At 43.0% G+C, this 144,179-nt stretch overlaps 3 protein-coding genes and 1 long non-coding RNA gene across 9 annotated transcripts in view; 1 reads left to right on the top strand and 3 right to left on the bottom strand.

Moving 5' to 3' along the window:
* Positions 1–5,427, bottom strand: part of LOC139575083 (ankyrin repeat domain-containing protein 34B-like) — a 10,807-nt gene extending 5,380 nt beyond the window's left edge. The window contains exons 1-2 of one of the 2 annotated variants that reach the window (XM_071400073.1): positions 5,123–5,427; positions 4,796–4,894 (exon numbers count right to left, since the gene is read on the bottom strand). The gene's annotated coding sequence lies outside the window, so the exon portion shown is untranslated. Of the gene's footprint in view, positions 1–4,795; positions 4,974–5,122 lie in introns of those variants that run through there. The other variant, XM_071400074.1, reaches the window with a different exon arrangement.
* A 23,509-nt stretch (positions 5,428–28,936) lies between these two features.
* LOC139575101 (uncharacterized) lies at positions 28,937–32,113 on the top strand. 2 transcript variants are annotated; one of them, XR_011674889.1, is made up of 3 exons: positions 28,937–29,135; positions 29,658–29,747; positions 29,849–32,113. It is a non-coding gene; the product is annotated as an uncharacterized lncRNA (long non-coding RNA). The 2 variants fall into 2 exon arrangements; XR_011674888.1 differs by lacking the exon at positions 28,937–29,135 and adding an exon at positions 29,150–29,356.
* Positions 32,114–39,777: 7,664 nt separating this feature from the next.
* On the bottom strand, positions 39,778–69,613 carry osmr (oncostatin M receptor). Of its 3 annotated transcripts, none has more exons than XM_071400064.1 (17): positions 69,172–69,604; positions 68,840–69,003; positions 66,888–67,044; positions 66,016–66,309; positions 55,691–55,820; positions 55,245–55,393; positions 54,852–55,030; positions 54,318–54,465; positions 54,145–54,227; positions 53,779–53,992; positions 47,543–47,728; positions 47,261–47,362; positions 46,958–47,125; positions 46,707–46,859; positions 45,908–45,989; positions 45,678–45,762; positions 39,778–45,447 (listed from the first exon to the last, which is right to left on the bottom strand). In XM_071400064.1, the coding sequence occupies exons 1-17, from the start codon at positions 69,257–69,259 to the stop codon at positions 44,887–44,889; spliced, it is 2,943 nt and encodes a 980-aa protein (XP_071256165.1). In that variant the 5' UTR covers positions 69,260–69,604; the 3' UTR covers positions 39,778–44,886. The 3 variants fall into 3 exon arrangements, with proteins under 3 accessions (XP_071256165.1, XP_071256164.1, XP_071256166.1); XM_071400063.1 differs by having other exon boundaries at positions 68,840–69,006; positions 69,172–69,601; XM_071400065.1 differs by lacking the exons at positions 66,888–67,044; positions 68,840–69,003 and having other exon boundaries at positions 69,172–69,613.
* Positions 69,614–69,801: 188 nt separating this feature from the next.
* Positions 69,802–142,489, bottom strand: LOC139575069 (rho guanine nucleotide exchange factor 28-like). Of its 2 annotated transcripts, XM_071400047.1 has the most exons (29): positions 141,419–142,489; positions 114,379–114,506; positions 113,929–114,206; positions 110,907–111,102; positions 110,548–110,659; positions 109,221–109,263; positions 97,829–97,924; positions 96,433–96,556; positions 93,966–94,119; positions 93,644–93,699; positions 86,408–86,459; positions 85,854–85,974; positions 85,657–85,781; positions 85,210–85,350; positions 84,793–85,043; positions 84,538–84,663; positions 84,174–84,291; positions 83,726–83,986; positions 83,385–83,461; positions 80,643–80,821; positions 80,268–80,350; positions 79,795–79,986; positions 79,531–79,659; positions 79,161–79,294; positions 78,716–78,763; positions 78,263–78,538; positions 75,696–75,947; positions 73,833–74,163; positions 69,802–72,938 (listed from the first exon to the last, which is right to left on the bottom strand). In XM_071400047.1, the coding sequence occupies exons 1-29, from the start codon at positions 141,501–141,503 to the stop codon at positions 72,742–72,744; spliced, it is 4,365 nt and encodes a 1,454-aa protein (XP_071256148.1). In that variant the 5' UTR covers positions 141,504–142,489; the 3' UTR covers positions 69,802–72,741. The 2 variants fall into 2 exon arrangements, with proteins under 2 accessions (XP_071256148.1, XP_071256149.1); XM_071400048.1 differs by lacking the exon at positions 97,829–97,924.
* Between the last annotated feature and the right edge of the window lie 1,690 nt (positions 142,490–144,179).

Here is a 144,179-nt window from a genome sequence, read left to right as displayed (position 1 = left end):
GACTTTTATATATATATATATAAAAGTCAGTTGGATGGCAGCAACAAAAACACAAGGCCAAGCAGACAATGGATATATATATGAGAGAGAGAGTGAGAGAGCGAGAGAGCGAGAAATATTGTTTGTGTGCGTATTCAACATCGCTGTGTGTGTTTGGTAATTTCAAAAGGTAAGATATGCGTAGGAAGGTGGATAACATGAGGCATTCTGAAAGCTATGCCGCTTTCAAATAACCAGAGTCCAATCCATTCAGCGGCCTTTTGTATTGGAGGGCTAAGGGTCTGCTTCAATAGTCTGCTGCAGTAACCAGTATCACTGTATTTGGATAGTTCCAAGTAGATGGTTTGTAGATAATCAGTAGATGTTCAAACAGCAGTTTAACTAACCATCCACTAACCCTAACCCTAACCGTAACACGTATCCTCACCTTACCATTAACCCTTACCGTTATTCTAAAGCTAATCCTAACCCTAACCACATACTTTAGCAACAGATAGTTTGATATGTAGACCAGCATTTCAGACTATCCACATAATGTGTAACCCAGTAACAGAGTGAGAGGCATAGCCACAGTACTATTGTAAACATAAAATATATATATATAAAATAAAAGTTCACTCAGAATTTTAAGGGGGTGTTGCAGCACTCTCAGCACCCCTACTTCCCGCGGCTATGGTGAGAGTATAGGGGAACTAACAGTGAATTAAGTTTGTGATAGAAAAATGTCCGCTCTAAGGACCAAGGACTTTAGAGTTCAATGACCAAAAGGATTGTCCTTTTATTTCATGCAATGTCATGTGATTTATAGTCAACCCCAAAAATGTGTGGCATCAAATTGTTCACCTCAAGCCGCTGACCAAATTGATTATATGATAACCTCTCTAAAGTCCATGCAATGGAATGTTTGCAGGCTGATAAAGCATAGATGTTTATCTATGGATAAAGCCATGTGAAGACAAAATGTAATGTTCACATGCTCATTGACTATCAAACAACAAAATAAAAAAGGCCTATAGGGAGGAGGTCAGAGACCTGGCCGTGTGGTGCCAGGACAACAACCTCTCCCTCCACGTGATCAAGACAAAGGAGATGACCGTGGACTACAGGAAAAGGAGGGCTGAGCATGCCCCCATTCACATCGACGGGGCTGTAGTGAAGCAGGTCGAGAGCTTCAAGTTCCTTGGTGTCCACATCACCAACAAACTATCATGGTCCAAACACATCAAGACAGTCGTGAAGATGGCACGACAACGCCTATTACCCCCTTCAGGAGAGTGAAAGGATTTGGCTTGGGTCCTCAGATCCTCAAAAAGTTCTACAGCTGCACCATCGAGAGCATCTTGACTGGTTGCATCACCGCCTGGTATGGCAACTGCTCGGCATCCAACCCGCAAGACCAAGCTTCCTGCCATCCAGGACCTATATACCAGGCGATGTCTGAGGAAGGCCCTAAAAATTGTCAAAGACTCCAGCCACTGGAATTCTCTTTACTACCGCACGGCAAGCGGTACAGGAGCGCCAAGTCTATGTCCAAAAGGCTCCTTAACAGCTTCTACCCACAAGCCATAAGAATGGCTACCCGGACTATTTGCATTGACCCCCCCACCCGCTTTTTTTACGCTGTTGCTGCTCGCTGTTTATTATCTACAGATAGTCACTTTACCACTTGATGTATTCGGTGCTTGTGACAAATAAAATCAGAAAAGTTGAGGTTAACTTTAGAGTGCACAGAGAGGGAGAGTGGCACAAAATATTGCATGTGAGATTACAGATACTTTTGAAAAACTAGATGATTAGTTCTAGGATTACTTTTAAATTCAGAAAGGATTTTTGCCCTATGACACTTTTCTGTTTTCTCAATGACATTCAATTCAGCATAAAAAAGGTGCAAGTTTAAGATTGTTCCACCTGAGCGAGTCTGACCACAAGTCAGAGACCACTGATGATACACCAAATGCGTTTAATGGATGCTTTTAGTCTTCTTCTAATGCCTCTTAAGGGGAAAGTAATCAGAAAGTAACTGAAAGCAATCCGATTCGTTACTGAGTTTGGGTAATCCAAAATGTACCGATTCCCATTTTGAACAGGTAACTAGTAACTACCAGATTACATTTAGAAAGTAACCTACCCAGCCCTTACACACTCAGGTTGTACAACAACGTACAACACATTTGATACAATGATATTTTGTGATACAACATCTCTGTTGTATATGTTTGCCAACATAACAACTTTAAGACAATCATTGTGCAGTTTCTTCTCACCACTTGTGTAATTATTGTTGTAAAAAAATACTCTGTTGTATCACAACTGTTGTGCCAAATACATTCTACATCAGTACAACATGAGTGTATACAGGGCCAGAGAGTGTGGCTGCATGTGTTTGCAGACAGGAGGAGGTGTGTGCTCTCCACAGTCAGGGCCTGTCTCAAATGCACCCTATTCCCTATAGCCCAGGACCTTGGTCAAAAGCAGTGGTCTATATACGGAATTGGGTGCCATTTTGGATACAACCTCTGAGGCAGCAAGACTTGTGATGAGGGCTCTCTCTGTAGGGTGGCATTTAAACCTCAGTCAGCACTTTGCTTTGAGAGCCCGGCCCTGCCCTTCAAACTGCCTGAGTACAGAGAGAATACCTGATGAGACAGTTTGAGTCCGAAATAGCATCCTATTCACTATAAAGTGCACAACTTTTGATCAGGTCCTATAGGGCTCTGGTCAAATGTAGTGTACTATGAAGAGAATAGGGTGCCATTTGGGACCCAAACAGTCCTCTGTGGCAGGGGGGGAAAATAACAATTTCCAACCGTTTTGGTTTGAGAGTGAGTTAATTATTATCTATTAGTTATATTATTAATGAATTCCATTTCCAAAGTACACTTTGGCAATATGCACATTGCTAAGTCATACGTCACAGAACCAAGGTTGGGGTTAAATGCGCTTACATTTTCGAAATTAATTCAAACATTCAATTCATGAATTAGAAGTAATCTATTAGGGACTAGGCCTACTTGTATAATTGATTAGAATTATGGATTACTTTTAATTCATGAACTGAACATTTGAATTAATTTCCAAAATGAAAATGCATTTAACCCCAAACCTGATCCATGTTGTTGAAAGAAGGTTCTTGTCACAAAATGTAAATTAAATCAGATGGGAAATTATTAGCTCAATGTTTTTGAGAAATGTAATGTCTTACAAGTACATTCTAATTCATTTAAATGAAATTGTAGAATTTTTCCATGCTAGTTTGTTTGATACCAGGATACGTTTAGATTCAGTCTTGGAGATGGAAAGTGTGTGTGGGTGTGCGTGCACCTGTGTGTGTGTGTGTGTGTGTGTGTGAGTGAGTGAGCGAGTGAGTGAGTGAATGAGTGAGCGAGCGAGTGGTCAGGTCACACCCATCACTTATCATAACTAGCATAATGTTTCATTTATGTGATATGCAATTTTCAAAGTGTAGGGCAGGCTGACCTCGTCTTATTCAGCATGTACACACAAACACACACACACACACACATACCTACATGTGTACAAGCACACACACCAGAACTACAGATGGACAACAGAACAAAACGTAGCTTACATTCATTTGAGATTGTTTATCAAAAGAAGGTCTTTGAGGAAGCTTAGCTGGCTTAATGGCGTATTCAGTGGGATAAAACAAAACCCTCACACCTGCTTTGCTCTTTACACACACACACGCAGACACGCACACACACTACATTACAGTAGGGTAACAGTGTCACAGTCAAAGAAATAACCAGGTGGCTGGTTCTTACTGTATGTATAGAAATAATAAAAATATTGAAATTTGATGGTGATGGTAAAAAAGCACTCTCTGAATGAGACTCAACTGAATACTAGGGGAGTTACATTTCATCCCTAGATGCTGCACGGCTGAGATTATCCTGTACAATAATCTGCGTAATGTTATTTATGTGTTGTTGTTTTTTTTTACAATAAGGTTCAAATTAGGGTTACTCTGTATGTTTCTTAGTTGAACATTTAAATATGGGCTACGAATGGTTCTTTAATATCCCTCAACGCAATCATAAACAGATATCTACTAGACCATTTAAAGTTAATCGTTGTTCTACTCTACAGTTCAATCTCCCCTCCAAAAGACTGATAGCAACTTCAAGTGGGGATTTTTGTGTGTATATGCTTAGCTGGGTGTATATGTGTTTGCACAGATTTTTTGTTTTTGCATATAGAAAGGTGGTTATTGTAAAAAATATTTTCCCATAATGACCAGAAACTTTATTAGAAAGCAATCATAGAACGTGGTTGGGAGATGTTGAAGAGTCTACTACTCTCCACTATACTTTCCTATGATTACATTTGATTTGTGCATTAGTAATTTTGACTAAAGTAATACTTAGAGGGATGCCCGTATATCTCACACAGACTTTCCAGGAAATGCTTTACACAATTCAGCGTAGTGACCTATCAGCTCGCAAACAGACATTGGCAGAATTTATAAGCAACAAATTATACAATGATGCTGGATGAGTGAGTTTTAAAAAGCTTTATGACATAGAGGAAATGCTATTCCTACGTAAACAACAATCTATTCTTTTTCACCATCACACATAAGACTTACATGCTCATTACTATTTTCAATTAAATAATTGTGTGAAACTTATTTTTTCTGTCACTGAACTCACCCTCATAACACTTTTCAGTTATTTGTCATCCTTCTCAGTCCTGTCTTAATTTTTTTGTTTGATCTTTAAACACATATATTCACAGCATATACATTATAAGTTATTTCAACTGAATGACTTACCTTGAGTTTTGTGGCCATGAACTCCTCAAACCACCTGTGATTCTCTTCTGTTTTTTTATATCCTGGTCGAACAGTTGCTAATTCACCAAAAGATGCCCACTGAGGAATGAAAGAGGGAAGAAGGTAGAAAAGGATAGTGGATATAATGTTACGACCTATAAGAGCGATACCTAGTCAGTTGTACAACTGAAATGTGTCTTCTGCATTTAACCCAACCCCTCTGAATCAGAGCGGTGCAGGGGCTGACATAATTGACATCCACATCTTCAGTGCACAGGGAACAGTGGGTTAACCACCTTGCTCAGGGTCAGAATGACAGATGTTTACCTTGTCAGCTCGGTGATTCGATCCAGCAACTTTTTGGTTACTGGCCCAATGTTCTAACCACTAGGCTACCTGCTGAAATGTTGTGGCCTGTGATTGAAAGGTGCTTTGAGTAAGAGAAAGAGAGAGAGAGAGAGAGAGAGAGCGAGAGAGAGAACATGGAAGCAGGTGTGACAGTTGTAATGGCTAGCTAGAGAGAGAGAAAGGTTTACATTTTAAAGTAAGAGAGACAGGGAGGGAAGGAGAAGAGAGAGTGTGACACAGGGATGTAGAGCAAAGAGTGTGGTGACTGGAGAGGAGGAGAATGTTGGTAGAGAGCCAGAAATGAAAGTTAATAATAGGGCATGACGGTCTCTGCAAATTAAATAACACAGGAGACAGACAGCCAATGAGAACTCATTCTATTATTCCCATTCTGACGGTGCAGACCATGGGTCTGAGGTAGATGCGCAGGTAGATAGGCACATACCCATTTTCTGTCTTTGTTGTATTAAAAAAATGGTGTTTGTGAGTGTGAGAGAGAGAGAGTGTATGCGCGTATGTTTGTGTGCGTGGGTGCACACGTGTGTGGCAGTATGTCATAACCCTTGTTTGAGTATCCCAGGTATTGAACTGTCTGTTTAAGTCTTCATAGATCTGTGTGATGACTCGGCAGACAGACAGCGTCAGATCCTGACACTCAAGGCTGAGGCAATGAAGGCAGCCTTTTGAACAACTCTAAAACCACAAACACTGTTTAAGCGTCAGCACAGCATTCAGCCTGCGTAGACAGGAAGACACAACAATAGGACCCTTTATCGCTAGCCCTATGTCAAAGAATCAAAATAATCAAATGTTTTATAGTCCCGTACCCCTTCAAACATTCAACCTCCAGCTGCGCACCCCCTCTAGCACCATGTTCAGCGCACTCTCAAATGTTGTTTTTTGCCATCATTGTACTCGTGCCACACACAGACACGATACATTTACTAAACATAAGAATGAGTGTGAGTTTGTCACAACCTGGCTCATGGGAAGTGACAAAGAGCTCTTATAGGACCAGGGCACAAATAATAATAATCAAAAATGTTCCTCTTTATTTAGCCATATAAAACCTTATTTGTTAATCGGAAATTGTGAATAACTCACCACAGGCTAATGAGAAGCGTGTGCTGGAAAGGATGCACATAACTCTGCAATGTTGGGTTGTACTGGAGAGAGTCTCAGTCTTAAATAATCTTCCACACACAGTCGGTGCCTGTATTTAGTTTTCATGCTAGTGAAGGCCGAGAATCCACTCTCACATAGGTACGTGTTTGCAAAGGGCATCAATGTCTTAAAACTTCTTAGGTCTAGGCCCCTTTTCCTCAATTTCTACCTGAATGACGTGCCCAAAGTAAACTGCCTGTTGCTCAGGCCCTGAAGCCAGGATATGCATATACTAATTGGTACCATTGGAAAGAAAACACTTTGAGATTTGTAGAAATGTTTGAGAATATAACACAATAGATATGGTAGGAGAAAATCCAAAGAAAAACCAACCAATGTTTTTTTTTTTGAGAGACCATTCTCTTAGAAAGGCAAGTAAAAGGTCATATTGAAAATTAGCTCCCTGGATGCAATTCCTATGGCTTCCACAGGGTGTAGCAGTCTATGTTCAAGGTTGTAACTTAAACGAATAATAAATATCAGTTTTAGTAAAGAGACAGTCTTGGAAATGCGCGCCCTGAAGATAGGACGCACCTGCTAAAATCGGTTTCCTATTGAACATACTTCTTTCCGTAAGAAATATTATAGTTTGATTACATTTTAGGGAATGTGAGGAGTAAATAGAAACATATTTTGACTTGTTGAAACAAAGTTTAGGGGTAGCTTTTCGGATTCCTTTCTCTGCATGTTGAACAAGTGGATTACTCAAATCGATGGTGCCAACTAAACATACTTTTTGGGATATAAAGAAGGATTTTATCTAACAAAACAACACTACATGTTATAGCTGGGACCCTTTGGATGACAAATCAGATGAAGATTTTCAAAAAATCTAGCGGGACGCCCATCTCTAAGAAGTTTTAACAGCGTGATTTGCCAAAGCAGGATACTCTGGTATTAGCTTCTGATTAAATGAAATTTTCACAGAACCGCTTGTTGAAATTGATGATGCTCTCTTGTTCAGATATCGGTAAGTGGACTGGAGGCAGGGCATGAAGGGGATAACGAATCCTGTTGTTTGTGTCATCCATTTTGGGAAAGTACCTCTGTAATTGCGCACCCAGGTGCTTCGCTATATCACAATTGTCATTCAAATCAAATTTATTTATAAAGCCCTTCTAACATCAGCTGATATCTCAAAATGCTGTACAGAAACCTAGCCTTAAACCCCAAACAGCAAGCAATGCAGGTGTAGAAGCACGGTGGCTAGGAAAAACTCCCTAGAAAGGCCAGAACCTAGGAAGACACCTAGAGAGGAACCAGGCTATGAGGGGTGGCCAGTCCTCTTCTGGCTGTGCCGGGTGGAGATTATGACAGAACATGGCCAAGATGTTCAAATGTTCATAGATGACCAGCAGGGTCAAATAATAATAATCACAGTGGTTGTCGAGGGTGCAACAGGTCAGCACCTCAGGAGTAAATGTCAGTTGGCTTTTCATAGCCGATCATTCAGAGTATCCCTACCGCTCCTGCTGTCTCTAGAGAGTTGAAAACCGCAGGTCTGGGACAGGTAGCACGGCCGGTGAACAGGTCAGGGTTCCATAGCCGCTTGCAGAACAGTTGAAACTGGAGCAGCAGCATGGCCAGGTGGACTGGGGACAGCAAGGAGTCATCAGGCCAGGTAGTCCTGAGGCATGGTCCTAGGGCTCAGGTCCTCCGAGAGAGAGAAAGAAGGAAAGCATTAGAGAGAGCATACTTAAATTCACACAGGACACTGGATAAGACAGGAGAAATATTCCAGATATAACAGACTGACCCTAGCCCCCTGACACATAAACTACTGCAACATTTTCCGTAAGCTTGAGTTCATTTGCACACAAAAAATCATACAATGATGGAAAGACTTGTGTGTTGTCCTTGTTAATGCAGACAGAGAAGAGTTCCAACTTCTTAATCATAGCCTCAATTTTGTCCCGCACATTGAATATAGTTGCGGAGCGTCCCTGTAATCCTAGATTCAGATCATTCAGGCGAGAAAAAACATCACCCAGATAAGCCAGTCGTGTGAGAAACTCGTCATCGTGCAAGAGTTCAGACAAGTGAAAATTATGGTCAGAAAATAAAACTTTAACTTCTAGTTGGTCCCAATCCCGGATCCGGGAGCACCCTCATCAGTAAAAAAGCTGACTAGCATAGCCTAGCATAGCGCCACAAGTAAATACTAGCATCTAAATATCATGAAATCACAAGTCCAAGACACCAGATGAAAGATACACATCTTGTGAATCCAGCCATCATTTCTGATTTTTAAAATGTTTTACAGGGAAGACACTATGTATTTCTATTAGCTAACCACGATAGCAAAAGACACAACTTTTTTTTCCCACCATTTTTTTACTGCATAGGTAGCTATCACAAATTCGACCAAATAAAGATATAAATAGTCACTAACCAAGAAACAACTTCATCAGATGACAGTCTGTTAACATATTTATTGTATAGCATATGTTTTGTTCGAAAAATGTGCATATTTCAGGTATAAATCATAGTTTTACATTGCAGCCACCATCACAACTCTCACCAAAGCAACTAGAATAACTACAGAGAGCAACGTGAATTACCTAAATACTCATCATAAAACATTTATGAAAAATACACAGTGTACAGCAAATGAAAGACAAAGATCTTGTGAATCCAGACAATATTTCAGATTTTACAGCGAAAACACAATTTAGCATTATATTAGCTTACTACAATAGCCAACCACACAGCAGCATTGATTCATGCACGTTAGTGATAGCGAATAAACCAGCAAAAGATATTAAATTTTTCACTAACCTCCTCAAAACTTAATCAGATGACAGTCATATTACACAATACATATATTGTTTGTTCGAAAATGTGCATATTTAGCGGCACAAATCGTGGTTATACAATGAGAATAGTAGCCAAGCTGCAAACAAAATGTCGGGAGAAATCTTGGGAGAGGCACCTAATCTAATCAATAACTAATCATAAACTTGACTAAAAAATACAAGTTGGACAGCAAATGAAAGATACATTAGTTCTTAATGCAACCGCTGTGTTAGATTTTTAAAATTAACGTTACTACGACATACAGCGTGCGTTAAAGCGAGACCGCACTGAAAATAATGGCGGAATAATAGTTTAACATTTTTCAACAGAACAACGAATTAACATCATAAATAGTTCTTACTATTTGATGAGCTTCCATCAGAATCTTGTGCAAGTTGTCCTTTGTCCAGAAGAATCGTTGCTCGGTTGTAGATTGTCGTCTTCAACTTTGGAATTAGCAGCAAACATTAGCCATGTGGCGAAGACGTGTCCAACTCACTATAACGCAGCACAAATGAAATACCGAAAATCGCAATATACTGATATATACTGATATAACTCGGTTTAAAATAACTACATTATGATGTTTTTAACACCTATATCGAATAAAATCAGAGCCGGATATATCTAAAGCCTATAACGAGAGCTTTTCAGAATGCAATCCTGAGGTCTGTCTTGCGTCATGACGAACGTTGAAAAGACTGCACACCCGGTTCCAAGAGCTTTTATACGGTCTCAGAACTACCCAGACACCCCATTCCAATTCTCACTGCTTACTGACATCTAGGGGAAGGCGTATGCAGTGCATATAGACCCATAGATTACATGCAAATTTATAAACTGACCCTGGAACAGAGCCCCCGATTTCAGATTTTTCAGTTCCTGACAGGAAGTTTGCTGCAAAATGAGTTCTGTTTTACTCACAGATATAATTCAAACGGTTTTAGAAACTAGAGAGTGTTTTCTATCCAATAGTAATAATAATATGCATATTGTACGAGCAAGAATTGAGTACGAGGCAGTTTAATTTGGGAACGAATTTTTACAAAGTCGAAATGGCACCCCCCTATTGAGAAAAGGTTTTAAGCTTGTCTCTCAATAAATAAAAAAAACGTCTCAATACTTTGCCTCTTGGTAACCAGCGCACTTCTGTATGTTGTAAAAGCGTTACATGCCCGTATTATTGCATAATGCAGAAAATACACAACAGTTCTGGGGCCTTGCTTTAATTTTATATATTTTGCTGGTTTTTGCGAATGCTATCTATGCGGTGAATAAATGCGGTTGTGTGTTTGGCTATTGTGGTAAGCTAATATAATGCTACATTGTGTTTTCGCTGTAAAACACTTAAAAAATTTGAGATATTGGCTGGATTCACAAGATGTTTATCTTTCATTTGCAGTACACCATGTATTTTTCATAAATGTTTTATGATGAGTATTTAGGTATTTCACGTTGCTCTCTGTAATTTTTCTGGCTGCTTTGGTGATATTTTTGATGGTAGCTGCAATGTAAAACTATGATTTATACCTCAAATATGCACATTTTCGAACAAAACATACATTTATTGTATAACATGTTATAAGACTGTCATCTGATGAAGTTGTTTCTTGGTTAGTGACTAATTATATCTATATTTGGTCGGTTTTGTGATAGCTACCTATGCGGTAGAAACATGGTGAAAATATGCGGTTGAGTCTTTGGCTATTGTGGTTAGCTAATAGAAATACATATTGTGTTTTCGCTGTAAAACATTTTAAAAATCGGAAATGATGGCTGGATTCACAAGATGTTTATCTTTCATTTGGTGTCTTGGACTTGTGATTTCATGATATTTTTATGCTAGTATTTACTTGTGGCGCTATGCTAGGCTATGCTAGTCAGCTTTTTTACTGATGAGGATGCTCCCGGATCCGGGATGGTGACCAAGTAGAAGTTAATCACTAACCTTGACCAACTTCATCAGATGACAGTCTTATAACATCAGGTTATACAATACACTTATGTTTTGTTTGAAAATGTGCATATAAAATCAGAGCTGGAGATATTAGCCGTGTATACCGAACGCTTATCATAAGACAATATGGAGGTGCTTCCTGCGTCTTGGTAGACAAAGGAAATTCTGGACACGTCATTCCAAGAGCTCTTGTTCGACCTCAGATCAAGCTAGACACCCCATTCCACCTTCCACTGCCTGTTGACATCTAGTGGAAGGCGTATGAAGTGCATGCATATCGATAAATATTAGGCAATTGAATAGACAGGCCCTGAAACAGAGCATCGTTTACAGATTTTTCACTTCCTGTCTGGAAGTTTGCTGCAAAATGAGTTCTGTTTTACTCACAGATATAATTCAAACAGTTTTAGAAACTTGAGAGTGTTTTCTATCCAATAGTAATAATAATAAGCATATTGTATGATCTAGAATAGAGTACGAGGCAGTTTAATTTGGGCACGATTTTTTCCAAAGTGAAAACAGCGCTCCCCTATTGACAAGAAGTTTTAACAATCCAAGATGGCATAGCAGTCAGGCGTCTTTGTCTTCGTCTTGTCTTGTCCCGTGTGTATATATATATATATATATTTTTTTCTTTGCATACATTTCGTATATATTTTTAAAGTATTTTTTTAACGTCAACTCCAACATACTCTCGTGCAACCCGCCTCACCTAATGTGATATGGATCTGCTATTTTCTTTACTTTAGAACCGGAACCCCGAACAGACGCTAACTAGCTACTAGCTAGTAGTCAGCTGGCCACTGCTAGCGGTCATCCGCTAACCTTTATCCCGGACAACTCCTTCAGTCTGCACAGCTCGATTCAACCCAGAGCATACAGGACTCTGCACAGCGCGATTCATCCCAGAGCATACCAGCGCGATTCAACTCAGAGCTCTGAACCTTTTCACCTGGATCATCGTAGCTAGCTAGCTGCTATCCAAGTGGCTACTCCTGGCTAACATCTCTGTCCCAAAGCAAGCACCAATTAGCCTTGAGCTACCCTATGCTAGGCACATCTCCCGGCTAGCTGAAGAGATCCATCTGCCACTCCTTGGGCTACAATACCTATTTTGCCAATTGGCCTGGATCCCTTGTACTGCCGATACGGAGCCCCGCCGATCCTTCACGACTGGTCTACCGATGTAGGGGGTTTTCAACAGGCTCCTCCATCGCTACATCCCTTGAATAACAATCTGCTAGCCTGCTAGCCACGGCCTCCTAGCTGCTAGCCTGCTAGCCACGGCCTGCTCCCCTGAATGCCAATCTGCTAGCCAGCTAGCCACGGCCTGCTAGCTGTCTAGAGCATTTCGGACTGTTAGCTGAAGAGGTTTATCAGCCAATATTCTTGCCAATTGGCCTGGACACTTTTACTACACTGAGCCCTGCCGATCCATCACGACTGGTTTGTCGACGTAACCGCCCGAGGGGGCTACAACTGACTCGTCGGTCGCGACATCCCCCTAAGGCCCTTCTGCTAGCCTGCTAACCCCGGCCCGCTAGCTGTTTGAATCGCCTACAGCCCACCTAGCTACTCACTAGACTCTGATCACTCGGCTACGCATGCATCTCCCTAATGTGAATATGCCTTGTTCATTGCTGTTTGGTTAGTGATTGTCTTATTTCACTGTAGAGCCTCCAGCCCTGCTCAATATGCCTTAGCTAACCCTTTTGTTCCACCTCCCACACATCCGGTGACCTCACCTGGTTTAAATGGTGTCGCTAGAGACAATACCTCTCTCATTGTCACTCAATGCCTAGGTTTACCTCCACTGTATTCACATCCTATCATGCCTTGTCTGTACATTATGTCTTGAATCTATTCTTCCGTGCCCAGAAACCTGCTCCTTTTACTCTCTGTTCCGAACGCACTAGACGACGAGTTCTTATAGCCTTTAGCCGTACCTTTATTCTACTCCTCCTTTGTTCCTCTGGTGATGTAGAGGTTAATCCAGGCCCCGCAGTGCCTAGCTCCACTCCCCAGATGCTCTCATTTGTTGACTTCTGTAACTATAAAGGCCTTGGTGTCATGCATGCTAACATTAGAAGCCTCCTCCCTAAGTTTGTTTTATTCACTGCTTTAGCACATTCTGCCAACCCGGGATGTCCTAGCCATGTCTGAATCCTGGCTTAGGAAGGCCACCAAAAAACCCAAAATGTCCATCCCTAACTATAACATTTTCCAACAAGAACCAACAAGAACTGCCAAAGGGGGCAGAGTTACAATCTACTGCAGAGATAGTATGACAAAACTCTGCAGGCTATCCAGGTCTGTGCCCAAACAATGAGCTTCTACTTTTAAAAATCCACCTTTCCAGAAATAAGTCTCTCACAGTTGCCGTTTGCTATAGACCATCTTCTGCCCCCAGCTGTACCCTGGACACCATATGTTAATTGATTGCCCCATCTATTGTCAGAACTCGTACTGTGACCGTCCTACAATCTAAGCTAGATCCCCTCAATCTCACACAAATTATCAATGAACCTAACAGGTACAACCCCAAATCCGTAAACACGGGCACCCTCATAGATATCATCCTAACGAACCTGCCCTCCAAATACACCTCTGCGGTCTTCAACCAGGATCTCAGCGATCACTGCCTCATTGCCTGCGTCCGTAATGGATCTGCAGTCAAACGACCACCACTCATCACTGTCAAACGCTCCCTAAAACACTTCAGCGAGCAGGCCTTTCTAATCGACCTGGCCCGGGTATCCTGGAAGGATATTGACCTCATTCCGTCAGTAGAGGATGCCTGGTTATTCTTTAAAAGTGCTTTCCTCACCATCTTAAATAACCATGCCCCATTCAAAAAATGTAGAACCAGGAACAGATATAGCCCTTGGTTCACTCCAGACCTGACTGCCCTTGACCAGCACAAAAACATCAGGTGGCGCACTGCATTAGCATCAAATAGTCCCCCGCGATATGCAACTTTACAGGGAAGTTAGGACCCAATATACACAGTCAGTTAGGAAAGCAAAGGCTAGCTTTTTCAAACAGAAATTTACATCCTGTAGCACAAACTCCAAAAAGTTCTGGTACACAGTAAAGTCCATGGAAAATAAGAGTACCTCCTCCCAGCTGCCCACTGCACTGAGGCTAGGAAACACTGTCACCACCGATAAAACCACGATAATTGAGGCTGGCCATGCTTTCCACCTGGCTACCCCTACCCCGGTCAACAGCCCTGCACCCCCCACAGCAACTTGCCCAAGCCTCCCCATTTCTCCTTCATCCAAATCCAGATAGCCAATGTTCTGAAAGAGCTGCAAAATCTGGACCCCTACAAATCAGCCGGGCTAGACAATCTGGACCCTTTCTTTCTAGAATTATCCACCGCAATTGTTGCAACCCCTATTACTAGCCTGTTCAACCTCTCTTTCGTATCATCTGAGATCCCCAAAGATTGGAAAGCTACCGCGGTCATCCCCTCTTCAAAAGGGTAGACACTAGACCCAAACTGTTACAGACCTACAGTGGGGAGAACAAGTATTTGATACACTGCCGATTTTGCAGGTTTTCCTACTTACAAAGCATGTAGAGGTCTGTCATTTTTATCATAGGTACACTTCAACTGTGAGAGACGGAATCTAAAACAAAAATCCAGAAAATTACATTGTATGATTTTTAAGTAATTAATTTGCATTTTATTGCATGACATAAGTATTTGATCACCTACCAACCAGTAAGAATTCCGGCTCTCACAGACCTGTTAGTTTTTCTTTAAGAAGCCCTCCTGTTCTCCACTCATTACCTGTATTAACTGCAACTGTTTGAACTCGTTACCTGTATAAAAGACACCTGTCCACACACTCAATCAAACAGACTCCAACCTCTCCACAATGGCCAAGACCAGAGAGCTGTGTAAGGACATCAGGGATAAATTGTAGACCTGTACAAGGCTGGGATGGGCTACAGGACAATAGGCAAGCAGCTTGGTGAGAAGGCAACAACTGTTGGCACAATTATTAGAAAATGGAAGAAGTTCAAGATGACGGTCAATCACCCTCGGTCTGGGGCTCCATGCAAGATCTCACCTCGTGGGGCATCAATGATCATGAGGAATGTGAGGGATCAGCCCAGAACTACACGGCAGGACCTGGTCAATGACCTGAAGAGAGCTGGGACCACAGTCTCAAAGAAAACCATTAGTAACACACTACGCCGTCATGGATTAAAATCCTGCAGCGCACGCAAGGTCCCCCTGCTCAAGCCAGCGCATGTCCAGGCCCGTCTGAAGTTTGCCAATGACCATCTGGATGATCCAGAGGAGGAATGGGAGAAGGTCATGTGGTCTGATGAGACAAAAATAGAGCTTTTTGGTCTAAACTCCACTCGCCGTGTTTGGAGGAAGAAGAAGGATGAGTACAACCCCAAGAACACCATCCCAACCGTGAAGCATGGAGGTGGAAACATCATTCTTTGGGGATGCTTTTCTGCAAAGGGGACAGGACGACTGCACCGTATTGAGGGGAGGATGGATGGGGCCATGTATCGCGAGATCTTGACCAACAACCTCCTTCCCTCAGTAAGAGCATTGAAGATGGGTCGTGGCTGGATCTTCCAACATGACAACGACCCGAAACACACAGCCAGGGCAACTAAGGAGTGGCTCCGTAAGAAGCATCTCAAGGTCCTGGAGTGGCCTAGCCAGTCTCCAGACCTGAACCCAATAGAAAATCTTTGGAGGGAGCCGAAAGTCCGTATTGCCCAGCGACAGCCCCGAAACCTGAAGGATCTGGAGAAGGTCTGTATGGAGGAGTGGGCCAAAATCCCTGCTGCAGTGTGTGCAAACCTGGTCAATAACTACAGGAAACGTATGATCTCTGTAATTGCAAACTAAGGTTTCTGTACCAAATATTAAGTTCTGCTTTTCTGATGTATCAAATACTTATGTCATGCAATAAAATGCAAATTAATTACTTAAAAATCATACAATGTGATTTTCTGGATTTTTGTTTTAGATTCCTTCTCTCAGAGTTGAAGTGTACCTATGATAAAAATTACAGACCTCTACATGCTTTGTAAGTAGGAAAACCTGCAAAATCGGCAGTGTATCAAATACTTGTTCTCCCCACTGTATATCTATCCTACCCTGCCTTTCTAAGGTGTTTGAAAGCAAAGTTAACAAACACATCACCGACCATTTCAAATCCCACCGTACCTTCTCAGCTATGCAATCTGGTTTCCAAGACGGTCATGGGTGCACCTCAGCCTTGCTCATGGTCCTAAACAATATCATAACCGCCATCGATAAGAGACAATACTGTGCAGCTGTATTCATCGACCTGGCCAAGGCTTTCGACTGTCAATCACCACATTCTTATCGGTTATTAATCTCGGTTACCCAGACATAACATTTTCTCACGAAAGTTTGTCAAGTCATGTTTTACTTCTGGGGGGGATGCCATTAACAATTGTGATAACCGTTGTGCAAAGGAAGGAAGCGAACGGAAACTCTAGGCCGAACTCCTCCTTTCCGCTAATTTCACAATTGTTCATTATGGCCAAAAAGGAAATTTTTGTTTTCAAAATTTTTTATGATATATCCAGATTCGTCCAAATAATCAATGATAAATACCCAAAACCAGGAACGACTGGTGCTAATAATCACGTAATTCTATGTGAGCCTTGACAGACTCGCATGGTTTCATTTGTCCACGATCATCTACAGCGCCACCTAGTTGCCATTTTCTCTTATCTTTTGATGTATTGCTTAGCAATTTTTTAAAATGTAGTAAAGACAGACATTAACATACATTCTGAGTTTCGAGTCAATTGGATGTACTGTTCATGATGATTTTATGACAAATCCAAGATGGCAGACCTTATGGGTCCTTGAGGCAAATTGTTTCTTTATGATCATAAAGAGTTATATACCAAGTTTTGTGGTTGTATCCAAACAGAACAGAGGGGCTGAGCCTTAGACTTTTAATTCTTATTACAGCGCCACCTATGGGCCAATATAATGTTTTGTGGTTTCTGAGTAGTGGTGTTGATATACTTCAATATTCATCTTAGTGATAGAGGCGTCACTACAGACCCTGGTTCGATTCCAGGCTGTATCACAACCGGCCGTGATTGGGAGTCACAAAGGGTGGCGCACAATTGGCCCAGCATCGTCCGGGTTAGCGTTTGGCCGGGGTAGGCCGTCATTGAAAATAAGAATTTGTTCTTAACTGTCTTGCCTAGTTAAATAAAGGTTTTATAAAATACAAAATATTGCCAAAGTATGTATATTCTTTTACCACTCAAGCATTTAGATATTACAACAAGTGCGAAAGAATAATAAAGAAAAAATAAGAATTCTATCAAAAACTATAGCTTCGCTCTCAGCACACCTAATATATACTGAAAGTATACGTTTGGGATTTGAAGACCTGGACCAGTATTTGTCAATTGTCTAAGAGTACGAGTGTAGATTATTGACAAGGGGAGCACTCCTGCTCTGAGACACTTGATAAATACAAACTCTTTATTTTCCACTAAAATGCTCTATTGTAGATCGACACAGACAGTTTTGTGTGTGTGTGTGTTCATAACAAGGTTACAGGGAAAGTAATTGATGTCTTAAATTCCCAAACTTAATCAGCTTCTTGATATGCCACACCTGTCAGGTTTATGGAATATCTTGGCTAAGGTGAAATGCTCACTAACAGGAATGCAAAAAAGAAATTCACAAAATTTGAGAGACATAAGCCTATTTTATGAAAGGAAAATTTCTGGGCTTTTTACATTTCAGCTTTCATCAAGGCAAAGGGTGGCTGCATTGGAGAATCTGAAATCTAAAATATATTTTGATTTGTTTAACATTTTTTTGTATACTACATGATTTCATATGCGTTTCATAGTTTTGATGTCTTCCCTATTATTCTACAATGTAGAAAATAGATAAAAAAATAAGAACCTTGAATAAGTAGGTGTCAGCTTTTGACTGGTACTGTGTGTGTGTATATGTGTATGTACAGTTGAAGTTGGAAGTTTACATACACCTTAGCAAAATACATTTAAACTCAGTTTCACAATTCCTGACATTTAATCCTAGTAAAAATTCCCTGATTTAGGCCAGTTAGGATCACCACTTTATTTTAAGAATGTGAAATGTCAGAATAATAGTAGAGAGAATGATTTATTTCAGCTTTTATTTCTTCCATCACATTCCCAGTGGGTCAGAGGTTTACACACACTCAATTAGTATTTGGTAACATTGCTTTTAAATTGTTTAACTTGGGTCAAACGTTACTGGTAGCCTTCCACAAGCTTCCCACAATAAGTTGGGTGAATTTCGGCCCATTCCTCCTGACAGAGCTGGTGTAACTGAGTCAGGTTTGTAGGCCTCCACGCTTTTTCAGTTCTGCCCACACATTTTCTGGGATTGAGGTCAGGGCTTTGTGGGATTGAGGTCAGGGCTTTGTGATGGCCACTCCAATACCTGGACTTTGTTGTCCTTAAGCCATTTTGCCACAACTTCAGAAGTATGCTTGGGTCATTGTCCATTTGGAAGACCCATTTGCGACCAAGCTTTAACTTCCTGACTGATGTGTGATGGCCACTCCAATACCTGGACTTTGTTGTCCTTAAGCCATTTTGCCACAACTTCAGAAGTATGCTTGGGTCATTGTCCATTTGGAAGACCCATTTGCGACCAAGCTTTAACTTCCTGACTGATGTCTTGAGATGTTGCTTCAATATATCCACATAATTTTCCTACCTGATGATGCCATCTATTTTGTGAAGTACACCAGTCCCTCTTGCAGCAAAGCACCCCCACAACATGATGCTGCCACCCCCGTGCTTCACGGTTGGGATGGTGTTCTTCGGGTTGCAAGCATCCCCCTTTTTCCTCCAAACATAGCAATGGTCATTATGGCCAAACAGTTCTATTTTTGTTTCATCAGACCAGAGGATATTTCTCCAAAAAGCACGATCTTTGTCCCCCATGTGCAGTTGCAAACCGTAGTCTGGCTTTTCTATGGCTGTTTTGAAGCAGTGGCTTCTTCCTTGCTGAGCGGCCTTTCAGGTTATGTCGAGAAAGGACTCGTTTTACTGTGGATATAGATACTTTTGTACCTGTTTCCTCCAGCATCTTCACAAGGTCCTTTGCTGTTGTTCTGGGATTGATTTGCACTTTTTGCACCAAAGTACGTTCATCTCTAGGAGACAGAACGCGTCACCTTCCTGAGTGGTATGACGGCTGCGTGGTCCCATGGTGTTTATACTTTCGTACTATTGTTTGTACAGATGAACGTGGTACCTTCAGGCGTTTGGAAATTGCTCCCAAGGATGAACCAGACTTGTGGAGGTCTACATTTCTTATTCTGAGGTCTTGGCTGATTTCTTTTGATTGTCCCATGATGTCAAGCAAAGAGGCACTGAGTTTGAAGGTAGGCCTTGAAATATATCCACAGGTACACCTCCAATTGACTGAATTATGTCAATTAGCCCATCAGAAGCTTCTACAGCCATGACATAATTTTCTGGAATTTTCCAAGCTGTTTAAAGGCACAGTCAATTTAGTGCATGTACACCTCTGACCCACTGGAATTGTGATACAGTGAAATAATCTGTCTGTAAACAATTGTTGGAAAAATTACTTGTGTCATGCACAAAGTAGATGTCCTAACCGACTTGCCAAAACTATAGTTTAACAAGAAATTTGTGGAGTTGTTGAAAAACGAGTTTTAATTACTCCAACCTAAGTGTATGTAAACTTCCAACTTCAACTGTGTGTGTGTGTTCATATATATATATATATATATATATATATATATATACACACAATGACCAAACATAAGGAATAACTCTAACTTGGCCACCACAGACCACATTTGTATGATACTCACGGTCAAATAATACATCTGTTGTGTTCCATGCTGCGGAGTTGGTGGTAATCTGGTTGATTACATTGAATTAGTGTGTGGTGATCAATACAATAGGTGGCAGATTTGTACAATTTTCTTCCTCTGTGTATCTATGTGCCACACGTTACTATGAAATAATGAAAGTAATTAAATTCTTTGAACCAAAACACATTAACATTACTACAATGTTGCCCAAACGTTACTACCGTGTTATAATACTGAAAGCCATTAAATAACCCAAACACAATAACGTTACTTCTATGCTGTCCAAACTTTGTCAGAGAGCCTCCTGTGGGTGCTCACCACTGGCATCAGACTTCAATTCAACTCTCTACCTGCTGGACACAGCTGAGATGGCAGAATGGGCCAACCAGGTCTGGATGATCGGAGGCAGCTCTCTGTACAAGGTGAGAAATATTACAACTAGCCTTTAACACAGATCTAGAAAACGGCTTACTCTTCACAAGGTGAGCGACACTCCTTAGACACAGGTATAGGGTCATCTTATTGTGCAATATCAGAAATATAACAGGTAGCCTTCACACACTGATCTAGGATTAACTATGGACAAAGTAAGCAACACTACATGGGGACATTGTCCTTTGGCACAGGTTACTTTCCCCCAATCCTACCCCTCCATGTTCTTGTATATTAGTAATAAGACATAAATTCCATTTAGCTTATCAGGGAGCTTCAAAGAGTTATTGTGATATTGCCTTTCTTTTCAGACTAGAAAAAGTGCAGAGAGTAGAAGTTGAAAATTAATCGGGTTACAGTCTCTCTGAGATTTTTTTTATATTGTTCACACAGTGAGACATACAGACAGTCAGCCAGTCAATCATATAGAAAGATGCAAACTTGTGTAAATGAGTATGGTCATAAAGAAAGACACCGGTAAAGAAATGGGTTTTGACTGGGTTAAGCTGTTTACTAGAGCAGGAACTTCTTTACAGTGTTCAGATTTTACCTCAGTAACTTGTGACGCAAGACATCATTAATGACCTTGGTGCATTCTCCAATGTCTCGACTGCATTCTCTGCTGTCCAAAACACTTTATCGCTTTTCAATTAAGCTATTTATTTCGCAGAAAAGTTTCAACTTCATAACACACACACATACCCTCATACTTTATTTTTCTCCCTTGGCTGTTCAGTTAGTTGTCATGGAGACGTCATCGCTCAAGGATGCTTTAACAATAGAGCACACACACTCTTAAACTCTTCACTTCTCCACACATTCTTTAAAAAGTTAACTTCTTGTTAATCCAGCCGCTGTGTCAGATTTCAAAAAGGCTTAAGGCGAAAGCAGACCATGCGATTATCTGAGGACAGCGCCCCGCTTACAAACACATAAAAATAATTTTTCAACCAGGCAGGTGTGACACAAAAGTCAGAAATAGCCATATAATAAATGCCTTACCTTTGAAGATCTTCTTTTTGCAATCCCAAATGTCTCATTGACACAATGAATGGTCGTTTTGTTCGATAAATTCCTTCTTTATATCCCCAAAATGTCCATGTATTTGACACATTTGTTTAAAAAATACACCGGTTCCAACTCGCCCAACATGACTACAAAGGATCTAATAAGTTACCTGTAAACTTGGTCCAAACATGTCAAACAACGTTACTAATCCAACCTCAGGTAACCTAAAATGTAAATAATGATCAAATTTAAGACAGAATAAACTGTTTCCAATACCGGATAAAAACAACGTGAAGCGCGTTCCATTTCACGTGCACCAAAACAGTAGAGTCCACCTGGAGTGACACTTACAATGAATAGCACTACTTCTTCATTTCTCAAAAGAAAAACATCACCCAATTTCTAAAGACTGTTGACATCTTGTGGAAGCCATAGAAAACAATTGGAAAACACAATGACCTAAAAAATAATCCCTGGATGGATTGTGCTCGGGGTTTGTGCTCGGGGCCAAATCAGTTCTGTTATACTCACAGACATTATTCTAACAGTTTTAGAAACTTCAGTGTTTTCTATCCAAATCTACTAATTATATGCATGGACCTGAGTAGCAGGCAGTTTACTCTGGGCACGCTTTTCATCCGGACGTGAAAATACTGCCCCCTAGCCTTAAGAAGTTTTAAACAGCATGATCATTACAAAGGTGCACCTGGGGACAATAAAAGGCAACTCTAAAATGTGCAGTTTTGTCACACAACACGATGTCACAAGTTTTGAGGGAGCGTGCAATTGGCATGCTGACTGCAGGAATGTTCACCAGAGCTGTTGCCAGAGATTTTAATGTTCATTTCTCTACCATAAGTTGTTTCCAACGTCGTACATCCAACCGGCCTCACAACCGCAGACCACGTGCAACCACACCAGCCTAGGGCATCCACATCTGGAGAGTAGGATTTCTGTCTGTAATAAAGCATGGGGGGGGTCCTTCTGTTTGGCTGGGCCTGGTTTCCCATTAGGTGGGCCTGGCTGCCAAGGCCCACCCATTGCTGCATCCCTGCACAGTCATGTAAAATGCATAGAATAAGGCCTAATGAATTCATTTCAATTGACTGATTTCCTTATATGAACAATAACTCAGTAAAATCGTTGAAATTGTTGCATGTTGCATTTATATTTTTGTTCAGTATATCCCCCTTCTCTTCTCCCAGGCAGTGTACCATGGTCTCTCTCTCTCTGTCCCTTGGTCTGCTCTTTTTGGGTGATCTGGCTCTCATTCACTGTGACCTTGATGACGACCACATCAGGATGTGGGGCATCAGTGCCTCCAACCTGAACGGTGACGCCCTGACCCAACCATACCCTTACCTCAAGGGGAATGAATGAACATTCAAAAACCCAAAAAATCTTTAAGGATTAAAAATATTTTTATTATTTTCCATAGGTGTGTTGAAGATTCTAGAATTTGCTTGTGCAAAGAATTGTTGGTATTGATCAAACGCAATATATAGACATGTTTTCATTGAGAAATCAGAGCCATACTATATTTCTGTCGCTCGTGAAGAGCGTTACAACCCCGCCTGGAAAACGCACTCCATTCAACTTTAATGGTAAAAAAAAAAACTCCTCATTTGCTGTATGATTTGTAGATGTTGGAACAGAGCAATGACAGTTTCTAAATTACAAAGGCAAATTTGATAACTTTTCTGTAGAGGTATGGTCAGAATATTTTAATCTTTTGAAGTGACTTTTTTAAACAGAAAATGCATGCCGCCTATAGTGAGTGTGTCACGACTCCTACTGAAGGTGGTTCCGCTTCCTGTTCGGGTTGCGCTCGGAGGTCGTCGTCACCGGCCTACTAGCTGCCACCGATCCCTTTTCTGTTGTTTTTGTCTGATTAGTAACACCGATTTCTTGTTTGGGTTTTAGTTTGGCTATTTAAGCCGGTAGACCCGCCTGCTCTTTGTGCGGGCTTATTGATTTTCCACTGTGTTATTGTGTAGTAGTGCGTGTTGTTTTGGGGTTTTCCCTCCGGACTGGTTAGGTCCTGGGCATTTGTGTATGTGCGCCCAGTATTTTGGCGAGTACTTTTTTTCCTGTGCGTAATAAAGCGTTATTTCTGTACCTCCCTGCGCCTGACACCGCACCCACTACGCCCAGTGCGTTACAGAGTGCCAATCACTGGCCGCGCATTCTGCAAGATGTATTGCCTATTGAACAATTTAAGAGTAAATGCCTACAGCCCACACTTCTATGCAACATATGAATTGTGGTTTAATATTTTGTTTCTCAATACATTATTGTGTGTTCTATCTCCTGCATTGGTATAGGCCCTGAGATTAAATAGTAGCCTATACAGTCCTAGGGTACCGGTCTATTTACTTTTGAACATGGTTGACTATTGAATGAGCGATGGATAAATGGTATCCTAATATTTGTTGTTTGGCAGGAATAAAGCAGTCATGTCAGAAAAGGTGAGATATGTCCTGCAAAATTATTATGATTTAGGCTTATATAATATAAGGAAAATATTATATATTAGGCGACGTGCTGCAATGCGATCTTCTTACCAACGGCAAATGTATCTGTTTTATCATTAAGTCTACGTTTGAATGTTTTAGCCTACCATTAATATATGCGAATTCCCATGCATCAAACACCTCAATTTCCCCCAAAATAACAACATTTGCTTGCAATACAATTGATCAACCTCTCGAAGTTGTGCGTACGCATGGTTTGAGAAGTGTGTTGAAATATGCACACTTTCCCGTCAAGTAAAAAATGGCTAAATACCAACCTCTGCTGGAAAACTGCTGCACGCAAGGTTTAGAGTCTTTTTTGATGATGAGGATGACAAGGAGGATGGGGCTGATGATAATTATTAGGTGTAGGATGATGACAGTGGACCTGATGACCGCCTGGGAACATGCACCACCATCATCCGGCCAGGAACAGACATAGAGACCTGTCACTTGAAAAGAGGAATCCTCTATTATACCTACAGATACAAGAAAGAGCAGGATGATGATTAGATTGTAACCTATGACCTTGTGTCTGATTGGTTCTCTTTTGTGTTCACTATCCTTAGAGCATCAACAAAAAAGATTTGCTTTGAGGCACAATGGTCTCAGTCTGACTGTATTATTTTGTAGATTTTGTAGCGATCCTCGCTATTTGAGCCACGTTACAATTCCCACCAAGTGGGTTAACCCTATTGCATAGGGTGTTTGCCTTTCACTCCACCAACACAGGTTTGCTTCCCTGCCCCACTGTTTGCCTTCCTGTTCAGAGGCGGCAGTGTAGTGATCCTCACGATATGAGCCACGTTACAATTTCTTTCAAGTGTGTTAACCCTATTGGTGCGATTTGTATGTTGTTTTCCTTTCATGCCAGCAACCCAGGATTCGCTTCCCTGCCCTGCCATTCACTACAATATACATTGTGTTCGAAATGATTGACATTCTTGATAAAGATTAGCAAAAATGACTGTATAAACAGTTAGAACACTGAGCTATATTGTATGTTCAAATACGTAGCAATATTGTAGGCCATTCACACAAGTGGTGGGTGTGGACTCCAAAAGAAAGATGCATATGCAGAAAAGAACCTCATACATACTGTAAAATATGGTGGTGGATCTATGTTATGGGGCTGTTTTGCTTTCACTTGTCCTACGGCCCTTGTTAAGGTCAAATGCTTCATGAACTCTATCAAGTACCAGGACATTTTAGCCAAAAACCTGGTTGCCTCTGTCAGGAGCCTGAAACTTGGCCGCAAAAGGATCTTCCAGCAGGACAATGACCCCAAGCACACATCCAAATCCACAAATATACTATATGGTTAATTGACCACAAAATCAACATTTTGCAATGGTCATCTCAGTCTCCGGAATTGAACCCCATGGAAAACCTGTGGTTCTATTTAAATTACTATTTCGGTCTCTCACTTATGGGTATCGTCCCCTTTTAGGGACACAGTCAACGGAAGATCTAATCACACAACGTCTGTTATAGACAGACAGGAGCAACGGCCAACAGTGGACCACTCTACACTTTTTTCTTCACTTTTTTCATCTTCCTTACGGATTTGATCAAGATCCTATGACTCTCCTCAACTTTTGACTTGGACCTCTACTTTGAACAGGAAGGCAAACAGTGGGGCAGGGAAGAACACCTGTGTTGGTGGAGTGAAAGGCAAACACCCTATGCAATAGGGTTAACCCACTTGGTGGGAATTGTAACGTGGCTCAAATAGCGAGGATCGCTACAAAATAATACAGAGTCAGCAAAACACTTAAGGATTGGACCCTTTTTTCAATTTCCGCCTTAAATGGCATACCCAAATCTAACTGCCTGTAGCTCAGGACCTGAAGAAAGGATTTGCATATTCGTGATACCATTTGAAAGGAAACACTTTGAAGGTTGTGGAAATGTGAATTTAATGTAGTAGAATTTAATAAATCCTTTCCAGATCTGTGTTATCTATTTACTTTTTTGTTCCATCTTTGAAATGCAAGAGAGGAGAAAGAATCGCTGGCTCATTAACATATTTTAAGGCGTGCCTTGTGAATATTTATATTTATTATGGAACCCCATCCTGGGGTCCAGCAGAATTAAGGCAGTTATACATTTTTTAAACATTACAATACATTCACAACAGATTTCACAACACATTAAGTGTGTGCCCTCAGGGCCGTACTCTGCCACCAAATATCTACAACACAAAATCAATGTGTATGTGTGTGTATGTTATTGTGTGTTTTTATGTATGTGTCTGTGCTTATGTTTGTGTTGCTTCACAGTCCCCGCTGTTCCGTAAGGTGTATTTTTATCAGTTTTTTAAATCTAATTTTACTGATTGCATCAGTTACCTGATGTGGAATAGAATTCCTTGTAGTCATGGCTCTATGTAGTACTGTGCACTTCCCATAGTTTGTTCTGTACTTGGTGACTGTGAAGAGACCTCTGGTGACATGTCTTGTGGGGTATGCATGGGTGTCCGAGCTGTGTGCCAGTAGTTCAAACAGACAGCTCGGTGCATTCAACATGTCAATACCTCTCACAAATACAAGTAGTGATGAAGTCACCTCCACTTTGAGCCAGGAGAGATTGGCATGTATATTATTAATGTTAGCCCTCTGTGTACATCCAAGGCCCAGACATGCTGCCCTGTTCTGATCCAATTTCTCTTTTCCTAAGTCCTGACCACACGACTGAACAGAAGTCCAGGTGCGACAAAACTACGGCCTGTAGGACCTGCCTTGATAATAGCGCTGTTAAGAATGCAGAGCAGCACAATATTATGGAAAGACTTCTCCCCATCCTAGTTACTGTTGTGTCAATATGTTTTGACCATGTGTCCTGTACCAATTTAAGTGATATGTGGTAGCAATTAAATGTATATAGGGAACAGATCAGAGTGGTAGTGGGTTTTAAACCTTTTAATGGTTGAATATTCTCTCATGTCCATTTGATCTGTTTTGCCCTGTAATCACAGCCAGTTTGGAAGCCTTTGTTAAGGCTATTAAGGCTATAAAACACCTAGTATTCATTAATATGCTGTAATGTGCAAATGCCTACAGCCAACCTGCTTACTCTAATCCCTTGTAATTACAGTAAAATACTATAGAAATAATTTTCTTACAGTATAAAAGTCACTTTACTGTATTGCACTGTGTTTCATTGCTCTGGCATCAAGTTACCGTGAATATCTCAGTATTGTATTGGCACTATCCAGAGATAGATATACCCTATATGACCAACAGTATGTGGACACCTGCTTGTCCAACATCTCATTCCAAAATCATGGACATTAATATGGAGTTGGTCCCCCCTTTGCTGCTATAATTTCCTCCACTCTTCTGGGAAGGCTTTCCACTACGTGTTGGAACATTTCTGCGGCAACTTGCTTCCATTCAGCCACGAGCATTAGTGAGGTCAGGCACTGATGTTGGATGATTAGGCCTGACTCGCAGTTGGCGTTCCAATTCATCCCAAAGGTGTTCGATGGGGTTGAGGTCAGGGCTCTGTGCAGGCCAGCCAAGTTCTTCCACACCGATCTCAACAAACCACTTCTGTATGGACCTCGCTTTGTGCACGGGGGTATTATAATGCAGGAACAGGAAAGGGCCTTCCCCAAACTGTTGCCACAAAGTTAGAAGCACAAAATCAACTAGAATGTCATTGTATGCTGTGGCATTAAGATTTCCCTTCACTGAAGGGAAGGGCCTTAACTGCGAAAAACAGCCCCAAACCATTATTCCTCCTCCACTAAACTTTACAGTTGGCTCTACGCATTGGGACAGGTTGCGTTCTTCTGGTATCCGCCAAACTCAGATTCGTCCGTCGGATTGCCAGATTGTGAAGTGTGATTCATCACTCCACAGAACGTGTTTTCACTGCTCCAGAGTCCAATGGTGGCGAGTTTTACACCACTCCAGTCAACACTTTGCATTGCGCATGGTGATCTTAGGCTTGTGTTCGGCTGCTCGGCCATGGAAACCCATTTAATAAAGCTTGCGAGAAACAGTTTTGTGCTGATGTTGTTTCCAGAGGCAGTTTGGAACTCGGTAGTGAGTGTTGCAACCGAAGACAGATGATTTTTACGTGATATTTTTAAGTGCTCTTCAGCACTCAAAGGTCCTAATTTGTGAGCTTGTGTGGCCTACCACTTCGAGGCTGAGCCGTTGCTCCTAGACATTTCCACTTCACAATAACAGTACTTACAGTTGACCGGGGCAGCTCTAGCAGGCCAGAAATTCTACAAACTGACTTGTTGGAAAGGTGGCATCCTATGATGGCGCCACGTTGAAAGTCACTGAGCTCTTTAATAAGACCGGAACAGTGTTAAAATAACACACTGCTTAGTGTAAATATCTCAGTGCCTTGCTTTTCAAGTAAATTGCAGAGTTACACCCATGACTGTATTTGTTGCTGAAAGAGACACGGTTGTTGGATTCATCAACTTTCGGTCCTATGGACTTAACCAAGTGAGAGCCGAATGGCCGAAACAGGCATTTATGCATTTCCTAAGCACGTATCAGTAGTTGGTATTCAGACTTACCTTATGCAGGTGAATAACAGGCTTTGCAGGCATAGTTCCTTGCGTACGCTGAATACATTGAATTCAAGAGCTGCAAACCCTCCCACTTGCTGGCCAAGAGATTTTCTTTCTGAGTTTTCATTCAGTAGGGTTTTCAGGACATTTATCTAAAGCCATACCTTTAAATTTGGTGTACCTTTTAATTAGAATTTTCTCAACAGACTCAGTAGAATATATGGAGAGAACGGTTCAGAATATTAGGGATCAATAAATTAAGCCATGCGAATACATGCATAGGCCTATTTGTCTCCTTTTCATCACCAATTGGTTGATTTCGCCTTTGCCAAGATAATCCATCCACCTGACAGGTGTGGCTTATCAAGAAGATGATTAAACAGCATGATTATTATCATAGGCGGAAATCCCAGGGGGGACGGGGGGGACACGACCCCCCCAATATATCACTGTAAACATAACTATGTAATTTCAATAATATTAATAATACGCAATGAAAGCACTTGTGCTGATTATAGACACTTAATAGCGCGTTTAAGTTTCAAAAGATTGCGACCCCCCCCGCCCTTTGCCTCACAATGGTTTGATCCACTGCCAGTTCTTTAGCTGGCAAGGTAATAGAGGGTTCGTAACTACTGTCCGAAAGGGACATGTACGTAACTGACGTGAGGTTAATCCAGTCAATCCATAGCAGGTCCATAGCATAGCAATGTTATTTATTTATTTTTATGTTGGCAGGGTTCACACACTAGCTGAATTTGCAGAGCTAGCGCGCAAACTAAAGCAAACATTAACTATCAAGCTAGCTAGTACCTATTCCATTTATGTGGCGTCGTCAAAGATGGAATCTTTGCTATCATCAGTTTATTCCAAGATCAGCATGCAGCTGTAGTGCTTCGACGTCCCTGTGATAAGGTTAGCGATAAACTGAAGTCCAAACTGAACAGAACAGAACTACACTCTCTTCTACCATTGTCTTAAATATATATAATGGTCTCGTTGCAAAAGATAAATTGTCGCTAGTGAACTTTTTTTATTTTATTTGATTTAACCTTTATTTAACCAGGTAGCAAAGATTATAGCAAACACACAGAAACGGAATTGGTGCTCGCTAGCTTTACAAATTCAGCTATTGTTGGAAGCCAGCCAATATGAAACAAACTATTTAAATTACAAAAGGTTGCAGCATGTGTTGTGTAAATGTGTGTGTGTGCAGCTAGGCCAGCCAGCCAGCCAGGTAGAAAAATGGCGAACATTTAGAAGAAGACGGACATCAAGAGTATTTGTCAGTACACCAAAACGCATAGTAAGAACTCTAGTATCCTAATATCTCAAAGACTAGTTGATAAAATGTTCATAAGAAAGAAGTGAAATGCTAATGGAAATGTTTCACAATGATGTCATTAGGCAGAGCAGGCAACAGATGGCACACAGACAGCAGAGCTGGGGACAGATATGCAGGGACAGACTGGCAGACAGGGAGTCTCAGGTAAGTTTGTTGAGTCTTTGTTTGGCAACATTATGAAAGGTTCTCAATTTTTTTGACTTGTAAAATAGGGACATAATTGGAAAATGCCATGGATACCCCCACTCTCAACTTAAACTGGTGACTAAACTAAGATTTGTTTACGGCAATGGTATTGCTGTTGTGATTAATTGTGTAGTTTTGGGTACCGGTAGTTAGGAGTACGGCAAACACCTTATTTATTTTCTAGGAGACAGACTGAGTCAGTTAGGGTAGTGAAAGGGAAAGAGCCAGGGAGAGAGACTTCAGAGGACAGTGTCACAGCCACGGCAGGACCAAGTGTCACCCTTGTTGCCAGCAGCACCAGTATAGGGGACAGTGGCACAGCATTGTCCAGTTACCACAGTGATGGCACAAAACCATATCAGCCACACCCACAATTTATAGAACCGCAAACTCTTGCCAACAGAGTGTTGACGTTTCAAGAGAGATGGTTTCGCGATTTCCCCTGGCTACATTATAATCCATCAATAAAAGGAGTGTTGTGTTTTCACTGTAGCCAAGGGTTTTCAAGCCAGCCATCTTTTGGCCAAAGAGCTGATGCTGCCTTCATTAGTGCAGGATTTAGGAACTGGAGAAAAGCCATTGAAAAATTCACAGCACATCAAAATTGCCAAACCCACCGCCACTTTGTAATTGTAACAGCACACCAGCTAAATCCAATCAGTGTCCAGTTATCCAGCGCGTGGGGTAAACAGCAGGAGGACGCAAGGCATTGCTTGATGAAAATTGTTAGTTCGGTGCGGCATGTAGTAAGACAGGGACAAGCCTTTAGAGGCCACACGGATGACAGTGGGAATTTATACCAGATTTTGAAACTTAGGGCAGAAGAGGATGATCCCATTTTACTGAAGTGGTTAACAGAGCGTACCACAATGTACACAGGCCCCAAAGCACAGAATGAAATTCTGAACATCATGGCCAATAGTCATTCGAGGCATTGCAGCTGAGATTAGGTCTCTTCCGATTGTACAATTTTCATTAATTGTTGATGGTACTCAAGATGTCTCTGGTGCTAAACAGGAGAATGTCTGTCTGCGTTATGTTGACCATGACCATGTCCCTCACAAGGAGTTTATTGGGCTATACAGGGTGTCGGAGACAACAGGCGAGGGCATTGCGAAAGTGCCAACTGATGTGTTGTTGAGGAAACCCGCAAACATATGCTCGGTTCTTTTGTTCAGTAGTGTGTATAGCAGTGGTTCTCAACCTTTTTGGGGTACTGGAACCCCTGCATATTTTGAGGCAAGGCAGGCAAGGTTTTGAGCGGTCCTCAGGGACCTCCACCCCCTCTATATTATATGTAAACTTACTGGAAACCTTGTGGTACTGACTACATTCATTACACTTTTTTATTTCACGGACCCCTTGCAATTAGTCCATGGACCCCTGTTTGAGAACCCATGGTGTAATTGATAGTTGTTCTTTTGTTTAGTAGTTTTCAGTACACTTACAAATGATTTATTTCATGTTATTTTATTTAAAATTGCATACTTTGTGCGACATACTTGTCCATAGCTGCTGTTTGAAGAGTTGAGACACTGACTGAAGGATATTTTGTTTGATTTATTTGGGTTTTTCATTGAAGTAGTTATTTTGCTTTTAGAACTGTACTTATTTTAAGCTTTTTGTTCTTGCAAAGATATTGTAGACTCAGGCCAGGTGCACATATTTAATGACTATATAAATGTTTTAAAAAAAGTCAAATTAAAAGGTCAATTCAATACGGAGACCAACTTTGTGATGGTTCTCAATGGAGATTCTTTTAGATGTGATCACACCATGTTCATTGTATTTATGAAAACTACACCCATACAGTGTACAGTACCATTGTCACCTACTGACCTTTCTTGATATTGCTGGTTGTAAGTACGAATACCTGCATACATACTGGACTGGTAAGGAGCACTGCTATAACTATTATTAGTAGTAGAATTATAATGATTTAAACATTTGAACAAGTTGGGAAAACCCTTCAGTTAACTACTGTACCTATCAATTATCCAGTTGTAGGAATTATGGTTCCTCAATATACATTTAACAACGTATGCTATGTGTTACAGCACTACTTTTGGTGTCCCCCTCAGGAATTGCTCTTGAGAAAATTTAATGTAATTGTCCCCTCCAAGGTTGATCTCAGATTTTCGCCCCTGATTATTATACAGGTGCACTCTCAAACACGTAGTTTCCCTGAACGCAGCTCACACTATCAAACACATAGATCCCCTGAACGCAGCTCACTCTCCAGATCCCAATCACCTGTTCACACACCTGTATGTCATTATCGCATACTATTTAGTTCAATTATTTGCAACCCATCATTGTGAGGTATTGTTTGTTTCACTTCTATTCGGAGCTGGTTTCCCTGTAATTTAATCCTCCCGTGTCTGAAAGTTTTTTCCTGCCTCACTAATGATGCCTTTTGCCTATTCCCTGCCTGTACTTTAGCCTATCGGATTTCCTGTTATCTACCTATTACCTGATCTCCCGGACTATGTTACTAGCCTTTTCCCTGCCTGTACTGTTGCCTTTTTGGACCCCCTGTGTATGACCTTATGCCTGCCCCTGGACCCAGCTACCTGCCTCCTCCTGTGGTTCTTTAACAATAAACACCTGCTGCGCCCTGTGCTTGAAACCAGCTCTCTGTCCCATCGTGTTCATTACAGTCACACAACACAATGCCACAGATTTCTCAAGTTTTTAGGGAAATTGGCTGATTTAACGATTTTGGATTTCCTGCTTCCTTTTCCAGGAAACTTCCAACCAGCATTTCTAGAAAACCTATGAATTTTTGTAAAGTTAGCATCATTATGCAACCCTACCACCAAGTTACATTATGCTGGCGGGCAAAGTGCTGTGGAATTCTTATTGGAATCCAGCCAGAGTTAAGATATCCAACAATTTAAATTTGTATTCTCCCTTCGGCAAATCAGATCATGCCTCCATTGGGCACCTCCCCTCCTATAGGCAGAAACTTAAACAGGAAGTACCCATGGTAAGGATTGTTCAACATTGGTCTGACCAATCGGAATCTATTCTTCAAGATTGTTTTGATCACGCGGACTGGGAACTGTTCTGGGTTGCCTCTGAGAATAGTATCGAAATATACACTGACTCGGTGACTGAGTTCATCAGGAAGTGCATAGAGGATGTTGTCCCCACTGTGATGATTAGAACTTATACAAACAAAAACTGTGGATAGATTGCAGCATTTGCGCCAAACAGAAAGTGCCAATCACTGTATTTAACCACGGCAAGGTGACTGGGAACATGGACGTGTGAAAACAGACCGCCTATGCCCTCTGTAAAGACGAATGTGGCCGGGACTCCAGACAAACGCCTCGCTCCCAGACAAGCTAAACACCATCTTTGCCCCTTCGAGGAAAACCCAGAGCCGCCGACGCAGGTCACTACCACTCACGAGGACTGTGAGCTCTCATTCGCTGTGGCTGATGTGAGTAACACATTTAAGCGTTAACCCTCGCAAGGCTGCCGCTCCAGATGGCATCTAAAGCCGCATCCTCAGCGCATGTGCAGACCAGCTGGCTGGAGTATTTATGGACATAATCAATCTATCCTTATCCCAGCCTTTTGTCCCCACTTGTATTTGTATTTATTATTGATCCCCATTAGCTGCTGTCAAGGGAGCAGCTACTCTTCCTGGGGTCCGGCAAAATTAAGGCAGTTATACAATTTAAAAAACATTACAATACATTCATAACAGATTTCACAACACACTAAGTGTGTGCCCTTGCCACCATTGTTCCTGTACCCAAGAAAGTGAAAGTTACTAAACTAAATGACTATCGCCCCGTAGCACTTACTTCTGTCATCGTGAAGGGCTTTGAGAGGCTAGATGAGGATTATTTAATCTCCACCTTCCCCGGCACTCAAGACCAACTACAATTTGCGTACTGCCCCAACAAATCCATTGATGACACAATCGCCACCGCACTGCACACTGCCCTATCCCATCTGGACAAGAGGAATACCTATGTAAGAATGCTGTTTATTGACTACAGCTCAGCCTTCAACCCCACAGTGCCCTCCAAGCTCATCACTAAGCACTGGGTCTGAACCCTGCCCTGTGCAACTGGATCCTGTACCCAGGTGGTGAAGGTAGGCAACAACACCTCTGCCACACTGATCCTCAACACAGGGGCCCCACAATGACATGTGCTCAGCCCCCTCCTGTACTCCTGTTCACCCATGACTGTGTGGCCACACACTTCTCCAACTCAATGATCACGTTTGCTGACCACACAACAGTGTTAGGCCTGATTACCAACAAATATGAGAAAGCCTACAGGGAGAAGTTCAGAGCCCTGGCGAAGTGGTGCCAGAAAAATAACTTCTCCCTCAATGTCAACAAAACAAAGGAGCTGATCATGGACTTCAGCAGAGAGCAGAGTGAGTACTCCCCCATTCATATCAAGAGTGTGAAAAGGTTCAAGTTCCTCAGCATGCATATCACTGAAATGGTCCATTCACACAAACAGTGTGGCAAAGAAGGTGCAACAGTGCCTCTTCAACCCCAGGAGGCTGAAGGATTTTGGTTTGGCCCCTAAGACTCCCACGAACCTGTACGGATGCACCATTGGGAGCATCCGGTCAGGCTGTATTTTGCAATTTCACTGTCTGCAACCGCAGGGTTCTCCAGAGGATGGTGTGGTCAGCCCAATGCATCACCGAGGGCACACTGCCTACCTTCCAGGAAATCTACAGTCCCGCTGTCACAGGAAGGCCAAGAAGATCATCAAGGATGTCAGCCACCCGAGACACCCCGTTACCAACTAGAAGGTTGAGACAGTACAGGTGCATCAAAGCTGGGACCAACAGACTGAAAACCAGCTTCTATCTCCAGGCCATCAGACTGTTAAATAGTCACCACTAGCCAGCCTCCACCAACTAACCTGTGATAAACTTTAGTCACTGTTACTAGCCGGCTACAACCCGATGCTTTACCCTGCACCATAGAAACTGCTGCCCTATGTACATAGTCATTGAACACTGGTCACTTTAATAATGTTTGCATGTTTTACCTGCTTCATATTTATATACTCTATTCTAGCCTATGTAACTGCTGCTGTACAGTACACAGCTTTTTCTATTCATATCCTTTCCATACTGTCTATTTCACACCAATGCCAGACTCTGACATTGCTCTTTCTGATATTTTATATTTCTTTATTTGAATTATTTTGACTCAGGGTATTGTATTGTTTTGTTATTTATTACTGCACTATTGGAGCTAGAAACATAAGCATGTCGCTGCACCTGCGATAACATCTGAAAAATATGTGTACGCCGCCAATAAAATTTGATTTAGATTTGATTTGACTCTGTGGCTTTCAGGCCCCGGTACTAGGGCACAATTAGGACCTCAAAAAAAGGCCTGTGGTATTGTGTTAAATAAACAATGAAAAAATCCACATGTTAGCATTATCCACCTAGCTAAATTAAATCAAATCAAATCGTATTTGTCACATGCGCCCGAATACAACAGGTGTAGACCTTACAGTGAAATGCTTACTTACAAGCCCTCAACCAACAATGCAGTTTTAAGAAAAAATAAATAAATAAAGAAAGAAAAAAATAAAAATAAATGTTAAATAAGAAAAATGTAAAAATAACTAATAATTAAGGAGCAACAATAAAATAACACTAGCGAGGCTATATACAGGGGGAACCGATACAGAGTCAATATGCGGGGGCACCGGTTAGTCGAGGTAATATGTACATGTAGGTAGAGGTGAAGTGACTATGCATGGATAATAAACAGAGGGTAGCAGCAGCGTAAAAATGGAGGTGGAGGGTACAATGCAAATAGTCCAGGTAGCCATTTGATTAGCTGTTCAGGAGTCTTATGTCTTGGGGTTAGAAGCTGTTAAGAAGCCTTTTGGACCTAGACTTGGTGCTCCGTTACCGCTTGTCATGCAGTAGTAGAGAGAACAGTCTATGACTAGGGTGGCCGGAGTCTTTGGCAATATTTTGGGCCTTCCTCTGACATCGCCTGTTATAGAGGTCCAGGATGGCAGGAAGCTTGGCCCCAGTGATGTACTAGGCCGCACACACTACCCTTTGCAGTGCCTTTCTGGTCAGAGGCTCTCGATGGTGCAGCTGTAGACATTTCTGAGGATCTGAGGAGCCATGCCAAATCTTTTCCGTCTCCTGAGGGGGAATATGCATTGTTGTGCCCTCTTCACGGCTGTCTTGGTGTGTTTAGACCATGATAGTTTGTTGGTGAGGTGGACCCCAAGGATTAGCCACAGCAAATTGGAATTCGTAACATATCATAGAAAATGGATGATGGACATCCACACATGAATGCATACCATATGAAAGATAACATATTATACTAATTGGATTGTGCTGGATTTACATTTAATATGTTACGTGTACCCCTGATTCCAGGTTGCATGAAATTACATCTAATCACCTAAAGTATTAACAGCTTCTACCTGCAAGCCATAAAAATGCTGAACAATTAATCAAATGTCCACACGGACTATTTACATTGATCCCCCTTTGTTTTTACACTGCTGCTACTCACTGTTTATTATCTATGCATAGTCTCTTAGAAAATTACCTCGACTAACCTGTACCCCAGCACATTGACTCGGTACTGGTACCCCCAGTATATAGCCTTGTTATTGTTATGTCATTTTCTTGTGTTACTTTTTGATTTGATTCTATTTTTTCCACTTGAGTTTATTTAGTCAATATTTTTTAAACTCTATTTCTTAAGTGCATTGTTTGTTAAGGGCTTGTAAGTAAGCATTTCACAGTAAGGTCTACACCTATTGTATTCGGCGCATGACAAATAAAATTTTATTTATTTTGTTTATGAAGTGTAACGGTTGTTAAAAAATATGTAGGCTACAATTAATCCTCGAACTTAGCCCCTATATGAGAGTATACAGTAGCTTAGATAGACCTGAGAAAGATATGATTGAAGAGTTGCATTCACGATTCACATTCACCCCAGGGGTTTGTATTGAGCCATTTCCCCTCAGATCTTCCATTTGATACCGAGAGGATGTTGGCTAATCAGCCTGTTGAGGCAATATTCTCTCGGTTTCACAACTACAACCTTTTCAAATGTCTGCACTGCAGATGAGCAATGTGGAGAGAGGAATATGAGTATTGAGTACACTGTGTTGATCTGAAGGTCCTCAAATTGCTAAAGGATACATTTCTACAGACGATCATATTTGCTTAAGAGCAAGGAGCTGATGGCTGTGGACGTGATGTTGGCATGGATTTAACGTACTTTAACTGAGAAAATGAATGAGTCTATGTACGAGATCTTCAGTTTCTTGGCAATTTCTCGCATGGAATTGCCTTCATTTCTCAGAACAAGAATAAACTGACGAGTTTCAGAAGAAAGTTAATTGTTTCTTGCCATTTTGAGCCTGTAATTGAACCCACAAATGCTGATGCTCCAGATACTCAACTAGTCTAAAGAAGGCCAGTTTAATTGCTTCTTTAATCAGGACAACAGTTTTCAGCGTGCTAACATAATTGCAAAAGGGTTTTCTAATTACAAATTAGCCTTTTAAAATGATAAACTTGGATTAGCTCACACAACGTGCCATTGGAACACAGGAATGATGGTTGCTGATGATGGGCCTCTGTACCCCTATGTAGATATTCCATAAAAAAATTGTAATTTCCAGCTATAATAGTCATTTACAACATTAACAATGTCTACACTGTATTTCTGATCAATTTGATGTTATTTTAATGGACCAAAAATGTGCTTTTCTTTCAAAAACAAGGACATTTCTAAGTGACCCCAAACTTTTGAACTGCAGTGTACATATCTCAATTACCTCAACTATCTCATACCCCTGCACATTGACTCGGTACCAGTACTTCTTGTATATATCCTCGTTATTGTTCTTTTATTGAGTTACTATTTCCCTTTTTTTCTTTATTTGCATTTTTTTCTTGCTTTTTAACTCTGAATTGTTGGTAAAAGGCTCGCAAGTAAGCATTTCACGGTAAAGTCTGCACCTGTTGTATTTGGCGCGTGTGACAAAAAACACTTGAATTTATTTATTTGGTTAATGAACTGTAACGACTGTTAAAAAATAATCAAGGCTACAATTAACCCTCAAGCCTAGCCCCTATGTGAGAGTATACAGTAGCTTAGATAGACCTTAAATAGATATTATTGAAGTTGCATTTACGATTCACCCCAGCGGTTTGTATTGAGCCATTTCCCCTTAGATCTTCCATTTGATACTGAGTGGATGTTGGCTAATCAGCCTGTTGAGGCAATATTCTCTCGGTTTCACAACCACAACCTTTTCAAAAGTCTGCGCTGCAGATTGACAATGTGGAGAGAGGAATATGAGTATGAGTTACATGAGTATTGAGTAAGCTGTGTAGATCTGAAGGTCCTCAAAATGCTAACGGATACATTTCTACTGACAATCATATTTGCTTAAGAGCATGGAGCTGATGGTGTGGTAGTGATGTTGGCATGGATTTAACATGCCTAATGGATTTAACATGCTTTACCTGAGAAAGTGAATGAGTCTATTTACATGAGATATAGTTACACAATATAAATAGAATGCATTATGCACATTATTCATTGCCCTAAACACAACAACACACAGTCCAGGTTCAAATAATGGAAGTACTCTGGGGTGCATGGCACTAGTACAAATCAGGACATCACCATAAAAGCATAAAAACCACAGTAAAAACTTTGGTCCAACCCACTTTTGTCAGAGCAGCTCAAATTATTTAAAGTGTTATTTGAACCCTACACGTTGTACATACATCATCTTGTCATCTTCCCAGCAAAATATCCCATCAACAGATCTTGACCCTTGACCTTTCAGAATCAGACTGACTACTTAACTCAGGGGAGAACGACTGCCCCCTCCCACTGAAGAACGGAAGTTCAAGGCTGACCGCGGTACTTTAGGCATTGTTTGCAGAAAACAGGATCCCACATTATAGTGAATGGAAAAATGGCAATCTTCGTGGTCTGTCTTTGTATAAACAAAATAATACTTAGAAGACAATCATGGTACCAATAATTGCTTCTAACACACCAGATGTACACTATATTTACAAAAGTATGTGGACACGCCTTCAAATTAGTGGATTCGGCTATTTCAGCTACACCCGTTACTGACAGGTGTATAAAATCGAGCAAACAGACATGCAATCTCCATAGACAAACATTAGCAGTCAGTAAGTCAAGTCAGTTCATCACATTTCTTCCCTGCTAGAGCTGCCCTGGTCAACTGTAAGTGCTATTTATTGTTAAGTTGAAACGTCTAGGAGCAACAACGGCTCCGCCAAGAAGTGGTAGGCCACACAAGCTAACAGAACGGGACCACAGAGTGCTGAAGTGCATAAAAATCTTCTGTCCCGGGGCCTCCCGAGTGGTGCAGCGGTGCTAGAGCCGTCTCTACAGACCCGGGTTCGATCCCGGCCTGTATCACAACCGGCCGTTATCGGGAGTCCCATAGGGTGGTGCACAATTGGCCCAGGCTCCTGATCTGATTCAAATGGAAAACCCAGACTATTTGCATTATACCTCCCCCCCCCCCCCCATTTATTTAGCACTTACATTCTTACATTGGCTCTGTATACACTCACAACTACTATACTGACACTCCAAGACACACACACACAAGCACACAAGCACACACACACACACACACACACACACACACACACACACACACTACATGCACTCACACACACAAAATACACACACACACATACATATTGATGCCACACAGACACACACTTAGACACACTTTCACACTCTTCATATACGCTGCTGATATGCTGTTTATTATCTATCCTGATTGCCTAGACACTTTTACCCTTACCTACATTTACAGAGTATTTAAATCAGTAATGGAGAAAGTACTCAAATGTCATACTTGAGTAAAAGTAAAGATACCTTACTAGAAAATGACTCAAGTAAAAGTGAAAGTCACCCAGTAAAATACTACTTTAGTAAAGGTCTAAAAGTATTTGGTTTTAAATATACTTTAGCATCAAAAGTAAATGTAATCACAAAAATAGATAAAAAAATAAAAGTATAAATAATTTCAAGTCCCTTATATTCAGCAAAACAGACTGCACAATTTTTGGGGGACAGATAGCCAGGGGCACACTCCAACACTCAGACATCATTTACAAACAAAGCATTTGTGTTTAGTGACTTCCTGGTCATCCCTAATGCCTCTGACGCCAGATCAGAGGCATTAGGGATGACCAGGAATGTTCTCTTGATAAGTGTGTGAATTGGACCATTTTCCTGTCAAAATGTGACAAGTACTTTTGGGTGTCAGGGAAAATGTATGGAGTAAAAAGTACATTATTTTATTTTGGAATGTAGTGAAGTAAAAGTAAAAGTTGCCAAAAATATAAATAGTGAAGTAAGGTACAGATACCCCAAAAAACTACTTAAGTAGTACTTTAAACCACTGATCTCAATTATCTCAACTACCTAATACCCCTGCACATTGACTCGGTACCGGTACTCCCTGTATATCCTCTTTACTGTTCTTTTATTGTTTTACTATTTCCTTTTTTTTCTTTCTTATTTGCATTTTTTTCTCACTTTTTAACTGAATTGTTGGTTAAGGGCTCATATATATTTTTTTTCACCTTTATTTAAAACCAGGTAGGCTAGTTGAGAACAAGTTCTCATTTGCAACTGCGACCTGGCCAAGATAAAGCATAGCAATTCGACACACACAACAACACAGAGTTACACATGGAATAAACAAAACATACAGTCAATAATACAGTAGGAAAATAAGTCTATATACAATGTGAGCAAATAAGGTGAGAAAAGGGAGGTAAAGGCAAAAAAAAAGGCCATGGTGGCGAGGTAAATACAATATAGCAAGTAAAACACTGGAATGGTAGATTTGCAGTGGAAGAATGTGCAAAGTAGAAATATAAATAATGGGGTGCAAAGGAGCTAAATAAATACAGTAGGGGAAGAGGTAGTTGTTTGGGCTAAATTATAGATAGGCTATGTACAGGTGCAGTAATCTGTGAGCTGCTCTGACAGCTGGTGCTTAAAGCTAGTGAGGGAGATAAGTGTTTCCAGCTTTAGAGATTTTTGCAATTCTTTCCAGTCTTGGCAGCAGAGAACTGGAAGGAAAGACGACCAAAGGAGGAATTGGCTTTGGGGGTGACCAGTGAGATATACCTGCTGGAGCACGTGCTACGAGTGGGTGCTGCTATGGTGACCAGTGAGCTGAAATAAGCCGGGGATTTACCTAGCAGAGACTTGTAGATAACCTGTAGCCAGTGGGTTTGGCGATGAGTATGAAGCGAGGGCCAACCAACGAGAGCATACAGGTCTTAATGGTGGGTAGTGTATGGGGCTTTGGTGACAAAACGGATGGCACTGTGATAGACCGCATCCAGTTTGTTGAGTAGAGTGTTGGAGGCTATTTTATAGATGACATCACCAAAGTCGAGGATCGGTAGGATGGTCAGTTTTACGAGGGTGTGTTTGGTAGCATGAGTGAAGGATGCTTTGTTACGATATAGGAAGCCGATTCTAGATTTAATTTTGGATTGGAGATGCTTAATGTGAGTCTGGAAGGAAAGTTTACAGTCTAACCAGACACCTAGGTATTTGTAGTTGTCCACGTATTCTAAGTCAGAGCCGTCCAGAGTAGTGATGCTGGACGGGCGAGCAGGTGCGGGCAGTGATCGGTTGAATAGAATACATTTAGTTTAACTTGCGTTTAAGAGCAGTTGGAGGCCACGGAAGGAGAGTTGTATGGCATTGAAGCTCGTCTGGAGGTTAGTTAACACAGTGTCCAAAGAGGGGACAGAAGTATACAGAATGGTGTCGTCTGTGTAGAGGTGTATCAGAGAATCACCAGCAGCAAGAGCAACATCATTGATGTATACAGAGAAGAGAGTCGGCCCGAGGCAGTTGACCGGGGTAGGGGAAGCTAGGTGGAAAGCATGGCCAGCTGTAGAGAAATGCTTATTGAAATTCTCAATTATAGTCGATTTATCGGTGGTGACACTGTTTCCTAGCCTCAGAGCAGTGGGCAGCTGGGAGGAGGTGCTCTTATTCTCCATGAACTTTACATTGTCCCAGAACTTTTTGAGTTAGTACTACAGGATGCAAATTTCTGTTTGAAAAAAGCTAGCCTTAGCTTTCCTAACTGCCTGTGTATATTTGTTCCTAACTTCCCTGAAAAGTTGCATATCACGGGGGCTATTCGATGCTAATGCAGAACGCCACAGGATGTTTTTGTGCTGGTCAAGGGCAGACAGGTCTGGAGTGAACCAAGGACTATATCTATTCCTAGTTCTACATTTTTTGAATGGGGCATGCTTATTTAAGATGGTGAGGAAGGCACTTTTAAAGAATAGCCAGGCATCATCTACTGAAGGGATGAGGTCAATGTCATTCCAGGATACCCCGGCCAGGTCGATTAGAAAGGCCTGTTTTAGGGACAGTGATGAGGGGTGGTCGTTTGGTCGCAGACCCATTACGGATGCAGGCAAGGAGGCAGTGATCGCTGAGATCTTGATTGAAAACAGCAAAGGTGTATTTGATGGGTGAGTTAGTTAGGATGGCATCTATGAGGGTGCCCGTGTTTACGGATTTGGAGTTGTACCTGGTAGGTTCATTGATAATTTGTGTGAGATTGAGGGCATCAAGCTTAGATTGTAGGATGGCCGGGGTGTTAAGCATGTCCCAGTTTAGGTCACCTAGCAGCACGAGCTCAGAAGATAGATGGGGGGCAATCAATTCACATATGGTATCGAGGGCACAGCTGGGGGCAGAGGGAGGTCTATAGCAAGCGGCAACGGTGAGAGACTTGTTTCTGGAAAGGGGCATTTTTAGAAGTAGAAGCTCGAATTGTTTGGGTACAGACTTGGATAGTAATACAGAACTCTGCAGGCTATCTTTGCAGTAGATTGCAAAACCGCCCGCTTTGGCAGTTCTATCTTGGCGGAAAATGTTATAGTTTGCGATGGAGATTTCAGTTTTTTTTGTGGTTTTCCTAAGCCAGGAATCAGACACGGCTAAGACATCCGGGTTTGCAGAGTGTGCTAAAGCAGTGAGTAAAACAAACTTAGGGATTAGGCTTCTAATGTTAACACGCATGAAACCAAGGCTTTTACGGTTACAGAAGTCAACAAATGACAGCACCTGGGGAGTGGGAGTGGGGCTAGGCACTGCAGGACCTGGATTAACCTCTACATCACCAGAGGAACAGAGGAGAAGTAAGATAAGGGTACGGCTAAATGCTATACGAACTGGCTGTCTAGCACGTTCGGAACAAAGAGTAAAAGGAGCAGGTTTCTGGGCTCGATAGCATAGATTCAAGGCATAGTGTACAGACAAATGTTAGGTAGGATGTGAGTGCATTGGAGGTAAACCTAGGCATTGAGTAATGATGAGAGAGATATAGTCTCTAGAGACGTTTAAACCAGGTGATGTCATCGCATATGTAGGAGGTGGAACAACATGGTTGGTTAAGGCATATTGAGCAGGGCTAGAGGCTCTACAGTGAAATAAGATTGTAATCACTAACCAGGACAGTAATGGACGAGTCATATTGATATTAGAGAGAGGCATGTGTAGCCAAGTGAACATATGGGTCCAGTGAGTGGTTGGGCTGACTGGGGACACGTCGATTCAGACAGTTAGCAGGCCGATACTAACAAGCTAACAGTTAGTAGGCCGGGGCTAAACAAGCTAGCAGTTAGCAGACCGGGGAAGGCAAGCTAGCAGTTAGAAAACCGGGGCAGGCAAGCTAGCAGTTAGCAGACCGGGGCTGGCAAGCTAGCAGTTAGCAGACTGGGGCTAGCAAGTTAGCCTTTGGGGGACGTCGCGATGGGGGTAAGTCTGTTTTTGCCTCTTCGTGCAGTGACGTCGATAGACCAGTCGTGGAATTAGTAGGGTTCCAGGTAGCTCTAGGTAGCTAGCAGGCCTAGCAGATTAGCAGAATGGGCCTTCAGCGGGCGTCACGCCTGAGGGGCCTGTTGGAGTCCTCGGGCAGATTATGTCGGTATTCCAGTCGTAGAGGATCGGCGGGGTTCTGTGCCCCGTACCGGTAGTAGAAGGGGTCCGGATATTGTAGCCCAGGAGTGGGCTTCGGTGGTAGCACAGGAGCCCTGGCCGGGCTAGCTTCAGGCTAATTGGTGCTTGCTCCGGGATGGAAACGCTAGCCAGGAGTGGTCACCCGGGATTGCGGTTAGCTAGCTGCGAAGATCCAGATGAAAATGTTCAGAGTTTGCAGTAGGAATCCGGTGATATGGAGTGAAATAGGTCCGTTATGCTCTGGTTTGAGTCACGTTGTTCGAACTGACGAGAGCTTTCCGAGCTAAAGGTTAGCTGATGACCGCTAGCAGTGGTTTGCTAACTGATAGCTGGTAGGTAGTTGGCTGGCTATCTTCAGTTGAGGGATTCCAGATCCGAAGTAAATAGAAATGCTTTAGAAAAAAAAGCAGATCCACGCCACATTGGGTGAGGCGTGTTGCAGGATAGTATTTAGAAGTTGCTGTTTAGGAAAATATTTAAAAAAGATATGTGAAGAAAAAGATGTAAAAAGATATACAGTATACAAGGGACAGGACAAAGCCAAAGACGTCTGACTGCTACGCCATCTTGGATCTCGTAAGTAAGCATTTCAAGGTAAAGTATACCTGTTGCATGTGACAAATACAATTTGATTTGATTTAGAAGTATAATTTAGTTGCTAGTGGCAGCCGACACCGGTCGGGCTTCAAGTTGAGTTACTCAATGAGAGGGGCAGCACTAAGCTACCCTGCAACGTCACTTCCTGGAGTAGCTCAAACTGAGCATGGTATGTCTACATGACTGACTTAATTTGGCTTCAGTGCGCTATTAAGTCTTCACATAGGAATGAATGGTGTCATGTAATCAATGGCTTTGTCCATTCATATATGCAGTCATTGACTTAACTAATGAGTCAGTGGTGATGTATCCATCAATCTTCTCCAATAATGCCCCTGGTTGTAACTGCGGCCCCTCAGAAGGCTCGCTGGTGATGAGATTGGAGAGCTTGATTGGTGAGCTGGAGATGTCACTGCTGTCTGTGACTCTGATTGGTTTCAGCTCAATGGATTGCTCCGCCCCCACAGAGGGGAAAAAACTTCTGTTGGTGAGGCTTGTCTGGACTGAGCTATCCCAGACTTCTGTGGGTGACTGTGGACAGTACCCTTTTTGGTGCAGGTGTTGAGTAGAAGAGGATGAGCAGGAAGGTGAGAGGGAGGGCAAGGAGGAAGACATGGATGAAGAGTAGGAGGAAGGGTGCACAGGGCAGAATGAAGAGGAGGGAATGGTGGGGGAAGAGGAAGAAAGGTGGGGGAGTTTGGGGTGAATGAGAGGCGTCCTCTCTGACATGTTTGGCCTGACGCTCAGGATCTCGATGTCACTGCAGACACAGTCCCCCACCTTGAGACACCGCAGCCTCTCACTGGTCTGTAGATGTGATGGACAGAATAGAGGATGAATGGAATCAGGCGAGAAGTTGCACAGTCATTCTATCAGATTGCAAAACAATAATTGTGACTATAACATACTGTACATCCGTTTATTCTCATCTGTTTAAGGTAAATCCAAATTAGAGAAAACACCTCGGACAAAGAGGCAGTACTCATCAACTTCAGACACATGAGACATATGAAAGCCTGAACAGAACTGCACGGTACCTCATGTAGGTGGCGGTCCAGTTCAATTGGTTTGATGTTCATCCCAGCCGGGTACCCAAACAGCTCCACTATACAACTCCTCAGCCTGGAGGATAGCCACAGAGGTTAGACAGGGTTCACATTACACATTGACTGTTAAGGATGACATAGTGGTATGGAGGACAAATGTTAATCTTGAAAAATAAATTGTGCATGATAATGTTGAATGGATAGTGTTTAAAGCTTCTCACATTTTCCAGAATAGACACAGGAGGATGGCGAGCCCCAACAGCAGCAGGAGAGGAGTTAAGATCTTAGCCAGGAGAATAGAGGCTGTCACAGGACACAGCAGCACATACTGTAACACCAGGTCATTACTACTGGGCTCAGAATGTCATGATCTAAAATACAAATGTGCTTTCAGATTTAAAAAGAGTGAGCAACACACCACATAATTGTGTGCCTACGGGACATTAGGCTTTATTTTACAGGTAAAATTTTGTCAAAATGTAGAATTCCACCTAAATAGACATACCCAAAAGTTATTATTTATCTTGAGAGAGCCATAAACAATACCTAGTAATTATTGAAAGATCAAAATCTCCCCTTTCTGGTAAAAAATATGTATACATTGCTGAGGTGTAGTCACTTTTGAGGACACGGAAGCGGGGGAATAGGGCATGAAATGATTGAAATGCTTTCTAAATATAGTAACAATCAAATTATAAATAACTTACTATAATATTTTCACTTCTCTTATAACTGTCAAATAAATATGATCATACTTAGTGACCGTGCAAAATTGGCACCATTTCATATAACTTATGACAGAGCGGCATGTGAAGCGGGACAACCAGAGCTTTCACGGTGTGCTGTGCCGTTCACAGAACGTTCTGTACACAGAAAAGTTGGTCTGAAACCAGTCCAGAACCACTCAAAGTCCCCTATATAAGGGACTTAACGTTTAAGAGGTTTAATTAATACATTTCAGTATGAGCCAGTCTGCCCCTGCCCCTTCCCCTAGAGTGCTCCAGCCGGAGTTTGACTCACGGATTGTCTGGGTCTTGACAGTTACAGTAGTTTGCGGGCCTGGTCCAACATTAGTGAGTGCACTCAGATGGAAGGTGTACTTCTGGTGCTCCTGCAATCCTACTATGGTTAGAGACTTATTGTGGGGGTCCGCCACTGTCTTGGTAAAATGACCTAGATACAGGAAACACTGTGTCAGAGGAACAAATCCTCTCATGACTTCTTTTAAATTGAATTGCTTGTTACCCCATGTTGACATTGATGATACCCACTTGGCACATGACCTGGTGACCTCTGAGACCCTGTCTTGTGCATGGTTACCAAGTAACCAGTGATGAACCCTGGGTGAGAGTGGTCGTCCTCATGGTAACGCCACTCCAGTGTCACAGAAGATGAAGTTGTTCTAATGGGCTCAACCAGCCTGGGAGACTGGACAGGCTCTATAGGTTGAGAGAAAGGAGGAAGAGAGAAAGAGAGGGGAAGGGGTTAAACATGAGAGAGAGAGACATCCCCTACAACTTTCACAACCCATATCTTACTTGTCACAACACATAATCACAATGTAACCCACTCACTGAGTTCCTGGGAGTAGCCAGTGCGGATCCCCAGTAGTTTGTCTCCTTCGTCAGTGCAGCCATATATATCAAAGGTGTACCTATGACCCGCTTTAAAATCCCCTGCAAAATATAAATATTGTAACTAAAAGGTAGTGCCAGTAGGCTTTAAGTTGAAATAGATTTTGGACAGTTTCCCTTTTCTTTGTTACTACTGTAATTACAGTATTACTACATAGCAACTTCATGTAAAATGTTACCTACAAGGGTAATGGTGGTGTGTGTAAACCTGTTGTGTGATACCTGCTGGTAGGGACACTGATGTGTTTCCCACTGGCACCCTCCTCCATTGCAGAGTGCAGGAAACTCCGCTTCCCACTGTGCACCACTCCACAGTGTACCCACAAGTGACAGCTTCCTGCTCTTTCCAGATGAGGTGGAAGCCTCCACTGGCACTGCCACTCACACGCGTGGCATTCCGAAGATACTCTGGATGAAAGACAATAAGAGAGCTAGAGACAGTCTCACTCACAGAACTGCTGTAGGCCCAAAGAAGAGCAACCTGTGTACAACTGTAACAGCAGTAAGACAAGAATGTTGGCTCAGTTATCAGCACTGGTATCAGCACAAGAATTGGAAAATATGTTGGTACAGCCGTTTTGGAACAGGTGTTGGCACAAAGCAGGCAGGTATAGAGGGCTTGCAGGTGACGTACGACGCCTCCTGGCGGCCATGTTGGAAGACCACCACATGAATTCTTACGACATCAACAGCTGAGTGGCTACCCCAAATTGCATGATAACAGTGCCTAAAAAATTTTACACCGAGGAGATAAGTCTCAAGAACTGTCAGAAAAGCAAATAAACTGTTTTGCCTGTCAAGACCTGAACCCAGACAGCTGTCATTACAGGGTCTGCTCCGATCATTTCATCACTGGTAAGTCTGATTTCAAGTTTAGTTGTTAGCTGTTATGCTAACCAGGTGTTAAAAACAAGACCAAGTTAGCCAACATTAGCTAGTTAAAAAACTTGTAGTCTAGCTATTAGCATGAGTCTCTTACATAGGCAGTGCATGAGTTTCAAGTTTTGGGGAAGCAATTTTTTCACCATAAAAGTTAACCTTTAATAAAGCATTGCATGCATCTATCATTGCACTTGCATACTAATGTAAGCCTACTATTCCTAATTTGATGAGTAGATTGGGATAGTCATAATTGAGGCTATTAATGAGGGCTTGGTGGTGTAGGCCTATAGGCTATATCAGAGTCGTTTCTTTCCTTTGCACAAGAAAAATGTGGCGTTTGATAAACATGCAATTTTACTATACTTTATATGACTGGAAACAATATTTTTTAATACGGGAAATCACAGGGTAGCCTAGGCCTACTCTGTTGACTACCCAGACTATTTGCATTGCCCCCCCCCCCCCCCCCTTTACGCTGCTGCTACTCTCTGTTTATTTTCTATGCATAGTAACTTTAACTCTACCTACATGTACATATTACCTCAATTACCTCGACTAACCGGTGCACCCGCACATTGATTGACTCTTGACCGGTACCCCCTGTATATAGCCTCACTACTGTTATGTTACTGCTGCTCTTTAATATATATATTTTTTTTACTTATCTATTTTATACTTAACACCTATTTTTCTTACAACTGCATGGTTGGTTAAGGGCTTGTAAGTAAGCATTTCACTGTAAGGTATACCTGTTGTATTCGGCGCATGTGACAAATAAAATGTGATTTGATTTGACACTGACAACAGATCAATTAAAATAACCTTGTCATCGAATGCAACCATGTAATCTAGGCCTATGAAAAGGGGATGCACAAATTGTACAATATGACATCCATCTACCCTGGAGGAGGACATTATTTTCCCCAAAACATTCAGTGGCACTGAACCAATGATAATTTGAACTTTATTCAACTGAGGAGGTTAAATGTATGGACATCACAGCATGGGACAAATGCCTCAATGGCATAAGACAACCTGCTGTGTTGACCATTGGTTGTTCCAGCCCAACAATATATTGAATCTTTATATGACACCAAAACACCTGAATGAATTAAACACAACCAAAATAATCAAAAGCCCTGATGGTATAGTTGACCTGAAAAAGTGATATTCTAACAGTTGGTGTGCTTTTCATTTCTTTTTGGTAGGTTCATCAGCTGACCTCTATCAAGACACCCATGTCGACTGGATTCCCACTGTGAAGATGAGCAATGATGCAGCAGCATCTGTTTTTACTTCTACTTCGCCCTTTTCTAAATATGGAAGGAGACGGTGTCATTGGCTGTGCTTTGGTCAATCTGAATGATTCTGTTGTGCCATTTGAGTAGAGCAACTTCAACTTGCCATCATGATAAAAGTGTGTCCACGCACACCATGACAGTCGTGAAGAGGGCACGACAAAAACTATTCCCCCTCAGGAGACTGAAATGATTTGGCATGGGTCCTCAGATCCTCAAAGGGTTCTACAGCTGCACAATTGAGAGCATCCTGACTGGTTGCATCACTGCCTGACTGGTTGCATCACTGCCTGGTATGGCAACTGCTTGGCCTCTGACTGCAAGGCACTACAGAGGGTAGTGCGAACGGCCCAGTACATCACTGGGGCCAAGCTTCCTGCCATCCAGGACTACTATACCAGGCAGTGTCAGAGGAAGGCCCTAAAAATTGTCAAAGACTCCAGCCACCCTAGTCATAGACTGTTCTCTCTGCTACCGCACGGCAAGCGGTACGGGAGCGCCAAGTCTAGGTCCAAGAGGCTTCTTAACAGCTTCTACCTAAGCCATAAGACTCCCCCCGTCTCCACACCACTGCCACTCTCTGTTGTCTTCTATGCATAGTCACTTTCATTAACTCTACCTAATTGTACTGTATATACTACCTCAACTAACCGGTGCCCCCGCACATTGACTCTGTACCGGCACTGTATATATTGTTCTTTTTTTACTGCTGCTCTTTAATTACTTCTTAATTTAATTTCTTATTCTTATCCGTATTTTTTGAAACTGCACTGTTGGTTAGGGACTCGTAAGTAAGCATTTCACTGTAAGGTCTACACCTGTTGTATTCAGCGCATGTGACTAATACAATTTGATTTGATCTCAACTTACTCAATTTCCACATTATTTATTCCAAGATGTATTTGAGTTTTAGGGTTTAATGAATGTTTTGTCCCAAATACAATGCTTTTAGTTTTAGAAATATTTAGGGCTAACTTATTCCTTGCCACCCACTCTGAAACTAACTGCAGCTCTTTGTTAGGAGTTGCAGTTATTTCAGTCGCTGTAGTAGCTGACATGCATAGTGTTGAGTCTACCGCATACATAGACATTCTAGCTTTATGCAAAGCCAGTGGTATGTCATTAGTAAAAATGGAAAGAAGCAAGGGGCCTAAACAGCTACCCTGGGGAATTCCTGATTCTACCTGGATTATGTTTGAGAGTCTTCCGTTGAAGAACACCCTCTGTGTTCTGTTATACAAGTAACTCTTTATCCACATTATAGCAGAGGGTGTAAAGTCATAACACATATGTTTTTCCATGATCAATAATGCCAAAAGCTGCACTGAAGTCTAACAAGACAGCCAACACAATCATTTTATCATCAATTTCTCTCAGCCAATCGTCAGTCATTTGTGTAAGTGCTGTGCTTGTTGAGTGTCCTTCCCTATAAGCGTGCCGAAAGTCTGTTGTCAATTTGTTTACTGTGAAATAGCATTGTATCTGGTCAAACACAATTTTTTCCAGAAGTTTACTAAGGGTTGGTAACAGGCTGATTGGTCGGGTATTTGACCCAGGAAAGGGGTCTTTACTATTCTTGGGAAGCCGAATGACTTTAGTTTCCTTCCAGGCCTGAGGGCATACACTTTCTAGTAGGCTTAAATTGAAGATGTGGCAAATAGGAGTGGCAATATCGTCTGCTATTATCCTTAGTAATTTTCCATCCAGATTGTTGGACTCCGGTGGCTTGTCACTGTTGATAGACAACATACATTTTTTTCACTTCTTCCACACGGAATTCAAAAGTACAATTCTTGTCTTTCAAAATGTTGTCAGATATACAGTGTCAGTGTTTGTTGCTGGCATGTCATCCCTAAGTTTGCTTACCTTGCCAATGAAAAAGTAATTAAAGTAGTTGGCAATATCAGTGGGCTTTGAATGATTCAATGAATGATGGAGCCTAGTAGTCTTTTTTTCCCCAAAATGTCATTTAAGGTGCCCCAAAGCTTTTTACTATAATTCTTTATATAATTGATCTTTGTTTCATGGTATAGTTTATTATAATTTTTTATTTAGTTTAGACACGTGATTTCTTCATTTGCTGTGCGTTTGCCAATCAGTTGGGCTGCCAGATTTACTTTCCATACCTTTTTCCTAATTCCTCTCAACCATACACTTTTTCAATTCTTCATCAATCCAAGGGGATTTAACAGTTTTTACAGTAATTTTCTTAGTGGGTGATTGCTTATAAGTAGCTGGAATAAGCAATTTCATAAATGTGTCAAGTGCAACTACTGGTTGCTCCTCATTATACACCACAGACCAGCAAATATTCTTTACACCATCAACATGTAAATCACTACAAAACTTATTGTATGACCTATATTAGGCCCAGCCTTTGGAACTTTAGTTTTCCTAGATATGGCTACTATATTGTGATCACTACATCCAATGGATTTGGATACTGCTTTAAAGCAAATTTCTGCAGCATTAGTATAGATGTGATCAATACATGTTGATGATTTAATTCCTGTGATGTTTGTAACTACCCTGGTAGGTTGACTGTCAACCTGAACCAGGTTGCAGGCACTGGTTACAGTTTGAAGTTTTTTCTTGAGTGGGCAGCTTGATGATAGCCAGTAAATATTTAAATCACCCAGAAAATATACTTCTCTGTTGATTTCACACTTATTATCCAGATACGGACTGTTAGCACGTGGTGGTCTATAGCAGCTTCCCACAATAATGGGCTTTAAGTGAGGAAGATGAACATGTAGCCATATTACTTCAACAGTATTTAACATTAGTTTGTCTCTAAGCTTCGCAGGAATGTGGTTCTGAATATAGACCGCCCCCGTCGGAATTTCTGTCTTTTCGGGTAGATGTTATAACCATGTATTGCTACCACGCTTTCTTTGATTTCCACAGCGAGTGACGTAACTCCATTGTTGGTTGGTTGGGTCGAGAACAGCTCCGTTCTCCAGGAAAGGGGGAGACCCCTTCAGGTATGGAACCCTGTCGAGCACCGGCCAGTCGGCTGTGGAGAGCTGAAACGACGGCCAAACTTCCAGACCAGAGCGGAGTCCGGCTACTGGGGTGGAAGAAAATGAAAAAGTAGGCGGGTGTGGGTTCCCCAGTAGCTTGTGTAGGTTTTCTACTTGCTTGCGGAGGACTACAGGAGCGAAGCAGCTACTCTTAGCAAGCAAGTAGCAAACCTACACAACCTACACAAGCTCCCCAGTAGCTTGTGCAGTTGCTACATTGAAAGTCAGCGTGGGTCCACATTGTCCCGGAACAAAGCAAAGTAAACACAGCTCCTGTAGTGCTGGAAACGTTCAATAGCGGCTTCCATTTGAGACTGCCGAGCCAACTAGGTTAGCTGGGCATTCGTGTCTCTCCCCCTATGCGGAATCTGGCAGGATCCCGGGACAGACAGCAGCGCTCACAGCCACTTAGCCTAACAGCCGCAGGATCCAAAATAAATATAATTATATAAAAACACTGTCAGCTTTTAAACCGAGGTCTTTAGTTCAGGTTTCGGCGTTCAACAGCGTTCTGTCACACCCTGATCAGTTTCACCTGTCCTGGTTATTGTCTCCACCCCCTCCAGGTGTCGCTTGTGTTCCCCAGTGTATTTATCCCTGTGTTTCCTGTCTCTCTGTGCCAGTTCGTCTTGTATGTTTCCAAGTCAACCTGCGTGTTTTCCCTTTCTCCTGCTTTTTGTAATCTCCTTTTTCTAGTCCTCCCGGTTTTGAACCTTGCCTGTTTTCTGGACTTTGTACCCGCCTGCCTGACCATTCTGCCTGCCTTGACCATGAGCCTGTCTGCCACTCTGTACCTCCAGAACTCTGATCTGGTTTTGACCTTTTTGCCTGTCCATGACAATTCTCTTGCCTACCCCTTTGAATTAATAAAATTGTAAGACTCCAACCATCTGCCTCCTGTGTCTGCATTTGGGTCTCGCCTTGTGTCTTGATACATTCAACAACAACAAACATTTGTTGCACTCTGATGAAGAAGCATTTTGATCATCATAATCAAATAAGCGAGATAGGCCTCTCCCGTACATGTCCGTATGATAGTCATTAGTCAAAAAAGAGGGTGTCTTGTCCTGATCCTGAAATCTGCTCCTACATTCATCCCAGTCATCAGCAACAGAGCATTAGGGTAGGTGCATGTCGATTGGAGGACTTACACCATATTGACTCTGGTCATCCAACATATGGCGCCTGGTGTGTTTGCTAGGTGATTTGTGACGCAACTGCGAGCCCTCTATTGCCACAGGTGTTGATAACTGACCTATTCTCTCCACCGGAGGTATGGTGATGTGGCCTGGGGGGGAGGAGCCAGGCTGAATAATAGCCTGGATGATCATGTCACATTGCCCTGGGCCAATGGAGATCTCAGTCTGTGTCTGCTCTCTGTCCCTCCACAGGATCCACTGGGACCCCTCCTGCCTCCAACGTACCTTGTAGCCCTGGATTTTTACACTAGATGCCGAGCCACTTAATTGCTGAGGAGAAAGAGAGAAGAGAGAGATGTTCATGTGCTGAGATTTTATCAGCACAATGTAAGACCGGGTTCAACACTCAATAAACCAATAATCTGAAATGTCTTTCTCTCCTCGTCTCCTCTCTTTCATCTCATCCTGCAGTAAGGTCTCACCGGGGTCCAGAGCAGAGTGACGTTGCGCTGACCATGGGACAGCAGTCTGACCCTCCTCCACACATCCAGCCTCACCAGGGGGTCTGCACAAAGAAGCAGGAAGAGGGTTCATCAACCCATCAATAAACCTTCAAAAAGAAGTAACTTCACCACTTCACTATGATTGAACTCACAGGTAGTGAAGTGCGTTGGTTGTGTCCACTCTCCCTCTAGGTTCCCTCTCACAGCACAGCGCGCCCTGGTGGCGTAACGGGTGTTGGGCGAGAGCTGCTCCAGGCTGACATCACAACGTTCGTCCAAGCCTCCATTGCACACCTGATGCTAACACAGCCACAGGACATGACAGAATGTCACTGGGTTTATATCAGACCCATGTGAAACACCTGGGGTGTATTCATGAATGCAAACTGCAGCAAAACATTTTGCAATGGAAAACAGTTTGCAACAAATAGTTTCCACTGGACAAATTCAGGTAGGTCCTTCCCCGTTTTGTCCCGTTTGCTTCCGTTTGTTTCCTTGTGAATACACCACTGATCCATCAGTGGTAGTGTGGTGTAGTTCAGTCTACACAAAACATCACACATTTGAAGGATAGCCACTAAAAACATGTCAGAATGGACAAGAGATCATTCTGTCAAAGCTGATAAGCTAGTGTGAGCTATATTGATAATTACATTTTGTCACCTGTCAATGATTGTTTTTCTCACCATGGATGTGCTCTGTAGGTCTGCTGCTTCAGCCGGGCGTGTCGGTCTCCTAGGCTCTACTGGGTCTGCTGTGACCTGGCAGAAGAGCTCCACCCCAGACAGGTTCCCCCTCACAACCCAGGACACGTTTGCTTCAGTCACCCCTGGACTCACTTTCACTCCCTCTGGGACTGGGAACACTTCACACACACAGCATGCAAATAGAATATATCTTATGATCTAGATACCCCTGATGATCAAAACGTCGTCACACTAACGGTGGTATAGGAGAAAATTGAGACTTTTTTTCCAATGTTGTGGGTGCACACCAACATTACTCATTGAATGTTAGTCATAAACAGTGTTGTAACATAAGAGCTGCATGACATTTATCTCAGTGTTTCCTGTCCTCACCTCTGTCAGTGATGTTGAAGCTGTAGCTTTGTTTCTCCTCTCCTAGCTGGTTTCTGACTACCACTGAGACATGATACCACTCTAAGCCTGGGACAGCCTGGAACCTGCAGGACCACTCATCACACTTAATAGGATCCTCACCAGTGTTCCTGCACAAACACAGTGGAGAGAGAGGTAAGAGATGTGACTGACACAGTATGATCATTATGCCTCCACGTGCTAATAATCTGTTGAGAGAGAGAACACCAGAGGAAGCTGGTGGGTGGAGCTGGCTGGCTGGCTGGCTGGCTGGGTGGGTGGGTGGGTGGGTGGGTGGGTGGGTGGGTGGGTGGGTGGGTGTGTGTGTGTGTGTGTGTGTGTGTGTGTGTGTGTGTGTGTGTGTGTGTGTGTGTGTGTGTGTGTGTGTGTGTGTGTGTGTGTGTGTGTGTGTGTGTGTGTGGACTCACTTTATGTGAAGGGTGTGTGTGCGTTTGTAGGGTTCATACAGGTTAGCAGGTCTACCAGGGTTCCAGGTGCAGATAACAGTTCTCAGGTCCTCAGTCCTGCAGCTCAGGTTCTCCGGCCTCTGAGGAGAAACTAGATCACAAACAGAAAGTAATGGTGAGGTGAACTAGAAAAGGTACATTTTTTGAAGAAAATGTATGTTCTTGCTTTAGTTGTCTTAAAGGCCCAGTGCAGTCAAAAACGTGATTTTCTCTGTTTTATATATGTATCCAACCTATGAAGTTAGAATAACACTGTGAAATTGTGCAAATGATAATAATCCCCTTTTAGTGTAAGAGCTGTTTGAAAAGACCGCCTGCATTGGCCCTTTAATGGCGGATGTGGAATTAGAATGGAGCAACTGACTTAACACAGACATGAAACGTATTTACTTGTCTAGGTCATTCCTACAATCCAGTGCCTTTTCTGTCCCCAGGAAATATTACCTCTTATTTTGTGTAAAATGTGGATTCCAAAGGCCTTTAAATATAAAGTTAGGTGTCATTCAGCATAAAACAAAAGCTATGGATCTCAAAGATCATTTTGGGGATTTTGTTTTTAGTGGACGAAGGCGTTTTTGCCACGTCCCCGCTATTCATCAACTTCTAAATTATGAGAAATATAAGCCATTCAAAATCTTTCTTCATTTTTTTATAATCCTACTTAAAATCGCTCTTATTATCCTTTTTTTTCATGATTATTGTATTTATTATTATTATATTTAAGATTCTCTGTGTGTCCTTGATTTCACTTTCCACCCTGTTAGTTTGTAGTAAATCCTCTTTAAAAAAAATAACCCCCCTTGAATGTTTTGGTACATCTACCGGAAAGCTTTGTTTACACCTATTCAGCATCGTTAACACCGTCTTAAGACTTAGCCCCACCCATCTCTTTAAGGAGTCATGTCAGGCCATGTGCTAAACAGAGTGACTAAGGTAGTGTAGTAAACAACCAAAGCTTTCAAGACTAAAAGTGCTTTAAGTAGTAGCCTACAATAAGGAAAAACTCCAGGTAAAATTACACTTCATCTAGTCCTTGGCCTATATCCTAATCTGACTTTGAAAGTGTCCAGATAAAAATAATATATAAATATTTTATCATTATTAGATGAAGCTTACCCGACACACTTGTCTAAACACTTGTCTAAATTCACTATTGTCTAGACATGTACACATGTTCAGGAAATACAATAGATGGCTGTAATCACCCCCAGACACACCTGGCTAATTTAATGGGTCATGTAATAATCCGGCCGAAGTGGAGTCTTTCGTTTAGACATGTAGCTAGCTAAACAATGAACCGGCATAATACCAACTCATACTACTACCAATACAAACATTGTCACAGCTGTAGCTGTAGTATGAATCTGCAGGGTAAAGCTAAAGCTACCTAGCTAACATTAGGCTATAACTAGCAATGCAAATGGATTTCTGATTTAAATAATATTACTACACAGATCATACACGTAACATTAGCTAGCTAGCCAGCAAGCTAACGTTTGCTAGCTAACTAACAGTGTGCTTTAACTTGCAATAAAAACAACTTTCTGACAAAATTAGAAGCTTATATCTGAAAATGTAGCTAGACTCTTACCCGTATACATGGTTGAATGCTTCACGGCAGACTGGAACCATTTAACTCTGTTTTGTTTGTAGCTAACGTTACATCTTGTTTGGCCAGCGTTGTGTCAAGTCACTCCGGTTCACACTGACCGTGGTGTGTGCCGAAAGTAGCCCATCACTTTTTCCAATTGATATGGCGATAGCGCCTGCTAAATTCAGGATATCAACGTTGTTGAGAAAAGTAGCAAAACTTTTGTAGTTCTCGAAGACTAACGTTATATCTTTTAAAAACAGAGCGGTAGAAAGGACTGCCAACACATACTGAGCAGCTCACGTTATAAACAGAAGCGAGCTACATGGCAGACCAATCCAAACTCATCTCCCGGCATGTCCAGGCCATCCATTATCTCAGCCAATAATGGCTAGCGGGAAGGTTCCATCTTTTTCTGCAGCTAAACCAACTAGGCTCATAATTTAGCAATTGTATTCGTATTTATGGATGGAATAGAAGTTTGTTATTAAAGCACATGAAAGTTCACATGTTCCAGAAGTCATTTCTGCCACAAAAAAAAAGCATTTAGATAAAAAATTTATGTTTACGTTCTACCTGGGGCGGCAGGTAGCCTAGTGGTTAGAGCATTGGGCCGGTAATTGAAAGGTTGCTGAATCGAATCACCGAGCTGACAAGGTAAATATCTGTCGCTCTGCCCCTGATCATGTCAGTTAACTCTCTGTTCCCCGGTAGGCTGTCATTGTAAATAAGAATTTGTTCTTAACTGACTTGCCTAGTTAAATAAAAGGTTAAAAAAGTATTGATGTGTGACATATGCCTAGTTTCTTGAATCGAGTCACATATTGTGATCACTACATCCGATGGATTTGGATACTGCTTTAAAGCACATTTCTGCAGCATTAGTAAAGATGTGATCAATACATGTTGATGATTTCATTCCTGCGCTGTTTGTAACTACCCTGGTAGGTTGACTGATAACCTGAACCAGATTTGCAGGCACTATACTAAATACTTATCTATTTTTCCATGTTTCATGTTGTTCATCTGTTTGTTTCACTCACACTGTTAGGCTACATTTTTTGAGAAAATGAATCAAATTTCTAAATGTTAAAATAGGTTTCATATAGTAGTTCAAATCCTCCAAAAGTGTTTATCATTATGCTACTGTCACTCCCACTGATTTATGGCTAATTTAGGTTCCGAAATTTCAACCTTGTTAGGTTCCACCTGGAAAATGCACCTAATAGGGTGGAAATGTTGCTGAAAAATATAGTAAATAAATGACTAATGAAAATATTTCTTTCTTTTTGTATAATATATTTATATATATTTGTTACTAATTTCATTACAATTACTAATTACAGTTACATATGTATAAAAAGCCTGATATAAGTAATTGTAATGAAATGTATATATATAATTGTTATTAGTCATTGTGATGTAATTAGCGAGCAACAATGCATATATACTTAAGTGATAATGTAACGCTCGTCGTCGGTGGAAGGAAGAGTGGACCAAAGCGCAGCGTGGAAAGTGTTCATGATATTTATTACAAGAAACACTCAAACAAAAATAACAAATCCAAAAACGAAAGCGAACAGTTCCGTCAGGCACAGACACTAAACAGAAAATAACACCCCACAAAACTAAAACGGAAAATCACAACTTATATATGATCCCCAATCAGCGACAACTATAGACAGCTGCCTCTGATTGGGAACCACACTCAGCAAAACAACAAAGAAATAGAAAGCATAGATTTTCCCACCCGAGTCACACCCTGACCCAACCAAACATAGAGAAAAATAGGGATCTCTAAGGTCAGGGCGTAACAGATAATGACCTCGAAGCCGGTGTTTGAAAGACATATTGGCAAACTTAAATCGGACTCAACACTGCACTTTCACACCTGGACAAAACACCTATTTTATGTGAGAATGCTGTTCATTGACTACAGCTCAGCGTTCAACACGATAGTGCCCACGAATCGTATCACTAAGCTAAGGACTCTGGGACTAAACACCTCCCTCTGCAACTGGATCCTGGGCTTCCTGACGGGCCGCCTCCAGGTGGTAAGAGTAGGCAACAACACGTCTGCCACGCTGATCCTTAACACCGGGGCCCCTCAGGGCTGTATACTTAGTCCCCTCCTGTATTCCCTGTTAACCCATGACTGCGTGGCTAAACACGACTCCAACACCATCATTAAGTTTGCAGATGACACAACAGTGGTAGGCCTGATCACCAACAACGATGAGACGGCCTATAGGGAGGAAGTCAGAGAACTGGCAGTGTGGTGCCAGGACAACAACCTCTCCCTCAACGTGAGCAAGACAAAGGAGCTGATTGTGGACTACAGGAAAGGAAGTTACTTGCTGTCCACATCACCAATGAACTATCATGGTCCAAACATACCAAGACAGTCGTGAAGAGGGTAAGACAAATCCCTTTCCCCCCCCCAGGAGACTGAAAAGATTTGGCATGGGTCCCCAGATCCTCAAAAGGTTCTACAAGCTGCACCATCGAGAGCATCCTGACCAGTTGCATCACCGCCTGGTATGGCAACTACTCGGCATCTGACCATAAGGCGCTGCAGAGGGTAGTACATCACTGGGGCCAAGCTTCGTGCCATCCAGGACCTATGCAATAGGCGGTGTCAGAGGAAAGCCCATAAAATTGTCAGAGACTCCAGTCACCCAAAGTTATAGACTGTTTTCTCTGCTACCGCACGGCAAGAGGTACCAGAGCACAAAGTCTTGGATCAACAGATTCTACCCCCAAGCCATAAGACTGCTGAATAATTAATTAAATCACCACCGGACAATTTACATTGACCCCCCTCACTTTTGTTCACTGCTGCTACTCACTGTTTATTATCTATGCATAGTCACTTCACCCCCAACTACATGTACAAATTACCTCAACTAACCTGTACCCCCGCACACTGACTCGGTACCAGTGCCCCCTGTATATGGCCTCGTTATTGTTATTCTTATTGTGTTACTTTTTATTATTAATTTTATTTTAGTCTCCTTGGTAAATATTTTCTTAACTCTTCTTGAACTGCACTGTTTGGTTAAGGGCTTGTAAGTAAGCTTTTCACGTTAAAGTCTACACTTCTAGTATTAGGCGCATGTCACAAATAATGTTTGATTTGGTGTAGTAACCAAAAAAGTGTTAAACAAATCCAAATATATTTTATATGAAAGTCTTCAAAGTAGTCACCCTTTCCTTGATGACAGCATTGCACACTCTTGGCATTCTGGAATGCATTTCAATTAACAGGTGTGCCTTGTTAAAAGTGAATTTGTGGAATTTCTTTTCTCCTTAATGTATTTGAGTCAATCAGTTCTGTTTTGACAAGGTAGGGGTGGTATTTGGTAAAAAAATTGGTAAAAGACAAAGCCCATATTTTGTCAAGAACAGCTCAAATAAGCAAGGAGAAATGACAGTCCATCATTACTTTAAGACATGAAGGTCAGTCCATCCGGAAAATTTGCAATCACAAAAACCATCAAGCGCTATCATGAAACTGGCCCTCATGAGGACCGCCACAGGAATGGAAGATCCAGAGGTACCTCTGCTGCAGAAGACAAGTTCATTAGAGTTACCAGCCTCAGAAATTGCAGCCCAAATAAATGCTTCTCAGAGTTCAAGTAACAGACACATCTCAACATCAACTGTTCAGGGGAGACTGTGAATCAGGCCTTCATGGTCGAATTGCTGTAAAGAAACAACTACAAAAGGACACCAATAATAAGAAGAGACTTGCTTGGGCCAAGAAACATTCGATTTGTTTAACACTTTTTTGGATACTACATGATTCCATATGTGTTACTTCATAGTTTTGATGCAAATGGTAGTCCCACTAAGAGCAAAGCAGATTGGAAGGTGTATCGCTGCAGAATGCTGTGGTAGCCATGCTGGTTAAGTGTGCCTTGAGTTCTAAATAAATCCCAGACAGTGTCACCAGCAAAGCACGGCCACACCATCACACCTCCTCCTCCATGCTTCACAGTGGGAACCACACATGCGGAGATCATCCGTTCACCTTCTCAACTGTCCTCCGGCTACATCATTGTGCTACTCACAGTGCTGTTGAGGCTACTGTAGACCTTTGCAAAATAGTGTGTTTTAATCAATTGTTTGGTGACGTGAATATATTCAGCATAGTTTTATCTAAAAAGGACAACATTTTAAATGTTTTACAATTGACATGTTTATGAAATTCACTGAGGAGGATGGTCCTCCCCTTCCTCCTATGAGTAGCCTCTACTGGTTCAGCCCTGTTATTGCTTTCCACCCTGTTAAAATAATAATTTGACAATACCATCAAATGTTATGCATTTTCTGGCATCTTGTAGAGATAGAAGAGGTCAACTTAACATGTAAAAAGGTTGACCAAGTTCTATTGTTATTCACTATTATTTGAGGAAAATAGGCTGCAAATAAAGCGCTGGTTCTGATAATAGCATACGTTTCACTGAATAATCATTGTTTTATAATTATTTTAAGGGAGAAAAATGAATGTTATGGGTTAAGGGACATTTGATGTCTTAGAAAATCTAAATCTAGATATATGCTGTACATGTATTGTTAACACTTTCAGATAGTTACATGCTTACCAGACCGGACACGTCGCGTGAGCGAGCGTCGCAAAATAAATGTAGAAATCCATGTTATTCAATTATTGCACCCATACTGCTCGCGAGCGTCTGCGACGCCAAGGGCTAAAATTGAACTCATTCCTATTTCTGACGCAGATCGCGCTGCAAGTCCTCATTGGTTTATAGAAGCAGGTACCCACGTGCCATCTCCTCTTTGGTTATACCCACGTGGGTGATCGAAAGATGAACTGTTTTGCCGGTAGTCGTGGTAATACAATGAAAGTTTAGATGCGATCACCATATAATTTAAACGATGAAAAAGCCTGGAAGGAGGAGAGATGACTAGAAACGATTCGGTTGGCCGTTTTATGTATGGATTAATTGTCGCAGTAGAGGTCCTTGTGCATTTCAGGTAAAATAACAACTCAATGTTTATATCCCAGGACAAATTAGCTAGCAACAGCAAGCTAGCTAAATAGGACAAATTTACGTTAGCTAGCAAGTGCAAGCTAACTAGCTAAATTGCCATACATGTTTAATGCTTTTCGACCTGTCCCCAAATTAATGTCATTGGTTCAGAGTTTGTTTTGATATTTTAACCTGCATGTCGTGATCGCGTTTGGTGTGGGGTGGCAAAATACATTTATGCACGATAGCGCACGATGGCGCACAGCCGGTTTGGGTTCCGTGTTAGTTTATGTCCCTAACAGGGAGGAAATATCTGATGGTCAATGTTTAAACAATCTGCCTATAATTATTAGGATTTATGTGCCTGAGTTTGACCAATATGTTTTTCCAAGTTTCAAACATGTCCTTTTTCTGACAGAATTATATACACTGCTCAAAAAAATAAAGGGAACACTAAAATAACACATCCTAGTTCTGAATGAATGAAATATTCTTATTAAATACTTTTTTCTTTACATAGTTGAATGTGCTGACAACAAAATCACACAAAAATTATCAATGGAAATCAAATTTATCAACCCATGGAGGTCTGGATTTGGAGTCACACTCAAAATTAAAGTGGAAAACCACACTACAGGCTGATCCAACCTTGATGTAATGTCCTTAAAATAAGTAAAAATGAGGCTCAGTAGTGTGTGTGGCCTCCACGTGCCTGTATGACCTCCCTACAACGCCTGGGCATGCTCCTGATGAGGTGGCGGATGGTCTCCTGAGGGATCTCCTCCCAGACCTGGACTAAAGCATCCGCCAACTCCTGGACAGTCTGTGGTGCAACGTGGCGTTGGTGGATGGAGCGAGACATGATGTCCCAGATGTGCTCAATTGGATTCAGGTCTGGGGAACGGGCGGGCCAGTCCATAGCATCAATGCCTTCCCCTTGCAGGAACTGCTGACACACTCCAGCCACATGAGGTCTAGCATTGTCTTGCATTAGGAGGAACCCAGGGCCAACCGCACCAGCATATGGTCTCACAAGGGGTCTGAGGATCTCATCTCGGTACCTAATGGCAGTCAGGCTACCTCTGGCGAGCACATGGAGGGCTGTGCGGCCCCCCAAAGAAATGCCACCCCACACCATGACTGACCCACCGCCAAACCGGTCATGCTGGAGGATGTTGCAGGCAGCAGAACGTTCTCCACGGCGTCTCCAGACTCTGTCACGTCTGTCACATGTGCTCATGTGCTCAGTGTGAACCTGCTTTCATCTGTGAAGAGCACAGGGCGCCAGGCGAATTTTCCAATCTTGGTGTTCTCTGGCAAATGCCAAACATCCTGCACGGTGTTGGGCTGTAAGCACATCCCCCCCTGTGGACGTCGGGCCCTCATACCACCCTCATGGAGTCTGTTTCTGACCGTTTGAGCAGACACATGCACATTTGTGGCCTGCTAGAGGTCATTTGTCTCCTGGTAGCGCCTCCATGCTCTGGACACTACGCTGACAGACACAGCAAACCTTCTTGCCACAGCTCGCATTGATGTGCCATCCTGGATGAGCTGCACTACCTGAGCCACTTGTGTGGGTTGTAGACTCCGTCTCATGCTACCACTAGAGTGAAAGCACCGCCAGCATTCAAAAGTGACCAAAACATCAGCCAGGAAGCATAGGAACTGAGAAGTGGTCTGTGGTCACCACCTGCAGAACCACTCCTTTATTGGGGGTGTCTTGCTAATTGCCTATAATTTCCACCTGTTGTCTATTCCATTTGCACAACAGCATGTGAAATTTATTGTCAATCAGTGTTGCTTCCTAAGTGGACAGTTTGATTTCACAGAAGTGTGATTGACTTGGAGTTACATTGTTTTGTTTAAGTGTTCCCTTTATTTTTTTGAGCAGTGTATATATACAGTTGAAGTCGTAAATTTACATACACCTGAGCCAAATACATTTAAACTCCGTTTTTCACAATTCCTGACATATAATCCTAGTAAGGTCAGTTAGGATCACCACTTTATTTTAGAATGTGAAATGTCAGAATAATAGTAGAGAGAATGATTTATTTCAGCTTTTATTTATTTTGTCACATTCCCAGTGGGTCAGAAGTTTACATACACCCAATTAGTATTTGGTAGCATTGCCTTTAAATGATTTAACTTGGTAAAAACGTTTTGGGTAGCCTTTCACAAGCTTCCCACAATAGGTTGTGTGAATTTTGGCCCATTCCTCCTGACAGAGCTGGTGTATCTGAGTCAGGTTTGTACGCCTCCTTGCTCACACGCTTTTTCAGTTCTGCCCACAAGTTTTCTATAAGATTGAGGTCAGGGCTTTGTGATGGCCACTCCAATACCTTGACTTTGTTGTCCTTTAGCCATTTTGCCACAACTTTGGAAGTATGCTTGGGGTCATTGTCCATTTGGAAGACCCATTTGCGACCAAGCTTTAACTTCCTGACTTATGTCTTGAGATGTTGCTTCAATATATCTACATAATTTTCCTCCCTCATGATGCCATCTATTTTGTGAAGTACACCAGTCTCTCCTGCAGCAAAGCACCCTCAGAACATGATGCTGCCACATCCGTGCTTCACGGTTGGGATGGTATTCTTAGGCTTGCAAGCCTCCCCCTTTTTCCTCTAAACATAATTATGGTCAAACAGTTCTATTTTTGTTTCATCAGACCAGAAGTCATTTCTCAAAAAAAATGCACGATCTTTGTCCCTATATGCAGTTGCAAACCATAGTCTGGCTTTTCTATAGCGGTTTTGGAGCAGTGGCTTCTTCCTTGCTGAGTGGCCTTTCAGGTTATGTTGATATAGGACTCGTTTTACTGTGGATATAGATACTTTGTACCTGTTTCCTACAGCATCTTCACAAGGTCCTTTGCTGTTGTTCTGGGATTGACGTTCATCTCAAGTAGACAGAATGCGTCTCCTTCCTGAGCGGTATGATGGCTGTGTGGTCCCATGGTGTTTATACTTGTGTACTATTGTTTGTACAGATGAACGTGGTACATTCAGGCATTTGGAAATTGCTCCCAAGGATGAACCAGAATTGTGGAGGTCTACAATTTTTTTCTGAGGTCTTGGCTGATTTCTTTTGATTTTCCCATGATGTCAAACAAATAGGCACTGAGTTTGAAGGTTGGCCTTGAAATACATCCACAGGTACACCTCCAATTGACTCAAATGATGTCAATTAGCCTATCAGAAGCTTCTAAAACCATGACGTCATTTTCTCAAATTTTCCAAGCTGTTTAAAGGCACAGTCAACTTAGTGTATGTAAACTTCTGACCCACTGGAATTGTGATACAGTGATATAAGTGAAATAATCTGTCTGTAAACAATTGTTGGAAAAATTACTTTTTGTCAATCACTAAGTAGATGTGCTAACCGACTTGCCAAAACTTTAGTTTGTTAACAAGAAATTTGCGGAGTGGTTGAAAAACAAGTTTTAATGACTCCAACCTAAGTGTATGTAAACTTCCGACTTCAACTGTATATATATATATATATATATATATATATATATATATATATATAAAGCAAAAGTTATGAGGTCCAAAAGGCACCACAATGACCCGGCTAACATATGCCTAGGACAATGTGAAGTGCTTTAACGTTTGTGAAATCTGCTATAACATTGTAATGAAGGCCTTATGACAGAGGTCAAGATGGGAGAGAAAATACTCCTCCATACTAACAGCTGATGAAGTTGGAGCAGTAGGTGTTTCTCTTCTCTGTTGTATCCTCACACCAGGAGTACACCCCGGAGCCGGATGCTTGTGTGATGTTTAGGTTGTGGACAGCAATGGCTGTGACTCTGTGAGTGATGTTGATCAGGGGGTAGCTGGTGGTGGAGTTGAAGGTCATATTGGTGACGTGGATGCCTCTAGGAGGGACACAGCAGAACAAGATAGTGGAGCCCTCCTTTAACACCTGCTGGTAGGGAAACATCTTGGTCTTTTTCCAAACTCTGTCCACTGTGTCTTGGGCACCTGGATGGGGAAGGAGGAGATATAGATTATTAGGGGTCCAAGCCCCCGAGGGGCTAAAACCAATTAAGGCTACTCCTCCTAAAATGTTTATTCAAATGTCACAAATATTGATATAAATGATGTATGTACTCATGTGATATTAAACATGACATAATCAAGTCTATATCTCATTACTCAAGGCTGCAGTGAGCAGGTCTGTGACCCTATCTGCTGTATGGTAGCTTGACCTGGGCCTATCATGTCTGTTGTTTCACCAATTAACATTATTTATTTTTGTACTATTTCCAAGCATACCCAAAACAAACCAATACATTTGTCCAATAATTTGTGCAATAAGCCTGGGGACGAGGTTAAACTTTCCAAGTTTTACATAAATATTACAAAATGAATCAAGCAAAAATCCCCAGCCTCTAGCAAGAGTCTTGATTGAGCAACTTTGATGAGATGATAGTTAAAAAGAGAAGAGGAAAAGGAAGAGGTCTTCTTTCTTAAATATGGCAACGCACAGAGATCTGATAACATGACAAGTGTTAGAAGCATAGCCTTTTCTAACAGACATGAACAACTAAATTTTTCACCATAATTTGTCTTCCATTGGCTCCAGTCACTTGGGTCTGCATGGCTGCAGAAACGTCGTATTCTGATTGAATGGTCAGCACATTGTAAAGGCAGAGTAGACACCCAGGTCCATGTTAATGTGGAGTCACTACCCAAAGGACAGCTACTCACTTTACTCTATATGATAGAAATCAGAAATGAAACACATCATGAAAACACAGAACAGCCAAATCTGACTGGTATTACTAATTTTAACTGTCATGTTTATTGTCCTACTGTCATGTCTTTGTTTATTGTCTTGCTGTCAAGTCCTTTCCTGTGTACATACAGTGCATTCGGAAAATAATCTTACCTTTTTCCACAGTTCGTTACGTTACAGCCTTATTCTAAAATGGATAAAATGTTCCTCATCAGTCTACACACAATAAAACAGGTTTTTAGAAATGTTTGCAAATATTTTCATAAGTATTCAGACTCTTTGCTATGAGACTCGAAATTGAGAACAGGTGCATCCTGTTTCCATTGATCATCCTTGAGATGTTTCAACAACTTGATTGGAGTCCATCTGTGGTAAATTCAATTGATTGGACATGATGTGGAAAGGCACACACCTGTCTATATAAGGTCCCACAGTTGACCGTGCATGTCAGAGCAAAAACCAAGCCATGAGCTCGAAGGAATTGTCAGTAGAGCACTGAGACAGCATTGTGTCGAGGCACAGATCTGGGGAAGTTACCAAAAAAATGGGATTCCCGAGTGGGGCAGTGGTCTAAGGCGCTGCATCCTGGTTCGAGTCCAGGCTCTGTCGCAGCCGGCGGCGACCAGGAGACCCATGGGGCGGCGCACAATTGGCCCAGCGTCGTCCGGGTTAGGGGATGGTTTGACCGGCAGGGATGTCCTTGTCCAATCTCGCTCTCGTGACTTCTGTGGCGGGCCGGGCGCATGCACTCTGACACGGTCGACAGGTGTCTGGTGTTTCCTCCGACACATTGGTGTAGCTGGCTTCCGGGTTAATCGGGCATTGTGTCAAGAAGCAGTGTGGCTTGGTTGAGTTGTGTTTTGGAGGACGCATGGCTCTCGACCTTTGCCTCTCCCGAGTCTGTACGGGAGTTGCAGCGATGAGACAAGACTGTAACTACCAATTGTTTGCCAAAAGGCACCTTAAGGACTCAGAACATGAGAAACAAGATGATTTCGTCTGATGAAAGCAAGATTGAACTCTTTGGCCTGAATGCCAAGCATTACATCTGGAGGAAACCTGGCACCATCCCTACGGCGAAGCATGGTGGTGGCAGCATCATGCTGTGGGAAGGTTTTTCAGCGGCAGGGACTGAGAGACTAGTCAGGATCGACGGGAAAGATGAACGGAGCAAAGTTCAGAGAGATCCTTGATGAAAACCTGCTCCAGAGCGTTCAGGACCTCAGACTGGGGCGAAGATTCACCTTCCAATAGAACAACGACCCTAAGCACACAGCCAAGGCAACGCACGAGTGGATTCGGGACAAGTTTCTGAATGTCCTTGAGTGACCCAGCCAGAGCCCAGACTTGAACCCGATCGAACATCTCTGGAGAGACTTCTAACCTGACAGAGCTTGAGAGGATCTGCAGAGAGGAATGGGAGAAACTCCCCAAATACAGGTGTTTCAGAAGAATCAAGGTTGTAATCGCTGCCAAAGGTGCTTTAACAATGTACTGAGTAAATGGTTCTGAATACTTATGTAAATGTATTACTTCATCTAAAAACCTGTTTTTGCTTTGTCATTATGAGGAATTGTGTGTAGATTGATGAGGGAGAAAAACAATGTAATCAATTTTAGAATAAGGCTGTAACGTAACAAAATGTGGAAAAAGTCAAGGGTTCTAACTACTTTCCGAATGCACTGTATACAGTAATACAAGACAATGGTTCTGCTGGGAAACAAACACATACATAATCAATCAATTGGACAAATGGCCTGAACTGTTACTCACGTTGTGAACGATAGTGAGGTTGTCAGTGCGTCCGACCTGTATTTCATAAGTATCACCGCTTTCCCTTGCTAAACCAGTGTGATTGACCAGCCACTTCACCACAAGGCTCTGTGTAGCAACATTAGCCCGCAGCTCAGAGATTATTGGCCGAGGAGGTTTACTACCTGCTAAAAAAACATATAGCTAGCTCACTTATAGGCATGCTCTCAATTTAACAATCCCATCTGTTTCTGTGTAGATCATACATTTCATCTGACTGTTAATTGCTATGTACACTTACAATACTATACAACTTTGAGTTGACCTTTGACTTCATACAAGAAAGGTCTTACCTGATTCCAAGCAGGATCCATTTAGATATACAGAGGAAGTTAAAAGGAACATAAGCACATGAATAAACCAGGATATAACGCAGTGCATCCTCTAACCTCTCAGAGCAAACTGTGCTGTTCAAATTAATGATACTAGTAAAAGTGCAGGTCTTATGTTGCTGAAGGTTCTTGTAGCCTCTGTTCCTGCAGACCGGTGTTCATTCACAGTCCACGCTGACTGACTGTGAGTTGACGTCCAGGAGTGAGTCAGAAGTAGTTATGATATTGACATTGGGCACTGTCATTGTCAGCCGACGGGCTCAGTATTGAGCAATCATGTGGTTGTTTGAGTAGGAGTTGGGGGGACACTAGAGGGCACTGTGGTAAAGCAGGCTTCAGGATGAAATCTGTCCAATGGCAGCCTGTTGATGGTGTGAGTAGCATGAAGTTGCCCCTGGAAACTGATCTAAGGTCAGTAAATGATCTGAGGACGGCATTATGTTGAAAATGTATTATTACTGAGTAATTGCATCAGCTATTATATTGATAGTATCCTGGCACGAATGGGAACAAGACAACATGGCTAGTTACCATGAGGTAGAGCCTATGTAAAACTGTGAACTATTGACACAAAATAAAAATGCTATACAATTGCTGGTTATGCATTTTATAGTATTTAGTTAATATGGCACAAGGCACAGGTTTCTTTCAATTATACATATATTACAACTTAAGGGGGAAGACATCCATATTACACAACATCAACAAAAACATAACATTATACAATGTGTCTTCCGCATTTAACCCAACCCCTCTGACAGTGCAGGAATACGTCACAATAAATAACAAACAAACCAACAAAAAATAAACCAACATACATGTCATCTGTATTTCTCTTTAGAGTAATAAGCAACGTATATTAAACAAACTACATCTTGACAATGGACATTTGGCACATAGTAGAGTATGGGTGCTGAGGGTGCTGCAGATCTGGATAAAAATAAAAATATGAATAAACATTTCCACTTTGCTAGTCCTGTATTAGCGGACCAATATAGCCATCTATAGCGCATGCAAAAAAATAATAATTTTGCAGCACCCCCCACCCCCAAACATCTTCCCAATGCCCCTAGTATATAACAACTCAAAGAGATCCCCAAAACTCCCCCCAAAATGTGCATGTCATCAGTAAAAAAATGTATTACATTACACAGAAAGTGCTTTATCTTGAAAACTTAACAGCTGATTAGTGAACAAAATACTCAAATATAATTTTTGAACAAACTACACCTTTAACACTCTTATGGGAGTGCCCTGCATCCCTGTATTTCAAGGAGGGAAATTTAGACCATCATAAAAGTGCAACTAGTTTTGACAAGGGAAGCACAATAACACAAAGCGCACCAAATTAAAATACCTATAGTTTTAAGGAGCTTTTGGGCACAAAGGAAAATTGGTTTGAGTATGCACTAAAGAGAGGGTTACTTACAAAAAAACACATACTGCACTCCTAGAATTAATGGCGACTCGAGGAACCCCGGAGATCCTCAAGGATCACCTGGAGTTCCTCAAGGAATCATTGCTAGTCAATGGTTCATATTTGCACCTTTGGTTAGTTGAAAGATCCTTGGAGGAACCTTTAACGTTGCAATGTGACAACAGGTTCCTGGAGGAACCATGTAGTGGAGGCGTGGCTTAGTTAGGGCGTGGCGATAACATGTATATATTTTTTAAATGTCATTCCTGTTCATCTGTTCTGATCTATTGTCATCACACGTTAAAGTTGAACACTGACAGTTTTGTAGCTTCAATGAGGCTTACAGAGATTTAGGAGTTCCTCGAGAGCCTATGCAATTCCCAAAGTTGGAATAGTTACAATGTATTACTATATGTAATCAGCTATGTTTATATTATTATTATGAAATTCTTATTAATATTATATTAGAATATGTAACATGCATAAATATTGAAGGAAATTTGAAATGTACAAACTTAACATGATTAACAGGAATGACATTTAATCTCATGGGTGCCTAAAAATAACTATCTGAAACCACGCATCCAATCTTCAAAGAGGCTGCCACCTCTACAATATATATACAATATATATAAAATATATATGTATTTTACCTCCTTTTTCTCCCTAATTTCAAACTTGTCTCATCGCTGCCACTCCCCAACAGGCTCTGGAGGCGAAGCTCAAGTCATCCGTCCTCTGAAACATGAACCGCCAAACCGCGCTTCTTAACACCCGCCCGCTTAACCCGGAAACCAGGCGTATGACGTCGCCGGAATACTACCATCGGTCCTGGGATTCATCATTACACACACCTGGCACTCATCATTACGCGCACCTGTTAATCATTATGATTCACACCTGGACTTCATTACCTTCATAATTTCATCCCCTTTATATGTCACTCTCTTATGTTCACTCACCAGTTGGTATTATTTTTTTGTACCGGAGTGTAGCCATATGGAAATGTTTTGTTGTTTTATTAAACGCTTCAACTGCACCTGCTTCCCGACTCACAGCTTCATTATTACAGGTATACTCAGTGAATAAAGATCTATTAAGGGTCAACATCTAAATATTGCTCCCAGCGTTGATCAAAGCCCAGAATGCTTATATCATTGATCTGACTGAGTTCCAATCACGCCTGCCTCTTTGTGAATGAGTGGAATCATGAACAGTGGTTTGTCCATTATGTACACCTGGATTTGACTTTTTAGCAGCACATTCTCCACTCTCTCAAACGGTTAACTCTGCCCTTTCACGGCACAGGCCGAGAGCGACGTGAAATGAACTACCCAGCTTGCAATCGGCTCAATAGGAAACTAGTCTAGAGACAGTGTTTGCGAGATGCCGGACTAAAGGTAATTTAACTGTCCCGCACCCCAGCCGTGTCTACAGACATCCCCCAAACAAAAAACGATTCTCAGAGAATGAGTGCACAACTGGTAAATAGTCGCTTATAGATATGTCAGTCAGGTGGCCATCTGCTTGCGGAGACTTATTGCAGTAAGTTGAAGGGCTCTAGCTAGTTTTACTTAGCCAGCTGGAAGGATGAAGTAAGAAGCTAATGTTAAATGGAGCCTACCTCAGCAGGAGAAAAAAGTTATAACTTTGCTTTATAGAGTAAGCTACTGATACAGACAGTGATGCGAGGCTAAGGCAGGCTGCAAGGCGGAAGCAGATGAGAGAGGGATGTTAGTACAGTGGTTCCTAAAGTTGGGGTCAAGGCCCAAAGTGGTGTTCCCTGAGAAAATCTGTACTAATCTGATCAAACAAGCTATGAACTTAAATGTTTCAGTATAAACATTCAAATGGCATATCTTCCCTAAAGGCCTACATTAAAATGCAAACAATACAGTACAATACAGCTAAAAATGTAATGCTTTTTTGTTTCGTCGCTTCCGGACCTCACAAACTCAAACCCTAGTTACGGCCCTGCATTCCCATTTTTTTGTAAAAAACTTTTACACGCACACACACACACAAAGGCAGAGAGGGGGTACATTGATAGATGTACATAAGGCAGTTGGCCACTGCACACTTCTCTTCCATCACTCTATCAGTCTTGTCATTCTTCAGAGGTACGCAATGTTCTCCTCTCCCCCATCCTCCCTGTTCTTTCCATTCAAAGAGAAGCAGGCCTGTGGGGTGAGCAGAGGAGTGAAGGAGGCCGAGGCGGGGAAGTTCTCCTCGTACAGACCCAGGCCTGTGACCCCTGACCCCAATGAACCCAACAACCCCAGGGTCAGCCTGTCCCGAGGAGGGCTGAAATCTAACAGAAGAAAACAAGGAACATTATCGACCGATCCCAAATCAACCCCTTGCACCTCCATCAACCTCTTGCCCCTCCCCATATGCATTTGGGTGGATCAGAATGGACAAAATATTTGTAAGAAATATGTCATTATACCTAGCATATCACAGAACAAGCTGGGGTAACTGTTACCACATTTCTTAAACTAGGGGTTCTCAAACCTTTTCTGTCCGGGGACTCCTTTATGTGATAGAAAATTCATCAGGGACATAATCAGAACACAACTCGAGTGAGATAAAAAATAGCAAACAAGGAGTTCTACTATGACTTTGGCAGTGCACGGCCCGATGAACCAAGTCTTGGGCCCCGGAAGGAACATTTTAGGCCCATCTCTTATCTCTTAACATCGGAGAGAAAAGAATTCAAGCACATTTCTTGCAATTCTACACATTTATCATGGGACAGAGATATTTTTTGTTGTTGCAGTTTTAAAGCTAATATCCTGCAATTCTACACATTTCGCCATGAGGCAGAGAGAACACTTAGCAGTTTTAAAGCTTAAATTACAGTGCATTTATGGTTGTTTTTTTACTTGGGGGGAATACATAATTGGTGGAGTACTGTGGTTACACCAATATCCCTGTGAGCCTCCCAGGCCCTTGTTGCCCAGGGTTAAGAACATCAATTATAGATTAATAATATTACATTGTATAACATTCTTTAAACGTATTCCACGTGTCCCTTGGCCAGAATTAATTTAATATGTTGTTGTTAGTAATGTTCATCAAGTAAATGATGACAATAAATCAAAATATCTGTCCGCAGTACCCGCAGACCCCACTTTGAGAACCCCTGGCTTAAAATCCTCTGAGATCCACACAGATCTGCTGTCTATGACAGCATCATACTCACTGTTGTTGTTGGGCCCCTCATGTCCTGTGGTGAACCTGCTCCTAAAGGGGTTGTTTGGGGAGCTTCCTGACTGGAGGTGGCTGTGCTGGGGGTGAGCATAGTGTTGGTGTGTCAGTGATTCTGTGGATGGTTTACTGTGGGCCTGGCTGAGCAGAGTGTTGAGGCTGTTATAGAGGCTGGGCCTGAGGCTCAGGTTGGGGCTATGGATGGGGCTGTGATTGGGGCTGTCCTGGCTCTTTCTCAGGCCAGAGTGGAGACGATTCTGTTGGAGGGAATGGAGAAGAGCAGCCTCGTTGCCGTCCAGGCTGCCTGACCGACTGTGGTTGGACACCTGAGGGGAGAGGAGGGGGAGAGGGTGGGGAGAAGAAAGTTGTTTTAAATCTCAGCAGAGCACACTCACAAACACAGACACACACAATCCTACCAACCTTACACATTCGTTCATATTTCCCATTTTTCTCTCTGTCACACTTATTCACTCACTCCTTCCCTTTCTCTGTCTCAACCCCCACCCCCCCTTTCCCTCCTTGTACCTTCCCCACCCACCTAATCTTGTTCACCAGACACTTCCACCCAACGCTCGGAAGGTCTGGTGGATCAATGTGTCAATCCTGACCTTTGTTAACCCAAAGAAAGAATGGAAAAAAGTCCCAGTCCAATACAAAAAGTCCTGATCCATTGCCATTGATTATACCAGAAGCTACAAATTAGTAATGAAACTTCAAGCTCTTCCTTTGTGGGTGTATATATCCAAACAGCATGCAGAACATCAAGGTGTCAAAAGCATGGTTTCAAAAGCATGGTTTCAAAAGCTAGCTAGGGAGACCCTCCCTCCTCTGATTGTTTGTCGGACGGTCACGTTGTCGCCGACTACTAAGTCACTGAATGTATCCTTGTGTTTCCTGCCCCCATTGAAAACGACTGGTGACTGGTAGTTTGGTTGCTACAGGTCTGTCCTGCTACTATCGGGCCATAATTGTAACGGTTCTCCTCTTCCTCTTCAATCGAAGAGGAGGAGCATGGATTAAACCAAGGCGCAGCGTTGTGATAAGACATGATAATTTATTAAACAAAACAGACGAAGACGAAAACGAACTATACTTGATATAACTAACAAAACAACAAACGATGTAGACAGACCTGGACGTAAGAACTTACATGTAACATGAAGAACGCACAAACAGGGAAATGACTACATAAAAACCGAACAAACAAAAATAACAAACAAACCGAAACAGTCCCGTATGGTGCAACATAGACAGACACTGACACAGGAGACAACCACCCACAAACAACCAATGTGACCCCACCTACCTTAATATGATTCTCAATCAGAGGAGATGAAAACCACCTGCCTCTAATTGAGAACCATATTAGGTACCCAAACCAACATGGAAAAAGAAAACATAGACTGCCCACCCAAACTCACGTCCTGACCAGCTAACACATACAAAAACTAACAGAAAACAGGTCAGGAACGTGACAATAATCAACCACCTTCCTCCAAACCTTCCCCCGAACTTCACGTCTGATGCAACAAGGAGATTTCAGCTGTTTGAGTCCATTTAGTCATTTTTATTAGGATAATTTTTTCCCCCCACAAGAATGACACACATTGACCACACAGATTTCGATGTATAGCCAGCAAGGCATCTACATTAAGTTAGCTAACTACTGTTTAGCAACTCAAATTTAGGGGAATGCTTTTACTGTCACACACACATGTTTTCTGATTCAGAGCCACGACTTTCAGGTTTAGATATTAGTATTATTTAAAAAATGTACTCCCACATAGGCCAGATTTGAGTCATTGTTCTTCCAGGCTTATCTGCACCAATTAGCCTTGGGAAGGTTACCACCCACCTGGTCCACGTCCAGCAATATCATAATAGGCAGGGAGCTCTGGCGGTTGTGTCTCCAGCTCTGGAGCAGCCTGTGCTCAGCTTCCACCCTGTCCCTGTCCCTCTCCATGCTCCTCTGACCCTCCCTCAGCCTCTCTAGGTTCTGCTGGTACTCCAACAGCTGCTGCTCCAGCTCTTCCCGCTCGCGGCGCAGCCTCTCAGCCTCCAGGTGGCACTGTCGCTCACGCTGCTCCAACAGACTCACCTGCTCCCCCTATATGCAGAAGAATAGTATTGGCATCAGAGAGATGGGATGATAGCAAGTGAATAAAGGCTTAAAATGAACATAATGTGCTATGACACTCTTATGTCACCCTATGTCATTCTTACAGTACCAGTCAAAAGTTTGGACACACCCACTCATTCAAGGGCTTTTCTTTATTTTTACTATGTTCAACATTGTAGAATAATAGTGAAGACATTAAAACTATGAAAAAACACATATGGAACGATGTAGCAACCAAACCAAGTGTTAAACAAATCTAAATATATTATATATTTGAGATTCTTCAAAGTAGCCACCCTTTGCCTTGATGACAGCTTTGCACACTCTTGGCATTCTCTCAACCAGCTTCCCCTGGAATGCTTTTCCAACAGTTTTGAAGGAGTTCCCACATATGCTGAGCAATTGTTGGCTGCTTTTCCTTCACTCTGCGGTCCAACTCATCCCAAACCATCTCAATTGGGTTGAGTTTGGGTGATTGTGGTGGTCATATCATCTGATGCAGCACTCCATCACTCTCAATCTTGGTCAAATAGCCCTTACACAGCCTGGAGGTGTGTTGGGTCAGTGTCCTGTTGAAAAACAAATGATAGTCCCCCTAAGGGGACTATCAAAGCAGAGCAGATGGGAAGGCGTATCGCTGCAGAATGCTGTGGTAGCCATGCTGGTTAAGTGTGCCTTGAGTTCTAAATAAATCCCAGACAGTGTCACCAGCCAAGCATTCCTACACCATCACACCTCCTCCTCCATGCTTCACAGTGGGAACCACAAATGCAGAGATCATCCGTTCACCTAGTCAGCTGTCCCCCGGCTATATCATTGTGCTACCCTACAGAGTGCTGTTAAGGCTACTGACGTGAATATATTCAGTATAGTTTTATCTAAGAAGGACAACTTTTTAAATGTTTTACAATTGACATTTTTTATGAAATTCACTGAGGAGGATGGTCCTCCCCTTCCTCCTCTGAGGAGCCTCAACTGGTTCCACCCTGTTATTGTTTCCACCCTGTTAAAATAATAATTTGACAATACCATCAAATGTTTTGCATTTTTTGGCAACTTGTAGAGATAGAAGAGGTCAACTAAACATGTAAAAATGTTGATCAAGTTCTATTGTTATTCACTCTTATTTGAAAAAGAATAGGCTGCAAACAAATCGCTGGTTCTGATAATAACGTATGTCTCACTCAATAAGCATCCCCACACCATCACACCACCTCCTCCATGCTTCACAGTGGGAACCACACATGCGGAGATCATACGTTCACCTACTCTGCATCTCACAAAGACACGGCGGTTGGAACCAAAAATCTCCAATTTCGACTCATCAGACCAAAGGACAGATTTCCACCAGTCTACTGTCCATTGCTCATGTTTCTTGGCCCAAGCAAGTCTCTTCTTCTTATTGGTGTCCTTTAGTAGTGGTTTATTTGCAGCAATTCAACCATGAAGGCCTGATTCACGCAGTCTCCTCTTGACAGTTGATGTTGAGATGTGTCTGTTACTTGAACTCTGTGAAGCATTTATTTGGGCTGCATTTCTGAGGCTGGTAACTCTAATACACTTAACCTCAGCAGCAGAGATAACTCTGGGTCTTCCTTTCCTGTGGCGGCCCTCAAGGGAGCCAGTTTCATCATAGCGCTTGATGGTGTTTGCGAATACACTTGAAGAATCTTTAAAATTTCTTAAAATTTCCCGCATTGACTGACCTGTCTTAAAGTAATGATGGACTGTCATTTATTTTTGCTTATTTGAGCTGTTCTTGCCATAATAAGGACTTGGTATTTTACCAAATAGGGCTATTTTCTCCATACCCACCCCTACCTTGTCACAACAGAACTGATTGCCTCAAACGCATTAAGAAGGAAAGAAATTCTACAAATTACCTTTCAACAGTGCACACCTATTAATTGAATTGTATTCCAAGTGACTACCTCATGAAGCTGGTTGAGAGAATGCCAAGAATGTGCAAATCTGTCATCAAGACAAAGGGTGGCTACTTTGAAGAATCCCAAATATTTGTTTACTTTTTTGTTTACTACATCGTTCCATATGTGTTATTTCATCATTTTGATGTCTTCATTATTATTCTATTATGTAGAAAATAGTAAAAATAAAGAAAAACCCTGGAATGAGAAGGTGTGTTCAAACTTTTGACTGGTACTGTATATCAGCGTTATGAGGGGCTTATGTAGTGTTCTCTTTGACCCTAAATCTCCTATCAGATTGTGCTTTGACAGTACTATGTCACCCTATGTAATTCTAAAGTCAGTGTTCTGACAAGATTATGTATTTTGAGTGCTTACCTGTTGTCTCTCCCTGGCCAGACACTCTCTCTCCCAGCGCTGCTGGTCCTGTCTCAGCCTCCCCTGTAGCTTCTGAATCCCCTCCACCTCCTCTCTCCTCCTTTCCACACTCATCCTCTCTACCTCCTCCTTTTTCTTCTCAGCACTCCGCTGTTTCTCCTGCTCCTGGGCACCATTGCCATGGAGACAGGAGGGGGTGTGTGGGAGCGGGTGCTCTAGCTCCAGTAGGAGGAGCTTTTGAACCTCATAGCAGCTGTCCTGGATGGTCACAGCTGCCTGCACACACCAATACATGGTATTTACAAACAGACCCTTTGGTGTAGGCGGATCTGAATTGATCAAAATAGGTTTAAGTAATTTGGTGATGGCTATAAGTAGCCTTCCAGGCTAAGGGATGCTACTGCCAGGTGGTTGTTTGGGCACTAGGGTTAAAGAGAGTGTGACGTTTCTCACCTGCAGACTGTAGAGCAGCTGGGTCAGGCTCTGGACACTCTCTGCCACCTGCAGGATAAAATATGCCATTACAAGAGGACAGAGACAAAACTATGAAATCTGTTGGCAGTCCTTTGCCACACGAGCACACACACACGAACACACACACACACACACGTTATGTTCTATCCTCGTGGTGACCTAAAATTAACTTCCATTCAAAATCATATTTTCCTTAACCTCTAACACTAAACCTAACCCTTACCCCTTACCCCTGACCTTAACCCGTAACACTAACCTAAACCCAAACCCTAACCCTTACCCTAATTGTAAACCTAACCCCAAAGCTAAAAATAGCCTTTGTCCTTATGGGGACATGAGGAATGTCCCCAAGAGGGAGAATTTTTCTTGTTTGACATTTTGGGATTTTAGCTCCCCACAAGGACCCACACCTATCCACACACACCTTCATTGGTGTTCCATTGGTGTCTCTTCTCCTCAGCTCGGTTATAGAGTGCCACAAGATGGTGTCTGGCCCTGCCCACTCGCCATCCGACAACAGAGAGGCCGAGCTCCTTCTGAGCGTGCTCAGATAGTCCACTACAGGAAGAGGACACCAAAAACAGTCCATTTAAAGAAACAGTTCATGATCATAGTACAATTGAACACTTTTGACATTCTTTCTATTTTGGGGTAAACTATTCCTTTAATGTGTGGTTGTGTGTCTCATACTCACTCTCTGTAGGCGATTCCTGGGTGATTCCATAGTCGTTGGGGGTCGTGGTTAGGGTTAGAGTTAGGGGGTTATTAGGGTTAGTGTTAGTGTATTGACTCACACTCCGCGGGTAACTCCTGAATCCTGCAATGGCTGTTGTAGCTGCAGTACTCTGGGACTCTGACAGGGGGGCTGTGGCTGGGCTCAGTGGGGGCCTCACTGGCCTGCAAGGTAGACATCAGCTTCTCCGCTACATACAAAGAGAGAGCGAGACAGAACAAGAGAGCGAGCGAGGAAAGAGAAAATAGATATTTCTCAATATACTCTCTAATATAAAAGGAGAGGGTGCAGCTGTGCATAGTGCGCCTGTGTGTGTGGTTCTCACCCTCTTTGAGTGCAGCTGTGAGTAGTGCAGTGGTCTGCGGTGGCATCTGAGCATCAGGGTCTGGTTGGACCAGTAGGTGGTGCTGTGGCAGGGGCTCTGGTGTACGAAGGGTTAACTCTGTCAGCTCGGCATACAGCTGTAGCTTCTCCTCCAGACCCCTGCAGATACGCTGGTCCTGACTTGCCAGGGTATCTGAAAGAACGATATAGATCATGGATCACACTCAGTTTAGGGGAAGTCCTGAAAATTGCAATATAATGTTGGATGGTTCCTCAACCTGAAATTAGTCTATTGGCCAGGAGAAAATGTAATCTATGGTAATAAAGTCAGCTAAAGTTTGTAATGGCTATTTAAAAGAAAACCGAACAACAGTTTCTCCTGGCCCACAGACAACAACAAAAAAACGCTACAAAGTGTCTGAAATGGGAATGGTTAAGTCCATGATGACTGTGTAGGGATGATTGATGTCTTACCTTGGAGTTTGTAGATCTTCTGAACTCTCAGCTCAGCGTTCCATCTGACCTCAGTCTCAACACTTCTCTCTTCCTCAGGACAACTAACACACAGCACAGGGGTTTAGGGACAAAATCTCTCTCACACACACACACACACACACACACACACACACACACACACACACACACACACACACACACACACACACACACACAGTTTGGCTCAGTCGGTAGAGCATAGCACTTGAAATGCCAATAGACGTGGGTGTGATTCCCGCTGGGGCCACCATTACGTAAAATGCGTGACTGTATGTCGCTTTGGAAAAAAGTGTCTGTTCAATGGCTTATTATTATTATATTATCAACGCACAAACACTCACACACACTCCTCACCTCTCTACGGCCCGTCGTATGTGTCTCATCCAGGCGTTCCTCTCTTCTTTCGAGGAGGTGTGAACCTCGTACATCTCAGGCCCCACTGAGGAGGCAGAGATTAGGAACATCCCTCTCTCCTCATTGGCTACCTCTCTCACAATTAGCTTCTGCAGGGGGATGACTGGGGGCTTCTGGTCCTGGAGAGGGACAGTTTAAATAAGATCATTTTCCGGGAAAGAACACTACTGGCATCCTGTCTGACTGACGGTTCTCCCTGGCTCCCTGTTTAGTTGAATAGTTCTTAGTTTTTTTGTTCTCCTTTTTTGTTTTGTCTACTTTTCAGCCTGTTCTCTGTGAAGTACCGGAGTTCTGCAACTTTTGTTTTTGGTAAACAGCTAAATGATGGGGCTGGAGAAATGTATACACTCTTAAATTCATAGACGGAACTATGGATGCAAGGACTGACCATCCATTAAATTAAAATGATAGTACCAATCCCAGTTTACCCCTTTAAATTGCTCTTATGCCATGTACAGTTCATTTGGAAAGTATTCAGACCTCTCCCCCTTTTCCACATTGTGTTACTTTACAGCCTTATTCTAAAATGGATGAAATAAATGTTTTTCCTCATCAATTTACACACAATACTCTATAATGACAAAGAGAAAACAGGTTTTTAGAAACGTTTTCAAATTTATTACAAAGTAAAAACAGAAATACCTTATTTCCATAAGTATTTGCTAAGAGACTCGAAATTGAGCTCAGGTGCATCCTCTTTCCATTTATCATCTTTGAGATATTTCTACAACTTGGAGTCCACCTGTGGTAAACTCTATTTATTTGACATGATTTGGAATGGCACATTCGTAGATCTCCGAGACAGGATTGTGTAGAGGCATAGATCTGGGGATGGGTACCAAGACATTTATGCAGCATTGAAGGTCCCCAAGGACACAATGGCCTCCATCATTCTTAAATGGAAGAAGTTTGGAACCACCATGACTCTTCCTAGAGCTGGCTGCCCGGCCAAACTGAGCAAATGGGGGAGAAGGGCCTTTGTCATGGAGGTGACCAAGATCCCGATGGTCACTCTGACAGAGCTCAAGTTCCTCTATGGAGATGGGAGAACCTTCCAGAAGGACAACCATCTCTGCAGCTCTCCACCAATCAGGCCTTTATGGTAGCGTGGCCAGACGGAAGCCACTCCTCAGTAAAAGGTACAACAGCCCACTTCGAGTTTGCCAAAAGGCACCCAAAGGACTCTTAGACCATGAGAAACAAGATTCTCTGGTCTGATGAAACCAAGATTGAACTCTGTGGCCTGAATGCCAAGTATCACGTCTAGAGGAAACCTGGCACCATCCCTCCAGTGAAGCATGGTGGTGGCAGCATCATGTTGTGGGGATGTTTTTTCAGCGGCAGGGACTGGGAGATTAGTCAGGATGAGGGAAAGATGAACGGAGCAAAGTACAGAGAGATCCTTGATGAAAACCTGCTCTAGAGCGCTCAAGACCTCAGACTGGGCCGAAGATTCATCTTCCAACAGGACAAAGACCCTATGCACATAGCCAAGACAATGCAAGAGTGGCTTCAGGACAAGTCTCTGAATGTCCTTGAGTGGTCCAGCCAGAGCCCGGACTTGAACCCAATTGAACATCTATGGAGAGACCTGTAAAGGGAGTAGTACACAGCGTTGTTCCAGATCTTCAGTTTCTTGGAGATTTCTCGCATGGTATAGCCTTCATTTCTCAGAACAAGAATAGACTGACGAGTTTCAGAAGAAAGTGCTTTGTTTCTGGCTATTTTGAGCCTGTATTCGAACACACAAATGCTGATGTTCCAGAAACTCAACTAGGCTGAAGGCCAGTTTTATTGCTTCTTTAATCAGGACAACAATTTTCAGCTGTGCTAAAATTATTGCAAAATGGTTTTCTAATGATCAATTAGCCTTTTAAAATGATAAACTTGGATTAGCTAACACAACGAGCCATTGGAACACAGGAGTGATGGTTGCTGATAATGGGCCTCTGTACGCCTATGTAGATATTCCATTAAAAAGAATCTGCCGTTTCCAGCGAAAATAGTCATTTACAACATTAACAATGTCTACACTGTATTTCTGATCAATTTGATGTTATTTTAATCGACACATTTTTTAGTTTTTCTTTCAAAAACAAGGACATTTCTAAGTGACCACAAACTTTTGAACGGTAATGTAAGTGTCGAGATGGTGCGTTAAATCCCTGACAAAGCCAATGTATCCCATTGAATCCATTTCAGCCATTACAGGGATGTGTTTGAGAGGTCATTACAAACATTGATGGGAAAAATCGACAGGCACAAGCAAAAGTATGAAAGCGTCGCAGGAGTAAAATGGAAGCAATCAATCCAGTGTTACAAGTGGATTTTGCACCTCTCAAACACAGGAAATAGATGGCTAAAAAAGACAGACCCTCAGGTGGGCGGGGGATGCGCAATGCTAGTTTTTGGTAGTTTCGCGAGCCAATCATGCTAGCATGCTAGCTGTCCCCATATACTTCCAGTCATTATGCTAACACTAATGAGTTCATCTGACTCCGGGGAAGTAGGCAAAGGGCTTGATTGCCAAAATCCCAAAGCATCCCTTTAAATAATCATTTTTGTTACTTTTTTGGGGTATTTTCTTTTCCTTTTAGGTACGTAATGTAATTGCAGATAAGGCACGAGGTAATGAAATAATGATTGGAGTGTAATGTAACGAGATTGACCAAACCGGCATACCACGGCGGCAAATATGAGTCTCTGGTCCTTCTCCTGCAGGAACACCAGGACGTCAGTCAGCAGCAGAGCCAGGGTGTCTGCAGAGAGAGTGGGTGAGGGAGAGTGTTAGAATAGACACTGTTGTGGCCTAGGTTGGTGCAGCAGTATAAGCCACTGCCTCCGGAATGCATTCCGCTGCAGCATGGGGTTCGAATTCGTCCCACTGCTATTTCAGAAACTCTCTCCTCTATCTTTCCACTTTATCTATCCTATCATATAAAAGGAGCACCATTCCTTTAAAAACAAAAAAAGAACAGAAAAAATAAATACTGTTATACACACACACACTGACCTCACCCTACCTTTCAGTCGTCCTGTAGCGGTTTTCCAGTAGACAAGTCCTTTGTGCTGCAGCGCCCTCTGTTGGTGTTTTCCTAGCAGGTCGTCCTTGCGGAACACCTCGCCGCTCTTCAGCTTGGAAAGGCTCTTGTTCTCCACACGACTCAACACCTCCTGCAGCTCCTGGGCTTTCTCGTACTTGCTCACACTCATGTCCACTGCAGTGATGATGTCACGCACCTGAATGAGTGCCTGCGACAGCTCAGTGTGCTCCTCACTGCCCTCTGGAGGTAGAAGGAACAAACCGCTTCAATTCAGCGGCTATATACGATCTATACTGGCATACTTGACAACGTTTCATTGTATAGATGTATACATAGTGCAAAGAAGCACATACTTTCTCTCTCATGCTCTCTCTCTCTCTCAATGTTGCTCTCTCCCTCCCTCCTTCTCCCCCTCTTTGTAACTGACCGGGTGTATAGTGCAGTATCCTCTCCAGTAGTACAGGGTACTTGGTGATGCGCTGAGTCACTAACAGGATGAACTCTGGCACCTCCCTTCTTCTGACCAGAGAGTTGTTACTCTGTTGCTGAAGAAGAGACAACAACTGGTGTGTGTTGAGTGAAAGATATCGACATTTTAAAAGAGGAGCCGTTGCCAAACAACTTTTCCGGTTAAAAACGGCCTCAGTGGCATCGGTAGTCATAAGAAAAGTGTAATAACACACACAAAATCAAGGTAAAATCATCCTGTTCAGTCCCTCCTTAAGGACATTATTGACCAAACATAAAAACCAAGTTGGACTAAAAAAAGAAAGCTTCCATCAGAAACATACTTTGACAAACACCTGGAACTTCTTGTTCTGCTGCTGCAGCTCTTTGAAGACTTTGACAGCCTCCGTGTGGTGACTACAAAACTCTCCGTACACTTGCTTCATCTTCACAGCGTTGTCTTCTGAGAACTAACAGAAATAGGGAATATGAATAGGCCTTGAGTTGTCCAGAAGTGTGTAAATGTGGTGTTTGTATGAGTGTTCACAGTGAATGTGCATGTGTGAGTAATACATCTGTTGTTGTGTGTGCGTGTCAACCTGTTGCAACAGTATATCCCCTATACTGTGGATGCAGTAGTTGTGTGGGTGTCCTGGCTGGGCTGAAGCGTATCGCCGCTCCTGTAGAGATCCGAAGAGATTCCTGTGGAAGAGCAGGAGAGGATCCAGACAAGGAAAGATGCGAGCCACACACTCCCAGTCCAGTTGGAGCTCATCCAGCATCCCTCGACGAAACACCTCGGACATCACCGTCAGTGTCTGGATGTGGTGCAACTCTGTCTGCATCAGCTCTACACGGGGAGAGAGAGAGACAGACATGCTTGTTCACGCACACACACACACACCAACACACCGTAGATATGAAACACTGAAATGTGTTGCCATTCCTTTGTCATGGGTACATGACCCTTGTACGTACACACACTCTCACACATGCACACACACACACTAACACACCGTAGATGACATCCTGACGTTTGACGGTGTGTTTGTCGTGTTTTCTGCAGAACTCAGTTGTGACGGCCAGACTCCAGGACTCCACCTCAAACCCCAACAGGTCAGCCGATAGGTCGCTGAGCAGTGGGGTGTCGACCGACTCTGATGGAGAGGGGGCAAAGGTCAAATTATTAGGAAAGGCACTGCAATAGACTAGCGTCCTGTCCAGGGGTGTATTTGTGCTTTCAGCTGCCTCACACTACAGAAACAGGAGATGGAACAGAAACAGCTCCTGCCCTATGGGCCATTCTGGCTTGGACAAGGCTCCATCTGAGAAACTTAACACACACTTCTGCTGTTGTATCTAGTCTGTTTTGTATGTTTACAGTAGGTGTTGATGATGTACTTTAACAGGTATGGTCCTTCTAATACCCTGGTGTTGTGCAGTTGTACAGTTCAAGCCATTACCCTGTGTGGTGAGATGGTGGTCTGTGGATGGGGCGGTCCCTATGACCTGTACCCCCTCTTCATTAAGGGAGCAGCTGTTCCACACGTCACTGTCCACACTGACCTCCACAGCATCCCTCAGCCTCCTAGAGAGAGCGAGACGGGATCTATTAGTGAAGCTGGAGAGACCTGTGGAGTGTGTGTGTGTGTGTACTCACCTGTCTGTAGACTCAGAGGGGCTCTTAGATAGGGGAGCAGTCATATATTTTCTGCCTCTGGGCAGCATCGTGAGGAGGGAGGAGGAAGAGGTGAGGGAGGCAGGGGAACCCTCCCTCATCACTGAGTATGGGGGGGGGGGGGGGGCAGGAGAGAGAGGGGGGAGAAGAGGGAACATGTCAAAGATGACAACATTCATCCAGCTCCATTAGAGTTGTATATAACAACACCAATTCTACTAATTGTGTTTCAAACTTCTTAACTTGACCTCTGCGTCACAAACACCCATAACAGGGACAACGCCTAACACTGTAGTTATAGCGCAATGGCACATTCATTCAGTGTGTGAGAAATGCTCAATGTCCTCACACTGCAGGCACAAGCACACGCACACGGCCCCCATTAAACTTTAACACATTAACAGTGAGGAGGAGGGAGGAAGGGGTAAGGGAGGGAGAAGGAATACCTAACTTACTCGGCAGGAGAGATGAAGGAGAAGAGGAGGAGGATGTTGATGAATGGAGATAGTAGAGGAGAGAAGGAATGGCAAACTCACTGTGTGGGAGAGATTTGGTCTTTAACATCGCCACATTCTTCTCCAGAGGCCTCTGAGGACAGGATAATCAAACCAAGATTTATTAGTAGCACTTACTTAGTAGTTCATTATCAGTACATCTACTAGCCTTCTCTAATTTGCACATGAGATTGACTTAACAGTATGGGGATGGTCCCGATAAATCTGCAGTTTGTCATTCAGGGCAGGTGGAGCATGTTATTTTGCCATTAATACGTGTCACATATCAGTTTGCAAACAATATATATATATTTTTAAATCATTGAGTTAATAAAGCCGCACACAAACTAGGTCTCTTTTTTGCTTTCATGGGTAAGGCAGCTTCCAAATGCAGGTGTTTCAGCCTATTTCAGTGTTTTCTGTGTTGGTGGGGCAGCCAGTGGAGAGATTCTTCAAAAAGCCACCCTTTGCCTTGATGACAGCTTTGCACACTCTTGGCATTCTCTCAACCAGCTTCATGAGGTAGTAACCTGGAATGCATTTCAATTAACAGGTGTGCCTTCTTAAAAGTTTTAAGTTTAATCTGTGGAATTTCTTTCCTTTTTAATGCGTTTGAGCCAATCAGTTGTGTTGTGACAAGGTAGGGGTGGTATACAGAAGATAGCCCTATTTGGTAAAAAACCAAGTCCATATTATTGCAAGAACAGCTCAAATAAGCAAAGATTAACAACAGTTTATCATTACTTTAAGACATGAAGGTCAGTCAATACAGAACATTTCAAGAACATTTAAAGTTTTTTCAAGTGCAGTCGCAAAAACCATCAAGCGATATAATGACACTGGCTCTAGCCACGGGAATGGAAGACCCAGAGTTACCTCTGCTGCAGAGGATAAGTTCATTAGAGTTACCAGCCTCAGAAATTGCAGCCCAAATAAGTGCTTCACAGAATTCAAGTAACAGACACATCTCAACATCAGCTGTTCAGAGGAGACTGTGTGAATCAGGTCATCGTGGTTGAATTGCTGCAAAGAAACCACTACGAAAGAACACCAATAATAAGAAGAGACTTGCTTGGGCCAAGAAACACGAGCAATGGTCTGGAGTCCAAATTGGTGTGGGTGAACGGATGATCTCCGCATGTGTATTTCCCACCGTAAAGCATGGAGGAGGAGGTGTTATGGTGTGGGGGTGCTTTGCTGGTGACACTGTCTGTGATTTATTTAGAATTCAAAGCACACTCAACCAGCATGGCTACCACAGCATTCTGCAGCAATATGCCATCCCATCTGGTTTGGGCTTAGGGGGACTATCATTTGTTTTTCAACAGGAAAATGACCCAACACACTTCCAGGCTGTGTAAGGGCTATTTTACTAAGAAGGAGAGTGATGGAGTGCTGCATCAGATGACCTGGCCTCCACAATCCCCCGACTTGAGATGGTTTGGGATGAGTCGGACCGCAGAGTGAAGGAAAAGCAGCCAACAAGTTCTGAGCATATGTGGGAACTCCTTCAAGACTGTTGGAAAAGCATTTCCAGGTGAAGCTGATTGAAATAATGCCAAGTATGTGGAAAGCTGTCATCAAGGCAAAGGGTGGCTATTTGAAGAATCTCAAATATAAAATACATTTTCATTTGTTTAACACTTTTTTAGTCACTACATGATTCCATATGTGTTATTTCATAGTTTTGATGTCTTCACTACTTTTCTACGATGTAGAAACTAGTAAAAATAAAGAAAAGCCCTTGAACGGGTAGGTGTTCTCAAACTTTTGAGCAGTAGTGTATGATTACATTTTAGAGAAATGTAATCATCGAATAATGTAAGAGCTTTCATTGTCTGCTTATATGCCCCCTTTATTTATCCCACGGTTCTGACTGTACAGGGAGAATACTGTAAGAACGGCCCATGTTCTGAATTCTGTCGCTATACAAGTGCTGAACAAATAGTTATATTGACTATATCCGTCCTAGCTCTCTCATTAATGTCTTAATCGAAATGACAGATTGCCTCTTATTGTCACGGATCCCTCCAGAACTTTCATCACGCACACTTGTCCCCTATTCCCACTGATTAGTATTTGTATATATGTGCCCTTTGGTTTCCATGGTCTTGTCGATTATCGTTCCCATGTCAAATCAAATCAAATCAAATTTTATTAGTCACATACACATGGTTAGCAGATGTTAATGCGAGTGTAGCGAAATGCTTGTGCTTCTAGTTCCGACAATGCAGTAATAACAACAAGTAATCTAACCTAACAATTCCACAACTACTACCTTATACACACAAGTGTAAAGGGATAAAGAATATGTACATAAAGATATATGAATGAGTGATGGTACAGAACGGCATAGGCAAGATGCAGTAGATGGTATAGAGTACGGTATATACATATGAGATGAGTACTGTAGGGTATGTAAACATAAAGTGGCATAGTTTAAAGTGGCTAGTGGTACATGTATTACATAAAGATGGCAAGATGCAGTAGATGATATAGAGTACAGTATATACATATACATATGAGATGGGTAATGTAGGGTATGTAAACATTATATTAAGTGGCATTGTTTAAAGTGGCTAGTGGTACATTTTTACATAATTTCCATCAATTCCCATTTTTAAAGTGGCTGGAGTTGAGTCAGTATGTTGGCAGCGGCCGCTAAATGTTAGTGGTGGCTGTTTAACAGTCTGATGGCCTTGAGATAGAAGCTGTTTTTCAGTCTCTCGGTCCCTGCTTTGATGCACCTGTACTGACCTCGCCTTCTGGATGATAGCGGGGTGAACAGGCAGTGGCTTGGGTGGTTGTTGTCCTTGATGATCTTTATGGCCTTCCTGTGACATCGGGTGGTGTAGGTGTCCTGGAGGGCAGGTAGTTTGCCCCCGGTGATGCGTTCTGCAGACCTCACTACCCTCTGGAGAGCCTTACGGTTGTAGGCGGAGCAGTTGCCGTACCAGGCGGTGATACAGCCCGACAGGATGCTCTCGATTGTGCATCTGTAGAAGTTTGTGAGTGCTTTTGGTGACAAGCCGAATTTCTTCAGCCTCCTGAGGTTGAAGAGGCGCTGCTGCGCCTTCTTCACAACGCTGTCTGTGTGGGTGGACCAATTCAGTTTGTCCGTGATGTGTACACCGAGGAACTTAAAACTTTCCACCTTCTGCACTACTGACCCGTCGATGTGGATAGGGGGGTGCTCCCTCTGCTGTTTCCTGAAGTCCACAATCATCTCCTTTGTTTTGTTGACGTTGAGTGTGAGGTTATTTTCCTGACACCACACTCCGAGGGCCCTCACCTCCTCCCTGTAGGCCGTCTCGTCGTTGTTGGTAATCAAGCCTACCACTGTAGTGTCATCCGCAAACTTGATGATTGAGTTGGAGGCGTGCATGGCCACGCAGTCGTGGGTGAACAGGGAGTACAGGAGAGGGCTCAGAACGCACCCTTGTGGGGCCCCAGTGTTGAGGATCAGCGGGGTGGAGATGTTGTTACCTACCCTCACCACCTGGGGGCGGCCCGTCAGGAAGTCCAGGACCCAGTTGCACAGGGCGGGGTCGAGACCCAGGGTCTCGAGCTTGATGACGAGTTTGGAGGGTACTATGGTGTTAAATGCTGAGCTGTAGTCGATGAACAGCATTCTCACATAGGTATTCCTCTTGTCCAGATGGGTTAGGGCAGTGTGCAGTGTGGTTGCAATTGCGTCGTCTGTGGACCTATTGGGTCGGTAAGCAAATTGGAGTGGGTCTAGGGTGTCCGGTAGGGTGGAGGTGATATGGTCCTTGACTAGTCTCTCAAAGCACTTCATGATGACGGAAGTGAGTGCTACGGGGCGGTAGTCGTTTAGCTCAGTTACCTTAGCTTTCTTGGGAACAGGAACAATGGTGGCCCTCTTGAAGCATGTGGGAACAGCAGACTGGGATAAAGATTGATTGAATATGTCCGTAAACACACCAGCCAGCTGGTCTGCGCATGCTCTGAGGACGCGGCTGGGAATGCCGTCTGGGCCTGCAGCCTTGCGAGGGTTAACACGTTTAAATGTTTTACTCTCCTCGGCTGCAGTGAAGGAGAGCCCGCAGGTTTTGGTAGCGGGCCGTGTCAGTGGCACTGTATTGTCCTCAAAGCGGGCAAAAAAGTTATTTAGCCTGTCTGGGAGCAAGACATCCTGGTCCGCGACGGGGCTGGTTTTCTTTTTGTAATCCGTGATAGACTGTAGACCCTGCCACATACCTCTTGTGTCTGAGCTGTTGAATTGCGACTCTATTTTGTCTCTGTACTGGGACTTAGCCTGTTTGATTGCCTTGCGGAGAGAATAGCTACACTGTTTGTATTCGGTCATGTTTCCGGTCACCTTGCCCTGGTTAAAAGCAGTGGTTCGCGCTTTCAGTTTCACGCGAATGCTGCCGTCAATCCACGGTTTCTGGTTTGGGAATGTTTTAATCGTTGCTGTGGGTACGACATCGTCAATGCACTTCCTAATGAACTCGCTCACCGAATCAGCATATTCTTCAATGTTGTTGTTGGACGCAATGCGGAACATATTCCAATCCGCGTGATCGAAGCAGTCTTGAAGCGTGGAATCAGATTGGTCGGACCAGCGTTGAACAGACCTGAGCGCGGGAGCTTGTTGTTTTAGTTTCTGTTTGTAGGCTGGAATCAACAAAATGGAGTCGTGGTCAGCTTTTCCGAAAGGAGGGCGGGGGAGGGCCTTATATGCGTCGCGGAAGTTAGTATAACAATGATCCAGGGTTTTACCAGCCCTGGTAGCACAATCGATATGCTGATAGAATTTAGGGAGTTTTGTTTTTAGATTAGCCTTGTTAAAATCCCCAGCTACGATGAATGCAGCCTCAGGGTGTGTGGTTTCCAGTTTACAAAGAGTCAGATAAAGTTCGTTCAGGGCCATCGATGTGTCTGCTTGGGGGGGGATATATACGGCTGTGATTATGATCGAAGAGAATTCCCTTGGTAGATAATGCGGTCGACATTTGATTGTGAGGAGTTCTAGATCAGGTGAACAGAATGACTTGAGTTCCTGTGTGTTGTTATGATGATCACACCACGTCTCGTTAATCATAAGGCATACCCCCCCGCCCCTCTTCTTACCAGAAAGATGTTTGTTTCTGTCGGCGCGATGCGTGAAGAAACCAGCTGGCTGCACCGACTCCGTTAGCGTCTCTTGAGTTAGCCATGTTTCCGTGAAGCAGAGCACGTTGCAATCCCTGATGTCTCTCTGGAATGTTACCCGTGCTCGGATTTCATCAACCTTATTGTCAAGAGACTGGACATTGGCGAGTAGTATGCTAGGGAGTGGAGCGCGATGTGCCCGTCTCCGAAGCCTGACCAGGAGACCGCTACGTTTGCCCCTATTACGGCGTCGCGTAGGGTCGCCGGCTGGGATCAGATCCATTGTATTGGGTGGAAGGCAAAACACTGGATCCGTTTCGGGAAAGTCATATTCCTGGTAGGAACGATGGTGAGTTGACGTTAATCGTATATTCAGTAGTTCCTCCCGACTGTATGTAATGAAACCTAAGATCACCTGGGGTACCGATGTAAGAAATAACACATAAAAAAACAAAATACTGCATATTTTCCAAGGAACGCGAAGCGAGGCGGCCATCTCGGTCGGCGCCGGAAGTAACAAAAGATGTCCGTTGGTCGTGTGAGTACCTCTGCGTTGGTGCAGCTGTTATGCTAGGTGCTTTATATATTGTGTATTACGGGTATCGTCCCGTGTTGTTTAACGAGGTTTACCCTCGCTCTTTTGTTTGGGTACAGCCCAGTGTTTTTGGATACATGTTTGTTTTGGGTGTATTAAAAACCCCTATTGGGTATTCCTGTGCCTGTCTCCAAATCCTTTATATCAACGTGACAGAATAATCGACCATTGAGGGAGACCGAGGGAATGGCCGGTCCGACAACGCTGCGACTGGTCTGTCCGGCGCCGCCGTAACTTCGGCACCTGCAACTGGGTCGTCCGATGCCGCCACAACCGTTCCGTCCGACGCCACTGCTACTGGTCCGTCCGACGGCGCCGCAACTTCGGCAGCAGCAACTGGCCCGTCCGACGACGACGCAACTTCGGCAGCTGCATCGGGTACTGATCGACCCGCACTGCGTTCCTGCGATCGTCGTCGAGGCCGGTGTAATTGCGCTACTGGTGCAGCGCATCTGGAGGGGGGTACTGTCACGAATCCCTCCCGGAACTTTCATCACATACACCTGTCACCTATTCCCACTGATTAGTATTTGTATTTAAGTACCCTTTGGTTTCCATGGTCTTGTCGATTATTGTTCCCATGTCCGTTGGTCGTGTGAGTACCTATGCGTTGGTGCAGTATGTCATTTTAGGCGAAAATTGAAAAAAAGGGGCTAATCCTTTACGAGGTTTTAAGCAAGTCAGCCATATCAGCTTTGTTTTTTTTTAAAGGCAGTAAATGATGCTGAATGAACTGTTTCGCTGCTAGACAAGGCTTCTCTGATAGCCAGGTGTAGCAGTGGTAAGTTGGGACTGCTGTTTGGACAGCTCTATGTAGGACCTAACAGTTTGTTGGCACAGTTTCTCACCGTTATAGTGCAATTAATGTATTGTTTAGTGCTATGTTGTGTTGTGTAGTGGCTTTGCTGGCATGCATTTTTTGGTTTGCCACACCAAGATTGACATGCTAAAATCAACACTGGTGAGTACATTTACAAGACAAAGCTAGACTGGATGCCATGTATTCTCCCAGCTCAGCTATAGCGTGAATAGGATCCTAGCATAGGTCTCCATGTTCTTTATGACGCGTTCAAAACATGTCTGAAACTCGGAAATTGTAGTTTCCGAGGGTAAAAAATCTATTTGAATGGCCCTCCAACTCTTAATTACAAATCGGAAACTCGGGTAAGATATAAGTACTCCAACTTCTCCGACATGCTGAACTCTGATATCACCTACCAAGGAAATTACCGTTGACGACATAATCTTTTCGGCAGTTAATTACAAACAACAAAATGTTATTCATCAAAAACAGCCTATTTATATAAATATGTTTTAGAACACAATAATTTGTTTGTTTGCGAGCATGTTAGCCATAATTCTCTTTTATGGTTGAAGTAACTAGTCAGGCGTTAGTCAATTGTCATTCTCTCTGAATTCAAAGCACATGAATGCAAACAACTTGTTGCTCTGAGTTTAGAAGTTGTATTTCCGAACACATGGCATGAATGTAGCATTAGTTCTCAGTGATATACAGTACTCATGGCGTCAAAGGTGAAAGAATATGTTCAGTAGGTGACCCATACCTTCCCACAGGCTGCAGCCGAGTCACGACAGCCCTTATGGACACTCAGAGAGCAGTCTAGGGAGGAAGTGACATTTTATGACTTTCACTCAGTATGTTAATTGTCACAGTAATCAGATACTAGTGCTCAGCAGAGCCAATTGTGCACAGAGTTTGACCAAACTATCCTCCATGTTAGCATTAAAGCTTCTATAAATACATTTTAATTAGCAATCTCATTGGATTGGAATTGCTATCAAATTGCCTTGTTATTAGACATGGCCAAAGACCTGAGCAATGGTCCCCTACAGGGAATAGAGTGCGACAAAAAGTACAGTACTCACTGGTACACTGCAGCAACTCTTTCCCAGGGACAGGCTTGTCACAGGCCACATATACAGACAGACCAGAGGGTCCTGAGGGAGAGACTGGCACAAACTGGTGTACGTTAGTTGCTCCTGTCTTCTCCTTTCCAGTCTTCTCTTTTCCCTCCTTCACCTACAGTGCAGAAAGCCCCAGAGAAGCCAAAGCCATGGGTGGGGGTGTTTTATTTGATGTACCAGTGAGTAAGAGAGAGAGCTTGAGAGAGAGATTAAAGCACAGTCAGATGTTGCTATTACCTGCAACTATTGTTTAGACAGTTACTATTGCACAGTAATTTGTAGAGTTAAAGTCAGAAGTTTAAATACACTTAGGTTGGAGTCATTAAAACTCCTTTTTCAACCACTCCACAAATTTCTTGTTAAAAAACTATAATTTTGGCAAGTCAGTTAGGACATCTACTTTTTGCATGACACAAGTAATTTTCACGAGAAAAACAAAAGAAATCAGCCAAGACCTCAGAAAAAATTGTAGACCTCCACAAGTCTGGTTCATCCTTGGGAGCAAACACCTGAAGGTACCACGTTCATCTGTACAAACAATAGTATGCAAGTATAAACACCATGGGACTACACAGCCGTCATACCACTCAGGAAGGAGACGTGTTCTGTTTCCTAGAAATGAACGTACTTTGGTGCGAAAAGTGCAAATCAATCCCAGAACAACAGCAAAGGACCTTGTGGAGATGCTGGAGGAAACAGGTACAAAAGTATCTATATCCAAAGTAAAACAAGTCCTATATCGACATAACCTGAAAGGCAGCTCAGCAAGGAAAAAGCCACTGCTCCAAAACCGCCATAAAAAAGCCAGACTACGGTTTGCAACTGCACATGGGGACAAAGATTGTGCTTTTTGGAGAAATGTCCTCTGGTCTGATGAAACAAAAATAGAACTGTTTGGCCATAATGACCATCGTTATGTTTGGAGGAAAAAGGGGGACGCTTGCAAGCCGAAGAACACCATCCCAACCGTGAAGCATGGAGGTGGCAGCATCATGTTGTGGGGGTGCTTTGCTGCAGGAGGGACTGGTGAACTTTACAAAATTGATGGCATCATGAGGAGGGAAAATGATGTGGATTTATCGAAGCAACATCTCATTACATCAGTCAGGAAGTTAAAGGGGCGGCAGGGTAGTCTAGTGGTTAGAGTGTTGGCCTAGTAACCGAAAGGTTGCAAGTTCGAATCCCCGAGCTGACAAGGTACAAATCTGTCGTTCTGCCCCTGAACAGGCAGTTAACCCACTGGCCAATGACCCCAAGTATACTTACAAAGTTGTGGCAAAATGTCTTAAAGACAACAAAGTTGGAGTGGCCATCACAAAGCCCTGACTTCAGTCCCATAGAAAATTTGTGGGCAGAACTGAAAAAGTGTGTGTGAGCAAGGTGGCTTACAAACCTGACTCAGTTACACCAGCTCTGTCAGGAGGAATGGGCCAAAATTCACCCAACTTTTTGTGGGAAGCTTGTGCAAGGCTACCCGAAATGTTTGACCCAAGTGAAACAATTTCAAGGCAAATACTAATTGAGTGTATGTAAACTTCTGACCGACTGGGAATGTGACGAAGTAAATAAAAGCTGAAATAAATCATTCTCTCTACAATTATTCTGCCATTTCACATTCTTAAAATAAAGTGGAGATCCTAACTGACATAAAACAGGGAATATTTACAAGGGTTAAATGTCAGGAATTGTGAAAAACTGAGTTTAAATGTATTTAGCTAAAGTGTACGTAACTTCCGACTTCAAGCTAAGTATAAGCTAAGTTATTGTTTGTCATTGTGTTATTATTTTTCTATTGTTTCTCTTTGTTTCTCTCTGCCTTGTCAGAAGGGCCCTTAAGTAAGCATTTCACTGTTAGTCTACACCTGCTGTTCAGGAAGCATGTGACAAATAAAAGTTTATTGGATTTGTGTGTGCTTTTCAGTGCACATGGGTATATGAGTGATTGTGTATAATGGAATGTGTTTTGGATCCCGGCCCTGCGCTGGGAGTCTGTAGATTATATTAAAGGATGTTTTCATTGTGTCCTGTTGCTAAGATGTATGGAAAGGGAATTTTCCCTTCCCCGAGCAAAGGCACCATTCCCAGACAATGGCTCCCAGCAGAATAGTAATCCTGACAGAGGTGTTAAAAAGTTTGTGTGGGAGAGTCCAACAGGTCCAGTAGCACGTCTGGTTTGGATAATCTTAAACTTTTAACCCAAGAACTGGATTTTGCTGTAGTACTACAGTATATTTTGTTGTAACTTGGAGAATAACCAACAGAGTGTTTGTTGTCTATTTCACTTGGGTGTACGTAGGTTGAATTTGCCACTAGATGCTGATCTTGGGTCAGTCTTGCATTTCTGCTACTTATGGTTAAGGTTAGGATTGGGGGAGGGGAGCTGATCCTAGATCTGTACCTAGGGGAAACTACACCCCGGGGCGCTCACCTTGATCTTGTTACGTGGGCTGGACATCCTGCTCTTCAGGAAGCTGAAGGTTCTGCTCACTTTGTATTTCTCTGACTCAACCTTGGAGGGAATTATGTATTTATCCCACTCCTCATCTTCAATCCTGTTTTTAGGAAAGGAATTTCAGTATGACATTCCATAGTACAGTGAAGCTAGGTTTTAGCCTGGGTTACAGGCTAAGAGCACACACAGATCTGGGACCAGGCTAGCTAGGTTTATCTCATTAATCTAGACCAGGAGTGGTCAACTCAAACACATTAACACCTGAGTAAAACTATTCAGGGTGTAGAGATTGAAGACCATGATAAATTGATTGGCCTCCAGGATTGGCCACCCCTGGTCAAAAATACCATCACTCTTAGTAACATACTTGGAAAGTTTGGAATAACCCAACAGTTTAAATTATGTCTCGATGCTATTCATGGCATGACCTTGACACATAATATGCCAGCTATTCATAACACTACTAGTAGGTAGAGTAGACATTCCAGGTGATAGGTATTCTGTTAGAGGCAGGAGGACATTTAGAGTACATGCAATGCAATACACAGTTTTTCCATGACAAAGCAGAACCGAGCCATACTGATAACATCTGGTGTAACAGAGTTCAAAGACAAGGGTTGCCTCCCAAATGGCACCCTATTCCATATATAGTGCCTTACTTTTAGACAAAAGCCCGTTGGGCTCTGGTCAAAATGCCCATTGGGATCTGGTCATTAAGTTGACTGAGAATGTGTTCTCAGTCAACTTACCTGGTAAAATAAGGGTAAAATAAAAATACAATTAAAGTAGGGCACTACATAGGGAATAGGGTGCCATTTGGGATTCCTTAACTATCCTGCCATTAGCCTGAATCATAGTTGGCATCAGGTAGGAGCTCCACTTCTCTTCAGATGGACGAAGTAGCGATGAACCCTGTAACTAATGAGTTCTCAGTCAATTTACCTGGTAAAATAAGGGTAAAATAAATTAATATATAGATATAAAAAAACTTTAGGATAGGGTTAAGACATGTGTATCGTGGCTGGTTAAGAAGTTGCGGTATGGTTCAGTTTTGTAAAGAGGTAGGTGTCATATTGAGTTGTTATTAGATTAGTTTTAAAAAAATTATTAGATCGGGTGAACAAGACAGAGTTGCCACTAGACACTGATCATAGGTCAGTTTTGCCTTTCCCCCACTAATGGTTAAGGCTAAGATTGGCTGAGGGTACTCTGATCCTAGATCTGTAACCAGGGGAAACTTCACCCTGGAGCATACCAGGCTTAGTCTAAGAAAATGGTGACCAGGGTTAATGGGTTATTTATAGGTTATGCCAGGCGGGTCTTGCGCTACTCATGCGTGGCATGGGAGCCAGATTAGTGAAATGGGACATACTCTTTGAGGAACTCTGAGAGGGTGAGGTGTTGGAGTGATGATGACGAGCTGCCTTCGTCCTCAGCAGACTGGGCCCTCTTACGGAAGCACACACCCCTATGGTGAAACACACTGGATGACTGAGTTCTGGAGGTCACTGCTTACCAGGTCTGTCTTGAACCCTTTTCAACAGATCTTGAGGCTACTGCACAGGCCTCATGGCCTGGTGGTCTAAGCACATGTACGCTAGGGTTTAATATTTTCCAGGTATTTTACAAATGTTCCATCCTGTGAATAAATAATCTTTCCCGGTATTTCCAAACAAAACCATAACTGTCATTCTGAAGCATATTGCATATAAATATGTCTGGATTTGATTAGAGCATTGGTCACCAACCTTTTCTGAGTGTCACGTCCTGACCATAGTTCTTGTGTGTTTTGCTTGTTTAGTGTTGGTCAGGACGTGAGCTGGGTGGGAACTCTATGTTGTGTGTCTAGTTTGTCTGTTTCTATGTTCAGCCTAATATGGTTCTCAATCAGAGGCAGCTGTCTATCGTTGTCCCTGATTGAGAATCATATATAGGTGGCTTGTTTTGTGTTGGGGATTTGTGGGTAATTGTCTATGTCTAACGTTAGTAGCTTGTGTATGCACTTTCGTTTGTAGCTTCACGGTCGTTTGTTTGTTGTTTTGTTAGTTTGTAACAGTGTTTCGTTTCGTGTTCATCTTCGTCAAATTAAAAGAAGATGTATTCGTATCACGCTGCGCCTTGGTCCACTCTTCCTCAAATTTACGACGATCGTGACAGAATTACCCACCTCAATAGGACCAAGCAGCGTGATTCAAGGCAGCAGCAGCAAACGCAGGATTACAGGAATTGGGAGGAAATTCTGGACAGCGAAGAACCAGGAGAATATCGCCGCCCCAAAGCTGAGCTGGAGGCAGCGAAAGCAGAGAGGCGGCGTTTTGAGGAGCTAGCACGGAAGCAGGAGAAGGATCTGGGCTATACTACCTGAGAGGAGATCGACAGGTGGGCGATCGACCCAAGGAGAGTGCCGGAGCCCGCCTGGGATTCTCTGGCGCAGTGTGAGGAGGGATACCGGCGAATGGAGGCAGCACGACGACGCGGTAGGAAGCCTGTAAGTCAAGCCCAAAAACTTCTTGGGGGGGGGGGGGCTAAAGGGTAGTGTGGCGAAATCAGGTAGGAGACCTGCGCCAACTTCCCGATTTTACCGTGGAGAGCGAGAGTACGGGCAGACACCGTGTTATGCGGTAGAGCGCACGGTGTCTCCTGTACGTGTGCATAGCCCGGTGCGGGTTATTCCACCTCCCCGCACTAGCAGGGCTAGATTGGGCATTGAGCCAGGTGCCATGAAGCCGGCTCAACGCGGCTGGTCTCCAGTGCGTCTCCTCGGGCCGGCATACATGGCACCAGCCTTACGCATGGTGTCCCCTGTTCGCCTACACAGCCCAGTGCGGGTTATTCCAACTCCCCGCACTGGTCGGGCTACGGGGAGCATACAACCAGGTAAGGTTGGGCAGGCTCGGTGCTCAAGGGAGCCAGTACGCCTGCACGGTCCGGTATATCCGGCGCCACCTCCCCGCCCCAGCCCAGGGCCAACACCACGCACCAGGCTTCCTGTGCGTCTCCAGAGCCCTGTTCCTCCTCCACGCACTAGCCCTATGGTGCGTGTCTCCAGCCCGGTACCACCAGTTCCGGCACCACGCACCAAGCTTCCTGTGCGTCTCCAGAGCCCTGTTCCTCCTCCACGCACTAGCCCTATGGTGCGTGTCTCCAGCCCGGTACCACCAGTTCCGGCACCACGCACCAAGCCTCCTGTGCGTCTCCAGAGTCCTGTGCGTCCTGTTGCTGCTCCCCGCACTAGCCTTAAGGTGCGTGTCCTTAGCCCAGTACCACCAGTGCCTACACCACGCACCAGGCCTACAGTGCGCCTCAGCCGGCCAGAGTCTGCCGTCTGCCCAGCGGCGCCTGAACTGCCCGTCTGCCCAACGCCGTCTGAGCTGTCCGTCTGTCAAGCGCCGCCTGCGCTGCCCGTCTGTCCTGAGCCTTCAAAGCCGCCCGTCTGTCCTGAGCCTTCAAAGCCGCCCGTCTGTCCTGAGCCTTCAAAGCCGCCCGTCTGTCCTGAGCCTTCAAAGCCGCCCGTCTGTCCTGAGCCTTCAAAGCCGCCCGTCTGTCCTGAGCCTTCAGAGCCGCCCGTCTGTCCTGAGCCTTCAGAGCCGCCCGTCTGTCCTGAGCCTTCAGAACCGTCCGCCAGACAGGAGCCGCTAGAGCCTTCCGCCAGACAGGAGCCGCTAGAGCCTTCCGCCAGACAGGAGCCGCTAGAGCCTTCCGCCAGACAGGAGCCGCTAGAACCTTCCGCCAGACAGGAGCCGCCAGAGCCTTCCGCCAGACAGGAGCCGCCAGAGCCTTCCGCCAGACAGGAGCCGCCAGAGCCTTCCGCCAGACAGGAGCAGCCAGAGCCTTCCGTCAGACAGGAGCAGCCAGAGCCTTCCGCCAGACAGGAGCAGCCAGAGCCTTCCGCCAGACAGGAGCAGCCAGAGCCTTCCGCCAGACAGGAGCAGCCAGAGCCTTCCGCCAGACAGGAGCAGCCAGAGCCTTCCGCCAGACAGGAGCAGCCAGAGCCTTCCGCCAGACAGGAGCAGCCAGAGCCTTCCGCCAGCCATGAGCAGCCAGAGCCTTCAGCCAGTCATGAGCTGCCCTCCAGTCATGAGCTGCCCTCCAGTCATGAGCTGCCCTCCAGTCATGAGCTGCCCTCCAGTCATGAGCTGCCCTCCAGTCATGAGCTGCCATTAGTAGGGAGCGACCATTCAGTCCAGAGCTGCCTCTGTACGGAGCTGCCCTTCAGTCCGGAGTTGCCCCTCTGTCCTGAGCTACCTCTCTGTCCTGAGCTACCTCTCTGTCCTGAGCTACCTCTCTGTCCTGAGCTACCTCTCTGTCCTGAGCTACCTCTCTGTCCTGAGCTATCTCCTCTATTTAAGGGGGACCTTTGTGAAGGTTCCTAGACCAGGGTCGGGGGCGAGGGTCGCCACTCAAAGGACGCTAAGGAGGGGGACAAAGACAATGGTGGAGGGGTGTCCTCATCCTGCGCCGGAGCCGCCACCGCGGACAGATGCCCACCCAGACCCTCCCCTGGAGTTTTAGGGGTGCGTCCGGAGTCCGCACCTCAGGAGGGGGGTACTGTCACGTCCTGACCATAGTTCTTGTGTGTTTTGCTTGTTTAGTGTTGGTCAGGACGTGAGCTGGGTGGGAACTCTATGTTGTGTGTCTAGTTTGTCTGTTTCTATGTTCAGCCTAATATGGTTCTCAATCAGAGGCAGCTGTCTATCGTTGTCCCTGATTGAGAATCATATATAGGTGGCTTGTTTTGTGTTGGGGATTTGTGGGTAATTGTCTATGTCTAACGTTAGTAGCTTGTGTATGCACTTTCGTTTGTAGCTTCACGGTCGTTTGTTTGTTGTTTTGTTAGTTTGTAACAGTGTTTCGTTTCGTGTTCATCTTCGTCAAATAAAAAGAAGATGTATTCGTATCACGCTGCGCCTTGGTCCACTCTCTCACAATACGAAGAAGATCGTGACACTGAGTCATGATCACTTTGAGTACCGCTCAGATTTTTTAAACATGACTTAAAAAACATAAGCTTATGCAACATTAATCTACTAAAAACAGTTCTATAGCAATAAGGATTGTGCAGTAGGTTGTAAGCCCAATACATTATCACTATATATTGGCTATGCTTGAACTGCCAATGTTGTTTTCTCAGACCATTTTTTAAATTATATTTCAAAAAGTTAAGTATATGATCACACTGGTATGGATAATTTGTTGTATTACTTGTGAGGCACAGCTGAGTGAGCGTAATAATTTGCTTTTTTAAACATTTTTACTGGACTGATGGCCTGCTTCTGATGGGAGGGAGGGAGACCGTCCCTCCTCTCTCCCTTCCTCCTCATCTGAGAAAAGGGGACACAGTCTTCCAGCTGATGGTGAAACTCAAGTCGCTTTGCATTATTTCTGCCTCATGCACCAATTCATGTTGTTACTCCTATGACCAGAGAATGTGAAATATTCCTTGAAATGAAAAAATACACAAGGTGTTAATAATAACAACCCAAGCTTATTGAAACACTTTGCTCTACTCATTCATTGCAGCTGCAGGGCTGGTTGTAGCCTTAGTGAAAGTAGGGAGAACGTGCATTTTATGGCTTATAAAAGTGATGAACAAATTGTTGACAGTACTGAATAACAACTGAAACATGAACTTATAAAAACAGCATATTTTTTGCTGTATTAATTGAGTCTCTCTCTAGTCGTGGTTTTAAACGTTTTTAAATCCTACAGTATCAAATTGCTGTTCTTTTTACAGCCCATGGCACGAGGAAACTGTGGAGAAACAGTGATCTGAGCTATCTGATTGACCAGCGGTAGGCCTATAGGTGCACTTGATTTGCTCTCTGGGCCTGCCAGGTATAACACAGATAGAACAATGAAACAGACATTTCACCAGATGTATAAATCTGAAGCATCCGATTGGCATTTCCGCTACCAAATATGGTGATGAGTGGAAGCCCAGTGGCCGGCACTGGGAGAAGATGGATTTTGGCTGACATTCTTCAAATTCAAATTTTCTCATCGATGAAACATTTGATCTCCATACAGTTTTCTGTTTCCAAAACTATAATATGTACAAAACAGAGTGGACTGCATTTTGTAGACTTTACCTTTTGCCAAAGTTCCAAAAAATCGTTTTTAGTTATTGCACACGCACTCTTTACAGAGTAGTCCTTCCCTATCGAAAATATGCAAATAAATGCTAGAATGCGCCAATAGGATCTCACTAGCTCGTGCTTGGCTCTGCCCACCTTGTTCTACCTTCAGACACATGAAATGGTTTAAAATGGGAACACTTTACCTTCTCGGCGCAAGGGTTGCTGAATCAAATGCAACTACTGCCAACAGCGAAAACAAAGAAAAAAAATTAGGAACGCAAGGCTTTATCGTTGTTGTTTTTTACAGAAATGTTTGGTGACCAACTTTGAATGCCTTGGATGTTGAGCCACCAAAACAACAGTCACAAATTGCCATTCCCCTTAATCCTGGTTGATGTGTCAACAATCATCTGCAAGTTAATAGCAGTCAGCAGTTCACACACTAACACACAAGTAGGCTAATGGAAAGACAGGCAGCCTACTAAAGTAGATGGCCCTAGTTAGCAAAACAACAGTACTAGACAATAACAGACGAAGACAAAAGGTATACTTATCATTCCTGGATATATCCGGAGTCGTCAAGCTTTAGAATGAAGCGCACTGAGATGGAGCCTGAGGAACTGGTTATATACTCAGAAAAGAGGTGAAACCACTCTCCTCCAATACAGCCACGGATTACCAAAACTGATTACACACCTGGATTGTGCAACATTTACCCATCATTATTTTCAAAGCTCTGTCAAATTTCAAGCTCTGTCAAATTGGTTGTTTAACATTGCTAGACAACCATTTTCAGGTCTTGCCATAGATTTCCAAGAAGATTTAAGTCAAAACTGTAACTTGGCCACTCAGGAACATTCACTGTCTTCTTGGTAAGCAACCCCAATTATTGTCTTGCTGAAAGGGGAATTAATCTCCCTGTGTCTGGTGGAAAGCAGACTGAACCAGGTTTTCTTCTAGGATTTTACCTGTGCTTAGCGCCATTTCATATCTTTTAAATCCTGAAGAACTTCCCTGTCCTTAACGATTACAAGCATACCCATAACAAGCATACCCGGAGCCCGACGAGCCGGCTGAGGTATGACTTGGGATGGGAGCCTGCCGAGCCAATCGAGGCAAGAAAACCTCTTGAGCCAGCCAAGGCATGGAAGTCTGACGAGCCAGCTGGGGTACCCCCAGATTCCTTCGGCAGAGGACCCGGACCAGACGTCACCAACAAAAAAACTCCCTGATGCTTCCAATAATGTGGTGTCAGCATTCTGTGAGGACAGATGCTGGTAGACGAGAAGCAAGTACAGGGAGTGAACATTTAATAAATAACCGACATGAAACAAAACAAGGACAGCGTCTGGACAAGGGGAACAAAAACAACATTCATGCTGACATGGGGATGAAACTGAGGAAGACAGATATAGGGGAGGCAATCAATAAGTGATGGAGTCCAGATGAGTCCAATGAAGCGCTGATGTGCGTAACGATGGTGACAGGTGTGTGTAATGATGGGCCACCTGGCACCCTCAAGCGCCAGAGACGGGGAGTGGGAGCAGGCGTGACACCATTGGCATCATGTTGATATCCCTGAGTGGATTTCTTCTTCTCCAGCAACTGAGTTATGAAAGACGCATGTATCTTTGTAGTGACTTTATAATTAATAACTTCACCATGCTCAAACAAATATTCAATGTATTCAACCCAACTACCAATAGGCACCCTTTGCGAGGCACTGGAAAACCTCCCTGGTCTTTGTGGTTGAATCTGTGTTTGAAATTCCAAAATCATGTTATATACTATTATTGCACACAGAGTGAATCCATGCAAATTATTATGTGACTTGTTAAGCACATTTTTACTCCTGAACTTATTTAGAATAGCCATAACAAAATGGCTCAAGACATTTGTCACGTTGGTATGAAGAGATTCGGGAGACAGGCGCAGAAATGCGTAATACGGGTTTTTACTATACCCCAAATTCCGGCTTGCCGTGTAAGGGCACGAAGACCAAACAAACAAGTAACAAAAGAGGGAGGAGTACCTTTAATAAATACACACGCAGACAATGATTAACCCATGGGACGAGACCCGTAATCATCTGCGCAATCCACAATGGCACGAAAGCTACCCGGAACATATCCCAGTGCACATGATCAAAACAATCCTGAAGCATGGATTCCGATTGGTCAGACCAGCTTTGAATAGTTCTTAGCACGGGTACTTCCTGTTTAAGTTTCTGCCTATAGGAAGGGAGGAGCAAGATGGAGTTGTGGTCAGATTTGCCGAAATGAGGGCGGGGGAGGGCCTTGTAAGCATTCCGGAAGTTTGAATAGCAATGGTTGAGAGTCTTAGCAGCGCGAGTAGTACAGTCGATATATTGATAGACTTCGGCAGCCTAGTCCTTAAATTTGCTTTGATAAAATCCCCAGCTACAATAAATGCAACCTCAGGATATGTGGTTTCCAGTTTGCATAAAGTCCAGTGAAGTTCTTTGAGGGCTGTCGTGGTATCGGCTTGAGGGGGGATGTAAATGGCCGTGGCAATGACGGTGGAGAATTCTCTTGGGAGATAATATGGTCGGCATTTGATTGTGAGGTATTCGAGGTCGGGTGAACAAAAGGACTTGAGTTCCTGTATGTTCCTAGAATTACACCATGAGTCGCTAATCATGAAACACACCCCTCCGCCCTTCTGCTTCCTTGAGAGATATTTATTCCTGTCTGAGCGATGTACTGAGAATCCTGCTGGCTTTACCAACTCTGACAGAGTATCCAGAGAGAGCCATGTTTCCGTGAAATAAAGTACACTGCTCAAAAAAATAAAGGGAACACTAAAATAACACATCCTAGATCTGAATGAATGAAATATTCTTATTAAATACTTTTTTCTTTACATAGTTGAATGTGCTGACAACAAAATCACACAAAAATTATCAATGGAAATCAAATTTATCAACCCATGGAGGTCTGGATTTGGAGTCACACTCAAAATTAAAGTGGAAAACCACACTACAGGCTGATCCAACTTTGATGTAATGTCCTTAAAACAAGTCAAAATGAGGCTCAGTAGTGTGTGTGGCCTCCACGTGCCTGTATGATCTCCCTACAACGCCTGGGCATGCTCCTGATGAGGTGGCGGATGGTCTCCTGAGGGATCTCCTCCCAGACCTGGACTAAAGCATCCGCCAACTCCTGGACAGTCTGTGGTGCAACGTGGCGTTGGTGGATGGAGCGAGACATGATGTCCCAGATGTGCTCAATTGGATTCAGGTCTGGGGAACGGGCGGACCAGTCCATAGCATCAATGCCTTCCTCTTGCAGGAACTGCTGACACACTCCAGCCACATGAGGTCTAGCATTGTCTTGCATTAGGAGGAACCCAGGGCCAACCGCACCAGCATATGGTCTCACAAGGGGTCTGAGGATCTCATCTCGGTACCTAATGGCAGTCAGGCTACCTCTGGCAAGCACATGGAGGGCTGTGCGGCCCCCCAAAGAAATGCCACCCGACACCATGACTGACCCACCGCCAAACCGGTCATGCTGGAGGATGTTGCAGGCAGCAGAACGTTCTCCACGGCGTCTCCAGACTCTGTCACGTCTGTCACATGTGCTCATGTGCTCAGTGTGAACCTGCTTTCATCTGTGAAGAGCACAGGGTGCCAGTGGCGAATTTGCCAATCTTGGTGTTCTCTGGCAAATGCCAAACGTCCTGCACGGTGTTGGGCTGTAAGCACAAACCCCACCTGTGGACGTCGGGCCCTCATACCACCCTCATGGAGTCTGTTTCTGACCGTTTGAGCAGACACATGCACATTTGTGGCCTGCTGGAGGTCATTTTGCAGGGCTCTGGCAGTGCTCCTCCTACTCCTCCTTGCACAAAGGCGGAGGTAGCGGTCCTGCTGCTGGGTTGTTGCCCTCCTACGGCCTCCTCCACGTCTCCTGATGTACTGGCCTGTCTCCTGGTAGCGCCTCCATGCTCTGGACACTACGCTGACAGACACAGCAAACCTTCTTGCCACAGCTCACATTGATGTGCCACCCTGGATGAGCTGCACTACCTGAGCCACTTGTGTGGGTTGTAGACTCCGTCTCATGCTACCACTAGAGTGAAAGCACCGCCAGCATTCAAAAGTGACCAAAACATCAGCCAGGAAGCATAGGAACTGAGAATTGGTCTGTGGTCACCACCTGCAGAACCACTCCTTTATTGGGGGTGTCTTGCTAATTGCCTATAATTTCCACCTGTTGTCAATTCCATTTGCACAACAGCATGTGAAATTAATTGTCAATCAGTGTTGCTTCCTAAGTGGACAGTTTGATTTCACAGAAGTGTGATTGACTTGGAGTTACATTGTGTTGTTTAAGTGTTCCCTTTATTTTTTGAGCAGTGTATATTACATGCCCCTCTGGAAAGAAATCCTTGCTCTCAGCTCATCTACTTTGTTATCCAAAGACTGAACATTAGCAAGTAATACACTTGGAAACGGTTGGTGTTGTGCACGCATCCTAAGTCGAACCAGCAGGCCGTCTCAAGTGACTCTCCTCCGCCTGCAATGTTTTAGGTCAGCCTCTGGAATAAGTTAAATTGCTCTGGGGAGAGTGAACTAAGGATCTGCTCCAGGGAAGTCGTATTCCTGGTCGTAATGCTGGTAGTTCTGGTGAGTTACCGCTGCTCTAATATCCAATAGTTCTTCCCGGCTGTATGTAATGACACAAAACATTTCCTGAGCTAATAATGTAAAAATAGTACACAAAAAACGAAATACTGCAAAGTTTCCCTAGAGCTAGTTTCCATCTCTGTTGGCGCCATCCCTTTTACTGAGCTGTGTAAAGACAGACTGACAGGGGTGAGACAATGAATTATAATTTGTCTTACTGTTCTTTTGTTGTTTGCAGGTGCTCTATCCTTCTGACTCTATGCAGCCAGGTCCCATCTACTTTTTAACTCCTCGCAAGAGCGGCTTGTTTGATATCTGCTGTGAAGGAATACCACAACAAGTCAACTACTTGATTGATGAAGGCACGTCATGGTGTTGTGAAGGACAGCACTGTCACAGGGGTCAACATCCCATAGCTGGTTGGATTGGAGGATGATACGGTGCAGGTGGAAAGCTACAACACCTGACTCAATACTTCAGGCCGCTGCCACTTCAGGTGAAAGTAATTTTCATTGCATCATATGAGGTTATTCTTCTTATATAAACTTGGGAGCTGAATTGATGTTGTGCAAGGTTGTAATGTCTTCAGATTTTTTGTTATTCCCTGTTCTACATCTTCGATTCTCTGGAGCCTGGTGATGTTGTCGCCAAGGAGCGTTCGGACTCAGTCTGGAACAGGTTTCAGCTGCTGCGCAACGCTGACATCCTTCCTCCCATAGATGGTCTGCCTGTACAAGCACCACCTGGACTGGACACAGCTAGACAAACGTATCTTTTTGAGAAGATCAGGACGTTTTGCGACGAAAAAGCTATGGACTTCACATGCCCTAAACCAAAGTCAAGGGCAGGACATTAACAGGCTCTGTTAATATAGATTCCCTTGTTCATGCGTGGTTCGGACGGACTAGTCATCAGCACTATCTGCATTGCCTCTATTCAAATGACTCTCTCCTAACACACACGCCATACGTTGCTGCTACAATTTTTTTTTTTAGCCTGATGCTCAGCCACTTTACCCCTGATTTTATGTATGTAACTACCTCGTCTATCACTGATATTGTTATTGATATTGTTCTTGTACATACTGCATATTATTTTAATTATATTGACACTATCTATTTCTGATATTGCTACTATGCAAGTAACCATTTGGCTGAACCGTTGACACATTCTGTAGAGGCCCATCCACTTAGCAAGACTTGCATATTGACAATAATATGGACATCATCCGTCTTGTGTTAAAATGGAATACCATTTAGAATGCCGATGTTGTAGAGACGGGGTAAGACTGTCTGTGTGCTAACTGAGATAATGTATGTAGTTTAACTAGCTATACCATCATCTCATATGCTCTCTCTGCTGTTAGCAATGCATTACTGTTTCTTTAGCGATGGCAATATATTAGGGAACGAGACCTCATATTTATGAGACGTTAGCGAGATGAGCTGAGATGAAAGTATGAGTCATCATGAATGATTAAAAAAAACTTACATGGAAAAGAGTCTTTACAAACTAAATCTGATAACGTCACCAGATAAATAAAATGTTATGGACAAGTAAATAATTTAATTGTATCAACTGTATCTGTTTCAAATGATGATGCATGTTGTTATTATATTAGTATCACTTCCAAAACTACAGCATTCAAAAATTTGTGTCTGAGTTGAGATGTTTAGGAAAGACCTGTTTGTGGTGTCTCTGTGTGTGTTGTATTTGGGGTTATCTTGAGGTTGTAATCAGAGCTTATTCTGACCCGTGGGCTGTGTAACAGGGAGAATGTCACATCCTGCCCAGCCAGACCCTGACCACAGGGCTAAACTAGAGAGGCAACTAAGAGTGTGTTACACACACACACACACACACACACACACACACACACACACACACACACACACACACACACACACACACACACACACGCACAATTGCGCACACACACTCACACAAACACACACGCACGCATGCATACACACACTAGAGAGGTGGGACATTGCAAAGACTAAAATAAATACAGTAGAATGAAAGATTGTCCATACCTCTTCTCTCTGGGTGTCTCAGTCAAGTTGAAGTCTCTATGCTCTGGAAGGGTAACAAGGAATGACAGTAATGTGAGTAAAAAGGAAAGTGAGACTCACCAGGAGTCCCCATCAACTATTAAACACCAGAAGCAGAGTTAAAAATCTACGTCCCAAATGGCACCATATTTCCTATATAGTGCACTACTTTTGACCAGGGCAGATACTACTCTGGTCAAAAGTAGTGCACTATATAGGGAACAGGATGCCATTTAGGATGTAACTTAGAACATTTATAAATCCCCAGGTCCAGCAGATCCCTGTAGAGAGAGAAACAACACACACAGGAACGAGCTGCTGAGGAAGAACAGATCACAGAAAGAGAGAACAGGAGGAGAAAAAGATAACAACAGAAAAACGGTAGCAATTCCAAAACATTTCCCCATGAGAGAAACAAAACATCTCCTCATAAAGAACCACAACATTTCCACGAAACCAAACCAAACCAACCCTCAAAGACAATTACTGTCAAGCCTCAAAGTACAAAACACATGTCCTGCATCCCAAATGGAAACCTATTCCCTATATAGTGCAGTAATTTAAACCAGTGCCCTATGCTAAATAGGAATAGGGTACCATTTGGGACAAGCCCATGTTCATTTCATATCCTGTTATCATTGTATTAGACTGGCCTCAAGTTAATGTGAGGTTAATATTCCAAATAGGATTCTGACAGGACCATGCACTTTGTAACCATAGCTACACCCCCACCATAGCCTGGGCACCAGTCTAGTTCCTGTTTCAGCCAGTTTGTCTTGATATGATAATGATGTAGTTAAGACTGCTGAATGTAGAAGTCAGGCACCCAGGCTACATCACTGCAACAATACTGACGATATGGTCAGCCCCATACATCAGCAAGCGCAACCATAGATTCATATAGCAGAACTCGGGGGACCGGTGTTTCTAAAGGGGCTGTTCAAGACTGTACTTACTAACTGGGTTAAGGAGAGAGTTTAGAGAGAGAGAGAGCCTGAAGAAGGGAGCAGCCACTGCTGCTGAATGCACCACCTACACAGGATAATGACACATGATGGCTAACTGAGTAGGAGTTATACACGCACGCACGCACGCACGCACGCACGCACGCACGCACGCACGCACGCACGCACGCACGCACGCACGCACGCACACACACACACACAGAGTTCACTGTGTTGACCCCAGGTCCTGAAGAGGTACAGAGAGAACCCAGCCGCAAAGCTATCCTAAACAGGCTTCTGTCTGACACAAGGCGCATGGCCCTGGGAAGAGAGAAGTCAGGTGTCAGGGGTTTAAGGTGACTGACCTTCTGTCAGGTCGGAGATCGCTGCATCTCGGGTGAACAGGGGGCGTGAAAGCTGGGCCTTGGGGGAGGAGTAGGAGTAAGAGCGCAGACGAAGCTGTGGGTCTGACTGATCCTGAGGGAAACACACAAGAACCATGGATTATTAGCGAAGGGAGTATCATTAAAATTAGAGAAAGCAAGTGATGCTTTCAGCCACATTTAGCCAGTAACCAAATATGGGGATAACTATAACAGCACAATACAATCACACGTCTGTCTATGTGGAACCTTGGCAGGTGAGTGTGTGCAATGTGAGTGTATGTCTGTGAAGTACCTTGGCAGGTGTGTACGTGCAGTGGGGGTGTATGTGTGTGAAGTACCTTGGAAGGTGTGTGTGAATTGTTAGAGTGTGTACTGTTGAAGTTCGACGAGTTGTCAAAGGAGTCCCTCTCGTCCCCAGAGCTAATATGCAGGTCAGAGCGTTGCCCGGGAGATGAAACGTTGGGGAGGGAGGGGGGAGACTGGCACAGGGTGTCCTCCTCCCAACTGTCACACTCTACTGGTTCCAGACTGGAACTGAGAGAGAAAGAAAGATAGAAAATATATATATATAGTTGAAGTCAGATGTTTACATACACTTAGGTTGGAGTCATTAAAACTCGTTTTTTAACCACTCCAAAAATGTCTTGTTAACAAACTATAGTTTTGGCAAGTCTGTTAGGACATCTACTTACTGATTGACAAACGTACTTTTTCCAACAATTGTTTACAGACAGATTATTTCACTTATAATTCACTGTATCACAATTCCAGTGGGTCAGAAGTTTACATACACTAAGTTGACTGTGCCTTTAAACAGCTCGTAAAATTCCAGAAAATGATTTCAAGGCTTTAGAAGCTCCTTTTAGACTAATTGAGATCATTTGAGTCAATTGGAGGTGTACCTGTGGATGTATTTCAAGGCCTACCTTCAAACTCAATGCCTCTTGCTTGACATCATGGGAAAAGAAATCAGCCAAGACCTCAGAAAAAGAATTGTAGACCTCCACAAGTCTGGTTCATCCTTGGGATCAATTTCCAAATGCCTGAAGGTACCACGTGCATCTGTACAAACAATAGTACGCAAGTATAAACACCATGGGACCACGCAGCCGTCATACCGCTCAGGAAGGAGACTCGTTATGTCTCCTAGAGATGAACGTACTTTGGTGCGAAAAGTGCAAATCAATCCCAGAACAACAGCAAAGGACCTTGTGAAGATGCTGGAGGAAACGGGTACAAAAAAATCTATATTTGTCACGTTCCTGACCTGTTTTCTGTTAGTTTTGTATGTGTTAGTTGGTCAGGACGTGAGTTTGGGTGGAGAGTCTATGTTTTCTGTTTCTATGTTGGTTAATGGGTACCTAATATGGTTTTCAATTAGAGGCAGGTGGTTTTCATCTCCTCTGATTGAGAATCATATTAAGGTAGGTAGTTTCACAGTGTTTGTTTGTGGGTGGTTGTCTCCTGTGTCTGTGTCTATGTTGCACCATACGGGACTGTATCGTTCGTTCGTTGTGTTTGTAGTCAGTACTTGTTCGTTCTTCGTTTCATGTAAGTTCTTACGTCCAGGTCTGTCTACGTCGTTTTGTTATTTTGTTAGTTTATTTCAAGTATAGTTCGTTGTTTTGTCGTGTTTAAATAAATTCATTATGTCCTATGAAAACGCTGCATCTTGGTTCAATCCCTGCTCCTCCTCTTCGGATGAAGTGGAAGAGGAACACCGTTACAATATTCACAGTAAAACGAGTCCTATATCAACATAACCTGAAAGGCCGCTCAGCAAGGAAGAAGCTACTGCTCCAAAACTGCCAAAAAAAAGCCAGACTACGGTTTGCAACTGCACATGGGGACAAAGATTGTGCTTTTTGGAGAAATATCCTCTGGTCTGATGAATTTTTTTTTTTAACTGTTTGGCCATAATGACCATCGTTATGTTTAGAAGAAAAAGGGGGAGGCTTGCAAGCCGAAGAACACCATCCCAACCGTGAAGCACGGGGGTGGCAGCATCATGTTGTGGGGGTGCTTTGCTGCAGGAGGGACTGGTGCATTTCACAAAATAGATGGCTTCATGAGGAAAGAAAATTATGTGGATATATTGAAGCAACATCTCAATACATCAGTCAGGAAGTTAAAGCTTGGTCGCCAGTGGGTCTTCCAAATGGACAATGACCCCAAGCATACTTCCAAAGTTGTGGCAAAATGGCTTTAGGACAACAAAGTCAAGGTAGTGGAGTGGCCATCACAAAGCCCTGACCTCAAACATATAGAACATTTGTGGGCAGAACTGAAAAAGAGTGTGCGAGCAAGGAGGCATACAAACCTGACTCAGTTACACCAGCTCTGTCAGAAGGAATGGGCCAAAATTCACCCAACTTATTGTGCGAAGCTTGTGGAAGGCTACCCAAAATATTTGACCCAAGTTAAACAATTTAGAGGCAATGCTAATACTAATTGAGTGTTTGTAAACTTCTGACCCACTGGGAATGTGATAAAAGGGATAAAAGCTGAAATAAACCATTCTCTCTACTATTATTCTGACATTTCACATTTTTAAAATAAAGTGGTGATCCTAACTGACCTAAGACATGGAATTTTTACTAGGATTGAATGTCAGGAATTGTGAAAATGTATTTGGCTAAGGTGTATGTAGACTTCCGACTTCAACTGTATCTAACATCCTATTGGTTGCAAGAATTTTGTATATTCATTTTTGAATCCGGCGTCATTTTGCATATCAGTTCATCAACCATGTGCCATGGATTCGGTACATCAAAAATCTCTTCCCAACTATTTTCCAATCTATATGACACAGCTGTCAATTTTTTGGTCCTTAAATGAAACTGGTATACTTTTTTATTTATCACAATTTTCTTTAACCAATTATGGTCTTTAATGCATTGCAGACAGACAAGTTCCACTTTACTATTCCATTTTAGTACATTTACCTTCTACTAGACTTTGATGACTATTCATCCTTTTGTCTTTCGTAAAATAAGCTGAAACCATAAGTCCTTGGGTGCAGAATGATCGCACTGTTCAGTGTCTGCTCACTCCGGCATCTTGACCAAAGAGAATGGTTCATTGTGACTTCCCGTGACTTTCACCCCTACTGCTGTTACAGCTACTGTACTGGATACAGTAATGGACCAAAAAGCTTATTTTACGCTTAAGTTAGTTTCGGTTTTGTTTTTTGTTTGACACCTTTAGAGGAATTACATTGTAAAATACATTAACATGGAGATCTTTGAGACCCCAGTAAGTATGCAACAATAACATATTATGAGACCCACAGAAATATTTTTGACCTCACTTAACTATAACTAACCAAGCATGGCGCGGGTGTTTGGGTGTGGTACTTACCTCAGTACACAGGTCTTCTCAGGCCGACTGGTTCCTCTGTGACTGAGCCCAGAGGAGAGGGAGACGGACGGCTGGATCCTCCCCCTATTACCACCACCAGAGAAAGGAAAGGGGTAGGCCAAGGGAAATGAAGGAAGGGGGAAGGCCTGGTCCCTGTGAGGAGCCGTGGAGCCAGGGAGACTTCCAAAGAAGGAGTCCCAGGCAGGGCTGTTCCTCTGTGGCACAGAGCTCACCTCCTCCTCCACTGGAGAACTGTACTTTATATCCAGGTCATCCACCTGAGCAGGGGCACAGGTGAGAGGTCAGTGTCTGGCACAAAAGCAGTTCAATACCTGGTTATGGCTGGTTATAACCTGGTCCACCAGCATCTACCTGGTTGTAACCTCGTTATGACAGATCACCTGGTCCACCAGAATCTACCTGGTTAAAAACCTGGTTACGACAACTCACCTGGTCCACCAGCATGGCATTAGCATACACCTGGTCCTTCCCTGGTTGGTGGATCATGGCTGAGAGTCTGGAGGCAGCAGCCAGAGTAGAGGACAGAGCCTGGGCCCTCCTCATTGACTGGCTCTTCTCTACACACGAGAGATAGGGAACATTTTATATTACGTTATTAGTTACCTTTCCTACTAGTACAATCAATACAACTTAATTAATCCCAAGGGGCAATTCATTCCGGGTTGACAGGGTACTTCAAAGAGAACAAACACAACACTGACAATATAAAAAACAAATATAAACACTTATTAAGGCATCAGTTACAGTCAGTTTAGTACATTAGTACAGTATGTAACTACAGTATGTTCCTCTCAATATGTGAAAGTTCTGTTTTTCCATGTGGTTTCCAAAGAAATGCCTTGTCATGTCTCACAAACACAGGATGTGACATCATACATCCTGCACGGTAGCTTGTCTTTGTTTGGGAACAGGAGGCTGACACCCAGTGTTTCTGCATGACTCCAATGCAGACTAGGGCTGTACCTCAATAATGTATGTGGCCTCTCCTCACTTCCCCTCTCCTCTCATATATGGCCTCCTACCAACATGATATTGATCTTAATGGCTCAGAAGGTTGTGCACAACAGGGTCACTGGTTCCCTTTTTTAATTTGGTCATTTTTTTGGTGCGGTCCAGACTGGCCTTGATCTCAACGTCAACTGACATAGATTTTTGGTCCAGAACGGCCTTGATTTAGCCCAAACATACAGTAGATGTCTATGATTGGTTCAGATTGGGTCCGGTTTCACAAGTTTGGACAGCACAGTATAGCAAAGAAATGCCCCAAAATATGGTATGGGCAGGCAGGCAGGCATAAGCTATGGACAATGAACACAATTGCATTTTATCGTTGGCTAATTGAATGCACAGAGATACCCTGAATCAACAGCCTGATCAACTCTATGCTAAGGAGATGTGTCGCACTGCATGAGGCAAATATGGTCACAATAGATACTGCTTTTCTGATCCACCCCCCTACCTTTTCTTATCTGTGGTATATGTGACCAACAGATGCATATCTATATTCCCATGTGAAATCCACAGATTATGGACTAATGAATTATTCCAAGTGACTGATTTCCTTATATGAAACAGGTAAAATTGTTGCACATGTGGTCTGAGGTTGTGAGGCCGGTTGGACGCAATGCCAAATTTTCTAAAACAAAGGAGGAGGATGCTTATGGTAATTCACATTAAATTCTCTGGCAACAGTTCTGGTAGACAGTCTTGCAGTCAGCATGCCAAGTGCACACTCCCTCAAAACTTGACACATTTGTGCACATTTTAGTGTGGCCTTTTTTTGTCCCCAGCACAAGGTGCACCTGTGTAAAGATCATGCTGTTTAATCAGCTTCTTGATATCCACCTGTCAGGTGGATGGTTTATCTTGGCAAAGGTGAAATGCTCACTAACAGGGATGTAAACAAATTTGTGCACAAAATTTGAGAGAAATCAGCTTTTTGTGCTTATGCAAAATTTCTGGGATCTTTCATTTCAGCTCATGAAAAATGGAACCAATGCTTAACATATTGCGTTTATATTTTTGATCAGTGTCAATTAAGAACGGTCTGGCACGCTTATGAGCTTTGCTTGATATACCGATTGGTTTCATACAACCGCTCTCAACACTGTGGCAGACTTCCTCGTTGGTTTTGGGTCACATTCAAGCATAACACATAGCGGAAGAGGCGAAGCGAAAGGTTTTACGCAGCCCAAAGTCTGTCCACAAAAATAAATAATCATCTTTTTGAATGGCGGTCAAGAAGTGTAGAATTTGGTCAATAAAAATGTCATTGCTAATTTGCTACGTGAGGCTTATTTGATCTAAAATCATTTTCGGAATGGTTAGGTTGGTACGAATGCACTGATATAAGTTGATTCACATGGCATTTCGGAGTTGTGCCTGTTGTCATGAAGATAGATAGAGGACTCATCATGGATATAACAAGTTTTAGCATGGACATTGCTATTTTAGAGGAGTCAACTGGGTGGGGATTCCTATGAGTTGGGAGCAATAAGCCAATGGTGTGCACACATTTGTTTACATCCCTGTTAGTAAGCATTTCTTCATTTGCCAAGATAATCCATCCACCTGACAGGTGTGGCATATCAAGAAGCTGATTAAACAGCATGATCATTACACAGGTGCACCTTGTGATGGGAACAATAAAAGGCCACTAAAATGGGCAGTTTTGTCACACAACACAATTCCACTGATGTCTCAAGTTGAGGGAGTGTGCAATTGGAATGCTGACTGCAGGAATGTCCACCAGAGCTGTTGCTAGAGAATTGAATGTTCATTTCTCCACCATAAGCCACCTCCAACATTGGTGGCTTATTGTTGGTGGGTTATTTTATGCAAATGTGTGCACATTTACATAGAGTTGAAGTTGGAAGATTACATACACCTTAACCAAATACATTTAAACTCAGTTTTTCACAATTCCTGACATTTAATATTACTAAAAATTCCCTGTCTTAGGTCAGTTAGGATCACCACTTTAGTTTAAGAATATGAAATGTCAGAAAAATAGTAGAGAGAATGATTTATTTCAGCTTTTATTTCTTTCATCACATTCCCAGTGGGTCAGAAGTTTACACACACTCAATTAGTATTTGGTAACATTGCCTTTAAATTGTTTAACTTGGGTAAAACGTTTTGGGTAGCCTTGCACAAGCTTCCCACAATAAGTTGGGTGAAATTTGGCCCATTCCTTCTGACAGAGCTGGTGTAACTGAGTCAGGTTTGTAGGGCTCCTTGCTCACACACTCTTTATCAATTCTGCCCACAAATTGTCTGTAGGATGGAGGTCAGGGCTTTGTGATGTCCACTCCAATACCTTTACTTTGTTGTCCTAAAGCCATTTTGCTACAACTTGGAAGTATGCTTGGGGTCATTGTCCATTTGGAAGACCCATTTGCGACCAATCTTTAACTTCCTGACTGATGTTGTAACGTCAGGAGAATGATGGGTGTGGAGTCAGGCGCAGAGAGCAGAAGTTAACGGGAAAAAACGCTTTAATGTCCACAGGAAACAGGAACAGGTACAAAAATAGGGTGAAGCCAAAACACAGGCGCAAACACAACCCAAAACCCACTGTTACAAAAACCGGACAGCGAAACCCCAAAATCAAATAATACACCTCCTACGTACAATAACAACAAGCCCGCAAAAACACAAGCAGGCTAAACGAACTTAAATAGTACCCAACCCCAAAAACCAAACAAGGAACAGGTGAAACCAAATTAGACAAAAACAAACGAAAAGGAAAAAGGGATCGATGGCAGCAAGTAGACCGGCGACGACGACCGCCGAGCGCCACCCGAACAGGAAGGGGAGCCACCTTCGGTGATATTCGTGACAGATGTCTTGAGATGTTGCTTCAACATAGCCACATAATTTTTATTCCTCATGAAGCCATCTATTTTGTGAAGTGCACCTGTCCTTCCTGCAGCAAAGCACCACCACAACATGATGCTGCCACCCCCGTGCTTCACGGTTGGGATGGTGTTCTTCGGCTTGCAAGCGTCCCCATTTTTCCTCCAAACATAGCAATGGTCATTATGGCCAAACAGTTCAATTTTTGTTTCATCAGACCAGAGGACATTTCTCCAAATAGTACAATCTTTGTCCCCATGGGCAGTGGCAAAACGTAGTCTGGATTTTTTATGGCAGTTTTGGAGCAGTGGCTTCTTCCTTGCTGAGCGGCCTTTCAGGTTATGTCGATATAGGACTCGTTTTACTGTGGATATAGATACTTTTGTACCTGTTTCCTCCAGCATCTTCACAAGGTCGTTTGCTGTTGTTCTGGGATTGATTTGCAATTTTCGCACCCAAGTACGTTCATCTCTAGGAGACAGAACGCATCTCCTTCCTGAGTGGTATGACGGCTGTGTGGTCCCATGGTGTTTATACTTGCATACTATTATTTGTACAGATGGTACCTTTAGGTGTTGGCAATTGCTCCCAAGGATGAACCAGACTTGTGGAGGTGTACAATTTTTTTTCTGAGGTCTTGGCTGATTTCTTTTGACTCTCTCATGAAGTCAAGCAAAGAGCCACTGAGTTTGAAAATAGGCCTTGAAATACATCCACAGGTACACCTACAATTGACTCAAATTATGTCAATTAGCCTATCAGAAGCTTCTAAAGCCATGATGACATTTTCTGGAATTGTCCAAGCTGTTTAAAGGCACAGTCAACTTAGTGTATGTAAACTTCTGACCCACTGGAATTGTGATACAGTGATTTATAAGTGAAATAAGTGAAATAATCTGTCTGTAAACAATTGTTGGAAAAATTACTTGTGTCATGCACAAAGTAGATGTCCTAACCGACTTGCCAAAACTATAGTTTGTTAACAAGAAATGTGTGGAGTGGTTGAAAGACAAGTTTTAATGACTCCAACCTAAGTGTATTTAAACTTCCGACTTCAACTGTAGTTATAGTTGATACAAATTTCAAAGAATGCAGTTCATTTGGTGCCTGTAGCTTAAACGGACTTACTGTTGATGGGTTATCTTATGCAAATTCATGCACATTTATTTAGATTTAGTTGATACAAGATTTTAAGAATTTGAAATTAAGATCGCCTGAACCATTTGCAAAATAGTTGGTTAGAGGTTTTCCATGTGCCAATTCCGTGTCACATGGTTAACTGACACGCAAAACAATGCTTGACTCAAAACGCAGTTTTTCAAATTAAATTATCATGCAAAATTTTTGCCACAAACAGAATTATATCTACAGTACATTCGGAAAGTATTCACACCACTTGAATGTTTCCACATTTCCACAGCCTTATTCAAAAATGTATTACATTTATTTTTATACTCATCAATCTACACACAATACCGAATAATGACAAAGCAAAAAAACCTGAAACACCGTATTAACATAAGTATTCAAACCCTTTGCTATGAGACAGTGGCCTCTATCATTCTTAAATGGAAGAAGTTTGGAACCACCAAGACTTTTCCTGGAACTGGCCGCCCGGCCAAACTAAACAATCCGGGGAGAAAGGTCTTGGTCAGGGAGGTGACCAAGAACCCGATGGTCACTCTAACAGAGCTTCAGAGTTCCTCTGTGGAGATGGGAGAACTTCCCAGAAAGACAAACATTTCTGCAGCACTCCATCAATCAGGCCTTTATGGTGGAGCGGCCAGACAGAAGCCACTCCTCAGTAAAAGGCAAATGACAGCCTGCTTGGAGTTTGCCAAAAGGGACCTAAAGGACTCTCAGACCATGAGAAACAAAATTATCTGGTTTGATGAAACCAAGATTGAACTCTTTTGCATGAATGCCAAGTGTCACATCTGGAATAAACCTGGCACCATCCCTCCGGTCAAGCATGGTGTTGGCAGCATCATGCTGTGGAGATATTTTTCAGCGTCAGGGACTGGGAGACTAGTCAGGATTGAGTTAAAGATGAATGGAGCAACGTACGGAGAGATCCTTGATGAAAACCTTCTCCAGAAGGCTCAGGACCTTAGACTGGTGCGAAGGTTCACGTTTCAAGAGGACAACGACCCTAAGCACACAGCCAAGACAACGCAGGAGTGGCTTCGGGACAAGTGTCTGAATGTCCTTGAGTGGCCCAGCCAGAGCTCAGACCTGAACCCGATTGAATATCTCTGGAGAGACCTGAAAATAGTGTGCCAGGCTTGTAGCATCATACCCAAGAAGACTCAAGGCTGTAATCGCTGCCGAAGGTGCTTCAACAAAGTACTCATTAAAGGGTCTGAATACTCATCGAAATGTATATGAAACATTTTTTTTTTTATCCGTTTTCACTGTCATTATGTGGTATTGTGTGTATATTGATGAGGGAAAAAAAGAGTTCATCAATTTTAGAATGAGGCTGTAACGTAACAAAATGTGGAAAAAGTGAAGGGGTCTGAAAACTTTCCGAATGCATATAGCCATCTTAGTGCTGCAGATTTTGCAACAAAGAGACAGAATCATTAGATCAGTTATTTTGGTATTGCCCCAATGTAGTTCGTTTCTGCTCACAGGTTCAGGAATGGCTGAAAAATCACAACGTTTATCTAAAATTAACCATAGCACTGTTGTGAGATTTGGAAACCATTGTCAATCACAATCAACAATATAATATTAGTTTTAGTAAATATACTTTTCTTTAACTTACAATCTGTAGATACTGTGCAATTAGACAGGTTCAGAATTTATGTTAAGTATCACAGCACAGTTGAAAAATATATGGCACATGGAAATCAGAAGAGGGCGGTTTACAGAGATAGGTGGGTTGGACTGAGAATAGCTGAGGGTTGGGTTTAAAAGCTCATGTTCTAAAATAGTTATGACTGAAAACACAATGAATAATGTATTTTTATTTAACCTTTATTTAACTAGGTAAGTCAGTTAAGAACAAATTCTTATTTACAATGACGGCCTAAAGGCCTCCTACGGGGACATGAGCTGGGATTCAAAATAAAAATAATATAGGACCAAACACACATTACGACAAGAGACACCACAACACTACATAAAGAGAGACCTAAGACAACAATATAGCATGGCAGCAACACATGAAAACACAGCATGGTAGCAACACAACATGACAACAACATGGTAGCAACACAACATGGCAGCAGCACAACATGGCAGCAGCACAAAACATGGTACAAACATTATTGGGCACAGGCAACAGCACAAAGGGCAAGAAGGTAAAGACAACAATACATTACGCGAAGCAGCCACAACTGTCAGTAAGAGTGTCCATGATTTAGCCTTGAATGTAGAGATGGAGATAAAACGGTCCAGTTTGAGTGTTTTTTTGCAGCTCCTTCCAGTTGCTAGGTGCAGCGAACTGAAAAGAGGAGTGACCCAGGGATGTGTGTCCTTTGGAGACCTTTAACAGAATGTGACTGGCAGAACGGGTGTTGTATGTGGAGGATGAGGGCTGCAGTAGGTATCCCAGATAGGGGGGAGTGAGGCCTAAAAGGGTTTTATAAATAAGCATTGACCATAGGGTCTTGCAATGGGTATACAGAGATAACCAGTTTACAGAGTGCAGTGATGAGTCCTATAAGGAGCATTGGCGGCAAATCTGATGGCCGAACGATGAAGAACATCTAGCTGCTCGAGAGCACCCTTACCTGCCGATCTATAAATTACGTACATTTACATTTACATTTAAGTCATTTAGCAGACGCTCTTATCCAGAGCGACTTACAAATTGGTGCATTCACCTTATGATATCCAGTGGAACAACCACTTTACAATAGTGCATCTAACTCTTTTAAGGGGGGGGGGGGTTAGAAGGATTACTTTATCCTATCCTAGGTATTCCTTAAAGAGGTGGGGTTTCAGGTGTCTCCGGAAGGTGGTGATTGACTCCGCTGACCTGGCGTCGTGAGGGAGTTTGTTCCACCATTGGGGTGCCAGAGCAGCGAACAGTTTTGACTGGGCTGAGCGGGAACTGTACTTCCTCAGAGGTAGGGAGGCGAGCAGGCCAGAGGTGGATGAACGCAGTGCCCTTGTTTGGGTGTAGGGCCTGATCAGAGCCTGAAGGTACGGAGGTGCCGTTCCCCTCACAGCTCCGTAGGCAAGCACCATGGTCTTGTAGCGGATGCGAGCTTCAACTGGAAGCCAGTGGAGAGAGCGGAGGAGCGGGGTGACGTGAGAGAACTTGGGAAAGTTGAACACCAGACGGGCTGCGGCGTTCTGGATGAGTTGTAGGGGTTTAATGGCACAGGCAGGGAGCCCAGCCAACAGCGAGTTGCAGTAATCCAGACGGGAGATGACAAGTGCCTGGATTAGGACCTGCGCCGCTTCCTGCGTGAGGCAGGGTCGTACTCTGCGAATGTTGTAGAGCATGAACCTACAGGAACGGGTCACCGCCTTGATGTTAGTTGAGAACGACAGGGTGTTGTCCAGGATCACGCCAAGGTTCTTAGCACTCTGGGAGGAGGACACAATGGAGTTGTCAACCGTGATGGCGAGATCATGGAACGGGCAGTCCTTCCCCGGGAGGAAGAGCAGCTCCGTCTTGCCGAGGTTCAGCTTGAGGTGGTGATCCGTCATCCACACTGATATGTCTGCCAGACATGCAGAGATGCGATTCACCACCTGGTTATCAGAGGGGGGAAAGGAGAAGATTAATTGTGTGTCGTCTGCATAGCAATGATAGGAGAGACCATGTGAGGATATGACAGAGCCAAGTGACTTGGTGTATAGCGAGAATAGGAGAGGGCCTAGAACAGAGCCCTGGGGGACACCAGTGGTGAGAGCACGTGGTGCGGAGACAGATTATCGCCACGCCACCTGGTAGGAGCGACCTGTCAGGTAGGACGCAATCCAAGCGTGGGCCGCGCCGGAGATGCCCAGCTCGGAGAGGGTGGAGAGGAGGATCTGATGGTTCACAGTATCAAAGGCAGCCGATAGGTCTAGAAGGATGAGAGCAGAGGAGAGAGAGTTAGCTTTAGCAGTGCGGAGCGCCTCCGTGACACAGAGAAGAGCAGTCTCAGTTGAATGACTAGTCTTGAAACCTGACTGATTTGGATCAAGAAGGTCATTCTGAGAGAGATAGCAGGAGAGCTGGCCAAGGACGGCACGTTCAAGAGTTTTGGAGAGAAAAGAAAGAAGGGATACTGGTCTGTAGTTGTTGACATCGGAGGGATCGAGTGTAGGTTTTTTCAGAAGGGGTGCAACTCTCGCTCTCTTGAAGACGGAAGGGACGTAGCCAGCGGTCAAGGATGAGTTGATGAGCGAGGTGAGGTAAGGGAGAAGGTCTCCGGAAATGGTCTGGAGAAGAGAGGAGGGGATAGGGTCAAGCGGGCAGGTTGTTGGGCGGCCGGCCGTCACAAGACGCGAGATTTCATCTGGAGAGAGAGGGGAGAAAGAGGTCAAAGCACAGGGTAGGGCAGTGTGAGCAGAACCAGCGGTGTCGTTTGACTTAGCAAACGAGGATCGGATGTCGTCGACCTTCTTTTCAAAATGGTTGACGAAGTCATCAGCAGAGAGGGAGGAGGGGGGAGGAGGGGGAGGAGGATTCAGGAGGGAGGAGAAGGTGGCAAAGAGCTTCCTAGGGTTAGAGGCAGATGCTTGGAATTTAGAGTGGTAGAAATTGGCTTTAGCAGCAGAGACAGAAGAGGAGAATGTAGAGAGGAGGGAGTGAAAGGATGCCAGGTCCGCAGGGAGGCGAGTTTTCCTCCATTTCCGCTCGGCTGCCCGGAGCCCTGATTACGTCTCCGTAATCTAGCATGGATAGGATGGTCATCTGAATCAGGGTTAGTTTGGCAACTGTGGTGAAAGAGGAGCGATTACGATAGAGGAAACCAAGTCTAGATGTAACTTTAGCCTGCAGCTTTGATATGTGCTGAGAGAAGGACAGTGTACCATCTAGCCATACTCCCAAGTACTTGTATGAGGTGACTACCTCAAGCCCTAAACCCTCAGAGGTAGTAATCACACCTGTGGGGAGAGGGGCATTCTTCTTACCAAACCACATGACCATTGTTTTGGAGGTTTTCAGAACAAGGTTAAGGGCAGAGAAAGCTTGTTGAACACTTCGACATCTTTGTTGTAGAACGTTTAACACAAAAAGTACTATCTATCTAGATGTAATGTAAATCAAAACTACTATGTAATTATATATATTTTAAGTGCCATGTATGTCAAATGTGTATAGAATGTACTTGTAGAAACAAAAGAAAAAGCTGTAAAAACAAAGTACATTTTTGTACTGGGAATGAAGGATGAAGGATAGGCCCAAAAAAATTGAAGATAAAAAAAAAGATAGCCTGAACATGACAAGTTTGTTTGGTATTCGTAGCTTGACCAGTTCAACAGTTACTATTGGTTGGTTATTTTATGCAAATTAATGCAATTTTATATAGTTATAATTGATACAAGTTTAAGAATTTGAAGTTAATATAGCCTGAACATGTGAAAATTGGTTTGGTGTCTCTAGCTTGAACAGTTCAACAGTTACTGTTAGTGAGCTATTTTATGCTAATTTGTGTTAATTTGTATAGTTACAGTTGATACAAGTTTCTAGCTTGAATGGTTCAAGAGTTACTGTTGGTAGGTTATTATATGCAAATGTATTTACATACAGTCTATCTGGAAAGTATTCAGACCCTTTCCTTTTTCCAGTTTTGTTAAGTTACAGCCTATGGTAAAAAATTACAAGATTATGTTTTAATACTGTTTATGCATCGAATAGCTTTGATGAGTACTCTCTCCTCTGTGTGAGTGTGACTGAGTTGGGCCTCTGGGGCTTGGCGCTAGCAATTGATTTGTGATGGCTTGGTAATAAAACCTACAGTCTGCATTCCATATAATTAGTTGGTGTTTGTGACCCGAGATAGAGATAGCCAGGAGGAGTAGAACAAACCCCTCTTAGTCTAAAATCATCTTTGTGTCTGAGAAACAACATCCGGAGCACATAACTCACAAGATGAACCCAAGATAGCTCGTGATGCCCCGAGCTGCCGGGGAGGGGTGGAACCAGCCATGACTAAGCATTTTTAGTGTCAGCTATATAAGACCCATGATTCCTCTAAGGTTGGGCTGGTCGTTGACCAGCTTCATTATTGCAATTCTTAACTGATAAAAGATTGATTGTTTGAAGAAATAACAAAGTATCTCACTTAATAAATAATTTTCCACGACATTCATGGCGACGAGGAAGGGATCCTTATCTCTGTCTGCTGACTACTCCTGAGGACCAGGGTCAACCGTGCTTGGGAATCACTCTAGGTGTGATTCAAGGCAACCCGCACTTCACTAAGGGAGCAGAGAGGGACCTGCCCAAGGTCCTCCGGAGGGGGCCGGTGGACTGATACAGGATCTCAAAAAAAGACAAATTTAATAGAGTGAGACTAACATTTCTTGGAAACAATAAAAAAACGAACGTACTGTCGTTTTAGAGATTATGAGATTTTGAAGCCATCGTCATAATAGAAAGGAAGTCGTGGCCGTACTCTACAGAGAAGAGAAAAACGGAGTTGTGAATTTACTGCCGTTTTCAGGTTATGAGATTCTGAAGATATTGTTGTTATAATAAAAAGGAAGTTCTGAGGATACTGTCCTAAGAGAAGAAAACACGGAGTCGTGAACGTACTGTCGTTGTAAGGAGAGGTGTGAAATTAATTATAATGCCCTGGGTTAGTATCGTAAGATGCAAATGTGGAAATTCTGTAATTCCATGAACTAGTCCTGAAGTAGAAACGTGTAGAAGTAAGAAAATATTCTTGCAGGTTATAAAAATATTGATTAAGTATGTTTGGGAACAGTACGGTGAGAATGTGATATGAGAGTTGTGTGAGTGTAACGGCAGCCTTCCTCCTCTTCGTCTGAAGAGGAGGTGTAGCAGGGATCGGACCAAGACGCAGCGTAGCTCGTGTTCAACATGATTTAATAATGACGATTAAACAGTGAACACTTACAAAATAACAAACGTGGCTTACCGATACAGCCCTATCTGGTGCAGAGAAAACACAGAGACAGGAAACAACCACCCAACAAACCCCAACACAAAACAAGCCACCTATATATGATTCCCAATCAGAGAAAACACAAAACACCTGCCTCTGATTGGGAACCATATTAGGCCAAACACAGAAACAGACAAACTAGACACACAAGATAGAATGCCCACCCAGCTCATGTCCTGACCAACACTAAAACCAGCAAAACACACAAGAACTATGGTCAGAACGTGACAGTGAGGGTGAAAATAAGTGTTAAACTGGAGTTTGGGTAATAAGAGATTGAAATTTGGGGATTATATGGGGATTCTGTGAAGATATGAAAACGGGACTATTTGTATGTGGGTATAATCGATTACTAGAGATTTGATAAAGTAACAAATGGGAAATAATAATAATATACAAACTTGCACACCCAAACGTAGATGTACGTAAGTGGTGAAAAAGGTATTCTGAGTTGGTACCTTTATGGATAATTCAATAAAAATAAGGTTTTGCATTGTATGACTGTCTAGAAAGATCTGGGAAATATGCTCAGAAAAAGATTAACATATATCCACTTTTGGTAAAGGTACAAGACTTGACTTACCCCTAACCAAGAAAACTATAAATGCTCATGGGATTTTCTGGTCCTGGTAATACAGGTTTTTTGCTATCTCTCTTTTAAGGGGGCATCATATTCATCGAATAAACCCTTCCCCCCCCCCCCCCCCCCATAAAGTTAGAGTGAATTAACACGGAATATAGAATGAATGACGTAAGAAGCCAATTTAGGTTTGCCATCAAAATAATAATAATTGCCGTGCAATTGTGATGTAATAACAGAATTTCAATATGTAGCAAAAGAAAAGATAATCCGCTTTAATTAAACTCGCCAGATCTGTTTCCAAATCAATGGATGTCGATTTACTCGTTCGACTGCTATGATTGTAAATAAATCCCCTTAGCGCTAGTGAAATCTTTGCAGAGAAACACTTGGACGAACTTTATGGCTATTTTCTGGTCATTGTGTTGTTATTATAACCCAGAGGTTAAGACGAGCTGTGACCATGATCATGATAAAACAAGGCTACAACTGCAATGAATTGAAGTTTTGGGCAGAAAGAGGCTCTAGTATTGTGAACTATTTTAGCTCCCACCGAAATGTATCTTTTCCCTTAGGAATTAGGTCATGTATTTTATAAATTTGGCACATTCCATGTCAATCTTAAAATAATAGACATTTAATATGTGTGAAGCAGAAAGGGAATATTCAATAGAGGTTGGTATTAAAAATATAGAGTAACATTGTTTGGGGAGAACATTGTTTATTAAAACAATACAATCAAATCAAAATGTATTTGTCACATGCGCCCGAATACAACAGGTGTAGAACTTACAGTGAAATGCTTACTTACGAGCCCCAAACCAACAATGCAGTTTAAAAAATATATACAAAATACAAATAAGAAAAACAAATACATGTAATAAGTCATTAAAGAGCACCAGTAAAATAACAATAGCGAGACTATATACAGGGGGGTACTGGTACAGAGTCAATGTGTGGGGGCACCGGTCAGTCAAGGTAATATGTACATACAGGTAGAGTTATTAAAGTGACTATGCATAGATGATAACAACAGAGAGTAGCAGCGGTGTAAGGGGGAGGGGGGCAATGCAAACAGTCTGGGTAGCCATTTCATTTCCTGTTCAGGAGTCTTATGGGGTAGAAGCTGTTTAGAAGCCTCTTGGACCTAGACCTGGCGCACCGGTACCGCTTGCCCTGCGGTAGGCTGGAGTCTCTTGAAGGAGTAGCTGGGGAGGCTCGGGCGAGTAGCTACGGGGGGCGGAGCTGTTGGCCGGGGTTGGAGTAGCCAGGAGGAAGGCATGGCCAGCCATAGAGAAATGCTTATTGAAATATTAGATTATCATGGATTTATTGGTGGTGACCGTGTTACCTAGTCTCAGTGCAGTGGGCAGCTGGGAGGAGGTGCTCTTGTTCTCCATGGACTTTACAGTGTCCCATAACTTTTTGGAGTTAGAGCTACAGGATGCAAATTTCTGCTTGAAAAAGCTAGCCTAGACCATCACCCCTGGTGAGACAAAACCGTGACTCATTAGTGACGAGCACTTTTTGCCAGTCCTGTCTGATCCAGCGGCGGTGGGTTTGTGCCCATAGGCGACGTTGTTGCCGGTTATGGCTGGTGAGAACCTGCTTTACAACAGGCCTACAAGCCCACAGTCCAGCTTCTCTCAGCCTATTGCGGACAGTCTGAGCACTGATGGAGGGATTGTGCGTTCCTGGTGTAACTCGGGCAGTTGTTGTTGTCATCCTGTACCTGTCCCGCAGGTGTGATGTTCGAATGTACCGATCCTGTGCAGGTTGATAACTGTAACCTTAATTGCCTACCGTCTGTAAGCTGTTAGTGTCTTAACGACCGTTCCACAGGTGCATATTCATTAATTGTTTATGGTTCATTGAACAAGCATGGTAAGCATAGTTTAAACCCTCTACAATGAAGATCTGTGATGTTATTTGGATTTATACAAATGATCTTTTAAAGACGGAGTCGTGAAAAAGGGCCGTTTCTTTTTTTGCTGAGTTCATGTATATATGTATATATGTATATGTATATATATATAAATTGATGTATATATATACAGTGGGGCAAAAAAGTAATTTAGTCAGCCACCAATCGTGCAAGTTCTCCCACTTAAAAAGATGAGAGAGACCTGTAATTTTCATCATAGGTACACTTCAACTATGACAGACAAAATGAGAAAAAAAAAATCTAGAAAATCACATTGTAGGATTTTTTAATGAATTTATTGGCAAATTATGGTGGAAAATAAGTATTTGGTCAATAACAAAAGTTTATCTCAATACTTTGTTATATACCCTTTGTTGGCAATGACAGAGGTCAAACGTTTTCTGTAAGTCTTCACAAGGTTTTCACACACTGTTGCTGGTATTTTGGCCCATTCCTCCATGCAGATCTCCTCTAGAGCAATAATGTTTTGGGGCTGTTGCTGGGCAACACGGACTTTCAACTCCCTCCAAAGATTTTCTATGGGGTTGAGATCTGGAGACTGGCTAGGCCACTCCAGGACCGTGAAATGCTTCTTACGAAGCCACTCCTTCGTTGCCCGGGGGGTGTGTTTGGGATCATTGTCATGCTGAAAGACCCAGCCACGTTTCATCTTCAATGCCCTTGCTGATGGAACGAGGTTTTCACTCAAAATCTCACGATACATGGCCCCATTCATTTTTTCCTTTACACGGATCAGTCGTCCTGGTCCGTTTGCAGAAAAACAGCCCCAAAGCATGATGTTTCCACCCCCATGCTTCACAGTAGGTATGGTGTTCTTTGGATGCAACTCAGCATTCTTTGTCCTCCAAACACGACGAGTTGAGTTTTTACCAAAAAGTTATATTTTGGTTTCATCTGACCATATGACATTCTCCCAATCTTCTTCTGGATCATCCAAATGCTCTCTAGCAAACTTCAGACGGGCCTGGACATGTACTGGCTTAAGCAGGGGGACACCTCTGGCACTGCAGGATTTGAGTCCCTGGCGGCGTAGTGTGTTACTGATGGTAGGCTTTGTTACTTTGGTCCCAGCTCTCTGCAGGTCATTCACTAGGTCCCCCCGTGTGGTTCTGGGATTTTTGCTCACCGTTCTTGTGATCATTTTGACCCCACGGCGTGAGATCTTGCGTGGAGCCCCAGATCGAGGGAGATTATCAGTGGTCTTGTATGTCTTCCATTTCCTAATAATTGCTCCCACAGTTGATTTCTTCAAACCAAGCTGCTTACCTATTGCAGATTCAGTCTTCCCAGCCTGGTGCAGGTCTACAATTTTGTTTCTGGTGTCCTTTGACAGCTCTTTGGTCTTGGCCATAGTGGAGTTTGGAGTGTGACTGTTTGAGGTTGTGGACAGGTGTCTTTTATACTGATAACAAGTTCAAACAGGTGCCATTAATACAGGTAATGAGTGGAGGACAGAGGAGCCTCTTAAAGAAGAAGTTACAGGTCTGTGAGAACCAGAAATCTTGCTTGTTTGTAGGTGACCAAATACTTATTTTCCACCATAATTTGCAAATAAATTCATTAAAAATCCTACAATGTGATTTTCTGGATTTTTTTCTCTCATTTTGTCTGTCATAGTTGAAGTGTACCTATGATTAAAATTACAGGCCTCTCTCATCTTTTTAAGTGGGAGAACTTGCACAATTGGTGGCTGACTAAATACTTTTTTGCCCCACTGTATATACTGTGTCCATAAAATGTTTTTAGTGTGTATAAGCTGGAAGTAGAAGCCTAAGAGTTGTTCTCCATTAGTTTACTCAATTAGGGGAAGGGTGGGAAAAGGGTTAGGGAAAATAATAACGTAAAATATATTTTAAAAAACAACAAATATTTAAAATATATATTTTAACAAAAAAAAATTATGGGGATTGGGTATGATGCAGACAATTACATTGATAGAAGCCACAATCTGTCTGCAATATTTAAGCTTTTTCTTTTAATGAGCCACAATTTGCGGATTTTTCAATCTCTTTGACTGACAATTGAGCAAAGCTAGCAGTGCACAAACATACGCCAAGAGACACTTGACCTGTTTTAGCAGCTTTCCAATTCTACACTGCAGGGAGAGAGAGGGGGAGAAGGCAAACTCCACATAATAGTTTCAATCTATGGAATCACTTGGGAAATGTTGGATTTTAGGTAAACTTCCCTTTTAAGAGTATGATTTATTGGTCTACCAAACTGCTATTTAAATCTGGAATCAGAACTGAATTATCTACAACCTGTCACGACTTCCGCCGAAGTCGGCTCCTCTCCTTGTTCGGGCGGCGTTCGGCGGTCGACGTCACCGGCTCTCTAGCCATCGCCTCTCCATTTTTCATTGATCCATTTGTTTTGTCTTGTTCCCTGCACACCTGGTTTACATTCCCCAATCACACTGCATGTATTTATTCCTCTGTTCCCCCTCATGTCTTTGTGTGATATTGTTTGTGTTACGTGTCATTTGTGACGCGCCAGACGGGTGTTCTTATATTCCGTGTTGTTCACGAGGTATGTTTATTTGTTAAACATGATTTTTGTGACTGTGCGCGATTTTGCACTTTTGCCAATTGGCTGGAAATTTTGACACAGTTGCGTCCGTCTGTTGGTTTCTCCTGCCTTAATAAAGTGTGCGCCTGTTCACAACCCTCTGCTCTCCTGCACCTGACTTCGCTACCAGTACGCACACCCTTGACACAACCAATGAAGAGGGTACTGCTGTTTTAGTTACCACATCACCTAATTAAACTTCACACTGTTGAATTAACTGTAAAATATGTGACCGACCGCCTTGATTCGGTCTTGGAGGAACAATGGGACAGTAATTCTGCTTTGAAGGTTGATAAGCTTGTAACCACACTTCTGAGAAAATGGCCTTTGAATGTTTTGGTACCTACTGGAGACCTCTTCTTTGTTTACACCCATTCAGGATCATTCACACCCTCTTAAGCTTTAGCCCCTACCCAAACTCTGACATTTTCCTCGCCCTAGCAGAGCTGGTTTTGCTGTTTTCATGTTATCCAGAACGTTGGTGACTGTAACTGTGCTGCTGGCAACAATTTAATTACGCTTTTTTGCTGATGTTTACTCACAGCGGCCATATTCAACGGGTGTAGCTAGCTAGCTAAACAATGAACAATAACATTAGGCTACAACCAGCCAAGCAAATGGATCTGAAACACAAATAATAAGATCATACACGTAATGTTAGCCAGCCAGCTAACATTAGCTAGCTAACAGTACACTTCAACTTGAAATGAAATCACTTTCTGTAAAAATGTAATCTTGTAATATCTGAAAATGTAGCTAGTTAGACTATCTTACCCATATACATCATAGATGGACGCGTCTCTTGTCAAGGACGCCATGGTTGCCCTTAGTTTGAAGATGTAATCCAAAGATAGGTGGTGTTTTCTTAATCTCCTTAGCTATCATACTCAAATTCCACTGATTTCAAAATTCGGTCCTCCAGAAAGTGGAAAGCAACACTTATGAGGTTTTATTGAGCGATACATTTTTAAAACAGCAGCGTTAGACAGGATTACCTACACATACTGACCAGCTCAAATAGAAAGAAGTGTGCTATATGGTAAACCCATTCAAACTCATCTCTCCGCATGTCCAGCCCACTCATTATCTCAGCCAATCATGGCTAGCGGGAAGGTTGCTGAATTTTTCTGTGGCTAAACCAACTAGGCTCGTAATTTAACAATTGTATTCATATTTACAGATTGTAACCAAGTTTTGTTATTAAGGCACATGTTCGAGAAGGCATTTCTTCAAAAAAACGCATTTTGATGTAAAAAAAATAAATGTTAAAATGGCTTGCCTGTGAAGTAGTGACCCGCGACATTTGCCTAGTTTCCTAAAAAAGGGTCACATATTAACAATGGGGGAACACATTCTAAGCATGAGACAATGAGTAAACATTGTGACTTTTGACACATATCAACTACTTTGACCACTTTTCCCAAAAACGTAGACAAAAACTTTTAGGCTATTACACCATGGTCTACTTCTGAAATGAGAACATAAATATCTACTATTAATCAAGAGGTACAGCTGTTTTAGTAACCACATCATTTGCAAAGACTAGCCAATGATGTAGTTTGATGAGATCACATGATGTGCACCTCTGTGTCGCTCTCTTCCCCACACTCATACTGTAGAGCTAGCTACTGAAATGCCCCACAAATTGTTCTCACAAAACAAGTTGTGATCTAACTGCGGTACCGGATTGCCAAGTCTTGGACAAAAAGGCTTCTCAACAGTTTTTACCCTCAAGCCATAAGACTCCTGAACAGGTAATCAAATGGCTACCCGGACTATTTGCATTGTGTGCCCCCCAAACTCCTCTTTTTAAGCTGCTGCTACTCTCTGTTTATCATATATGCATAGTCACTTTAACTATACATTCATGTTCATACTACCTCATTTGGGCCGACCAACCAGTGCTCCCGCACAGTGGCTAACCGGGCTATCTGCATTGTGTCCCGCCACCCGCCACCCCCTCTTTTACGCTACTGCTACTGTCTGTTCATCATATATGCATAGTCACTTTAACCATATCTATATGTACATACTACCTCAATCAGCCTGACTAACCGGTGTCTGTATGTAGCCTCGCTACATTTATAGCCTCTCTACTGTATATAGCCTGTCTTTTTACTGTTGTTTCATTTCTTTACCTACCTATTGTTCACCAAATACCTTTTTTTGCAATATTGGTTAGAGCCTGTAAGTAAGCATTTCACTGTAAGGTCTACTAGACCTGTTGTATTCAGCGCACGTGACAAATAAACTTTGACTGGATTTGATCATCAAGCTTCAAGTGGTATTTATGTATTCATTTGTGACGCTATTCTTGATATGATCCTGCTATTGTCACATGCTACACATGCACATGTATCCATCTAGCCAATATTATCATGAAGTTTTTTCAAGGGATATTATACTTTTCTATTTCACAATGATCTGGTAAAGTACAAGTCTAATAATGACATTATCTTCTATTGTTTGTCCTCATGTGTCTGTTTTTCAGCATAAAGTACTCTGTAGCCACTTAGTATGGACACCAGGTGAGACTACACACACACAGATTCCTGTTGAACACAGTCTCTTTAACTATCTTATTTTCTCAATAACAGTCTCTCTCCTTCACTTCATCCCTCAAATTCAACATTGGAACCAATCGATATGATTGGTCATATGAAAACCTTTTGACCCAAATGCATAATGAGTGCTCTAACTCCCCCTTGTGGTGGTCTGGAGCAATGAAGCCGTGACGCTGGGTACCTCTAAGTCCTGCGGTGTAAGCTCGCAATTTTTGAAGGAGGAACCATTGTACACTGCAGAAACCACTGTAGAATGATCATGTACAACAACCATCTAGTTTTGAATTAAGGACTATAAAAAAAGCACAGCCAGACAGACACACATTGTGTCTACAAGCCAACAACAGCAGCCACCTCAGAGACTCTGAACATTACTGCCAGAGATGAGATTAGTGTTTAACATCAGTTAACAAGGAGAATAACACAGATAGGCAACTCATATTACTGATGAAGCTTCAGACAGGACAAGCACTAGTGTCTGTGGTAGAATCACAGCTGATTAAAGTACAACAAAGTACCACATGTCATTTAATGGAAGCTATTAAATTATATATATTTTTTATGTGATATTTCTTATCCTTCATATATTCCAAAGCAATAAAGGCATTGGAACCTTTTACCAATCAAAGAGTGCATTGAGTCTGTCTTTGACTACATAGCATGAGCATGAACTTTCCAGTTGAGGGCATCAGCCCAGCTACAGCTCCAACAGCCAACAGAGGAAAAAGACAAAGACCGCAGTTAGAGCCAGGTTTCTAGAGTTTCCAGTAAAACAGAGCGTGCCCTCCAAACAGCTTACAGACCCCCGGGAGAGAGATGGAGATGGAGGGAGGGAGGGAGAGAAAGAGAGGGAGGGGGCAGAGCTGTCACAAGGGCCTTTTCCAAGGTTCTGTTCTGTTTAGAAGCTGTTATGCTTCATTTGAGAAAAGAACCCCTTGGAAAAACACAAGATTTAAACAATGATCACCTGTGAGGCTTGTTTATCAAGACTGTAAAGACCTGATTTGATTGTGAAATCAAATGAGTACACAGTGTCACAATATCAACATCATAGAGTGAATAGTTACACTTCCTCAAGACCAGCATACATCATGGAATTTCAATTGGGAGAGTGCAAAATAACAAAATCTTGGCTAAAAGATAGCTATAATTATTTCACTTGAAACGATCTTGAGAATAGGTAAATCGTTCAAACAACCTCTATAAAGTCCAAGCAACTATTCTGTGCTATGACACCTGTGCAGTCAAACAACCATGATCATTACAATGTGTGTGTTTAAGCGTTTTCACATATTTCTCAGTCAGAGAGCTCAAATTCACAAATATTTAAGAAATACACTTTTGCACACCTGATGTTACCTCACAGATGCATGGGGGAGGTGCAAAAACAACCAGGAAAACTGACTTCCTCACACTTTGTATACACAAAATCAACACTTAAAATGGACATACAGTGGGGAGAACAAGTATTTGATACACTGCTGATTTTGCAGGTTTTCCTACTTACAAAGCATGTAGAGGTCTGTAATTTTTATCATAGGCACACTTCAACTGTGAGAGACGGAATCTAATCTAGTAGTGCATTTTATTGCATGCCATAAGTATTTGATCACCTACCAACCAGTAAGAATTCCGTCTCTCACAGACCTGTTTTTTTTTTTTTTAAGAAGCCCTCCTGTTCTCCACTCATTACCTGTATTAACTGCACCTGTTTGAACTCGTTACCTGTATAAAAGACACCTGTCCACACACTCAATCAAACAGACTCCAACCTCTCCACAATGGCCAAACCAGAGAGCTGTGTAAGGACATCAGGGATACAATTGTAGACCTGCACAAGGCTGGCATGGGCCACAGGACAATAGGCAAGCAGCTTGGTGAGAAGCCAACAACTGTTGGCGCAATTATTAGAAAATGGAAGAAGTTCAAGATGACGGTCAATCACCCTTGGTCTGGGGCTCCATGCAAGATCTCACCTCGTGGAGCATCAATGATCATGAGGAAGGTGAGGGATCAGCCCAGAACTACACGGCAGGACCTGGTCAATGACCTGAAGAGAGCTGGGACCACAGTCTCAAAGAAAACCATTAGTAACACACTACGCCGTCATGGATTAAAATCCTGCAGCGCACGCAAGGTCCCCTGCTCAAGCAGCGCATTTCCAGGCCCGTCTGAAGTTTGCCAATGACCATCTGGATGATCCAGAGGAGGAATGGGAGAAGGTCATGTGGTCTGATGAGACAAAAATAGAGCTTTTTGGTCTAAACTCCACTCGCCGTGTTTGGAGGAAGAAGAAGGATGAGTACAACCCCAAGAACACCATCCCAACCGTGAAGCATGGAGGTGGAAACATCATTCTTTGGGGATGCTTTTCTGCAAAGGGGACAGGACGACTGCACCATATTGAGGGGAGGATGGATGGGGCCATGTATCGCGAGATCTTGGCCAACAACCTCCTTCCCTCAGTAAGAGCATTGAAGATGGGTCGTGGCTGGGTCTACCAGCATGACAACGACCCAAAACACACAGCCAGGGCAACTAAGGAGTGGCTCCGTGAGAAGCATCTCAAGGTCCTGGAGTGGCCTAGCCAGTCTCCAGACCTGAACACAATAGAAAATCTTTGGAGGGAGCTAAAAGTCCGTATTGCCCAGCGACAGCCTCGAAACCTGAAGGATCTGGAGAAGGTCTGTATGGAGGAGTGGGCCAAAATCCCTGCTGCAGTGTGTGCAAACCTGGTCAAGAACTACAGGAAACGTATGATCTCTGTAATTGCAAACAAAGGTTTCTGTACCAAATATTAACTTCTGCTTTTCTGATGTATCAAATACTTATGTCATGCAAGAAAATGCAAATGAATTACTTAAAAATCATACAATGTGATTTTCTGGATTTTTGTTTTAGATTCCGTCTCTCACAGTTAAAGTGTACCCATGATAAAAATTACAGACCTCTACATGCTTTGTAAGTAGGAAAACCTGCAAAATCGGCAGTGTATCAAATACTTGTTCTCCCCACTGTATATCATCATTTATTCAGCCAGTCATGTTTATGCAGATAACGTTTTATTAAGAAGAATACACTGTGGGCTTGATTCCATTCAGCTAATCTTTATATGAATAACATAAAAAACACTTACAGCATCATCTTACAGTATCATTCTCAATTATGAGGCAATAATGTGTGTTATCGCCTATCACATCCAGCAGTGCAACAGGAGGAGAAGAGAGTTCAGCAGTGATGAAACAGACATGGAAGTAACTTGATCTCTCCCAAAGCTGAACTGTTTAAATCATTACAGAGAGAATATCTTGACACCAAAATACTGTGATTCTACAAAACTCTTTCCATACTCTACAGATATCGACACGGGCATTTCTAACAGACACCAGCCCATTTGATCCCCTTGAGACCCCCACTCCGGCTTATCGAGGCCCCTATTATCAGCCAAGTCATGATCATGCTGTGCAAACCCCCCACTTTAGACAGGACTACCAGCCTTTCTGGCATTTGTCAAAACTGACCTACGGGCAGTCTGTTGCTTGCAGGGACTGATTTAACCACAGTAGCCCTTATTCTGGTGGAGTTCATCTAGAACAAAACTAGGGATTACATTAGTATACATTAAGGATTACTTGTGGACTTTGCAGTTCGGGACTACAATTTTTCAAATACAGCCTAGTTACTATACAAACGTGTGTTAATAAACCATGTCCGTGAAATAAATATCATAATCTCACTCATCTTGATTAGAAGAGTGATTAGACCAAGAGTAATTTGCATTATATTTTGGTCATTTAGCAGACACTCTAATCAAAAGCAATTTACAATCAGTGCATTCAACTATTTGAATCAGAGGACTCAAAAATACTGTGTTGAAATGTTAAGAGAGCAAGTGGGTAAAATTGACTGGTCACTTGTGCTGGATAGTGTAAGGGTAGACAGTGCACCAGAAGACTTTAAATGTAGATTCCTTGATGTGGTGAATGTGATGGCTCCCATTAGACAGGAGCAAAGCAGAGATCTAGCCCTTGGTTTAATCATGAGATTCTAGAATCTATGCAAGCAAGGAATACAGCCTTTAAGAAGTGTAAGAACACTCAAGAGCAGCCTGATTTTCTCCTGCATTCGGGAAGTATTCAGACCCCTTCACTTTTTCCACATTTTGTTACGTTGCTGCCTTATCCTAAAATTGATTAAATTGTTTTTTTCCTAATCAATCTACACACAATACCCTATACTGACTAAGCAAAAACTGGTTTTAGAAGTGTTTTCAAATGTATAAGATGAAATAAATAAATGTCCCTTTATATAAGTAATCAGACCCTTTACTCAGTACTTTGTTGAAGCACCTTTGGCAGCGATTACAGCCTTGAGTCTTCTTGGGTATGACGCTACAAGCTTGGCACACCTGTATTTGGGGACTTTCTCCCATTCTTCTTTGCAGATCCTCTCAAGCTCAGTCAGGTTGGATGGGGAGAGTTGCAGCGCAGCTATATTCAGGTCTCTCCAAAGATGTTCGATCGGGTTCATGTAGGGGCTTTGGCTGGGCCACTCAAGGAAATTCAGAGACTTATCCCGAAGCCACTCCTACGTTATCCTGGCTGTGTGCTTAGAGTCGTTGTCCTGTTGGAAGGTGAACCTTCGCCCCAGTCTGAGGTCATGAGCGCTCTGGAACAGGGTTTCATCAAGGATCTTTCTGTACTTTGCTCCGTTCATCTTTCCCTCGATCCTAACTAGTCTCATAGTCCCTGCCGCTGAAATACATTCACACAGCATGATGCTGCCACCACCATAATTCACAATAGAGATGGTGCCAGGTTTCCTCCAGACGTGACGCTTGGAATTCAGGCCAAAGAGTTCAATCTTGGTTTCATCAGACCAGAGAATCTTGTTTCTCATGGTCTGAGAGTCCTTTAGGTGGCTTTTGGCAAACTCCAAGCGGGCTGTCATGTGACGTTTACTGAGGAGTGGCTTCTGTCTGGCCACTCTACCATAAAGGCCTGATTGGTGTAGCGCTGCAGAGATTGTTGTCCTTCTGGAAGGTTCTCCCATCTCCACAGAGGGAGGTTCTCCCATCTTCACCTCCCTGACCAAGGCCCTTTTCCCCTGATTGCTCAGTTTGGTCGGTCGGCCAGCTCTAGGAACAGTGTTGTTAGTTCCAAACTTCTTCCATTTAAGAATGATGGAGGCCACTGTGTTCTTGGCGACCTTCAATGCTGAAGAAATGTTTTGGTACCCTTCCCCAAATCTCTGCCTCGACACAATCCTGTCTTGGAGATCTACGGACCATTCCTTTGACCTCCTTTCCTTTGACCTCATGATTTGGTTTTTGCTCTAACATGCACTGTCAACTGTGGGGCCTTCTATAAACAGGTTTGTGCCTTTCCAAATCATGTCCAATCAATTGAATTTACCATAGGTGGACTCTAATCAAGTTGTAGAAACATCTCAAGGATGATCAATGGAAACAGGATGCATCTGAGCTCAATTTCGAGTTTCATAGCAAAGGGTCTGAATACTTATGTAAATAAGGTATCTATTTTTAATTTATAATAAATTTGCAATTATTTCAAAAAACCTGTTTTCACTTTGTCAGTATGGGGAATTGTGTGTTGATTGATGAGGATTTTTTTTTTTTTTATGTAATCCATTTTAGAAGTCCGTAACGTAACAAAATGTGGAAACATTTAAGGGGTCTGAATACTTTCCGAATGCACTGTAAACGTCACAGAAATGAAGCACAGAGCAAGATGGATGAAGCTAAGAGAGGTTACTTTGCTGATAAAATCATTGAGAACAAAATTTACCCTAAAAAGCTTTGGAAATCATTTAAGGAACTAGGCTTTAGTACTACTACGAAAAACAAACGAAACAGTATTGGACTGAGCATCAAGGCGGAGATGGTATATGACAAAGCAAAGGTTGCCAATGAATTTAACTCTTTTATTTTACTTCTGCTTGGGGGGTGTGAACATGGTCACTAAAGTGCTAGGGAAGGTTAATGCGAAAAACAAGTTTTTGTCTAGAATGTCCAAGCTGCTTGAATAAGGACTTTTTGAGAGTGCGTGCCACTGCTCTCATTCAATGCCATTTTGACTACGCTTCCTGGTTTGGGGGCTTATTTAAGCTTCTGAAGGGGAAACTCCAGGTAGCCCAGAATAAGCTGATCAGTGTAGTATTGAAGGTGAGTCCACATACTCACATAGGCAGGAGCTGCTTTCAGAAACTTAACTTGCTGCATGTTGAGGTTAGGGTGTCCCAGATTAGACAGAGTTTGGTTTACAGGAGTATTTATAGTTCTGCACCCAGATATCTAACTGATTACTTTCCCCATGTTAGGGATGCACAAAATCACAGCACCAGATCAGGTGTTGCTAATGTGTGCTAATACAGGTTCAGGAGTAATGCTAGGAAAGGTACTTGTATACTGGAGCATCAGCGTGGAATGAGTTGCCTCTGCCCATAAAATTGACGTCCTTTCTGGGCAGCTTTGAAAATAAAGTAAAAAACTGTTTGATGTCTTCTGTGTAACTGCAATGATGAGATGGATGTTCTTCTTCTTTGTTTTTATGTTTTATTATCTCGCTCCATACTGTGTTCAACCATGTTCGATCTTGCCTCGCCATCTTGTCTCAAGATGACCACAATTGAAATAAATCCCAGACTTTATTGTGTGTAATCCTCAATGATTTTACTCATGTGCATATATGGCTTTTCTGTGTGCTTGTTTTGTTTTGTATGATCGAGTTAATAAACTAAACTAAAATAAGGTAGGTAAGACAACCAAATATCACAGTCATTGCAAGAAAACTTTCCTCAGCAAAGCAGCTGATCAGGGAAATCAGTTATAGTAAGAAAATACAAATAGTTCAACTGGGTTGAGTAGCCACAGACAGTGTCAGTCACTGTCAATGAAGTACAACAGTCACGCAGAGCGCAACATTTATGTTCTCCCTGACAGCATAGGAAGTGCGTGTGATCTGGCCTAAGGAGATGTCTGTCCACAAGATACAAGCCAATCCGTTACCCTAGACAGAATGTCTGACATTCCAATATTAGTTTTCAGCTATCCTAGTTAAATCATTAGCAAGCACACTCTCACTGCAACTGTATACAACTAAATATGGGCAATAAGAAGAAAAAGAACATTGAAACATCACTGCCAAAAAGACTGATTATCATTCTTCATTCTGCTGATGTCTTTGTGGAATATAACATTGTGACTATCACTCCAAGCTTTCCTGTAAACCTTGTATGACTTAGGGACATGAAGGATAGGTAAGGAAACACAGACTTACTGCACAACTTCTGCTATATACCAACTAATTACAAACAGAACATAATATCTGGGATATTGACTGGAATGGGTTTTGGGGCAAAAATAAATAGCATTTGGAGACAGTATCAAGGTAATCAAAACCAAAGCATTGATGGCTGTCATACCTTGTCTATAGACTGCTTACAGGGTAAGGAAACCCATATGTCATTTTGTAATTTGGGTGAACTATCCCTTCAACTCGGTTATACTCTGCAACAGAGTAAGGATGGAGTCACAAATCTTTGGACATTGCTCTCAACATGTCAGTGACCAGATTGTTTTCTAGGAGATGTTCCACTAAGAGAAAACATTTTAAAGGGAAAACACATTCTGAAAAATATTCCAAATTCAAGCATTTAGTCCACATGGAAAGTGATCCTCTCACAATCCATTGAACCAAATCTAACCATCAATGTAAATTGCAATCAATGGATAGTTAAAGCATAGGAGACTCCAAGGTCTTTCTTGAAAATACATTTACTCCGGACCAACCTGGATGAATAAAGGTTTCATAAAATTCAATGAAAAGATGTCAAATAGTCCCAGTGTTACCTTGCTTGTCCATCTTCTTGCGTATCCTCGTCTTGGGGAAAGAGGGCCAGGAGTAGTTAAAAGGAGAGTCAGAATATGAATCCATGAATCTGTGTTTCGTCTATGAGTCGCAGAGCACCCTGACCAAGGCTTTAACACCAAAACACCTTTGTTTTTAATATAAAAAAAACAACATATTTTACTGAACTTCAATTTTCCTCCAGGTTGGATATTCCTGACTATCTCTTGTACATTCAGTGTGTTCTTCAGGAGTCTTGGTTGGACTGATGTGGTACCAGTTTACTCCTTCCTTCCGTCTGAGTCTCAGCAGAGTGCAGACACTGACACCTCAGCAGTGAGCCAGCATGTTCCCACATCTCCCCCTCCCCCTTCTCCGACTCCAAAACGCCCCTCCTACCCTGTCCCCTTCAAAACTCCAAATCATCTAGCATATCGAGACCGCTTTCTTTGTCTAATTTTTCTCTTGCTTTCTTGCCTTCTCCACCTCCTTTTCTCTTTTTTTCTCCCTTCTTCCCCAACATTCGCTCTATCCTACCCTCTCCCGTCCTGTCTCTCTTTCTCGCCTTCTCCTCCTCCATTTCTCTTTTTTCTCTCTTCCCCAACCTTCCCTCTATCCTACCCTCTCCTGTCCAGTCTCTCTTTCTCACCTCCTCCTCCATTTCTCTTTTTTCTCCTTTCTTCCCCAACCCTCACTCTATCCTACCCTCTCCCATCCTGTCTCTCTCAACTTCTCCTCCTCCATTTCTCTTTTTTCTCCCTTCTTCCCCAACCTTCGCTCTATCCTACCCTCTCCCGTCCTGTCTCTCTTTCTCACCTTCTCCTCCTCCATTTCTCTTTTTTCTCCCTTCTTCCCCAACCCTCGCTCTATCCTACCCTCTCCTGTCCAGTCTCTCTTTCTCACCTTCTCATCCTCCATTTCTCTTTTTTCTCCCTTCTTCCCCAACCCTCGCTCTATCCTACCCTCTCCCATCCAGCCTCTCTTTCTTTCATTCTCTTCCTCCTTTTCTCTTTTTTCTCCCTTCTTCCCCCAACCCTCGCTCTATCCTACCCTCTCCCGTCCAGCCTCTCTTTTTTTCCTTTTCCCTCCCTCACCCACCACGCTCAGCAGAGAGGGGGAGAGACCAGAACATGGGGGGAGGAGGAACGAGTGACTGAGGGATAAAAATGACTAAAGGAGAAGTAGAGAGAGAGAGACAGAGTAGAGAGGAGTGCCCGCCTCAGACCATCTTGAAAGACAAACACAGGGCCAGACAGCTGGTCCTGACCTGAGGAACCCACAAGGAGGTCAGTTAGAGTCAGACGAGTCAGAGATAAGAATAATTAATCTCAGTCCTAGAGTTAACGCTGTGTAGAGAACACAACACACACGGCAACACTACACATCCCCCTACTGCACAAGCCCAGGGCACAACACTACTCACTAAACACACGGCCACACCACTCATACGCACAGAGGAATGTTCTAAATGAGTCCTCAGAGAGAGGCTGTATCCTAAATGACACCCTATTCCTGATATAGTGCACTACTTTTGACAAGGGCCCATAGGGTCAAAGTAGACATAACCAGTCTTCAGAAAGGAAGAAAGCTCTTGGAGAGGATAGTGACTGAGAAACAGAGGGGTTTCAAGGCAGATTGCCATGTCAGTAAAGTGGAAACAGGCAGAAGCAGCACAAAGAAACCAAGAGACTCTCAGAGACTCTCACACACACACACCAAGTTGCCAGTGCAGTATTCTATATCCAAACACAGTTAGTACTCCCCCCTGGAGGTCTGATCGAGAGTTAAAAACAGAGACACCGCGTGTCCACTCTATTCCACTACAGTTGGCTGCAACAACCCTTCAGACAAAAACCTTAAGAGGAGACGAGGAGAGGAAAGAGGGAGCGTCAAAGTCTGGCACTTTAACAACTCACTTTCTTTCCCTGGGGGAGGGGGGGGGATCAAGGTGTAGAGGAGGATGAGAGCAAACAAAAGAAGGGAGAGTAGTAGCAAGATGGGGCAAAGGGATAGGGACAGAGGGTTAGAGAGCGGCATGTGTTAATTGGAGGTAGAGAGCAATAGAGAGACAGCTTATCAAGAGAGGAACAGGAAGAACATGAAAACTACACTCCAGATTCCTCATCCCCTGACTGAAACTTCATCTACTGGAGTAATGTTTGTCTATTAGCTACCAAATTAAGTGCAGTATGAGCACCATATTTCAGGTATACATATTGCTTTGTGGATACTTGTCATACTCCACAAACTTGTTAACAAAAATACTGGAGGTCATTTGTAATGCTTGAGAGCCTGACAAATATTTTGAACATGTCATGTTTGGTATTTGTGGTAAGGAATTTCAATTGATTGCATGTGTGTGTCCACTTTATTCCACTACAGTTCTGTGTGTGATAGTGTATGTGTGGTAACCAATACAAAGAACAGAGAGACTAGTAAATCTGTTAACACATACATAAAATGTACACACACACACACACGCGCACGCTTGCACTCACATACAGACCCATCGGCACACAAACATGCACACACATTTTAGTCACTAAAATGGCTTAACCATACAGGGTGAAAACAACACCGACCGCGGGATATTACAATTACAGCTGCCAGTGCCAAGTGTTAAACCTCAAGCCCTGAGCATGCAGCCACAACATTCTTACCCAGAAACATGTGTCTGATTCCTAAATGTTACCCTATTCCCTGCATAGTGCGCTACCTTGGTCCAGGGCTGGTAATGCACTATGTAGGAAATAAGGGGCCATT

The sequence above is a fragment of the Salvelinus alpinus genome, chromosome 5 (assembly GCF_045679555.1).
Source record: "Salvelinus alpinus chromosome 5, SLU_Salpinus.1, whole genome shotgun sequence".
Classification (NCBI taxonomy): Eukaryota; Metazoa; Chordata; class Actinopteri; order Salmoniformes; family Salmonidae; genus Salvelinus; species Salvelinus alpinus.
The sequence above is the reverse complement of the archived record's forward strand: the minus strand, read 5'-3'. Positions and strand labels throughout refer to the sequence as shown.

What these genes read in the sequence shown, in the direction of transcription:
- osmr (XM_071400063.1), bottom strand. Translation starts at nt 69,259, where the DNA reads ATGCACTGCGTTATATCCTGGTTTATTCATGTGCTTATGTTCCTTTTA. An exon ending in CTTCAACATCACTGACAGAG is followed by an intron (nt 55,031 to 55,244) that starts GTGAGGACAGGA and finishes GTGTGTGTGAAG; the next exon opens with TGTTCCCAGTCCCAGAGGGA. An exon ending in ACCAACGCACTTCACTACCT is followed by an intron (nt 54,228 to 54,317) that starts GTGAGTTCAATC and finishes TTCTTTGTGCAG; the next exon opens with ACCCCCTGGTGAGGCTGGAT.
- LOC139575069 (XM_071400047.1), bottom strand. Translation starts at nt 141,503, where the DNA reads ATGGATTCATATTCTGACTCTCCTTTTAACTACTCCTGGCCCTCTTTC. An exon ending in GCCCACGTAACAAGATCAAG is followed by an intron (nt 94,120 to 96,432) that starts GTGAGCGCCCCG and finishes TCTGCACTGTAG; the next exon opens with GTGAAGGAGGGAAAAGAGAA. An exon ending in ATACGACGGGCCGTAGAGAG is followed by an intron (nt 80,351 to 80,642) that starts GTGAGGAGTGTG and finishes GCTGTGTGTTAG; the next exon opens with TTGTCCTGAGGAAGAGAGAA.